The following is a 139019-nucleotide window of genomic DNA, read 5'->3' as shown; positions in this document are numbered from 1 at the left end:
TAGGAACTTCTGCACGCGTGATTTTAAAGGTCACAAGTGAACATTGAGCGCTTGATGTACAAGTTGATAAACTTTATGAAGAGTTAGACGTACAATACTTTCTGAGATAAAAATGACGGGAAAAGGCGCAGGTAGTGGATAATTCGAGAATTTAATTAGGATTCGATATTTGTAATAAATAGTAAGCGATTAAAGACAACATCGTCTTATGTATGCAATGAATTCTCCTCTGACTCCCAAGGTGTGACGTAAACATGACCTGGTTTGATCGAATTTTAATAGCAGGGCATTCCTTCGCAATTACAATGTTTGAGAAGGATTTGAAGCATAATTATGACAAATTAATTAGTTTGAATATGTTTTTGGTCCATATATACCATTAAATCACCCAGTTTGTACGCGGGAACCCATCTTTAACATGACAAGACATTAATCAACTCTCGGTCCCTTTTACTGTGTCCGATTTTCACTGGATTTGAATCCGATCTTCTACTCAACGCTCATTAATGATTCGATCCAAAAGTGGATAACTCTGAGACCATGTTTTTATCGTACCGACATTAGTAATGATGATCGAGGTTATGCCTAAAATTCACTCGCTGATATACCGGTTCGGGGTGGAGCAATTGGACTGAAAGTCTCAGCATATTCCATTTATATGATCTCGTTTTTAACTATTATAGTGAGAACTTCCAGATCTTTATCTAATCTCTCATAATGACCCTTTAAAGATGCTTTATCCCCCCCTCCCCCCCCCCTACACAAATTAGGCGTGTCACAGTCTTGCCAATTCAACAAAGACGACGTTAATAAAGGCCGCCAATCTAAAACGGGTCCTCGCACTACGTGAGAACAAATGTCTTAAGGTGCCCCCGATTAGAGTTCTAATATATTAATAGGAAATGAGTATATTCAACATTTCTTTCCAATTACTTTATTCTGAGGGAAGTTATAAGTGTTTGAAGTTTTGACAAGATGTAGCAAGTTGTTTATTGTCATAGCAACGGTACTTATCAATCAATGTCTTTATTACACATTTTATCGTTAAATGTTTAAATGTTACCCGTGTTCTAATCCATTTAAAACGTCTAGAGAGTTGGTTATAGGCTTTGTGTGTAAATAAATATCTAAATCAAAAATGTATATACCATTTGCAGGCAAGGAAAAGATCTTCAATGGGTGGATTGCGTTCTTATATAATGTATCTTAAAGGAAAAGCTGTGATTTATTTGTTCTTATATAATGTATCTTAAAGGAAAAACTTCGTCTTTATTTGTGTTATGTATACATTCGTCTTGTATCTCTCCAGTACAAAAAGATAAAATATGTTTGTTAGTTATTCAAGTTTTTCTCCAGTAATATTAAAAATAATAAATTGTCAACTTTAATGTCTGATAAGACAAAAATTGGCTAATAGGCTCAAACGGGATTATTGGTTATTGGATTTAAAAAATAAGCCGTTTGTGTACTTTCACATTCTGGTTTTACTCTAAAACAAAGGCTATGAAGATTTATAGTAAAGCAAACTACACTCATTAGATAAGTTTAGTTACGAAGTTAAAACTGGCTTATCTGCTTGACAATTGTTACAATATATCACTCTATGTGTTCAATGTTGACAAAAGAAATAAAACAAGAACTGGTTGTCAACAAATCTAACAAGATTAATACACATTAGCTGCAATACTCTACGAAGTTACGCCATGCGTTCAAATGTTACAAAGCAGATAATAAATGACACGTAAATAGTAGAATTGATTGGAAAGTTGGAAACAAATCTAACAAAAATATACCCAACAACGGAGTTAATTTACGACGTTAAAACGATTGTTATGACTCGATTGTTACCTTGTAGTTGAGTTGAGGATAGACCCAATACAGATAAACAAATTAGGTCATTTCGGGATTAACTCATGGTTTAATTTTATTTCAATAACTCGCTTGCGCGTAGGGGTCTTTAGCAGTGGGAGGAAACCGCAGGACCCAGAGAAAATCCGCGAGGTTGAACAGGCAACCCTACTCCTTGTCATGTACAAGCGGGGAATCAAACCCACAACGCTTGACTCAATAAAATACCTTATGAAACACGGCACACGCGTTAACCTTTCGGCTACCCAGCCTCCTGTTGTATGATCGGAGAACGCAAGATTGGAGACGGTCTAGAACATCTGACGTCATATGTGAAGTATGGGCTAGGAAGGGTTAGGGCTGCAGATTTCGCCAAGATCTCGGGATATAAATAAACAGGGCTAGCGCCAAACATAACCCCACCCCTAGACGCAGGCCTAAGCATTATTCTAACGCTAAACCACAATCCACATATGACGTCATTTGTGCTAGACCGTCTTCGATCTAGCGTTCTCCTGTATAAACAGATGAGTGTTCATAATTATTATTAGTTTCCTGCTCAATTATTGTCTAGCATGTCCCACAGAGCACATAATTTCACACAAAGAACCCACGGATCATCCTTTATGCATATTGGATGTGTATAATGCCCTGATGGGATCTTGTTCCACGTGAAAAATCAGCGGTCACCACGCTCCTTTTTGAAGTCAATTAAATCTGAACTAAAATTCCGTCGTGTTAACACTCGTCATTTTACCAAATTTACATTGGGCATGATTGGGTGGTAATCGTGATGACGTATTACAATGGCTACGGGAACATAAAACACCTTTAAAACCTCTTCTGAAGTTCTGACTGAAGACACTGTAAAACAGGGGATTGACGGCCGAGTTGATATACGCTACTATCATCACTAACACCTGGATGCTCCAATGATCTTGAAACGCCCGAGGTCGAAATGCGTGATAGAATAACAGGATTTGATGAGGGGAATAACTGACGAAATAAACAATAACACTTAAAATAAGCATCTTGACAACACCACGACGGGCCTGTACCGCCTCCGATGAAATTTCCTTCGCGGATCCTTTGTCATCTAGCACGTGCAATCTTCTATGTAGTTCCTCGGAACGGTTAAACAAATGCTTCGATACAATGGTGTACAGTATAACTTGTACAACCAAAGGCCCCAAATAAAAAACCACAAATTCACTAAATTTAAAAACCAGATAATATGTCTCATGGTAGGACGGAAACGACAACACGCAAAAGTTCAGTGACGTCACTTTAGGTCGTCCAGGTTGGATTTCATTAAAGGCTAACGTTGGTGTTCCGAGTAAACAGGATAAAGGCCATACTAAACCAATAGCTATTGTTATCCTCTTCCGGTTGCACAGGATGTAGGCTTTGATTGGATGGATTATTCCAACATACCTGGAAATAGAAAAATAAACATTTCTAGGAATCTAGGTCATGATGATAAATTTGATCAAAGTAAAGAACTTTATTATTTATTTGATAAAAACAGCTATGTTGATTGCCCATACATTACAAAGTGAACACCTGGTTACAGGCTATGAAGCGGGGGTGGGGATGTTCAATATGTGTTAACTTTATTGATGTATTTGATAAAATAACAGATCTGTTTATAACCTATGTATTACACAGCGAGCAGCTTGATACAAGCTACGAAGCGGGGGTGGAGGGGGTTGTGTGTTTAATATGTTTGTCTAAAATAGTAATGATTTAACTCTTTTGATTGTTTTGATGAAGCACAGCTCTGTTCATGTTACAAAGTGAGCAGCTGCTTACAGACTGTAATAATTTCTATCTGAAGTTGGATGCGTACAAACTTGGTGTGTCTAAGATTGTAAAAGGCATTGCGTGTGTCTACTCCAATTTTTTAATCTTCTAAAACTCCGTTTAGCGAATATCACTTTTGGAGGTGGATACGGTGTGTCAAGTAATGTCTCGCGAGGTTTCCGGGAGGTGAGTGGGGGAGCACTCGTCACTCACAACACCCTTCAAAGGGTTCAAATGTGGATTTTTCATGTTTCAGATTATACTGGGAAATGAGCCCCCTTTTACTACCGGACCGAATCTGTAAAATCCTGGTCAAATGCGATCTTCTGTTATTAACGGACAAACAGACCTGTTCCTTGATATATACGCCAAAAGTAAAAGAAAGAATTATTTACTGTAAATAAAAATTAGTTAGTTAATGTTATTATGTAATTCTGCGCACCTGGATTGAACAAAGCATTATGAAAAATGACACATGACACAATTATATGGAATAGAAGCTACTTGAAAGATTTATTTCTGGCGGCATTTCGACGATAGATTTCTCAACGTTATCAAGCAAAGAATGGCAACCATAGTATAATTAAGATATATATATATACAAAATATGGAGCAGTGAAAACATTAATGTACAATGAGAGATATGAAAATGAAATGAAATGGGGTTTAACGTCCTACTGTTCAGCTCCTAACCTGGGCTAATGAAGACGGGCATACGCCATACAGTGTGCTATGAGGGAAATTTTGCCCGGGCAGCGGCACTATCGCCTACTCTTATATCGAATTCCAACTACCAAGGGATCTTTTACGTGTATTCCGATGTATACACGGGACCTCGGTTTTTCGTCTCATCCGAAGGACTAGACAGCTGTCCTTGTCAGACCCTCCGTCCTGCATCACTGACAAGGGGGAACCACGCCGGAAAATCTGGATGAACTTTCTCGGCCAATGCAGGGATCGAACACCCGACCTCCTGGCTAGCGAGCCAGGTACAATGAGAGAAATAGTACGATGAAGATTTATATATATATATATATATATATATTATCCCATGATTATCTTCCACTCAATGTTCATAAATTGAACCATGTTTTCTATTAGTTAACGATATACTATGTAACTACAGACAATGGTAACTATAGCCAATTAAAACCACAGTGTTACTATGTTAATATGTATAAATATACTATACTGTCCATCTTTATACAATGACATTATTTATGAATAGTCCCAAGACGGACGAAACGTACTTTAAAATGTTATTATACCCGTGTTGAAATCAGTTTGTGTCGGCATACCGTTTGTCTTTTCATCATTTACCGTGAAACAAAGTAGTGCAGCTTTGCGGTTGTGCTAATAATTTTGGATATATATGGAGCAGTGAAAACATTAATATACAATGAGAGATATGCATTATAAAACCATCAAAGACGCTCGTGTTTACGAAAATGAACAATTTTATTGCTACTGCATTAGTCTAAGTGTAAAATAAAAAGAAACATAATATTTCAAATTTAAATAACCATAGCTTAAATGCCCAAAAGTGGTCGCGTTCGATAAGGATGTGACTTTTCATTAAGTGTGGTCTTAAATCAAATCCATGATTTGGTTTTTAGTTTACTACACAAGGCTAGTATATATGTTGCTTTTTGTATTCTCATGTCAAAAACAACTTGATGATCGGTTCATTCGGTTCACCTTGGGGAATAAGTCGTCGCTTTGAACGAATAGTGAAACAACCATTTTCAGAAGTAATCAGAATTAGTACACATGAGGAAGTGACAAGATATCGTGCTTATTACTTGAGTATAAGTCCCTAGCCGTTTAAACTCATTTATTTCTCATTTTGTTTTTAAGAAGACTACGTTATCAATATTCGGTGCCATTGATTTACAACGGAAGAATAAGTCAATTTTTCTTTTTTACGAAACCTCAAACGTATAATTACAACTCTTCATCAATGAATTGAATATCGTCAGTGATCTGATAATCGCCTGTGTAGCTGCTACCGTAGGCAAATAAAGAGTGCTTTTCTTACTGGGCTCTGCTCCGTTTTACTCTTATTCGTTCCTAAAATGTTAATTTCGAACCTTTTAGCGTTTTACGGCCGTATTATGCCAAACAAAAATGACGATCTATCATCAAGGACCCCATTCAGCAAAACTATAACGGACAAGAATACTTGTTGCATCATTTCTATTGTGTCGTTCTTGTATTCATTGATGAGTTCTTGTCTGTTTAAAGGAGCTAAATCGCTAACATTTGGGACCTAGAGATTCACAAAAGTGGATCGCAACGCATATAATACTGTAATATGAATGTATATAAACTGATTTACATTTAATGGTTTCCGTTTTTAATTCAATTTCAAATCAGTTATGTTCGGCGAAATAAGTCAGTAATCTCAATCGAGTGCAAATTTCTAGCGTCTAGTTATTCTAGTCTACATAACTCCATTTGATTTGGTGCAATGTGTTTAGCCTCGTCCCCCGAGTCTCTCAATACAACTGGGGCTGAAGCGTATTATCAGAAGCTCATCTTTTCCCGGTAAGTTTACATCAGGGGGGTTGGGATGGCCTGGTGGTCTAGAGTGTCACGCTTCGACCTCTAGCTGGCCGGTCACCTCTGGCTTGCGGCTGTGGTTTCGATCCCTGGTGTGAGCGTATGTGGCATGGAGATAGGGGCGCCTTCTCAACCTCGTGGGTTTACTCCGGGTACTCCGGTTTCCTCCCACACGAAAGACCCCTGCGCGTGCGCTAAGATCATGAAAATAAAAAAAAAAAAAGACAACTTGTCTGCGATATCACCTTCGGTGGAAGCGGACGTTAAACACTAACAACAACAACAAGACCAGAGAATACATAGCACGACTGCCACCGGACCATTCACTTGAATTTATATAGTATATGTTTGTTGTTTATTGCTTCAGATATCTGTCTAGTTTGCCATACTAAACTTGGATTGCCTGTCTACAATATTATCTCCGCTTGAGCACAGACACTAAGATAGTTGACCGACATTTTAAATCCTAATCGACGATTTTAGTCGAAAACACTAAGTCTACTCAATAATTTTGAGAAATATTTATTCTGCTTCTATTTAATGGAATTGAATAGATTTATTGAGTTTTTGTGTGTATGCCAGGTGTGGACCGGAGTAGGACCGCATTACAAAACAATATACTAATTTTTGGATATGGCGGCCATTCAGAGCAGAGATGTATTCTCAAAGTATGAAGTAGACAGATCCCTGTGTGCGGAATGTCTAGTTTGTGTGTCTCGTCCGCAGAGCTTTCTTATGTTTTTTTTCGTGCGCGGTGTGGTCCGCCTGGGCTTTGTTACGTGATTTCCTTTCTGCGTCACTACTTCCAGACTTGTCAAATCGTTGTTACGGATCAACCATGGCAAAGATTAAAATTTTACTTGAAATATTTTTAACCATTCTATAACATAATCAATTATTAGACACGAATAATATTGCCCTTTTACAGGAAACGGTTCTGGGAACTGTACTTCGGGAAACTGTATGTATTTGGAATCTTTGACATCAGTCTAATTAAAATACAGATACTATTTCGTTTCGTTTTTATGGTTCAAAATTTCGCTTTACTTGTCTTGACTACACTAGCGTTTTGAAGAGTTGTTCTATTACCGGCGTTATGTTTGAAGTAAGGGATTAGCCAATGAAACGGTATGTTACGGCGAGTTCTTGGCGAGCGATGCACGGAACTGTGGGTCAACGCTGATTGATTAATCAATGTCTGACGTCATAGGGTCAAAAGTCGCTCGTACAACCAGTCAGATATTCATGTAGTGTAGGCCATCAAAAGTATAAAAAAAACGAAACGCAATATAGATCTGTATTTTAATCAGATTCCTTTGACATGCCGGTATCTATTAAGCTGCCGACAATTAGGGGACCTAAATAGATTTGTAACTTTAATTGTATATGAATTCCCTAAAGCGAAATGTCTATGATAACAGATATCTATTCTTTAAAACTTCAAAGCCCGAACAATGCTACAAGTAGTATCGTTTGTGTTGCATAATATATCGTAGGAGCATTTTTAACGATTAGCTGTTTCAAATTTTCATATTCCACGTTAACAATTTTAGCGCATCAATAAATAGTGTTTAACGATTTCTTGACATGAGATACTAGACATAAAACCGGAAGAGGCCATAAAATAACGATGAAAATTATAATTTGGCGCCAAGGGATGTTGGTTAACATTAAAACTTAAACTATAACAATAATTACCTCAGAATTTAATGACTGATTCTACAGTGTGATATTTCTTTTATACTCGTACAAAATTACCATCAAATTTTCAACAATCTGGCGGACACATAAACGCCATCTATAGTTACTGATATTAAGAACCGAATGTGCGCCTTAGGGAATATGTCCACTCTGTAAAGCACATCATTAAGCCTTCCGTACTAACACTTCATCCATGCATTCTTCGAACCGAGATTGAAATAAGTTCTGGAAACTAATTGGTAATGGTTAACATACGCTTCATCAAATACCTTTGAGAATGATTTGAAACAAAAGTATATTGGAACAAAGAGTGCATAATCCAGATACATACAAACTAACTGGGATTTAAACAAATTGAATTCTGGCATTCAATCAGTTTATACATCCAAAACGTATCATTTATCTGATATTTAGAAACATCGACAACATAACGTCATGGAAATGGTTGAAGGGGCTAAAGCTCTAAATCAGTAGAGCCAATTCAAAATTAAAACATGAATTAGATTTCAATATGTATCCATTTCAATCAATATTGAAGGTGTTATTTTATCGTGAAATATGTGATCCTAATATCCAATATTAAAGAGACGATGGACATTTTAAAATCGGTACACGAGGTCGTGTATTCTATGGTTACACATTTTGAATACATCCCAGCAAATCCAGTGGCAGATCCAGGGGGTGGGTGGGTGGGGTCTCAGCTACATAAAAGATTATCCTTTATCGTCAGATGATGGGATGGGATGTGCACTCAAAGTGCAAGATAATGATACAGGCATGTGATATCACAATTGATACCTTGCATCAATGAAATTGTCATCGTATTAATTCATAATAAAAAGTGACGCCAAAATGACGTTAGAGACCATGTATTTCTCAAATATTTTCAAGGGGAGGAGGGGGTTCTCTCCCCCTCCCCAAAGATACATTACTCAGGTACCCGGGCAAACCCACATGTGCCAAAATTCCTGGATCCGCTCCTGAAATCGAATATTGCACCTAAAAGTTTGAGGTACGGTATAAACTCCGTAGCTCGCATCTTAACAATGAGTTATAGGACACCAACACGGGTACCATTTTTTAAAATCGCAAACCATACCAGCAACACGGGGGGGGGGGGCATTTCCTTTAATCGCATCGAAACCCAGCAAAGTGAGGACTATACCTTTAATCGCAACCCCTCCCAGCAAAGCGGAATAATTATATTGGCAATATATAGGACACAATACTAACGAATACAATTAGTGTTTCTAACATAGAGTTTAATTAATTAAAACAATCGATACGGCATTGACTAAACAATCTCGTAATGCTTCAGTGGTCATCTGAACAAATATGGAAATTAATTTATGGAATACAAAAGTAATGTTTATTACTTAAAAACAATAAGACAATAACTGAACGATCTCTCAATGCTTCAATGGTATCTGAAAGATGGAGAAAATTAATCTATGTAATGAGAGAGAATAATGTTTATCATCCCAAATGTGTGAATTCAAGACAACCCTAATATTAAATACGAATCAAGTACGATTTATATAGAGAACTTTTAGTTCCTTCAATAATTCTTCAAAAATAGATTAGGAAAAATGAGCAAGGTGATGAATGGCTACCTACATGGGGTTTCCGACAGCTGGTGTAATTAAATTTCCGAAGCACTAAATAATTAGGACTTCCAGCAAGGCGGGTTCCATTGAGTATATTAGAGAGAGAAATGGGGTTTAGCGTTCATTAATTCACTTGTGCATAGGGGTCTTTGGCAGTGGAGGGAACCGGATGACCCGGAGAAACCCACAAGATTTGAAACGCGACCTTACTCCTTGTAACGTACAAGCGGGGAATCGAAACCACTCAATGATACAATAATAATACACCCCACCCACCCATTGATCTTATAAGACAGACTAAATTCGGCTAAGACAACTTGTTTTTATCCCGAGAGCGCAAAACTCACAAAAATACCAAACTGAGGACTGCGTTTTTAAAGCTTCGTGTTTTCAATTAATACTGAAGCCGAATTGACAATAAGAATTTAAGTAGTATAAATTAACAAAGTCGCATATCAAAACAGATCGTCGCAAATCGTGGTGTTATTTCCTAAAGATATTAAGTCGTCAAACATATTGGACAAGCAAATGAAATCGATCGGTTATCAAATTCAACAATTTAACACCCGAGTAGTTAGTCAAAGGAAATCGTTAGAGTAAAAATACGATATTCATTTCTAGGTGTTGATTATATTGTTCCAGATATTGGTTCCTTCGGCACTACTTCGGTTTATTGAATAAAATAAACAGGAGTTGAGTTATTTAGATGGTCAACCCCAGGCTATAGACACAGTCAGATATTGATATATTGTGCATAGCTATTTATACAAGTGGTCTATCCCATATTTTTTAATAATCTTTTGTTCAGAGTTAAGATCAATGATCGTGAAATCGATTTCCTAGTAAGTGATAGGATGACTCGAGCGGTTAACTGTCGACTAACTTCTTGAAGACGTAGAATGGATACTTAGAGTTGTTTTGTCAAAGCATTATTTTCCTGTTCGATATCATCATTTTCCTGTATTTTATCTTGACTCCGTCAATAATCTATTAAGAAAATGGTAACACAAATCGACTCCCAAATTGAAATGGCTATGATATGCCAAATAAAAAGAATTTTATGCTTTCCTAACCTCTGAGCGCGATTTTATTAATTAATTGAACTTGGGGACTAGGTAGATTATGCATTTAGTATAAAGAGGAAGGTAAGAGTTACGACATTGTTCAAATTCATTTACATATTAACTTGGAAACATTCGGGTACCCAATTCCCACTTCCGGTTTGATCTCATCAAATACTTTAGCCGACGAAATGGGTTGAGTTTGTCCGTTTTGTATGTAATCTGCAGAAATATATCACATGTTGATTCATTTTGATAATAGCTTATGGATTAAATGTTAATGTAAGGGCTCTGACTAGTAGATGTAACTATCAAAAGATTGCTCCCGATGAATGGCAATTGCGTGAATTACTTTATCTGCCAGTGGTTTAGATATCTGAAATTAAATCCCGGCAAATGCAGTGTGCTATGAGGGAAATTTGTGGCGCTACGCCCTAGTCTTACTTCGAATTTCCATTATAAAGGGTTGATTTACGTGTACACGGGACCTCGTGTTTTGGACCCATCCAAACGTCTAGGTGTGGTACCGTGTTGACACTCCGATCCGTTGATCGAGGGATTTTTGTAGACGTAACCATGGATTCGATCCGGTGACCACCACTTTAGTGAGGCATTAGATAAACGAAATTTACCAAGTGTTCAATACTTATCTCTTGACATTATAAACGATTCGTTAGGGTGAGGGGTTGGATGGCCAAATGGTTAGGGTGCGCGCTGTATCATAAGATCTGTCATTGAATCAACTGGCGTGGTTTCGATTCGACTGTTGTACGTGACAAGGACTAGGGCCGCAGGTCCAGCCTCCTGGGGTTTCTCCAGGTCCTTCGCTCTCTCTCTCACTCTCTCTCTCTCTCTCTGACAAACCCACTAAAAATGTTCTTGGGAAATGAGGAAATACACTGTTATCGATTTTAAGAAAGACAGACTCCATCTTTTTAGAAATTGATAAATACACCCCATGTTCGCGTTTGGCATTCTTTAACAATTATAAATTACAGAAGCTGCATTTCTCATTGATTTTAAATCTACGAAACCGTAGCCTGTGAGTGTAACAATATTGGCAAATTGTTGGAGACAGCCATGACAAGATTGATAGTTAGATTTCGGATAGATTTCATTAAACTAAAAGTTTTCTAGAAATGAAGAAAAAACGCAGATTGTTTGTTGAGTTGCAAGCCTCTATAGAAAATACATAATATATTGGGATAAAAACTGGGAGTTTCAGTGTGTCATCTTAATGTGTTCTTCTCCACTCAGTATTATTATTCAAAGTAATAACACATATCGACTACCACGGGCAGTTAATGATGACCATATGACGTCACGGGCACCTGCTTACTGTATTTTATTCCCACACAATAAATGTCTTTAAAAGTGGTGTCGGGTCTGATTAAATTACTCTTTACAATATTCAGTCTAACAGCTTATTAGTAATCTCTATCTACGAACGTAACTCAACCTGTTTACCGTATTATAACAATGAACATATCAACTTGTGACCATTAAATGAGTATACAGCCTCCTCTTTCCCTGAAAATATTATGTCGATGTCTTGGTGATTTGACCCTAAGTAGATCTCACCGAAAGTAGGTCCAAAATCTCAACAGGAAATTATCCCTCTTAGTGGTATATTTCGCTTGTATATGATGTCCGTATTATTTTTCATTTTAACTGACAGAATTGCGACTAAAGTTTCTTTTGGAAATCACTGTAATAGAACCTTGATAATTACAAAAATATTCTTCACTAGCGGTTCATCCGGTGTAGCACGGGCACAGCCATGAACCGGAAGTAGCATGAGACCGGATGTGGTAGGCCATCCCCACTAGGCCCATACACCAAATTTCAACCTCGGAACAGCTGCCAGCCTTGAACAGACAAACAAACAAACGAACGACAGTCACAAATATTAGTGTAGATTATGGCAATGGGGTGGGGGTAATTTTTAACTTTTAAGTTCTTGTGGATGTTTTTATTTTCTCGTGAAGAAAGTAGCTTAATTATTGAGTAAAACACTGGCTCGCTAATCAGGGGGTTCGATCGGGGTTGTTGGGTGGTGTTGGTTGACAATGGTGCAGAATGGCGGGCCTGGAACGGACAGTGTCGTTCGTGTGCACCTAAAGTAAACCCTTGACATATGGAATAAAAGATATAGAGTAGGCCGTGGCACCGCTGTCCGGGACAAATATCCTCTCATAGCACTCTGTATGGCGTACGATCGTCTTCATTCACCCACGCTTTGCAGAAAAGTACGACATTAAATTACATTTCTTTTCATTTTCTTGTCATTAAGGTTTCAAATTTTGTTTTGGAAAATAAAAGATGGTTTCGGTCTTAAATCATGTTTCATTTTTAGTATCAATTTCAGCAAATTGTTATGTTTTTTCAACGCTTTTAATTTTTCGCACTTATGCCTTTTCACAATTCGGTGAAACTTCCTTTCAATTATCTATTATCTGTAGTATTCTTTAACGGTGCCGATGTACTCACGTATTACAATTAAGGGTATCATTATAAGATAAAAAAAACCCATAAATATAGTTATTCATGTCCTGAAAACTATTACATGCTGGACATCCTCCAATTTTGGTAAAGAAATTCAATCAGTACAGTTAAATATCCTTTACTGATTCAAAATTGATAAATCAACATGAAGATTGGCTCCAGAGACAGAAAATGGACGACCGATTGCTGAAAGCCTTTTATATTCAATCAGGATGCGCCATAATGTTTTATAATATCTATACAAATCTATGTAGAAGATGTTGCAACAAGTATATAAGAAATATAACAAGATGATGACAGAAATCATAAAAAAAAACTGTCATAACAGAAATCATGTATACTGGAATTTTCTGAGAGATTGTATCTCAGGGCTGTTGTCCTAATTAAGGTAAATGATTCAAAGGTGAGATTAGAAAAAGAAACCACTACTGTCTCACTGATTCATCTTTCAGATGAAAGTCAAACGGTTTAATGAAATGATTTCGAAAGGCTACTCATGTTTCACGTTTTGAAATATTTTTGTTTCTTTTTTTGTGGAGTTATCTCGACTGTACCCGAATTTAAAGCTTCCGATTGCAAGGCGGACCTTTGTTTCATAGGGTAAATGGTGTAGGCCTTTATCTTCCCATGATGGAAGTCATAAATTTACCGAACGACAAAAACGGTTTGCCGTTTACCTCCTTATAGGCTGATTTATTTTGTTATTTTTATCCCCTTCTACGCGGTAATCATATTGGATCGGTTGAGACATCATACAACACAAATCAGAGTAACCATTTTCACTCGGCAGACTTGGTAGTTATATAAACGTGGTTATACAGTCTTTATACCAATTGGGGACTTAGTGCAAACCACTCATGGAAACTGACAGTACCACAAAGTTCACAAAGCATTCTCAGACTTAAGTTAAGAATTTAATTAAAATTGTTCGCCTTTTTTTTTAACTAAAATGTAGTCCTTTATAACGCGTTTGTCGTTTTAATGTATCAAATACATCAATAAGAAACTATGTGCAACGTTTTGGGTTTCTGAATCAAAGATATTTCTCATAACCACTGATTGAAAGTTAAGTAAATTCTTAACTTAAGTATGAGAATGCTTTGTGAATGCGGATCCAGATCTAGATCAGAGTCCATTAAAGAGTGTTTAATGTTCGAGAGCGAGACATTAAGTAATATATTGTAACGACAAGAGGGTCGTAGGCCCGAGTGTTTTTACAATATATTACGCAATGTCTTAACCTCGAGACCATTAAACGACTTAAAATACAGACACTGCGCACGTGCTTTTACAGTGCGAGTCCAATATTTCACTAGTTGCTCGTACGATTGGCAAGTTGCTCGTACGATTATTTGAAGTAATGGTACGTCAACATCAAAGGGTGACGTCAATATTAGAACCACTGCATGATTGTAGGTAATGCCAGATTGCCATATTAGAAGTTTGTATGGTTGTTCGGATGGGACAACAAACAATCGAGGTGACGTAGAATTGTTCCTCTTAGCACACTGTATGAAGAATGTTCGTATTATCCATTAGCTCAGTTAGAGCAGAAAGTTGGGCGTGTACATGTTCGTGTTTCATATTAGAAATGTATTGGAAGTTAGTATGCTGGTTAAAATATATCAATGTAATAGGTGTGTGAGAGAGAGGGGGGGGGGCGGTAACGTCCAGTCGATACAAAATAGGGCTAACACACGATTCAATTTTATTTCATTACCACACGCGCTAATAATTCGGCCATCCAACCCTCCTTATAGGTGTTATAAATAAATTGTAGATAATTTCCTATAATACATTTTCATGATACGTTCGTTAATGTTCACAAATCAGAAACGACAACACAGTTAGAAGATACAAATAAAAACTAAACATTACTAACGCGATCCAATGGGGCTTATAAAATGAATCGGTTACGTGGAAATATTCGATTTTCATTCATTTAAGAATGTCAGCGCGGAAGTTTGATTAAATTATTTTCAAATACAGTTTAGATAAATCGTGCAAATAGTTGAATTGGGTATTGGTTTAATGTTATTTATTTCCTCTTCACTTATTCATTAATTGAGAAGAACGTTCTTAGTATTTTTTGTTTTACTGGGTTTATTTGATAGCTGATTTCCGTTCCAGCGCTTTTAGTGGAATTCAAATAGCATTTGTTATTTTTATAAATTAGATAGCATATTTTGGGATACATTATTCAAGAGCTACGTTGACTTGCTGGTGACATGTTAGTATTTCATTTGCGTACTTTACGGTACTTTTATTAACACTAAATACGACACCAAAACAACATAAGTTAATAATAAAATATTACGTAAATCAAAGGTTCCACAATCGGTGTTAATGTCAAGTCAATACTTGTGTGATATGTTGAAATTAAAATTAAGGCAATTGCGATTATTTTAACCACATATAAAACAAAACGCATAACTTTCTCGGAAAATAGGTTGATTTACTTGTCGGTATCGAAATCTAAAATACGACTTACGTGAGTTAGTTGTATTTTACGTCTGCTTCCACCGAGGTGATATCGCAGCTAAATTTAACGGGTTGGGATTAAAATAGTAGTGCTAATGCTACTAAACGAGATGACGAGGAAGCTGATTCGTGGAGATCAAGGGTGATTGATTAACACGTTAACTTGAGGTGACTGACAGCGAAGGCATTCTGTTTCCTGTTTACCTTTGCGTAACAACCATGACTGGGTAATTAGCAACTGCAATGGACAGACAAGTTAAGCCTAGATTATCCGATGTGGAGACGGTGGAATCCTGGCACTAACAGATCGCTGTCTTTCCTTCCCGCCATAGGAATTTAAACAAATATATCGATTTCTAACACGAACGAATCTATGACTGGCAGGAATTAGCATACAAAAAGATTTCGAATAATTCCACGATTCGAAGTCGAGTCTTGAAACAAAAGCGATACCTCGCTGCACACAGATATCCATCTACCTCATACCATCAGAACAGATCTTTCAATCTGATCTGTATCTACAGACCATCGTCATCAAGCGGGGAGGGAGATGCATGGCCGAATAGTTAGCGTGTGTTCACGCTGTATCACAAAGTCTGTCATTGAGTCAACTGGCGTCGTTTCGATTCCCCGGTTGTACGTGATAAGGAGTACAGTTTTCCCCTACTGCTAAAGACTCCTACGCGTAAGCGAATTATTGAAATAAAATTGAACCATATGTTCGTCCCAAAATGACCTCGTTTGTGTCGAGTGTACGTTAGACTCAATCTCGAAATATACTTGACTTAGTCATTACACACGAAGACTCTTGTATAATTGGTAGTCTATCTGTTGAAGATAAACAGGTTTCTGATCATCACTTGATTCTTATAGATTGTAACTTCCTTAAGCCTGAAAACGAACAACGAAACTCAACCAGTAAACATCTTGCTGCTCTCTACAGTACAACTCTATCCTGGTTGCTGGACAAATACGCACCAAACACACCAGTGACAGTGAGGCCAAATACACCTTGGTAAGATGTCAATGTGCGTGATGCAAAACAATCGCGACGCCAGGCAGAAGGACTCTGGCGAAATTCATGGGTAGATGTACCGTGCTGGGAGAGGTCATCTACACAAAGTCATGCGTGAGGCAAAGAGGGGATTCTGTCTTCGAAAACAGGATCAGAGCAACCGAAATCCACCTAAGATCCATACATTTATGAACTCCGTGTTGGGTATCAAATCCGAGACAAAACCCCCATCATTTAAGAACCGTAAGGAACTTACTGATCAATATTTTGTTGATAACGTTTATCATATAAGATTAAAAACAATGTTGTGTGAGTCACCAATCATTGAAATCACAACAGATATGGCTAGTGAATTCGCAGGTGATAAACTGGCTAACAACAAATTAGTATTATCAAGGATTAATTACCGCAATAGTCTTCTCTCGGGTATCAGTCAAAAACTTTTAAATAAATTACATCTAGTATAAAACATCGCAGCTAGGATTGTTTTCCAGTCCACCAGAAATCATCACATAACACAATTACTGAAAGATCCCCATTGGCTTCCAGTTAAAAGCATGATTAATTTTAAACTTCTTTGTAGAGCTTATACATGCCTTAATGGAACAGCATGGTAACAAATTACAAACCACAAAGAACTCTCAGATCGCAGAATGAATATCTTTTAACTGTACCTACTTAAAAACTTAAATCATTTGGACATGGTACCAACCCTATGGAACTTTCTTCTTTTAGGAATTAAGAATTCCAAGAGCTTGGGGTCTTTCAAATCATAATTAAAGGCATATCTATTTACTTTATAATATTAACTTCTTCCAATATATTTATATATATGTTATATTACTATTGTTAGTTCGAGAATAAATCTCTCCCCCGAATGGCCGCCATATCCAAAAATAGTATACTATTTTGTAATGCGGTTCTACTCCGTTTTATATCTGACTTACAAAGAAGAAATAAACCTTTCCAATTTTATTGAATGCGTGTGGAATAAATACTTAACAAAATTCTCGAAATATACTGTACATAGTGTTTTCTACTAAAGTCGTCCATAATTAGGAATTAAGATGTCGGTCATCTACTATAGCTTAGTGTTTGTTCTTAAGCGCAGTCAAAGTTTATGACGCAGCAAGTGATGCTATATGGCTCGAAAAGTTAACACATGACGAATGTGTGTCCGTATTTAACCATGCACATAATGGTATTGAAAAAATTGAAAGATTTCAATCCTGATGAATTAGCGGATTTTAAATACTTACATGTGTGCATGTATATATTAATTTGGGTTATGTGTAAAATTAAAATGTTGAGGAAAGAAACACGCTTTCAATTCCATCGGAACATCTTCGGGCCTTAATGCAAATTCTGCATTAATACTTATATAACAATACTTATGACATCATGGTTACAATACTAGAAAGTCATAAAGGGGAATAACTAAAATATGATGTTGATAAATTATTCTGTCACATTTAGTTAGGGTTTGTACTTTTTAATAAGACGTGGTTCTTTGCTGTTCTAAAGGTTCCTTATTAAAACCATTTAGTTTATGCACATTCATTCCATTGCGTACTCAATGCTATCATTCTGTTTTCCGGATTGGCTATTTTGGGATCTGCGGAGCTTCATTGGGTGGTTTAATTGCTTGATATATGTTCCGGTATATTTTTCACGACAACCAGGTCAAAACATGCAAAAATGATATATTTGGATTTGCAGTTTATTCATTGTTTACCAGAAATGAGAACCCTTCAATAATATCATAACAAGTAAAACAATCATTGCATTTTGTGACAGTTGGTGTTGGTTGATGTGGAGAGAATTTTGACGCAGATTTGATGGTTTGTCGGAGACTGTTTATATGATTCTTGAAATTTTCATAATATTTCTCATTCTGTCACTTTTTATGGGAAGATGTTTTTGTACAATAAATTTTCCATTCTCTTGAATAGGGTTATGTGTAGCGACTAGTGGTAATTATTCAAAATTATTCTTAGGAATTTTGCTTTTGGCTCTCTTAATTTAGGTTGCTCTAAATTAAGAGCTCGATCATTAGCTTCATCAATAAATTTTTCGAGGTCATTTTGCTTTAGATTAAAGGCTTTCAGTTCAGCTAGTCTTTCAAGTTACGTTTTTTAGCATTGGAAACTATTGTGAAGACTCTTCTCACCAGTCCATATAGGCTATTTCATTTTGTATGTGAAAGGTGACAGGACGAGAAATCAAGATATTGATGAGGATCAGTAGGATTATAATACAGGCTAGTTACAATCTGACCATCATCTGTAACAGTCACGTCCGGAAAATTGTACACTGGAATCCAAAGAGTTTTACTTAACCCTGCCAGAATCAGTTGAGAAACATTTTGTAGCCATTTTTGGGGGGTTTAACTGTATTTTGACCTGAGTATAGGTTTATAATACAGGCTAGTTACAATTTGACCATCATCTATAACAGTCACCTCCGGAATATTGTATACTGGGATCCAGAGAGATTAACATTTCATGAAGGATCTTGATGATCCGCTTTGTTTCAAGATCACGAAACAATCGCCCAAAAATCGTTTTCATCTTTGTTAGATGTAAAAACCAAAGTCTGTGCCTATCCAAGTATGAGCGTAGCATAAATTGGACCGACTTTAATACCCATAGCCACACTTTTTATCTGGGCATACAACTGATCGTCGAATCAAATATATTGTGGTAAATCACAAGAGAGAGAGAGAGAGAGAGAGAGAGAAATGTGGTTTAACGTCCACTCGACACAACTAGGTCATTTCGGGACTAACATATGGTTTAATTTTATTTCAATAATTCGCTTGCGCATAGGGGTCTTTAGCAGTGGGAGGAAACCGGAGGACCCGGAGAAAACCCACGAGGTTGGACAGGCGACCCTACGCCTTGTCACGTACAACCGGGGATTCGAAACCACGCCAGTCGACTCATTGACAGACTTTATGATACAGCGCGCGCACGCTAACCATTCAGCCATCCAACCCCCTGGGAAATCACAAGATCTAGCACACTTAAACATACATTATGTAAGACCTAAATCTACCTATTGCAGGTCTTTCTTTAGGAATGAAAAGTTTTCTAATTTATTAATTAGACATTAATTAACTTATCCAGACAATAATCAACTCTCGATGTCATCGATAGCATGCGATATTTACTGGATTATGATCCGATTTGCTGCTAACTTTAATTCATGATTTAATCATAAAATCGATAATCGAGACTATGTTTTTTTTATCGTACCGACTTTATTAATGATGATCGAGGCTAGGCTGAAATTCCAATCGCTTAATTCTCGGTTCAAAATGGATCACTTTGACTGAAATTTTCAGCAAATTGCCTTTACATTTTCTCGTTTTAAACTATTTTAGTGCGAACTGCCAACTCTTTATCTAATCACCCATAATGTATCTTTAATACATATGATTTTGGAAAGCGTTCATTGATTTACAATCACAAAAGTGTAATGAAGACATTGACTAGACACTACAATTGTCAGAGTACGACACGACACGGACAATAAGAACAAAAAACTGAATTGAGCCCCCTTTTAAAGATACTTTCCCGCGTGCAAACTGTGTGCTTTAATGATATATTTTGATTAAAAACATATTCAGACTAATTAATCTACAAAAAATTTGTATTCGCGGAGAGATACCTCAAGCTATGAATTAACTGTTGTTAGAAGCCATGTCTGTCACCTTACTTCATTGAGAGAGGGTCCATTGTTTCAGAATGCATTTTTCATTACTTAATGTCCATTTATCATACATATTGAGGCCTAAGTAAATTATTAATCACTTTCTGTCAACTTCTTTTTCCGCCGTTTGATTGCTGAGTCTTTTGTACGTTGACGCCCCTCAATTATCCATTTGATCAAGAAACAACAACCGCTCCCTCAGTCAAGCTAGCGCACATTAAACTGGCAGACAATAAATTTGTTGCCAATTAATTAGTGATACCCTGACATTTTTCCCGGTGCTTGCCCCACGGGTGCCTATACTAAATTTGCTATACTTTTTGAAATAACCACCCGATAAATACTTTTGCGGCAATGTATCTTTAAGAAACTATTTCATAGTTATAAGACGACACCCAAAGTACATTTGTAGTTAGACCGCATTATTGGTAAATTAATGAGCACGGATTATGGAAGGCAACCTCAAAACGTATCACCGTGAGCACTGTCTCAAAATCGCTCGGTAACGGCCAGAATTGTGTCATAATCGTAACACTCTTTTAATTGGCTCTGCAAATGGGCCTTTGGCTGATTATCATTGCCTGACACATTTAACCGTGTTCAACTGACACAATATTGGCTGTTTTCTAGATTTATCCGTCGCGTTCTGGTGTACTGCACCTCTGCGCATTTGGTGAGCTGTGCTGAGAATGTAGATCAAATTGGCCAAGATATATAAATTTTAAATTTGTAAAATTTCGAGCAAATATTAAACTAAATAGTATACTCACCTTTCTATGCAAATAGAGACCAGAGTGAACACTGAAGCATAAAGACTGGATACCAGGATAAAGCGATTTATTTTACATGACAATAGATCCATTACCCAGCCCTTATTTATCATGAATTGGACTATTTCCGGTATTCCAAATATCATAATGATCAGGTCAGCAAACGCCAAGTTTGTGATAAGTAAATTGGTGGCAGATGACCGCATTTTCTTGTCACTTATAACTGTGTAAATCACAAGAATATTACCAATAATTCCTATGATACCTATCACTAAGAATAAAACACTGAATCCGATTACTTCCGGTAATCCCGCAGCATTAAACGGAAATGAGTCTATATTGGTATTGTTACGTGAGGAATTGAGTGTCAAGTTTTCTATGCTTGTATTTAACGCCATGTTTTGTTCACTCTTTTTATAACATACTTATATTGTGCAATCCAATAAATCTAATATGGAGAATCACCTGCTGTGAACCGTTAAGTCATTAAAAACTATGTCAATATTCCAAGAATATATGGGCTTACCAGCAATTGGTTAGTGGTTTAAAATGATGTTTCTTTCGTCCGAATCTGGAAACTCTGCGCTTAATTTTAAAAAAAAAACTATAACAGCGCTTCTTTCTAACTGGAGTCTGGAAACACTGCGCTTAAGTTAAAAAGCTATAACAAAGTTTCTTCCTAACTGGATTTTCCGCCCGAATCTGGAAACACCGCACTTTGTTTGGTTTAGTTCTTTACAAGATTGATTCCTTTGATTTTTTCCTGTCACGTTTCCCTTGTTTAAACACACTTTGGGGAGCCTTCAGTGACATGTAATGTTTAAACACTTTGTTTAATTAGTGGAATCAAGGCGGACCATTTCATATGCAGTTCCGGTTTTCGCGATTGAGTGGGTTTTGTATCTTTTAACTTCCAACAGTACCGTGCCGCTAGCTATTGCACACTGAGCAAAACAAGTCACGAACCAATATGCTAAGCGACCAAGATTAGCAATATAATTAGAATATATGCTATTTGAGAAACAATGTCGAAAAAAATCTAAAACTAATTAAGCTGTTTTTTTTAAGTAGCAAGTAATACAACCAGCTTTCATTTACTGCGTATGCTATTGTCGCTGTTCAATCAACAATGACTGTATATACCCTAACGACGCAGAATCAGTCGTAGTTCAATGGCTGTATGCAAGTTATTTTAATGAGTGGAGACACCAGCATCAACTCTTATTTAAATATCGTGAAAAAATTGAACAATACAATATAACATGCACTCGAAGCGATTCCAGACATTTAACGGATCACCAACTATCAGCCGTAAGTTAGCCGAGATTAGCCTGGGTCCGAGACACTGTTGACGATCTGTCTATTATTAAATTAGACTCTATTACTGGTGTCACGCTATTAATTTCCCTATCAATCTAGATATGATCAGAATCAACCCGTTCTTTCTATAGCACACAGTTTGTAATTATGTATTTTTCCAGATCAGAATTTAATATTTCCTTACACAGTTGGTTAGAGGGCTCTCTTGTCGTCACAACACAAACAAAATTGATTTTATTCTGAGGTTTCCTTTAGAACCGTATAGTACTGTGTATCAATATAATGAATCGAATTAAATTTAATATTTCCTAACACAGTTGGTGAAAGGACTATATTTTGACGTCGCAACGCAAACAAAATTGATTTTTACTGGTATAGATATGTTTCGCATTGAAGTATTTGTTTTAATTGAATAGAACCATATCTAATTAAATTGAATCCAATTGGAATCTTTTGCACGGATCGTTCATCATAAATCAAGCAGCAATCTCATTTCCACGTCGCTTTGACTGCTTTTTTTTCTAGACTGCAGTCCTTGTGTTTTTCAGATAATTTGCGTGACAGGTATAACAAATGCAATTTATCACACCAGCTTTGTGGTATTATTAGATCACATTGCGTTCATTCACAGCATTGTTTGATGAGGCTTTGTCGTGTGGGTGATAAAAGTCTTGTGTGTTTCCGGTTACAGAGGTGAGATCAAAAATGCAGTTCTATTCAAGAGCCGGTAATATCTTGATTATCCATAAAAGTACGAGAACCATATATATATATATATATATATATATATATATATGATAACCGGTAAGACAACTGTGGAGCTCAATAAGTAAGCTAACAACGTTTATCCCGGAGCATATTATATTTGATTGTATTTAAACAACGAGGTCGTCTAATGGGTATTAACTTTCTGTCTTTGTAGTATCAACGGTAATCTTATCCTGGGTTAGGAGACGTGCATCCTTATCTAGGTAAAAGGACCAGATCAGACGTGTTTAACTAGAGGATTATTTTCAAGTTGTTTTTGCCGGAAAAACAGTTATTTGTAACTTGCAATTCTTGTTGGTTCTTCACGTTTGTTCTTAGTTATTAATTATCTGGCTTTGCTTTATCATGGTAATATTGTCCAAGTTGAAACTGTTTATAGTGTTTATTGCCCTGCCTGATAAATAGTTATTTGATTCTGCACGTTTGTACAAGACATTTTCACCGGGTTTCCTTGGTCTTTATTCAGAATGATGTTATACAACTGGTGTCAAGGCATATTTGATTGTACGATAGCATATGGTTGGCCATGTTTGATCTGAAAGATAAGAAAAGCACATAATTAGCATAAAGATGTTATTTATATGTATAAATTGTAATATGTTTGCTAGGAGAGTTTTATTTTATTGAGGGGCGTGTATCTATTCGAAAATCAAACATACAGTATGCAAGTTCTAAATCTGCCTATTGCAGGTCTTTCTTTACTCCTGAAATCTTATCTAAATTATTAATTAATTAACTTATCCAGACCATAATCAACTCTAGCCTGTGATATTTACTGGATTAGGATCTGATCTGCTGCTCAACGTCCATTCATGATTAAATCAATAAGTGGATAATCGAGACTTTGTATTTTATCGTACCGACTTTAGTAATGATGATTGTGGCTAGGCTCAATTCTCAATTCAGAGTGGATCAATTTGACTGAAATTTTCAGCAAATTCCCTTTACGTTATCTAGTTTTTGACTTTTATAGTGAGAACTGCCAGCTCTTTATCTAATCTCCCATAATGTATATTTAACATTTATATACAACCCAACCAATAACAACATCAGAGCTGTAATTAATCTATAAACATTGATTTTAAAAAAAAACCTGGTCTTGGTTACTGCATCCTTTTATAATGTTTCTTATGCCGTGCATGGGTCAGGGTTTACCAATTACGCTCCCGATGTTGGCCGAGAAAGTTCATCGGGATTTTCCGGCGTGGTTTCCCCTTGACGGTGACCCAGGGCGGAGGGTCTGGCAAAGACAACTGTCTAGTCGCTCTTATGGTACTAAAAACGAGGCCCCGTGTATACATTGGCGTGCACGTAAAAGATCCCTTGGCCGTTGGAATTCCATATAGCATAATGAATGGCATATGCCCGTCTTCATTAGCCCAGTTGGTGCAGTAGGCCGTTAAACCTCATTTCATTTCATTTGCTTACCAACTAGTACATGCCTGCCAGCAAGAAAGTCTTTCGTGTAATCTATAAACTGTGTACAAATATTTAGAATGTCACGACCTTATGAACAAGTTTTAAATAATCGTGTTGGAAAATAATGCCTTCTTTCGCGGGGAACGATTTTAAACTGCAATCAATATGTAGAAAAACTGATTCTGCAACGTGCTGTCCAAATAATGTAGGGGATTATTTCTTGTGGCTTAACCAATTACCCCTTGCTGTTGAAGTAAACTCCAATTAGAATGCTTTCTTGCATGGATACACGGGGGGTTGGATGGCTGAATGGTTAGCGTGCGCGCGCTGTATCATAAAGTCTGTCATTGAGTCGACTGGCGTGGTTTCGAATCCCCGGTTGTACGTGACAAGGAGTAGGGTCGCCTGTCCAACCTCGTGGGTTTTCTCCGGGTCCTCCGGTTTCCTCCCACTGCTAAAGACCTCTACGCGCAAGCGAATTATTGAAATAAAATTAAACCATATGTTAGTCCCGAAATGACCTAGTTTGTGTCGAGTGGACGTTAAACCCCATTTCTCTCTCTCTCTCTCTCTCTCTGCATGGATACACAAGCTCCAGTGGGCAAAACGTAAAGTTGGTAAATAGTGTTCTTTTTATTAACCATTCTGTCAGTGGGGGTCACGGCTAAGTGGGTAAGACGATGGCTCGCTAGCCTGGAGGTCGGGTGTTCGATCCCTGCATTGGCCGAGAAAGTTCATCCCGATTTTCCGGCGTGGTTCCCCCGTGTTAGTGATGCAAGACGGAAGGCCCTGACAAGGGCAGCTGTCTAGTCGTTCGGATGGGACGAAATCCGAGGTCCTGTGTACACATTGATTTGCACGTAAAAGATCCCTTGACAGTTGGAATTCGCAAAATTTCCCTCATATGGCGTATGCCCGTCTTCATTAGCCTAGTTCGGAGCAGAACAGTTGGACATTAAACTCCATTTCATTTCACATCTCTGTCAAGAATTCTAGCCATAGGAATTGAGAACGAGGGATAGACCAGTGGGTGAAATTTAACAAAAACAAATATGTCTTTATGTATGTGGATGTATAAGAAATGGTATGGGATTTAACACCCAAATATTATAGTTCAGGGGGTGGCCGAATAGTTAGCGCGTGTGCATTGTATCATAAGTTCCGGCATTAAGTCAAGCCGCGTGGTTTCGATTCTCCAGTTGTACGTGACAAGATGTAGGGTCGCCCATCCGACCTCGTGGGTTTTCTCCGGGTTCTTCAGTGTCCTCCCACTGCTAAAGACCCCTACGCGCAAGCGAAATATTTAAATAAAACTGAACCATATGTTAGTCCCGGAATGACCTAGTTTGTGTCGAGTGGGCGTTAACACCCCTCCCTCTCTCTCTCTCTCTCTCTCTCTCTCTCTCTCTCTCTTGCATTTCAGTATAGCAATTTATACTTATAGTTACGGTATTTTTAAAGTGGCAACAGCTGTTCAATTTAAATGGCTTAAGGAACTAAATCAGCCATTGAAAAATTGACAGCATAACCCAAATTCTTACGCAAAATGTCGTGTCCTAGTTTTAAAACAAGTTGGTAATGCAATGGCGCAATATAAGCAGAAGGTTCGGGGTTAGATCTTGGCCTCAAAACAATCAGCTTCGGGGTTAAGCCTTGGCCCACGAATAAGGAGGTTCGAGGTTAGACCTTGGCCCACGAATAAGGAGGTCCGGGGTTAAATCGTGGCCCACAAATCTGGAGATCCCGCTTTTGATCTCGATAACTGGCCGCGAAAGTTCATCGGGATTTTTCAGAGTTGTATTCTTTTGTCATTGGTGCAGAACAGGGGACATGGATTTGGAAGAGTCTAGTCGTTCGGATGGGACGAAAATGCAGGCTGGACAGGGGACTTGGCAAGGGCCAGAGTCTGGTCTTTCGGATGGGACGAAAACGGACATCCGTGTATACGCTAAATAACTCATTAGCCCGGTTGGTACAGAAAAGCAGTTTGCTAATCCCCATTTAATTTAAGTTGTTTTCAAGGAGCACACTGAGAGGGAGAGAGAGAGAGAGAGGGAGGGGGTGGGGTGACGTCCACTCGACACAGACTAGATCATTTCGGAACTAACATATGATTCAATTTTATTTCAATAATTCGCTTGCGCGTAGGGGCTTTAGCAGTGGGAGGAAACCGGAGGACCCGGAGAAAACCCACGAGGACCCTACTCCTTGTCACGTACAACCGGGGAATCGAAACCACGCAGGGTTGACTCAATGACAGACTATGGAAACAAAATTGATTATATTAAGTTCCAACGCGAGCTTCTATAAAGTGTTAATTATATTCATTTTATGTTGGTCGTGACCGCTTGAAGCAAAACTTATTCTATGGAGCTACAGCATTAAACTCGTTAATTAGTTAACGATTAAATCATCCGCGATAGGGGCATTCTTTCTACCATGCTTACAGATAGGTGGTCTGTCAATTGGTCCGAGTGGTCTAGGTCCGAGTGGTCTTTGGTCCGTCCGGTCTGGATACCGGGTTTAACGTTCACTCGACGAAAACTAGGTCAGTTCGGAATAACATATGGCTCAATATCATTTCAATAATTCATGAGAAAACCCACGAGGTTTGACAGGCGTCCCTAGTCCTTGTTCCGTACAATCTAATTAAAATACAGATCTATATATCGTTTCGTTTTTTGGGGTTTTTTTTTATACTTTCGATGGCCTACACTGACCAGTTGTACTGGGAGGTCGCGTCAGGGTCAATCATCATTGACGTTTCTAGGGGTTTACCCACAGTCTCGTGCAGAGCACGCCAAGAACTCGCCGTAACAGACCGTTTCATTGGCTAATTCCGCACATCAACTAGAACGCCTGTTATAAAACAACTCTTCCGGATCCTAGTGTTGTGAAGACAAGTTAAACGAAACGAAATAGGATCTGTGTTTTAATCAGATTGTGTGACGTTCAAACGGAAAAATCAAAACCACGTCACACAAATCAATGACAGACCTAATGGTCTCAAGTCGACCTGTTTAAACCAACTGTCCGTAAGCCTACTGTTCAGTCGATATTTCATCGTTGCAAATATAATATAAATTTAGCCTATTTTTTTTTTTAATTATCTGAGTTACCAATCGAACCAGGGGGGTTGGATGGCCGAATGGTTAGCACGTGCGCGCTGTATCATAAGGCCTGTCATTGAGTAAACTAGCGTAGTTTCGAATCCCCGGTTGTACGTGACAAGGAGTAGGGTCGTCTGTCCAACCTCGTGGGTTGTCTCTGGGTTCTCCGGTTTCCTCCCACCGCTAAAGACCCCTATCTACGCGCAAGCGAATTATTGAAATAAAATTAAACCACATGTTAGTCCCGAAATGACATAGTTTGTGTCGAGTGGACGTTAAACCCCATTTCTCCCTCTCTCTCTCCAATCGAACCAAACTTACCAGATCTTTTGACGTTTGCTTCGACCAGAGTGACTTGGCTTCATTTTACATTTTAATTGAAAGTACGATGTTTGCATTCAACCTGTGTTAATTATTTCATGTCAAAGAAAGAATTGCGAGTTTGTTTGCTTGTTAGTTTTGCGTATGAAAAGCTATCTATAGATGTTGGCATCCAGTCTCGTTAACTAACCAGGAATTGTTGACGTAGGGGTTGTAATTTTATTGTATTCTGATAGGTTTCTACGTTATACATATTAGTATATTGATGTTTAACTAGTGTTCAGTTGTTTACATATACTCTACAATAATGGCCGCAAAATCATTTTATAGTCTTGTTATTTCTCATCTAGCAACCTCGCTCTTTACTGGTAACTCCATAAAATAAAGCGTTTTTAAAGGGCCTGTGGCTTTATTCTTAAAGATACATTATGTAAGATTTAGATAAAGAGCTGACCATCTTTGCTATAATAGCTCAAAAGTAGATACAGTAAATTGAAAATATTTAGAATTTCATTCAAATTACTTCATTCTGAGCCAAGTTATCACTGTTTGTAGTTTTGACAAGATGTTCGCATCGTGGTAACCAGGGCACTCGTATATTCGAGACTTAGCCTCGCTTTCCTATTAAATTTTTTAATGGAGAACCGTTCTAATCTAGTTAAAATCACGGGTTTCCGATGCCATCGAGAGTTGATTATGGTCTTGTTTTGTTAATAAATGTCCAATTAATAGTTTATATAACATTCCAGGCCTAAAGAAAGACCAGCTCCACTATGAACCGAGATATTAGATTTTGAATTTTAAGCCTATTATAGCCTCGATCATCATTACTAAAGTCGGTACGATGAAAAAAAAAACATAGTCTCGATTATCCAATTTTGGATTTAAACACCAATGAGCTTTGAACAGCAGATCGGATTCCAATCCAGTGAAAATCCGACACATAAAATGACATCGAGAGTTGATTATGGTCTTATATTAATACATGTCTAATTAATAGTTTATATAACATGTCAGGCTTATAGAAAGACCTGCAATATGCAGATTTAGTTCTTGCATAATGTATGTTTAAATGAGGAAGTTGTATTATAGACACTAACAAAGGGATCCGTCTTAAAACTGTTAATAAACGTATGCGTTTTTTGTGATTTAATACAATTATGATAAATTATTTGAAGGCTGTCATTCATAAGTTTACTGAACATCAGGCAAACAGGGCCGGATCCAGGAATTTTTGCAGGAGGGTGTTTGCCAGGATCCTGTTATGGAAATTTAACAGTTGACAATGCATGATGCTATCAACGTCTCCAAATTACGTTGACATACATACACGCTGAGCTTTTAAAGAGAGAAATCCAACACCCCGTTTGAAGAAGTCAATTTTTATAATGAATTAATGGGATCACATTTTGATTTAATTTCATTGATGCAAGCATTAATTGTGATATCACATATGTCTAAATCATTATCTCGCGCTTTGAATGCCTATCCCATCCCACCATCTGATTATAAAGGATAAAGCAGACGACCGCGACACTTTTCTCATAAAATATCATCTTTATATAATTGACTTTGGAGAAGTTGTCTGCAATTCTTTATAGACAGGGGGGCACGGTGGCTATGTGGGTAAGACGCTGGGTCGTTAGGCTGGAGGTCGGGTGTTCGATCCCTGCATTAAGGGGGGATCACGGTGGGTAAAACGCCTGGAGGTCGCGTGGTTGCTCCCGATGTTGGCCGAGAAAGTTCATCGAGATTTTCCGGCGTGGTTTCCTCCTTGTCAGTGGTGCAGGGCAGAGGGCCTGGCAAGGACAACTGCCTAGTCGTTCGGATGGAACGAACAATCGAGGTCACATGTACACATTGAAGTGCACGTAAAAGATCTCTCGGCAGTTGGAATTCGATATAAAAGGCCGGGCAAAATTCTCTCATAGCACACTGTACGGCATATGCCCGTCTTCATTAGCCAAGTCGGAGCAGAACAGCAGAACAGTAGGACGTTAAACCCCATTTCATTTGTCTAATCGGTTTTGTTTACGTGTAGTGTTGTCATCGTGCACTTTTTATTATAATAAAACCAGCGCCAATAGCAACTAACATAAATCATGGATTGCTTCTCCGTGTTATACTATTATTAAAGGGAGTAAGTCGAGTCTGGAATATAGATAATTACACGTCTTTAAGGGTTTTTAATATTAGGACGTTAAACCCCATTTCATTTGTCTAATCGGTTTTGTTTGCGTGTAGTGTTGTCATCGTGCACTTTTTATTATAATAAAACCAGCGCCAATAGCAACTAACATAAATCATGGATTGCTTCTCCGTGTTATACTATTATTAAAGGGAGTAAGTCGAGTCTGGAATATAGATAATTACACGTCTTTAAGGGTTTTTAATATTTCACATTTGGGATTTTTCTAACTACAATTATTCATAATGACATACCTAGATTGGAGAATACCATTTGACATTTAATATAAGTTTATAACATGTTTGAATAACGGTATCCTTAGGAGCATTCCAAGCTTAATAAACTGAGACAACAGAAAACCCAAACTAATATAATTGGGCACAAGAGAAACAATTAAAAGATCAGCTTAAATGCTGGAAGAATATGACACAATTATATAGTTTATATTCACTAGACAATGGTTTTAGTTATATCTTAAAGGACAATGTTGGTATAAGCCAGTATTAAATATGTGATAGGACTGGTTAAAGATGTTCCAAATACAATTTTAACACGCAAATCTTAGCTACATTATACCTAACAGCTAACTGAACATCATTTCCGCTTCAAGCCCACCCGCCAAATCTATACTAAACAGCAAAAAAAAACCGTCAGTACGATTTGAAAATCAGAAAGGCACTTTAATCAAATCATTCTAGAAAACGACTTACTAAATGGATCAAAGCATTTTTTGTGAATATTATGTTGACACATTAATGATTAATTCATCACAATTCCAAGACATTACGAGAAGGTTTAGAATCTGTACACAGTCTTTACATCAGTACCTGTTGCGTCCACCGCGAGTGTCAATAACAGCAGCGCATCGTCTGTACATGGAGTGGACCAGACGATTGATGGACGCCATTGCCACCTGGCCCAATCCATCGGCTGTGTTTGGTCTCGGTACGACGTATTGGGTCTTCTCTGAATTTCATCCCAAAGATGTTCAATCGGGTTTAAGTCCGGACTAGGGCTGGCCAGCGCATAACGTTGACACCGTTCTGCTGTAGAAATTCCCGAGTAACTCTGGCGGTGTGGGCACGGGCGTTGTTTCTATGACGTGCGAAATGTGGTATGACGTGGGGTCTGAGAGCTTGATCGATGTAGCGCACTGCTGTGATGCCACCTCCTCTCCCTGGACCAAGATTTTGGAACACCAGAGGACCCACTCCCTGGTTCAGGCCGATTCCACCCGAAACCACTATGCATGGACCTCCCCATGAATCTCGGTCCATTGGTCAGAATAATGCTAGCCACGTCGACGCCATATTCTGGTCCTACCATCTGCAGTTGATACACAATACCGACTCTCATCTGTGAACAGAACAGTTCTCCATTGCCTGTGTCGCCAGTTCTGGTGTTGTTGGGCAAACTGTAGACGTTCACGTCGATGGATAGGGGTGAGGACCGGTCAACGTAAGGTCTACGGCAATGGATGTTCTCTCTGGTGAGACGTCAGTGCACTGTATCAGTACTGATGGGTCTTCCGTGTGTTCCCACTATCTGACGTGCTGTCTCAGATGTCTGTGTGAAGGGATTCTGCACGAGCTGTCGCACAACATGGCGGTCTTGTCGCCTTGTAGTAACCATTGGTCTACCAGTTCGGGGCGATCATCCGTAGTGTTGGTGACCCGAAAGCGTTGTTGAAGCCTGTAGATGGTCCGAACATTGACCTGGAAGTGATTGGCAACGGCTTGGGCAATGTGGCCAGTGTCGAGCCTTGCAAGCGCCTGGTTCCGGTTCCTCTGAGCTGTCGTGAGTTGTGGCATGCTGCTGACGTTGTTGTGTGAATGATTTAACCAGGTATAGGGTGCATTTTATAGGGCTGGTCCCGGTGAACAGCACGTGCAGCATGAGTTACATGAAAATCATGGAGAAGACAATACCATCTCAGAAGCCAGGTTGCGTTTTTGAGAACATTTCCTGGGTTCAATTCTGTGTTTGGGAATGAGCCCTATTGCTCAGGAAAAGTTGGAGTTTTGCTCACAAATATACAATAAAAAAACATCTGGCAAGTTTTATGCAATACATGTACGTCTATTCAGGGTAACATACCAACCTGACGTTTCTTTTGCTGCTTAGTATATTTGGATTTGGATCTATCAGAAAAAAGAATGACACGGAAGAAATTAGCTGATATTGAGCAGGATCTGTGATTATAGTTCATACAAAAATATAATACCTATCCACTATTTGAATGGTTCCCACAGAATTAGATATAAAGTTAATCATAAAATGCTCATGTGCGGGCGTATCAGTTAATTTCACAAATGATTTGGGTAATTGGAGTTTAGTACTGCAGGAATTTGAGCTGTTGGAAAATTGAGTTCTAGTGGTTGCGATGAATTTGAGCTAGCTGATTTATTGTCAACCTTACACGTTTATATTATCGGCCGTCCTATGTACCGAACAAATCCGCAAAGTTCTGAAAAAAAATACCTAAAAATACCGAAAACATCCGAAAAAACACCCAAAAAACTTTAGTATTTATAGTTCAGGTCTATATAACGGTCTATAATATCTACGAATATAGTGCAAACGTTATTAATATTCTCCCCCATCCCCACACACAAACCTTTTGCATGACGAATTTTGATGACTTTTTGGTGTAGAATCAAGGAAAAGGGTTTGAATATACATTTCTACCCGGATTTAGTGAATATTCATGATTTTGAGGCGGAAGATTAAGAGGGTTAAGAATTTGTTAACGTAGAAATGTAGCGCAGTTAGTTGTATTTTTACTTGTATGCCACTTCCAGTTTGTGTATCTCACGATTTCCATGGTGAACCTTATACGGAGTTAAAAAGACGAGTCAATCGGGGGTGGGAGAATTAATGGCGTACTATGTGCTTAATGTCTTTAAGCCGCAATATTTGTTTGAAATAAATGATAGGATTAACCATTGTGTATTGTTGCGCCCAACGAATTGATTGGGTACTCTGCAGCACTTGTATATATCAGAGGAGAGAGTTAATATCGGAACTTACATATGGTTCATTTTTTTTATTTCTATAATTCGCATGCGCCTGGTGGTCTTTAGCAGTGGGGCGAAACCGAAGAACCCAGAGAAAACCCACGAGGCTGGACAGGCGATCTACTCCTCGTCACGTACAAGCGGGCAATCGAAACCGCGCCACTTGGCTCAGTGATAGACCTTACGGTTTCACGCGCACACGTTCAACCACTAGACACCCCCCCCCCTTTGTAAACATGTACTTCATATAGCAAAGTACATTGTACAGCACCCACCGCCTTTAAAAGACAGTTTGGTCTTAATTAACTTCAACAATAGAGTTACGTATTCAGCTGTTAAAATAACATATTTTAATATTTTGTGAAACATATCGTAATGTCAAAAGCTAGTAATAAATGGACCCCAATATTTTCTGATAGCTTTTTGTGTCTGGGGGGTTGGATGGCCAAATGGTTAGCCCGTGTGCGCTGTATCATAAGGTATGTAATTGAGTAAACTGACGTGGTTTCGATTCCCCGGTTGTACGTGACAAAGAGAAGGGTCGCCTGTCCAGTTCTCCGGTTCCCCCCCCCCCCACTGCTAAAGCCCCCTATACGCGCAAGCGAATTATTGAAATAAAATTGAACCGTATGTTAGTCTCTTATATTTCAGTATAGCAATTTATACTTATAGTTACGGTATTTTCAAAGCGGCAACAGCTGTTAGTCCCGAAATGATGACCTAGTGTGTGTCGAGTGGACGTTGAACCCCATTTCTCCCTCTCTCTTTTTTGTGTCTGAAATTATACAAATTTGCTATGCTTATAACTTCCGTGTACTCTGACGTGCTAAGTTAACCTCTATAATTCACCAAGCCTATCACCAGACGTTTCATAAATCTGGAATGTGGAACAAAACTGTAATTGCTGCTATTGGCAGTAAAAGATTTAAGTGTCTGTGTGTCATGACTACCTTGCGATTTATTATCTCCAACAATAACTGAATGTCATTTCTTGTCCAATAAACCACATATTATATCGTCTGAGATCTATATAGAGTTACAATAGGAGTGATCGACAAATACAGTAAATTGAAATAAAAAAAATAACTGATGAAGTTAGGCAGGCGATATCGAGAGAGAGAGAGAGAGAGAGATGGTTTAACGTCCACTTGACTCATAGTAGGCCATTTCGGGACTAACATATGATTCAATTTTATTTCAACAATTCACTTGCGCGTAAGAGCCTTGTCACGTACAACCGAGGAATCGAAACCACGCCAGTTAACTCAATGACAGACCTTGTGATAGGTTTTAGCCGAACAAAGAACATCAACAACATGGTCGCCAATCATCTGTCAACAGCTCATGGCACACGATAATATACGATACTAGAAGAATGCCCGGCTTCGCTCGGGGGTCATAACCCCGAAACCGGAAGTGGTAGACTAACGCCACCTGGCCTATGTTACTCCCCGGTGCGAGCTACCCCTATACCCCAAATTTCAGACTCGGGGAAGACCTAGTGTAGCCGCCAACCCCGAACAGACAGACAAACAGACAGACAAACGACAGTCACAAATATTAGTATATAGATATACGATAATGTCCAACAAACGCCGACAGACGATATATTTTAATGCTGTCTTCTCTAATATTCTGCCATAGCTGTCCCACAGTAAAACACCACACAAAGGGATGTGCAATGTACAACTGTATAAAGTAATAGCTACAATATGGTATAATTTTATTTCCATTATAAGCTTGTGAGTGAGTGGTGGAAAACGGAAGAGCCGGAAAAACCCCACGGGGTTAGGCAGGCGATCATACTCCTACGTACATGTGTGGGATCGAAACTACGTCCCTTGACAACGACATCCCTTCTGGATTAATGCGCCTGCTCTTACACCATCCCAGCCAAGACACGAGCTATACTATTCAAAAAAAGTAGGGGATATTTGATTTTTAAGTGTTATTAAAGTCACCTAATGAAACTGACGAAGAAACAAATGACAAAATGAAATGAAGTTCACATTCATCGATTTATTCCAAATGATCGTTAGACTAAGTAAGGCACAGACTGACCATTATAAGGGTAAAATGATACCCGGGGTCAAACAGCAAAGTTACCACAGCATCACAACCAAGTCAGTAACGGGTAAATCCTCCTCTGTTTGCCAAACAAGCATTGATCCGACGTGGCATACTCCTAATGAGACGTTTCAGGTCATTTTGGTCCAGATTGTCCCATTCCTGTTGCAACGCAGCAGCAAGTTCTTGGACATTGGCAGGACGTTGTTGACGTTGACGTAACCTCTGTCCAAGCATGTCCCAGACATGCTCGATGGGGGAGAGGTCGGGACTCAGTGCTGGCCAAGGTAATGTGGTGATGTTCTGTTGTTGGAGGTAACCTGTAACGATCCTGGCCCTGTGACATCTTGCGTTGTCATCCTGGAAGATGAAACGGCGGCCATGACGTCGTGCGAACGGCACAACATGGACTGCCAAGATGTTGTCCCGGTAGTACTGGCCTGTAACACGCCCTGCAACAACATGTAAAGCCGTTCTTCCAGCAACAGTGATGCCTCCCCACACCATAACAGAACCACCCCCAAATCGATCATGTCTCATGACGTTAACGTCTTGGAAGCGCTCGTTTCGACGACGCCACACCCTCCTACGTCTGTCCAAAAAATCAACAGTGAACCTTGACTCATCTGAAAACATCACATTGCTCCAGCGTCGATTATCCCAGTGTTGACGATCCCTACACCAACGACGTCTTGCCTGAATGTGATGATCTCTCAAACAAGGGATCACGCGAGGACGTCGGGCGCGAAGGTGACCCCTATGCAGTCGATTCCGAATCGTCTGGCCACTCACTCTCACACCAGTGTCTGTTTGAAGACGAGCGCTGATCTGATTTGCTGTGATGACACGATTTCTCAAGGCCAAGGTACGGATAAATCGATCCTGGGCTTGAGTTGTCGCCCTTGGTCGACCTGAGCGTGGTCTGTCCTGTACAGATTGTGTATCACGGTATCTGGACCATAGCCTGCTTATGACAGACTGAGAAACATTCATCGTCCGCGCCACAACCGCCTGTGTTGTGCCGATCTGTAGCATGCCAAGGGCACGTAACCTTTCATTTTGGGTAAGCCGACGCATATCAAAATTTGTTTTCTGGTCACTAAAACAATTAAACTGATGTTTCCACCCTGGAATTCAATGCCACAATGACTGTAACATTCAAAGTCAGAGTCGTGCAAATCTTGGGTTGGACCCCCATGATGATCCCAAGCATCACCTGCATTCCATGCGGTAGCTATTGGTGCGTTTGGGCGTCACATGTAACTGGAAATGTTTCTTCTGTTAGGTTCTATAGTGACTTTTTTCGTAGTCATTTCCATATTTTAGTATTATGCCCCCAAAATCAAATATCATCTGCTTTTTTTGAATAGTATATTACAAAACAATTAGTAGGTGTCAAAACCTCTATAACGTTTTGATATAATTTATGGGAAGTTCATCCGGATTTTCCGACATGGTTTCCTCTTGTCAGTGGTGCAGTACGGAAGGCCTAGTAAGGACAGCTGTCTAGTCGTTCGGATGGCACGAAAAAACCCGAGGTCCCGGGTTATACATTGGCGTGCACGTAAAGGATCCCTTGGCAGTTGGAATTCGATGTAAGAGTAGCCCATAATGCCGTTGCCCGGGCAAAATTTCCCTCACAGCACACTGTATGGCGTATGCCCGTCTTCATTAGCCCAGTCGGAGCAGAACAGTACGACGTTAAAACCCATTTCATTTCGGAAATATAAAATTCAAATCTAAATGTGAGTCATCTGTCTTACCTGTCAAAGACCACCATTAAAAAAATACAATTTTAATCTTATTTTCATTATTGAAAGTACAATTTCTTATTTTTCCATTACTTAAAGATGCATTCTGCAAGTTTTCGGAATGAATTGGTCATTTTAGCTATATATTGGTTTCAAAAAAAAAAAAAAAATGAAAAAATGAATAGATTGAAACTTTGAGTCAGATGGCTTTATTCTGAGTGAAATTTGAAGTTTGAAGTTTTCACGAGAACTAGCCTAAATAGTCTGGACTGTCAAGTACCATTGGCTTCATAATAAACGATGTCTCGATCTTTAGTCTTTCAATCGCAATATAAAGGTTTAACAAAGATATTGCGGGAAATTTTTTTATCCATTTAACTTACATCTAAGCCATCCGATAGTCTGGACAGTCGGTCGTGGGATTATAATTTGAATAAATGTCTAAATTATACTGATTTATGTAGCATTTGAGTCCAGAAGTAAGACCTACAATAGGAGGATTTAACTCCTACATAATGCATCTTTAAAGGAAAAACGGTTAGATATATGAAATTCCAATCTATATAATACTGGGCATAAGCTCAGGGGGCGGAACATAAGTGGAGGGGCGGGGCATAAGTACAGAGGGCGGGACATAAGTGAAGCGGGGCGGGGCATAAGTGAAGGGGCGGGGCAGAGGGCGTGACATAAGTGCAAGGGGGGGGGGCACTGTACACAAACAATACCGAAAAGACAGACCTGCAAACAAAACACACACTACACAGATATTGCCAGCAATAAAACGACAAAAACAAATCAAGTAAATTGACCCGGACCCGAGGTTCATTCGTAAGCGTCCACTGCGTTGTGAAATGAAATGAAATGGGGTTTAACGTCCTGCTGTTCTGCTCCGACCACTGCGTTGTACAGGCGCCAGTCAAAATGAAAAAAACAAAACGATGCGTTACAAGAAGCAAGAAAAACGCAATAATATGACCGATTTTGGCGGTGGTCGCCTCCTGAATTGTGTTTCGTGATGGCGGTAGTCTGTCATGAGAAGTGTAGTGGAAAGTGTCAATCTGTTTCACAGCCGTACACGATGGATAGCCTTTATGTTCACGTGCAGTATAGGCCTATGTGTAATGTCACATCATAACACGTGCGCTGTTTATACCGGACACTGTAACACAAACTGGTCCAGGCAGAATTGAAGCCTTTTACCCATTTTACGCCTTACACTAAATAGGTAATATATTTTATCCAGATATACTTCAAACGCCTGTATTTGTTTTCTTAAAGTTACTATCCCGATTTTAACAGTCTCAGAAATAAATATCCGTGTACGTATGGAACGTAAGCGTTAAATTATAGAGGAATGGTGTAATTACCATGTCTCTAAATGTCACTTCAAAATATTGAGTTGTTTGGACGTGAACGCCAAAACCGCTTATCCGGACACGTTACCCTTTTAAGATTTCGTTTCAGTTTTTTCATTGGGTGACCTGGTAATCGATTCCCGTTGCTTTAGAGGTCTATACAGTGCTTTACCCGTGTACTGAACTTGATAACGAAAGATAAATTTCACCTACAGGTTGTTTTTATAAAATAAAAGTCTGGTTTTATCAAGACACCGAATAATACAGCTTGGGACACCAGTCTCCATTTCCAGATGAGGACTGACGGGTTTAAGTTGCTTGAAAACGTATCACGTATATTGAGTTAGTTGCTCGGCCATAAGGTAGAGGCTTTTAGGGACTTTTAACACAAAATTAAGCAGTTTTATATAATCGAGATTGGTCCTTTAAATTTAACAAATTGTTTTAGAATTTAATTTGCAGGCGAAAACAGAGTTAATATTGAGAGCAAATTAAATCGTCCCAATGACATCTCTTGTCAGTGATAGTATCGACCAAGCGAATATTTACTGGTGATTGGTTTTGGATTGATTTAGAATTTAATTTGCAGAAGAAAAAAAAAAAGTTAATATTTAGAGCTAATTCCCTCGTCCCGATGACATCCCTATATCAGTGATAGTAGCAGTCAACTGGCGTGGTTTCGATTCCCCGGTTGTACGTGACAAGGAGTATTGTCGCCTGTCCAACCTTGTGGATTTTCTCTGGGTCCACCGGTTTACTCCCACTGCTAAAGACCCCTACGAGCAAGCGAATTATTGAAATAAAATTAAACCATGTGTTAGTCCCGACATGACCTAGTTTGTGCCGAGTGAACGTTAAACTCTCTCTCTCTCTCTCTCTCTCTCTCTCTCTCGCGGCCAATCGAATATTTACTGCTGGTCAGTTTGGGAAAGTGTAAGTAGGTATGATTACAGATCTGGGAAGTTTGTCCTGGTGCTGTGCTTTTTATTTCCATGGTAACAAATTGGAATCAACTTGAGATGGTCAGATTCTCACTGTGAAATCTACTTTGTAATGCTTCAGTGATAATGATATATGACATGGAATACAGGTATCGATAACATCTCATTGACTTATTCATACAGTGGACGGTGAAACCCATACAATAGCGTGAGAGAGGACATTAAAGCGCTTGCCTTTCTACTGAAATTGCCTCTTAGCCTAAAGATACACTTATATCCGCAACAACATTAACGGAGATCCTAAAAGAATAACGATTGATTGCCAGAAAATATTCAAACTATTATGTTACCAAAACTATATATCTTTCACAATATTTCCAATAGATAACGGGTCATTGATTCAAGTGGCGTGGTTGATTCCCAGCTTCTACGTGATAAGGAGTATGGTCGACTGTCGATCGTGGGTTTGCCCCGGGTCCTCTGGTTTCCTGACACTGCTAAAGATCCCTACGCGCAAGCAAGCGAATTATTAAAATAAAACTGAACCAGATATTAGTCCCGATATGACCTAGTTTGTTTCGAGTGGACGTTTACCCTCCCTGTCTCTCTCTCTCTATCACTCTCCTCATTTAATTTCATTTCATTTTTGATCCATATGTATATATCTCAGCCATATGTTTACCACTGCTTGGGCATCATGAAAACCACACTTTAACCATGCAATGTTATCTACTTGGTGGTGGGGGGGGGCACAAAACCCATGTTGCAGAGAGCGCCATTGCGTCCCCTTCACTTAGTTCCGCTTGTACGTTGGATCATAAGGTCTGTCATTGGGTCAAGTGGCGTGGGTTCGATTCCATGCTTGTACGTGACAAGGAGCAGGGTCGCATGTTCAATCTCATTGGTTTTCTCTGCTGCTTCACACCCCACCCCACCCTCCCCTCCCCTCCCCTCCCCCAACATAACTGCTAAAGCGAATCATTGAAATAATATCTAACCATATTTTAGTCCCGAAATGACCTGGTTTGTGTTATGTAGACGTTATCTTCTCACCCCCCCATCTCTCTCTCTCTCTCTCTCTCTCTCTCCCTGCGACTATAATGGATAAAGATACGTGTATGGCGGGAACTAGCATTGCCGAGCAACCGGTGGATATCAATAGCAGACACAGACATAATTCATGGAGAAATTAGTTAATCATATGTAGATCTACGACTGTACCTGAAACTCTTTGATGAAATCTTAATTTTCTTTTTCCATGGGAGGGGAGACAGTAAGACACTGACTGGCTAACCAGGTTTCGTGTTGGCCATGGCAGTTCCATGGTATTTTCAAGAATGGCTGCCCCGGCATTTTCAAGAATTGGCATGCACGGAAACGAACTCTTGACAGTTGGAGTTTGAAATAAGAGTAGGCTATAGCAGTGCTATCCGGGCAAAATGTATGACGTATGTCCGTTTTATTTAACCAAGTCCGTGAAGAAAAGTAACGCCGTTATACGAACAAAATTGTCCTCAAAGCACACTGTATGATGTATGTTCACCCTTATTACTGAGAAATGTAGGGAGAAAAACACTCATTTCATTCCGTTTCATTTCAGGAGCGGTCTGACAAACACTGTCAATGGAATACAGATTTCAACATGGCAGATCTCTCCATGGAATCAAAATTGATTAAATTGGACTTTCAAAGCGTGGGTCTATAAATTGTTAAAAATATTCATTTGTAAGCTAGGTTTAGTTGCTATTTTTGTTGATAATGACAACAAGACATTAGAAATTAACTTGATGAAAACTTCCGTCAGCTTAGGAAACCCATTTATCAAGTTTGTAATCCTATTCAGTTCATATAAACATGTGTCTAGGCCTTTTTCAGTTCGTATGCACCATGCTGAAAGTTCTTTCTAACGATATTTTATTCCTACGAAACACACTGCTCTTACCAGGAATTCCAATATTTATTTCATTCTGACCAGGAGCTCCAATATTTATTTTATTCATACAAAACACTCTGATCGGACCGGGAAGTCCACTATATTTATATTTTATTCATACAAAACACTTTGTTATCTGACCCAATATTTATTTTATTCATACAAAATACTCCGATCTGACCTGGAACTTCAATATTTAATATACTTGACTATAACATATTCCGGGCAGGCATAACCGCATGGACGGGAAAATAAATTAATCGAATCTTCTGGTGTTAACTTGGTAATGTATTAAAGACACCTTATGTAAATATCCGAGCTAAATCTGCTAATAGCCTAACTCACAACCCGCCGTTCGTGTCTTGACAAACACGGGCACACTGATCAGCAGTGAATTTTTCGCTAGGCCGCTACAATCACTGATAAGGATGACATCGATGCGACTTAATGAGCCAGAAATATTAACTTTTTTCCTGAGACAAAATAAATTCTAAAACATTTTTTTTTATGTATTGGAAAAATAAATAAAGGCGTTTGACGTATTTGTAGGTAAAAATTATTTCCTATTTAGTGTAAATGGGTATTAAAATGACTAAAAGGCAGCATTCCGCCCGAAGCAGTAATGTCTTATGTAAACAATGCACGCGCCATTCAGTCAATGATTGACGCCGCGTGCTGTGACGGCACGTGTTGAGGCAGTCATCTTTGACAGAGATATTACTCTAGACTCGTAATTCTCATAAAACAGATTGACACACGGGTCGTAGAGTTTGGTAGCTTACAGACCAGCCACATAAAACCGGGTGAAAAGTTTGTATTTGCAGGACCAACAGTCTCTACAGTCATTCTGCGATAGTGAGACGTCTCACGCACGGGTATACTAGAATGTCCCCCGTAGTGTGCACGTAGTAACACGTGAAGCGTGTTGTGAGCTCGGCTTATTACAAGTCTTTAATTTGGCTTCAAATGTTATATAAATTATTGCTTAGACATTTATTTACACGATCCCTCTAAAACACCGGATGGCACGGATGTAAACAGATTAAAATACAAAAATGATTTAATTTATAAAGGGAGAAGCGAGACTGAGTCTCGATTATTAAATAACGTTGCTACGATAATAAACAAACTATGTCAAAACTCCAAAGAGAATATAGTAATTTGAATGAAATTTTCAATATACTAATTTTGAATTATGTAATTTGTAACTATTATAGCAAGAACAGTCGACGCTCTTTATCTAAATATTACATAATGCGTCTTTAAGTGGCATGACTAAAACATGTGCCCATGTTGCGAGCTGGAGCCATACTATGTCAGAGACACCAAATTCGGGACTACAAAACAAAGTTATGTCTATTGGGACGAGATTTTGTTTTTCTGTCGTTAAATCGGTTTTAATATTAGCCACCGAAGACGTAGCTATGCTGGATTTATACTTTTTAAAACACATATTCTTTCGACGAGAAACAACACAAAAGATATATTTTTAAAAAAAAACGGAAAAAAAAAATGTGGTAAGAAGTAAAATGTAAAGAAAAGTAAGGACAAATATACACGAATCGTTTAAATAGTTGATTATGTACATACCGCTTAGCAGATATCGCTGACTGTCGCTTCCACAAGAAACTCGATTCCAATACCGCTAACACAAAGATAGAGAGGTCTTTTATAAATATTATCCAAGGAGAATTAGAGTTGTCTCCCTTTGTGTATTGATCTCATTGAACTTATCTTATGATCACACATAGATCGACATTAAAAATATCAGAACTCCTACAACTCTTGTAATTTAAATTATAAACTAATTCATTGATCATCTGAAAACAGGAAATATATCTGACGAAAACACAGACGGTATTTCCTTAGCTCAAAAACTCAAAATCTCAACATCCTTGTTCTGTATTTATAAATTAAAGAAACACGTATTAAACACCTTTTCCGCTCAATCCAAATGTCTCCCATTGAAAACTACAAAGAACCTAATCAAATATATAATATAACTATATCTTGTGATGAACTACCTTATCGTTTTAAAATAGCTTAAAATTCTTAGTAGTTGTATATACTGAAAATATTGACATTTATACAGGTAACATGTGCTGGACTCATACATAATTTAATATTTTTAACAAAGGTATGAAATTTTAGGGTCGATATAGGTATTACATTATTGATGTTTCTTGATATTTTCATCAAACTATATTGATATAAACACGACTACTGTGAAAATATAATCGATATTTAAAATAAATAAGGATAGACAAATATCTAATGTATGAATATGTAAGCGTGACTCAGTAAATTCGCATAAATAAAGATCACGTTGGTCGTTCAGCCGCCCGGTGACAATGTGTTGGCTACGAGGTTTTAACCAAGGGGCATAGAAAATGGACGTAAATTGGTCTTATTCTAGTAGGGAAGTGGGACGATAAACCCCGTTTCATTTAATATTTCATATTTATTTTAGCGGCAGGAGAGAGAGAGAGGGAGAGAGGGGGGGAGAGTAACGTATACATAACATAAAGTAGGTCATTTCGGGACTAACATATGAGTAGATTTTATTCCAGTTTATTCCAATAATCCGCTTTAGCAGTTGGGGGAGGGGGGGGGGGGGGCAGAGAAAACCCATGACGTCTACATGACACATACTAGGGCATTTCGGGACTAACATATGGTTAGATTTTATTTCAACAATTCGCTTTAGCAGTTGGGGCAGAGAAAACCGTCTACATAACACATACTAGTACATTTCGGGACTCATATGGGTAGATTTTATTTCAATAATTTGCTTTAGCAGTTGGGGGGGGGGGGGGGGCAGAGAAAACCCATGAGTTTGATTTCCTTTCATGCGGAATACGTGTCTACAACTGAAATGTGCGGGCCTAAATCCGTCTAGGCCTAAACGCAAGCCCAGCCATGCGACGCTTTCCTCTCGCACTTACCATACATATATCAGAAATTTTAAAATATCTTTATAAGAATTGTACAACATACTTTCCTAGAGTACATAAGCTTGAAAAAAGAGATTAAATACGGTCTGTAGAAAATCTTAAAGGAGCTAAATCGCTAATATTTTGGACCTAGAAATTGGCACAAATGGGTCGCAACATGTAATATGAATTTATATAAACTGTTTTACATTCAATCGTGTCCGTTTTACTGTGAATTGTCATCAGTTGTGTTCGGCGAAATACGCCAGAAGTCTCAACCGCAAGTCAGTTTCTAGCGTCTGGTTATTCCAGTTAACACCGATATTATTTATTGCGCATGCTCTCCAAATAAGAACATGATATCACCATTTTGACATGACTTGTGGAATATGTCTAGCTTCATTCTTTGAGTACCTTGTTACAAATGGCGCTGAAACGCATTATGGTACACGATTCGTGTACCAATGTTAAAATGTTTATTTTGTCTTAAATATTGGATATCAGAAGCCCATCTTTTCCAGGTAAGATCACAACATCAATGCTGATTTCAATTGCAAAAAAAAATCGTGTTTTCAATGTCGAAGATTTTGGATGATATTGAGTTACGGACTTAGCTACTTTAAAATGGTTCTATATGAATTGTAAAGCATGTAATGCGTTCGTGCAGTGTGTGGGTTGAAATTAAAAAAAATTAAAATCTGCTGAACTTTCATTAAATCTACCGTAGAAGTATTCCAATACTTACATTTGAATTGTAAAGCATAATTTCGTGCAGTGCATAGGCTTGAAATAAATCAATTTAAAAATCATCAAATAGAGCTGTAAAACAAAGATTTGTGCATTATACTTGACAAGGACAGCTGTCTAGTCGTTCGAATGGTACGAAAAACCGAGGTCACGTGTATATATTGACGTGCAGGTAAAAAAATCCTTTGGCAGTTACAATTCGATATAAGAGTAGGCCATAGTGCCGCTTCCCGGGAAAAATTTCCGTAGTACATTGTATGGCGTATGCCCGTCTTCATTAGCCCAGTCGGAGCAGAACAGTAGGATGTTAAACCCCATTTCATTTTATTTCAAATCAATTTAAAATCTTCTAAGCTTTTTTTAAAATATACTGTAAAGGTCATGAAATAGTGCTGTAAAACAAAGTTTCGTGTATTATATAGGCCTGAAATATAGAGATTAAATACCTTCTGAAGTGTTCTATAAATTTACCCCTGGGCCCTGTGGTTACGTATAACCATGGGTTATATATCTAACTAATCGTTACAAAACCTGTTGTTAAATTTGACGACAAGTATAAGTAGTTTTATATCAATTGTAAAGCCGAGAAAGTTCATCCTGGATTTTCCGACGTGGTTTCCCCTTGTCAGTGGTGCAGAACGGAGGGCCTGACAAGGACAGCTGTCTAGTCCTTCGGATGAGACAAAAAACCGAGGTCCCGTGTATACATTAGAATGCACGTAAAAGATCCCTTGGCAGTTGGAATTCGATATAAGAGAAGGCGATAGTGCCGCTGCCCGGGCAAAATTTCCCTCATAGCACACTGTATGGCATATGCCCGTCTTCATTAGCCCAGTATAGGAGCAGAACAGTAGGACGTTAAACCCCATTTCATTTCATTTTTCAATTGTAAAGCATGCGTTTATCCCTGGAATAAAATACCTTCTTGAATTTTTCTAAACTCTTCTCTCGACGCCTTCAAACATTCGTATATGATTTGTAAAACACAGTTGCTTGCAATGTTCCTACAATTTAGTCCAGTAAACTTGACCAGGGCGCCAGAAATACCATTAAGTTGAAATTAACAGAAGATTTTCTAGACGTTGGTAAATGACTGTCTATCCACTGATCTCATTAGACACTAGTTTATTGATTAAGAAGGTCAAAGGAGAATAATTCAAAAAATGTCTCACGTCATTGTATTTTGTGTGCAATGTATAATTAAATTTAGTGTAGACGCTGAACATGGCATAGACTAAGTACATTTAAGGGAATACAATTAATTTATCAGACATAAAGATAAAGGTTGACCTGAAAAGGATAAAAATTTAAAAATCTAATTGTATCGTAATTATGATTTCTATCCTTGTCTTTTATAGTAGCGGATATCTAATTTGACAAGCCTAAAATATACTTAAATTATATATTTAGCAGTTGATTATTAACACAAAAATAGACATCTCCCGGCCATCAAATGGATCCATCAAAAGAAGTACCCAGCACTGATAACTTTTTAATTTTTACTGGCCAGACCAAAAATCTACTGGCCACGGGCGTTCGGGCAATACTAATTTCGCACACTGTTCAACTATGGGTAGTACTTTTTGAGGTCACATGAAATTAAAGTTAGTTATAAGCCAGTAACGTTTTTGTAATCAATAAAAAACCCTGCTCAAATGAATTCCTGGGATCCATCCACTTCTGTTTTCCTGGAATCATAGACGGCCGTTATCACTAGTGGAACCATTTCTATCGGATACCAAGTTATAAAACCCCACTACAGTCAACAAACTATAACCCGTTTCATATAATACCACTAAAGTCATGGGCTACTGTTTTATTTCACGCGGTGGCTAATTGTGGGTAAGACACTGGCTCGCTATCCTGGTGGTCGCGTGTTCGATCCCTGCATTAGCCGAGAAAAATCATCGGGATTTTCCGACCTGGTTTCCCCTTGTTAGTGGTGCAGGACGGAGGGCCTGACAACGACAGCTGTCTAGTCATTCGGATGGGATGAGAAACCGAGATCCCGTGTACATATTGGCGTGCACATAAAAGATCCCTTGGCAGTTATACTTTGGCAGGTCTACTTTAGCGTGCACGTAAAAGATCCCTTGACAGTTGGAATTCGATATAAGAGTAGGCATAATGCCCCTGTCTGGGCAAATTTCCCTCATAGCACACTGTATGGCGTATGCTCGTCTTCATTACCCCAGTTTGAACTGAACAGTAGGTCGTTAAATCCCATTTCATTTTTATTTCATGGTTTACAAACACCATAAAATTAACACATTTATTATAGCCAGTGTCTAGCAGGATAAAATGGAGCATCCGGTCAGGAAATGCATCAGACAATTACCTTATTAACAGAGACGTTGTTTAACGATTGCTGCTTGTATGGATCTATTTACCATTTTGAATGTAACTTTAGAATAATGTAATGACTTCAATCTCTATTTGCGCAGGGAGTCGCAGTGGCCCAGTAAGTAAGACGTTGGCTCGCTAACCAGTGGGGGATCCAGGAGTTTATACAGGAGGGGGTTTGCCAGGATCCTGTTAAGGACATTTGAGGTTTTGAAAGAGAGAAATCCAACACAGCGTTTGATGTCAATTTTTATAATGAATTAATATAATCACACTGTGATTCAATTGCATTGATGTAAAGCATTAATTGTGGTATCACACACGTCTATAGCATTATTTCGCGCTTTGAATGCCAATCCCATCCCACCATCTGGTGATAAAGCACGCGATCGTTACACTTTTTTCATAAAGTGTTGTTTTACAAATATTTTTATGTAGCTGAGCAGGGTGGGGTTTGGACCCCCACCCCCAACACTGGATCCACCCCGGTATTCGATCCAGGTATTGGCCGAGAAATTTCTCGGGATTTTACAGCTTGGTTCCCACTTGTCATTGGTGGAGGAGAGAGGGACAACGTAGAGTTGTTCGAATGGAACGAAAACCCGAGGTCGCGAAGACACATTGTCAGTTGGAATTCGATATAAGAGTAGGGCGTAGCGTCGCTGTCATGCCAAAATTTTCCTCCATCGTCTGATTGTAATTTACGGTAGATTTGTTCTTTGTAATCAATATAACAGTACGGTTTCAATTACTAATAGAAGGGGGATAACCGGGTAATAGAGTAGGAATCAAACCCCACCAACTTAATGTTTACTCCATACTATATCTTGGCATATAAACGTATCTATAAGACTATGTCCCCACTGTCGTGCGACGCGTTACGATAGGATTGTCTCTATTGAGTACACGATCTGGTACGTGCAGATGCGTTCGGATACGTTTGGATACGATCAACACGATTGCTGCGACTGACCTCAATATATACTCTTCAAAAAAAGTAGGGGATATTGAAATGCAAATACATATGCAGGTTGCGATATGATAAATAGTCATGGACATTTGACATGCTTTGAGAGTATGTTCACAGATGAAGAACGTATCGCCTACAACAGAACCACTGAGCTGCACATGCGACACGCAATAGCGCCATACACGTGGAAGGGGTTCATTGTCAAATTTGACACTTCAAGGAAGGGTTGATGAAAACTGCCGCGTGCTGGTTTATCTATCCATGTTTGCTTTCCTATCGGTTCTTGCATAAGATTTACTGTTTAGCGTATCTTTGTTTTAGTGTGTTACGTTTAATTTGATCGGGAGACGTGTTCGTCGACGTCAACGTCAACCGACAACACTGCAAGAGGAGTGGGTCAGATTGTCCCAAATCGTAATTAGACGGTTGATTAGGAGCATACCAGGACGAATTGCTGAATGTCTGAAGACTGGTGGAGCAATTTTCACTTTTGACAGTGTATCTCTTTGAGAGTGAAATGGGGCCGTTAGATAAGCCGCCCATATGAACTGTTTATGTTCATGTGTGGGTAATTGGGTTGTTATTAACATACACTGGTCACCTCTAATAAAAACAGCAGTGCATTTCCGCAGTTTTGTATTGTTTCTGAAGATCCCCTACTTTTTTGAAGAGTATATAATAAGAACTGATAGAATCACCACGACTACTCCACGATTAAAACCACAATTTAAATCGTAGCATGAATCGTGATAGTGGGGACATAGCATAAGTAGTCTATGACTTTAAATCTTTGTTAATGAAACTGGACGGAGTGTACGATTAATATGCACATTAAAGTTAACGCTGTGGTATCTTCATTCAATGCGGCGGAAGGCGGCTGAAGGATAAACATCCTTCCGCAATGATTATGAGCCAAGATTTCGCATGATATCTAACACTTCTCATCTATTCTAGACCACAGTGCCAAGAAAACGATGTATGGAAAGGAGACAAGGAAACAGAAATATTTATTGATAGATTCGTTGTGGGCGGGGTTGAGGACCCTGGTCCTACTCCTGGTCGTCACATCATTCAAGGTGGCATACATCTGATTACACACTCGTTGGCTTTCGAATGTGTATTACAAACTGATCAAATCTGTAATATACTCTTTAATCAGGGATTTAATGTGTGAGGGAATGGACGAATATTAAAAGTTAGATTTCAACTATAACCATTAAATAAAATCTATTGTTTTATTATGTATTAATAGGACAAAATTGAGTTTGTAATTATTTATTGCAGTAGAATACATTGAATACAAAAACATATAAAATAAAAAAATACATCAAATAACAGCACATATTTAGACTGTACATAACTATTATGTACAAAAGCAAAAGAGAGAGAGAGAGAGAGAGAGAGAGGGAGAGAGAGAGAGAGAGACTAATATACGATTCAATTTTATTTCAAATAAGTCTAGAATATGTTTTTGAAGTATTAGAAAAATAAATAAAGGGTTTTAAAGTGTGTGTAGGTAAGAAATAGTTCCTATTTAGTGTAAATGGTTGTATAAAATGAGTAAAAGGCATAATTCTGCGCGGACCAGTTAACGTTATCAGCACCGCGTGATGTAACGTCATGTGTAGAAGGCATTTGAACTTAAAAAGGTCGGTCATCTTATACAGAGATATTGCGATTACAATAACTCTGCGAAACAGACTAGCAATGGATGAGTAAAGTGGTTTTTTCAATAATTTCATATTGCAGCTTAAACATACATTATGCAAGAGTTAAGTCTGCCTATTTCAGGTCTTTCTTTAGGCCTGGAATGTTATCTAAATTATTAATTAGACATTAATTAACTTATCCAGATCATAATCAACTTGCGATGTCATCGCTAGCCTGTGATATTTACTGGATTAGGATCCGATTTGCTGCTCAACTTTCATTCATGATTTAATCATAAAATAGATAATCGAGACTATGTTTTTATCGTACCGACTTTAGTAATGATGATTGAGGCTAGGCCGAAAATTCAATCGCTAAATTCTCAGTTCAGAGTGGATCAATTTGACTAGTTTTTAACTATTATATTGAGAAGTACCAGCTATTTATATAATATCCCATAATGTATCTTTAATAAGGTCGAACATGAACAGTCAGAGGACTTCAACATAAGCCTTATGGCGTTCCAGTTGCTATATAAGGGATCGGCATTTCCAATCGCTCACAATCGCATCTGATCACAAGGGCAATATAACAACGCGTGCATACACCTGTTCAGAATTGCTGTATGTGCTCACCTCACGGTACATTATTGTAATAACATCTAACATTGAATTATCCAGTTTTATTCACTGAAATACGTCTGGAGTGGTGAGAGATATTGGAGATTTTTGGCAAGCAGAATTTTTCCCATCCGTATCACGTATCCGTATCGTCACATGATACGTTGCGTCAATGTAGTTTTAGAGTTTTGGCAAATTATCGCGCTGCGTATAACGTATGAGTAGCTGAGTTGAGCTTAGTTCTATTACAGCATGATCACCATCAGTACCAGTCAAGTGTCTAGCCTACAAATTACTGGAGGGAGTGAAGTCGCTCGACAGTTGCTGAGCTATTAAAAAGAAATTAATGTAGGATCTTCGACCTCGACTCGACAGCAATTTTTGGTTTCACTAATGTATTATTTCAGAAAGTTTATACCCATTTACCATAGAATTACATCATTTACAGTTTTGCAAGGTGCCACCTCCCTAAATTCAGTACGTAGATCAACAGGCATTCAGACAGACAGACAGACATACAGACAGGAAAAGTATGAAAATTCCGAGAAACACTCGTCGTCAAAAATAATGATTAAATTCCATTCTTTATCATGGTTAAAATCACATCAAATATACACCTTCATGTTTTAGGATACACATAGATTCATAAAAACGCTATGGCACAACATTTCAGCGTCTAAAACAAAAGACGACGATGTTGTACGCTCATTTTCCGTATGAAAGCTGTTCGATACGTGCTGTCGTATCCGTGTGCCGTGACACGTATAAGATACGGACCATGAATTTACGCTTGCCAAAAGTCCCTATTTATAGAAAACACAACGTATGTATAAAATGAAAAGTCGTCTTTTTATTCCACATTCTTTTTATAGTCTATTCTACTTTTAATATTACTGACCATTAGTTTGAAATGTTTATAGAAGGTAGGTAAATCTAATATCACCATACTGATCAACAATCCCGCCAAAATAAACACTCCCAATAGACCAATCCCCACGGCGATAGGCCGAGTATCGGTCATCGATGTCTTCCCACGTGGTTTCAGCTTAACGATCAGATCCAGATGTCGATCAATTGTTGTTGTAGCTACAGAGAGACAAAAAAATATAAAGCACTAAATAAATAAATCGACAATTGTATAAAACGAATATATTGGACAGTTTTACAAATCCAAGAGAGAAAGAGAGAAATGGGGTTTAACGTCCACTCGACACAAACTAGGTCATTTCGGAACTAACATATGGTTTGTTTTTTTAAAATTTTATTTCAATAATTCGCTTGCACGTAGGGGTCTTTAGCAGTGGGGGAAGCCGGAGGACCCGGAGAAAACCCACGAGGTTGGACAGGCGACCCGACTCCTTGTCACGTACAACCGGGGATTCGAAACCACGAGTTAACTCAATGACAGGATTTATGATACAGCGCGCACGTGCTAACCATTCGGCCATCTAACCCCCCTTCCAAATCGAATCTAGCACTGACTTCGTTCAGTCACATCCATACCCATTTGCCCGAATAAATTAAAATCGTTACAAACTACTCTGAGGGTATTTTACGCCTATATATGCCATTGTCAAACGGTACTCGTTTACAACGTATTTTGTTTAATTAGAAAGTAATATAAAAATATAGGTGAGATATAAGAAAATGGTTGGATACCTTCGGGTGTTGTGGATGTTGGAGAGGTGGTCGTAATTGGTGTAGTTGTTCTCGGGGTAGTTGTCGTCGGAGCAGTTGTCGGGGCGGTGGTTGTTGGAGTGGTAGTTGTCGGAGTAGTTGTCGTCGGAGTGGTGGTTGTCGGAGTAGTTGTCGGAGTGGTGGTTGTCGGAGTAGTTGTAGTCGGAGTAGTTGTTGTCGGAGTGGTAGTTGTCGGAGTGGTGGTTGTCGGAGTAGTTGTTGTCGGAGTGGTAGTCGTCGGAGTAGTAGTTGTCGGGATGGTTGTCGGTAAAACTGAAAATATCATCATTGTATTAATATATAGAAATAAAGCATACGTTTTAATTTAGTTGCATGCAAATTATTGAAATTGGCAAATACAATATGACAACCTTTGAACGTAAATAGGAGAATTCTCAATTCATTCAGTAAACGCTACATTGTTGATAAGAGCTTGTATGAAGGATTGACCACACAATATTGAGTCGTTTGGAAATGATCGGAAAATACATTTATTAGGACTACATAACTCTTTTAGAGATGGGTGTCTCTTATTTTGTCAATTTATAACTGCAAATGTTAGATACATCAGTAAGTTTTACCATAACGCGACAACTATATTACTCACTGGAATAGAAGTAAATACAGAAAGCATGGTAGGTTGTAGTCACTACACACGCATTTGATTAAACGACCGTAAATCCAGGTATAATATGATAGCTTGCTTAGCTAGAAGCTCGTCTCTATCTCTGCGGGGCAAATGGGCGTTGCTATTTCTTTTAAAAACATAGGTTCTGGCGAAAGGGGTCTAATAGTCTTCCACATATCATTAACCAGTTTGGGAAGTTGACCCCCTCCTGTGACTATCGAAGATGCCCAAAATCTTCCCGCGCACGAAATAAATCGCGAAAAGAATCGATCTCGGTTCCAGATGAGTGACTGACCGAGACGCGTGTCGAATGTCTAGTCGGCGTGAGACTGGTATTCAACCATTTTACTTGCGCTTTCGCTTTCAGTTACCAGGTTTTATACAGTAAGAAATTTGCGCTGGGCTATGATGTTTTTGGACACTTCACCCCGCCCCCCCCCCCCCCCCGCCCCAACAAAAAGAGAATTTGTCGGGCTCCTATGCCTATAACTGTACCAAGTATATTTCTCCTTGACCAGAGGCCTCTTAGATCTTGAGACCCTAGGCATCAGTCTACCAAACCATTAAGTAAATTCGGCACTGACTGAAAGCATACACATGGTTCTAAAAGTTGGGGGGGGGGGGCAAGACCGGTTAACGCGTGCGGGTTGGATCTTAAGGTCTGTCATGAGTCAAGTCGGGTGACTTCGATTCCCCGCTTGTACGCGACAAGGAGTAGGGTCGCCTGTCCAACCTCGTGGGTTTTCTCCGGGTCCTCTGGTTTCCTTCCACTGCTAAAGACTTACACGCGCAATCGAATTATTGGAATAAAATTCAACCATGCTAATCCCGAAATGACCTAGTGAGTGCCTAGTGGACGTTAAACCCCATCTCTCTATCTCTCTCTCTCTCTCTCTCTCTCTCTCTCTCAAAGATGGCATGTATTGAGAATTGATTAGTTAAGTTTTAAACAAAAGAACTATATATATAATTACCCACGGCAGTTTTACAAATATAATGATGTGTATAAGTACAGGGCACGGTTGTCCAAAATTTTTCAGCTAACAAACCGCAAGTGAACAAATAAATTGATGCTGTGTCCCGTACCATCCAATCAAACGGCTGCGAATCAATCCACGATAAAGACTTCTTGTGGTTGATTAATCCTATAAAAAAGTTCTTGTCAACCACCCTAAATAAATGAAAAAGAAAATAGTAATTAGTATTCTTAATAATTCCCTGGAGATTGAGTAAAAATCAGATTTAAAGGACATGTGGGGTGATACAAGAGAGAGGGAGAGAGAGAGAGAGAGAGAGAGAGAGAGAGAGAGAGAGAGAGAGAGATGGGGTTTAACGTCCACTCGGCACAAACTAGGTCATTTCGGGAGTAACATATGGTTTTAATATTATTTCAATAATTCGCTTGTGCGTAGGGGTATTTAGCAGCGGGAGGAAACCAGAGGACCCGGAGGAAACCCACGAGGTTGGACACGCTACCCTACTCCTTGTCACGTACAACCGGGGATTCGAAACCACGCCAGTTTCTACGAGGACAATTTTGCCCGGACAGCGGTGTATCCGGCTACTTTCCATCGAATACCAACTACCTCAGTTTTTCGTCCAATTCGAACGACTAGACACTGTTCCTTGTCAGACATCACATCATTCGGACATATATAACGGAATTTGAATATTGTTTTTTTAATAATTAATTTTGACGTTATAGTGAATATCTATATAGATAGGCCTACTCTTTGCTGGTGACTCTCAAAAGAAAATTATGTTCGTCTTGGCTGAGTACACTGGTCAGATGTCCACCATATGATCTGCAGACCGTCTCGGCATCGGAAAAGGTTCTTCTATCCATGAAGGTCTGATAACAATTGTTTCTCCAATATGTCCACGTATTAGGACATCCATCTGCTGTCAGGCATTGTACCAGACCTACGGAATTACAATGAAACAAATACATCGAATTGGTATCATTTACATATTATATAATTTGTAAAGGCAAAATATATAGAGAGAAATGGGGTTTAACGTCCACTCAACACAAACTAGGTCATTTCGGGATTAACATGCGGTTCGTTTTATTTCAATAATTCGTTTCCGCGTAGGGGTCTTTAGCAGTGGGGGGAACCGGAGAATCTGGAGAGACCCACGAGGTTGCACAGGCGACCCTACTCCTTTCCATGTACAACTGGGGAATCGAAACCACACCCGTTGACTCAATGACAGACCTTATGATACAGCACACACGTGCTAACCATTCGCCCCCCCCCCCCCAACAGGCAAAATATGTAAAACAAAAACCAACAGATTTTTTGGGGGAACCGGAGAACCCGGAGAAACCCACGAAGTTGCACAGGCGAGCCTACAACTTGCACGTACAACTGGGGAATCCAAACCACACCCGTTGACTCAATGACAGACCTTACGATACAGCGCACACGTGCTAACCATTCGGCCACACACCCCACCCCACCCCCCAACCCACAGGCAAAATATGTAAAACAAAAACCAACAGATTACTGTTGATTATGGGCTTGTCGTGAATAATAATTTAAATGACATTTGGGACCAAAATAAAGACCTACAATGGGCAGATGTAGGTCTTAGATAATGTATCTTTAAGAATGTAAAATAGAAATGAAATGAAATGAAATGGAGTTTAACGTCCTACTGTTCTGCTCCGAACTGGGCTAATGAAGACGGGCATATGCCATACAGTGTGCTATGAGGGAAATATTTCCCTATTGGGCCATACTGCATGGATTAAACCAGACTTCATAAGCCCAGTTGATGCAGGACATACGTTTAAAGGGACAATAACACTCTTGCTGGCTTGACAGCTCCAGAAAATAAAAAATAGCCTTATTCTAAGTACTAGATGTGTTAGTGTCCTACCTGTTGTGTAAATTATCCATTAAATCCTATTTTACTTGTCCAGAGGGTTCAAAAATATTTTTAAATCCAAGTCACATTTGAAACGCTTTACGTTAGGCTTTTCAAATCATTTAGTTGAATTTTTCCAATTTTTTAAATTAGATGTGTTAAAATGAAATTTGTATCATCAATTAATTGGAATATTGTAAAAAAGTACAATTTGTTGACCAGAATAAAGATTAGGACATATTATTCAGTTACAACAAGAGTGGTATTGAGCCTTTAACTCTGTTTCTGGGTCCTAATAATCCCCGACAAGAGTAGGAGTTTGTTTTGTCAATAGCATAACCCATCGCAAAAAGACAAGGGAAGATATGTTATTGATATACATATTCTATGCATCATATCCAAAATTCATAAAATATTGACAAAATCGTTGATATTTTGTACATATTCTACCCACCATATCCAATATTTAAATGATTTCGTAAAATACAATCTGATTAAAACACAGATCTACATTTCGTTTCGTTTTTTATACTTTCGATGGCCTCTACTACATGAAGATCTGACAAGTTGTAACGGGAGGTCGCGTCAGAGGTCATACGAGCGGCTTTTGGCCCTATGATGTTAGATATTTGATTAACCAATCAGTGTTGATGTTTCTAGTGGGTTACCCACAGTTTCATGCAACACTCGCCGTAACAGACCGTTTCATTGGCTCATCCCTCACATCATCCAGAACGCGGGTTATATAACAACTCTTCCTGATGGGAGATGCCAATTGTAGGCCGGGTGAGGAGGTTCGGGTATTTCCGGAGTCCAAAATGGCCGCCTTATATAAATGAGTATTTTGGGGAGTACTAACCCGAACCTAACCCTAACCCTTTTAAGAGAGGTAAAAGGTAAATTGGATCCAAGTTTAGTCTTCTAAAAAGGATTAAGGTTAGGGTTAGTCCTAATATTCCCCAAAATTCTCATTTATATAAAGCGGCCATTTTGGTATCCGGAAACACCCGAACCTCCCCAACCGATCTACAATTAGCATTTCCCCTTCCTGATCTTAGTGTAGTAAAGACAAGTCAAACGAAATTTTGAACTATAAAAAAAGAAACGAAATAGGATCTGAGTTTTAATCAGATTGTAAAATATTGACAATATTATTGATAACTGAAACTTTGTACACCTTTCTGAAGAAATGAAAAAAAAAACTTACCAAATATTTTTAAATAAATACATAGACTAATGAATAATAAACGTGGCATGATAAACTCCGTGGTTACACAAGATTGGGTGGCATATTCCTTGTTATCCCGGTACAAACTGGCATGATAATAAATTGTTTTGTACGTATCGAAGTTGACATAATCCTATGATATGTTTTTCTTAATGAGATTGCGTGTACATCAACAGCTCATATTATAATATAGAGTCGTTCCATATCAGTCAGTCAGATTTGTTGCCGCGGGTCTTCACTCAGTACATTCAAAACTAATACAATTTTTTCTTGGTGTGGGACATAGTCTGGAAGCAATGGTAACGAGCATGCTTAACTCAATATAACTATTGCCGTTTAGTTTCAGTCGCTTACATAGGCCAAATGTATAATTTCGTATTTGGCCTAACTAACCAGTCGCCTGTCTAACCTCATGGGTTTTCTCCGGGCCCTCCGGGCCCTCCGGTTTCCTGCCACTGCTAAAGACCCCCTACGCTCAAGCGAATTATTGAAATAAAATTGAACCATATTTTAGTCCCGCCGAAATGACCTAGTTTGTGTCGGGTGGACGTTAAACCCCATTTTTCTCTCTCCCTAAGAAACGCCATTGTAGTAAACATTGAGCAGTTAATGCTCGTCATCACTGCTTCCGGCAATCAGAAGACATATGCCCCGCCCCTCCCCTAACCTAAACGACTATGATCAATAGAATTAAGATTAAAACAATAAATACTAATATTATTATATTTATTTAGCTGTGATTGGTAAATTGATTTTGTACAGTTGTCATCAGTCAATGTATTATGAGTAATGTGCCTAAAGACATCAATGTAACCGTTGTTTATTATAGATGTATACAAGGGCCAATCAGATTAAAATACACATCTATATTTCATTTTGTTTTTCTATACTTTCGATGGCCTACACTACATGAAGATCTGACCCGTTGTTTTCGGGGGTCGAGTCAGAGGTTCTACGAGCGGCTTTTGACGCTATAACGTCAGATATTGATTAACCAATCGCCATTGATGTTTCTAGTGTTGACGTTTCTAGGGTTTACCCACAGTTCCGTGTAGAGCACGTCAAGAACTCGAGGTAACTAACTGTTTCATTGGCTAATTCCTCACACCAAGTAGATCACCTGTTATATAACAACTCTTCCAGATCCTAATGTTGTGAAGACAAGTAAAACGAAATTTTGAACTATAAAAACAAAACGAAATAAGATCTGTGTTTTAATCAGATCGGGGTAAGGGGCTGTCGAAAGAATTTCAACGAATAAGACACGGATACCCACTTCCCTCCCCCTTACCACCCGCACACACACCCATCCGCACTCTGCCATCAGCGCCGACAGAGTCAGAAAATGTTGGCACATTTTCATTCATGATTCAAAATCAACCGACATTCAATCTGTCATTTTCTATCCTTTGTGTCGTTTTACCCTCATACCCAATTCCGTTGGTTATCAATTTGGCAACAAAATATTGAAATTTAGTAAAGTTCCCTAACTGACATATTAAATTAGTTCGAAGTGCAGTCTATCTTTCCTGGCGGCTGGTGGGGTGGTGGGGTAGTTCGGGGCCCAATCTATCTTTCCAGTCGGCTATAACTAATGTCGGGGGATTGGATGGCGGAATGGTTAGCGCGTGACATTGAGTCAAATGGATTTGTTTCGATTCCACGTTTGGTAGTGATAAGGAGTCGCCTGTCCAACCTCGTGGGTTTTCTCCGGGTCCTCCGGTTCCCTTCCACTGCTAAAAACCCCTACGCGCAAGTGAATTATTGAAATAAAAGTGAACCATATGTTAGTCCTAAAATGACCTAGTTTGTGTCGAGTGGACGTTAAACCCTGTTTCTGTCTCTATATATAATAATGTCGAGTTAAACCTCATTCCATTTCAAAATTATAGTTTCTTGATATTATCGATGCAAGGGAGACAAATAGTATTTACATTGCGGTTACCTGGAATTAAACTACTACTTTATTTCCATTAATCGTCAAAGGTATTTTCTTCTACCAAAGGAAATGAAATGAAATGAAATGAAATGGAGTTTAACGTCCTACTGTTCTGCTCCTAACCTGGGCTAATGAAGACGGGCATACGCCATACAGTGTGCTATGAGGGAAATTTTGCCCGGACAGCTGCACTACGGCCTACTCTTATATCGAATTCCAACTGTCAAGGGATCTTTTACGTGCACGCCAATGTGTACACGGGACCTCGGTTTTTCGTCCCATCCGAACGACTAGACAGCTTTCCTTGTCAGCCCCTCCGTCCTGCATCACTGACAAGGGAGAACCACGCCGGAAAATCTGGATGAACTTTCTCGGCCAATGCAGGGATCGAACACCCGACCTCCAGGCTAGTGAGCTAGCGTCTTACCCACTTAGCCACGTGATCCCCCTTCTACCAAAGGAGAATATAGATGGAAAATGTGTGACATTTTTTTTTAATTTAATCGTTTTCCTTCAAAGGATCTTAAAAGCAAGTTCAGATAGGGGTAACCGAGGTACGTGTTCAGGTTTGTGCACCCATGTGTGCATAGGCGTACGGGGAAATTTTTGACTGGGGGGCGGGGGCGGTGGTGGTTGGTGCCCAAAAAGTGTAGTTAGGTTCTTAGTATGTTACAGGACAATATTAAATTTGCTGTTAAATTGGACACATTCAAGAACACAATATTTTTTTATACAGCTGTGTGCCCAAATTTTCCCAGCATTTGGTGCCCAAAATGGGGGGGGGGGGGGGAGGCGGCCCCACCAGCCCTACCCCCCCCCCCCCCCAGCTCGTACGCCTATGAATGTGTGTGTGTGTGTGTATGTGTGTGTTTGATTTTAGGCGTTTATTTTGGCTTTTGATTTACTTGTTGTGTTTGCCTTAAAACATACCCCGCTTGACACTTGTATACCCACCAATGGATTAAAAGTGGATATCATATATATATATTTTTCCTCTCTATAATGAAGTTGACAGAGTTTAAATAATATGTCGTTCAAGCGACACTAAGAATGACACTATGTGGATTATGATTTTATAGAAATCGTGGATTAAAATCATTAATAATGAAAAATGTATATTATATTGGAAAACAGTTAGCATTTCTGATCAGCAGCCCTGCAAAGGACTGTTGTGTTGGTTGGTTTTAACTTTAGATGATTTTGAAAGAAGTGTGGACTAGTGTTACGGGACCTTCTTCATTATGGGAAGTGTTCCACCAACGCTACTAGCAGCTAGTGTGATGAACTCAGTATAAGAATACCTTCTGCCTAGCCGAACAAAGCACATTTAAATTTCAGAAATCAGACCTTTTTCGTTTTAAATAATATCTAAAATTTTGCCAACCCAGAAATAAACAATGACTAGCAGTTATTTGTGATGGGAACCACAGTGGCTCGCTAACCTGGAGGTCGGGTGTTCGATTCCTGCATTGGCCGAGAAAGTTCATTAGGATTTTCCGGCGTGGTTCCCCCCTCCGCCACCGTCAGTGGAAAATTCACCCAGATTTTCCGGCGTGGTTCCCCCTTGTCAGTGTATTTCAAGGGCAGCTGTCTAGTCATTCGGATGAGACGAAAACCCGAGGTCCCGTGTACACATTGGCGTGCACGTCAGCGATGGGATTTCAAAATTTTTCCTCTCGGACATTTTACCGAAATTAAAGGGGCGTAACTCTTATCGTTATTTAAGCTGACGTATTCATACCACAATTAAAAATCATGTGTCAACAAAATATTCAAATCCTGTAGTAATTAAAAATAGGTGAACCTCGTTATTTTTCATATTTAATTCCCGTGCGGTATTCAAATTTATGTCGGTGATATTCCTATAAAATTACGTGTTTTCGTAATATGATAGAATGAAAGCTTGCCGATCCGTACCTACTTGTAAAAGGACACCGTAAGCTTCATCGTAAGCATTGCCTTGTAAGCGATTTTCACACGGCAATCGAGATCGCGGCAAAGTTCCACTGTGGATGAGATATCACAAACAAAATGACTGGTCACTGCTTCGGCATCAAATTCACAACAGTAGGCCTAATATTTCTGCAAAATTACGTGTCTTCGTTTATACGGCAGCAAATGAATGCAGAACTTCCGGAATAAGAAGCGTTTTCTTCTTTATAAAATGTTACCAAAATATTCAAATCTATGCGTAATAAAAATGGGAACACCTCGCTATTTTTCATATTTAATTGTGGTATTCAAATTTATGTCAGTGATATTTCTATAAAATTACGTGTTTTCGTAATATTATAGAATGAAAGCTTGCCGATCCGTATCGGCTTGTAAAAAGACATAGCTTCCTGTAGCGTATGGCGTACGTGACTCACGGCACATTGCTTCATTTTAAGCGATTTTCGCGCGGCAATTGAGATCGCCACTGCAAATTGGAATTTCTATATGGAGTCTTAAAAGACTGTCCACTGAGACTAGTTATTACATACTGTCGGTTGGTACATGCTGTGATTAAAATGTAAAAGTCAATGTAGAAACCACAAGTTTAACACTTAGATTAAAATTATAATCACTCTTATTGGATTGATGAATAGTCCGACAAAGGGAAGCAATGGTGTAAAAGATCCCTTGCCGGTTGGAATTCGATATAAGAGTAGGCCGTAGTGCCGCTGGCCGGACAAAATTTCCCTCATAGCGCACTGTATGGCGTATGCCCATCTTCATTAGCCCAGTTCGGAGCAAAACAGTAGGACGTTAAACCCCATTTCAATTCATTTCATTGTCATTGGTGTAGGCCAGAGGGCCTGGCAAGGGACAACGGTATAGTCGTTCGGGTGGGACACATAAACGTGCAAGTAATAGATCCCTTGGCAGCTGGGAATCGATATTAGAGTAGGCCGCTGTCCGCTTAAAATTACCCTCAAATTACCAGTCGGAGCAAAGCAGTAGGACGTTAAACCCTCTTTTCATTTCGTGATAAGTGGTGCCATCCCTGAACCTTAAATTTGAGAGTTAGTTCCCTTTACAAAAATGGCGGCGTCCATGACCAAACGATGTGAACTGGGAATAAATCATCTTTATCGTCTTTTATCTTTACGAAATATCCACGTGCAATCGCCATTGTTTGTATCCTGGCCATTTTCAGACAAAACTGACAAAAATGAAGAAGAATTTCCGTCAGAAGAAGCTTTTGATGTCGCCGACGAAAGAAATGAAGTGTCAGAGGAAATGATTGACAAAATGAGAAACGTATCACGATTACCTGATGGTTTGAGGCGACGACTACCCCATGTAAACAAGATGACAGATTCGAATCATCCAAACTTTGACCAACTTTGGTTTAAGAGGAAACTGTATGCGAAGTATGGCCAAGAATCGGGTGTTGATGCTAGAATTATGTGGCCGACCAGATCCGAACTAAGAGAGAGAGTTGAAGAAGATGCAATTTTAGAACCATCTCTCCAAGAGAGATTGCAAAAAGCTGAAGAAGACAAAATTCAAATTGAAAATTATCTGAATCAAAGGTACTATATTTAAGTTTCATTGAGTGCTTTATAGTAGGCCTACTATATAAGATATTCCGACCAATTCAATGTGGATTTTGAAAAACAAACAAAAATGTCATAATATGTAGCGCTACCAGCACACATGCATTAGGCCTCTATTTTGCATACTCAAATAAATGAATTGGTTGAAAACCAAAATGGTTCATGTGTACATTAGGCTACAGCCTACTGTGGATAGACTGTGAGTTTAAGCTGTTGGAATCAGTAGGTAATATGCATGGTTTTAAATAGGCTTTATCACCATCAAAACTAAAATGAAAAAACTGTTTTCTTTTTAATATCATAATAAGAATGTTTACTTGTCCACAGTAATTAACAAAAAGCCAAAACCTTGCCTATATAGTAAGCCTATCTGTTGTCTATTAGATCCCTTATCAGTGGTGAATGACAGTGGGGCTAGCCAGTGACAATGTATAGTTGTTCGGATATGATGAAAAACTGAGGTCTCGTGTATACATTGAAGTGTACGTAAAAGACCCACATGGCTGTTGGAATTTGACATAAGAGTAGGCCGTAGTGCTGCTGTCTAAGCAAAATTTCACTCAAAGCACACTATGCCGTCTACATTAGGTCAGTCGGAGCAAAAAAGTTTAACATTAAACCCTATTGCATTTCATTTCTGTTTTCCATTACAGGCAAAAAAATATCAAAGCAAATATGGCAAAGATGCCGAAATGGATAGAAGAATATAAAGCTAGAGAAAGTAAGAAATTAGACACACAGAAAAAACAGCAAGATAAGAAACAAATACTTTTAGAACAGGCTCGTGAATATTTTGGTTATGCTATTGATCCTAGAGACCAAAAGTTTATTAGAATGTTAGAAGAAAAGGAAGAAGAAGAAAAGAAATTATTAAAAAAGAAGAAAAAAGAGAAAAGATTACAACTAAAAGAGATGTATAGTGTAACTGGAAAACAGTAAAAACAAAATATGCATCGATTATAGTGTGTTGTGGACTGTTTAGCTTGTATGAAATATCAAAATAACTACCATATTTGATTAGATCAGAAAAGTTGATTTACTTATTGAAAGCGATACATTTAAAGTCTCCGGTTGTTATTTGAGGGATTAAGGAATCCCTTTACAACAATATTGTGAAAGTTGTCTAGCGTTAATATTTTTGATATGGTTTTCTTGATTTATAATGTTAGAAATAATCTATTTCAGTACATTTTATCATAGATTCTACATTGGAAAATTTACTGTCTTTGTTTTGTATTCAATTTGGTATTTAGACTCCCACTGTAGTGTATGAGATTCTTAATATGACAAATTTGCTTTTCAATGCTTTAAAACATTGAGATGGTGACAGATTGACATCTGCTGACTACTAGTATTAAATTATAAATACCCTTTAAAGCTTCTGTTTAAACACCACTCTAAATTAAAGAATGCTATTCATGACATCACTGATTGAACCCAAGATGGCAGTTTTTTTGAAAGGAAAGAAACACAGCAAACAGTTAAAGTAGCTTGTCTTTGAAATAGATCAATCACCACCTTTAATGTAAAACCTAAATTAATTTTGACTCAAGAAAATCTGATAAGAATGCAAAAACAGATAAAATTCAGTCAAATGATCACTATGTTGACATTGATGATGTTTAACATGAACATTGATGATGTTTTACATGTAAATTTATGATGATGTTTATATGAACATTGATGATGTTTACATGGACATTTATGATGATGTTTATATGAATATTGATGATTTTTATATGAACATTAATGATGTTTGCATGGACATTTATGGTGATGTTAACATGACCATTGATGATGTTTACATGGACATTTATGGTGATGTTAACATGACCATTGATGATGTTAACATGACCATTGATGATGTTTACATGGACATTTATGGTGATGTTTACATGAACATTGATGATGTTTACATGGACATTTATGGTGATGTTTACATGAACATTGATGATGTTTACATGGACATTTATGGTGATGTTTACATGAACATTGATGATGTTTACATGGACATTGATGATGGTTACATGGACATTGATGATGGTTACATGAACTTTGATTATGTGTTTGCATGAGCATTGATGATGTCTACGTGAACATTGATGATGTTTACAAAAGAACGTGTAAGACTACTGTGGAATATGATTGTTGTAGAAACTGTGTATAAAAGTATAATTTTTATAAAAGTTTTGTTTTAAAGTGTAAGGGTTTCGATTCCCAGTTTCTACCTGGGAGTAGGGTCGCCTGTCAAACCGTGTGGGTTTCTCCAGGTCCTCCCACTGCTAAAGACCCCTACGTGCACACAAATTATTGAAATAAATTGAACTTTATGTTAGTCCCGAAATGACATAGTTTGTCCCATTTTTGTCTATCTCAATTAAAACTGGTTGTTCAGTATAAAGTAAATATTAATTAAGAAACCAATATTTTATAAATAAGTCCTAAATAACTATTAAGAACAGATTAGTTTACCACACATAATATGTAACCTAAATATTATGTAGTGACTGTGTGGTTCGAGAATCAATTTATTCTGATATGCGTGATTCGAGAATCAATTTATTCCGATGTATGTCGATATGTAGCCTATTTTGTTATGGATTTTTAACAACAACAAAAGGTATAAATACATATTTAAAACAAACAAAACAAAGGAACACGGTGGCGGCATATGGACACATCTTAATCATTTGATTTGAACTCATATTTCCCAACCTTGGACATCTTTCATCCAGATTTAAAAAAATATGTGGGAAAATGTGGTGGGTGTCAGACGGTTTGCCAGTTTTAGTCCCTTTATGCCTAGGCCCCACTGGGTAATTATCATCATCGGTAAACGTTCACAAAGCTTCTTGGAATATCCCCCGAACAATTGATGTGAATCATCAGGGATGGTTCCCTGTGTACCTTCGGTGATAATCATCACCATCGGGGGAATATCCCCGTAGATAAGGGGATGCATCCGGTTATAGGGTGACGGGGGGAGGGGGGGGGGTGGATGACCAAATGGTTAGCACGTGCACGCTGTATCATTAGGCCTGTCATTGAGTCAACTGGCTTGGTTTAGAATCCCCAGTTGTACTTGACAAGGAGCAGGGTCGCCTGTCCAACCTGGTGGGTTTTCTCCCGGTCCTCCGGTTTCCTCCCACTGCTAAAGACCCCTATGCGCAAGCGAGTTATTGAAATAAATTTTTTTAAAAAAACATGTTAGTCCCGAAATGACCTGGTTTGTGTCAAGTAGATGTTAAACTCTCTCTCTCTCTCTCTCTCTCTATGGTGGGTTTTCTCCCGGTCCTCCGGTTTCCTCCCACTGCTAAAGACCCCTATGCGCAAGCGAGTTATTGAAATAAATTTTTTTAAAAAAACATGTTAGTCCCGAAATGACCTGGTTTGTGTCAAGTAGATGTTAAACTCTCTCTCTCTCTCTCTCTCTCTATCTCTCTCTCTATCTCTCTCTCTCTCTCTCTCTCTCTTGGTGGCATATTGGCAGCACTTATGCCTCATTCCCACTGGGCATTTATTTCTCGGTGATGGAAATTGATGAGCCTCGGTAGACGTCGGGGACAGGTGTCCTGGGAAGCTTCGAGAGCATCGCGGGCCATACGGAGCCATTGGGAGGCCTTGGGGCAACTGCGAAAAATTTCAATGTTGCTTTGAAATTGTTTTTCTGATGTGTTCCCCACAGACCGGGAAAAAGACTGGGAAGGTATCCCAGAAGCTGTCCAGATCCACGGAGAAGGTATCCCAGAAGCTGTCCAGATCCACGGAGAAGCTCCGGGGATGTTTCCCTGGAGCTTCTGGGAAATATTTTCTCCCCGAAGCGACGACCATCACTCGCCGAGGTATCAGGGTACCGCCGATGGTATTTGAATCACAGGGTTGCATCCCCGAAAGTTCACCCACATTTAAAGGAGCTAAATCGCTTATATTTGCGACCTAGAAATTGACTTGATTGGGACTTGATTGGCGTCATTTGGGACTCAACCGTAACACAAACGACATTTGGGACTCAATACATGAAATTGATTTAAACATCCTTATCATATTATGACCCACAGATGGTTGACATTGGCACTGGCTTGACACGAACAACGGCCACGTGGAGGTCATTAGTTACTACTGCTGGCCTGTGTTATGCAATGTCCTTTGTCTTGTAAGCAATCTGTACTGAACGCTTAAAGGAGCTAAATCGCTAACATTTGGGACCTAGAAATTCACAAAAGTGGGTCGCAACGCATATAATACTGTAATATGAATGTATATAAACTGATTTACATTTAATGGTTTCCGTTTTTACTCCAATTTCAAATCAGTTATGTTCGGCGAAATAAGTCAGCAATCTCAATCGAGTGCAAATTTCTAGCGTCTAGTTATTCTAGTCTACATAACTCCATTTGATTTGGTGCAATGTGTCTAGCCTCGTCCCTCGAGTCTCTCAATACAACTGGGGCTGAAGCGCATTATGGTACACGATTTGTGTACCAATGTTAAAAAAATTATTTTATCTTAAATATCGGATATCAGAAGCTCATCTTTTCCCGGTAAGTTTACATCATCAATGTTGATTTAAATTGACCAATAATTCGTGTTTTCGATGTCGAAGATTTTGGAGGATTTTGAGTTACGGACTTAGGTCCTTTAATCCGGTATGATGTAATATAGCCAGCTGCATAATCCCTTCGATCATCCTTTGTCTAGAAAGGGATTATAAGCAGATACCTGAAGTGATAGAAAGCTGGTTAAGACCGAAGAGCAGCCATGGAAGTTTGTTGCTTGGGAGTTGGCACCCTCGGGTGCCAAGCCAAGCTAGGTCCATGGCTCCCTTGACACAAGCTAATTACGGAGTCTTTAATTATAAGAAGTTTTGTACTTGGTATGTGTGAAGAACAATAAAAGTATCATATGAAGTTAAACCAGTGCTGTCGTCCAGAACCTGATTCAACGAACCAATACTGTAACAATGTATATAAACTGACTTTACATTCAATCGTTTCCGTTTTTACTTTAATTTTAAATCGGTTATGTTCGGCGAAATATGCCAAGTATCTCGATCGAATGGCAATCTCTAGCGTCTAGTTATTCCAGTCTACACCGATCGTATTTATTGCGCATGCTCTCCAGATAAGAATATAGCCTCACCGTTTGACATGACTTGCGGAATATGTCTAGCCCCGTTCTTTGAGTCTCTTGTTACAAATAGCAGGATTCGTGTACCAATGGTAAAATGTTTTTGTCTTAAATATTGGATATCAGAAGCCCATCTTTTCCAGGTAAGATCACAACATCACCGTTGATTTAAATTGACAAATAATTTGTGTTTTCAATGTTGAAGAATTTGGATAATTTTGAGTTAGAGACTTGGCTATGAAAAACATCTTTCATGCGATTCAATTTTTTATTTATTTATCAACACCCGAAAAATGAAAAGGGGTTTAACGTCCTACTGTTCTGCTCCGAACTGGACTAATGAAGACGGGCAGACGCCATACAGTGTCCCATGAGGGAAATTTTGCCCAGACAGCAGCACTATGGCCTACCAACTCTGATATCGAATTCCAACTGTCAAGGGATCTTTTACGTGGAAAGCAATGTGTACACGAGACCTTGGTTTTTCGTCCCATCTGAGCGACTAGACAACTGTCCATTTTGTCAGTCCCTCCGTCCTGCATCACTGACAAGATGGAACCATGTCGGAAAATCAGGATGAACTTTCTCGGCCAATGCAGGGATGGAACACCCGACCTCCAGGCTAGCGAGCCAGCGTCTTACCCACTTAGCCACCGTGACCCCCTCGACACCCCGAAGAATAAAAAATCAAATTGGTGTGGCTTTAATAAGGTTTTAAAACATTGTGATGAACGTCTATGTGTGTGATACATATGGCAAAACTGTTTACTACATAGGCCACATATAAATCTTTTATAGTCTTAATGTGATCTCGATCCCTTTGATTTGGATCTAATCTGAAATTTATGGAGGCCATTCATGGATCTCTGGCAGAGATCTATTCTCAAAGTAAATTAAACACATGAGTTCTATGGAAAACATTTAATAACTGTTTTCGGGGCAAATAAAATGTTTTCGGCGTTAAGAAAAAAAGAAAAGACCAAAATGATACTAGAGTTCTAATCAAATGTATTCGGTGGTAACAAAAAAAAGAAGACCAAAATGATATTAGAGTTCTAAATGAAATATGTATTCGGTGGTAAGAAAAAATAAAAATAAAAAAAAAATTTCAGCGTGCCTTCCCTTTAAGATGTTTTCTGGGCAAGTATAATGTATTCGGTGGAAAGAAAAGATGACTCTAAAATTCAGCGTGCTTTCCCTTTAAGATATTTTCGGGGATAATGTATTCGGCGGTAAAAAGAAAAGAAAATGACACTTATGCTCAGCGTACTTTCCCTTTAAGATAAGACGGTTACATTTACCGTTACAAATAAAGACTGGTCGACTGAGACACGTGAAACTCATTGACGTTCAGCTACCTTGGTGATGCACGCTAAAGGTGATTAGATTAGGTCGTCATGCCTCGTTTCATACGATACCTTTACAACACTCGATGTTGAGCTGGATAATCGAGACGCACAATGGCCGCTAAATCTGAGCGATATTGAAATAGACCACAAAAAATGACAGTTACACTGTTCTGAGTTGGTAATAATATATTATAATGCATATGGAATACCTGGTGAATATATACTAAATCAGCCAATACATATACATGTACGGGGAATATAGCTGTATAATACACCGTTAGAATAATGATTTTTGTGATATACATGGTGAGTATTCTATTTATATCATGCGTCTTCCAGTACTTCAATACACATTGTGCAGTATTAGATTTAGACAACAATAATTAATAATAGAGAGAGAGAGATGTGGTTTAACGTCCACTCGACACGACACAAACTAGGTCATTTCAGGACTGACACATGGTTCAATCTTATTTCTAGGGGTCATTTAGCAGCCTAGTACATTGACCGGCTACTTTTGACTTCTAACCCTAACACTATATAACCCTAACCCTAAGTAGCCGGATCAACCTACTGCGCCCATTTAGCTACCAGAACATAGCTAAAAACAAACACATAGTTTCACCTGGCGAACTCACATTTGATATTTGAATTTCTGATGAAAAGGATTTAGAATGATTTGCAAATTATAGATCAACTTATCCCCAGCAACTTTCTTATTGGTGTCCAGAGTCTATCACTTATAATTATTCGGCAGTAGTCGATTGAAATAGGCATACAAAATATTTCACGTCAGCCTTTATTTAGCCTGACCACTTGACGTCATAACGTCAAAATGACGTCGACCGGTTAAGGGTTAAATAGGGGGATTTGGATGGCTGAATGGTAAGCGTACGCGCGCTGTATCATAAAGTCTGTCATTGAGTCGACTGGCGTGGTTTCGAATCCCTGGTTGTACGTGACAAGGAGTAGGGTCGCCTGTCCAACCTCGTGGGTTTTCTCCGGGTCTTCCGGTTTCCTCCCACTGCTAAAGACCCCTACGCGCATGCGAATTATTGAAATAAAATTAAACCATATGTTAGTCCCGAAATGACCTAGTTTGTGTCGAGTGGACGTTAAACCCCATTTCTCTCTCTCTCTCTCCAATTAAATATTTGTGTTTAAATTAATGAAGTGTCTTTTATCCGACTTGAAAATGCCATCAAAGTCCATTGTATACGCTACTTTTCGTTCAGAAAACCTTGATGATTTGTACCTATTTCAGGTAGGATTATATACTTAAACATACATTATGCAAGAGCTAAATCTGATTATTGCAAGTCTTTTTTTAGGCTTCAGATGTCATAGAAATTATAAATTACATGTAGATCTTTATTTACCACAACAAGCACAAAATCAACTCTGTAGACCCACGGATGGCTTGGATTTAAACAAGATTTCATTGATTGATTAAATTTTTAAATGGCGTCGTAAGCTGAGATTAACCGTTACGTTGTCGTCATACTCCCGGAAATTTTCGATCGAGGCCAAATGACAGAGTGTACGAAGCGAGGCCGCTGTTGAGCGAGGTCGCATGTCAGTCAATTTGATTGAAAGTTCAATATATACGGCCTTGATATTAGGTTTAGTTGTGGTTAAAATGAGAGTTTGGATGTTGGTATTATACGCTCTTTTGTCACTTGCGTATTATGGAAATTGATAAACATCGCAGCTAACATCACCCCAGTTGAATTGCAGCCCCACTGATTCACTGTTTCCTATTTGTCTGCTTCGGGAGTTACGTAGGCCTACCAGTTACAGTACAAGAGTACAGGCAGGCTAACAATAAGTCGGCTATAATTATGCCTCATTGATTTGGTCCATTTCTTTCAAACTTTCGCTTATTATCTATATATTAAAAGTCTTATTTTTAATTTGTAGTAAAAAAAAAAGTGATACGAATTGAATTGCAACCCCGTCTCATACCGAATAGGCTAACAGTACCACAGCCATTGAAAACATTACTTGATAATCAAGATTATGTAGGTGGAGTTAACGTCTGTCAATCAAACGATCGGCCATTCTCGGAGACGGTGAAGAGAGGGTTGACTCCTATTTCTAGTCAAAAATTACAATGGCGATAACTTTGTTCAGAATACAGTAATTTGACTGAAATTTTCAATATATTCTTCTTTCATATTCTATTTTTGAACTGTTATAGCAAGAATGGCCAGCCCTCTATTAAAATCTCCCATAATGTATCTTTAATTGTAGTTGGATGTGGCAGAAATCTTATAAATAACAATAATCAATCATTGTTTTTATAATAAATGTTGTTAAGTGCACTTAATGAAGCCTGATGTGTTTCACGCCGAGATTTGCCAGGTAAAACTATATAGCACCTGATCTCTTAATTTGGAAAACAATGAGGGTTGAGAGATGAGGTTTCTTATTTAGGGGCCATTAGGCTTGTTTAGCTGTGGGAGGAAATCGAAGGGCCCAGAGAAAACATGGGGAATCAAAACCATGCCACTTGTTAACTTTCGAACTCTAAAAGTCAATAAGATAACTCCACAAAACAGGTTGAAAATAAAACTATGAACATTTTGAAATTTGATAGGTTTTCTTTCTTATGCATTATAAACCTATAACGGTAAATCTCTTTGACCTTTGGGGTATATTCTATGATCAGAATAACTTGCGGTCTGAAAGTTGGGGGGCGGCTTTGAAAGTTTTTCTTTAAACCTGGAACAGGTGATTCTTCTGGGGTAGGTTTTTATTATCCATAAGAAAACATGATATAAGGTTTTTCTTACTGAAATTCTGGGATATTCTCATTTTACGTACATGTAAACATAGACGGTTTATAAGCAAGACAAAGTCCTCGACTTTGGTTATGCTGGGGAAGAAAGAATTCAGAAAAAACCCTCAGGTTATTTACTTCAGTCTTTCTTTCGCCAGCATAACCTCAGTCTCGTGCTTTATCCTACACATAATCAACAATCTCTGGATAACTATTTTTCACAAGATTTTGTAAAATGGAATACAAATGGAGGGATACTTCAGTAATATGCCACTGCTCGAAATCTTCAGAATTTTAAAAGTTTTACTTCTTTTAAGCCCCCATAAAACCTCATGGGTTTTCTCCGGGTCCTCCGGTTTCCTCCCACTGCTTAAGATCCCTACATGCAAGCGAGTTATTGAAATAAAATAGAATCATATGTTAGTCCCGATATGACCTGAATAAGTGTTTCCCCTTGGTGTAGGTAAGAATATGAAAATAAAATGAAATGGGGGTTAACATCCTACTGTTCTGCTCCGACTGGGCTAATGAAGATGGCATACGCTATGAGGGAATGTTTGCCCAGGCAGTGGCACTATTGCCTACTCCAACTGCCAAGGGATCTTTTATGTGCACACCAATGTATACACAGGGCCTCGGTTTTTCGAACGACTAGACAGCTGTCCTTGGCAGGCCCTCTGTTCTCAACCACTGTCTGTGTCAAGTCGTTCAGATTGTATAAAACAGTACGAGGTTCCATGTACACATTGGAAGAAGCCTTGACAGATGGAATTCAATATTTATTATAAGAGTTGGCCATAGTGCCACTGTCAGGTAAACGTTCCATCATAGCACACTGTACTATGACATATGCCCGTCTTCATTAGCCCAGTCGAAACAAAACACTAGGAAGTTAAACCCCATTTTATGTCTCTCGATAGTCTATGTTACACCTGTATAAAAGTTAACTAGGTAGCTGTGTAGTAGATTGCCAGACAGAGTTCAAGTTTTATTACACAAATATCTAATACATGTCAATGTAATGATTAATGTCAGAAGTGTACCTAGTGATTTTGGCACCCAGTATTGATCATGACCTTAAAGATGGTTTATGTAAGATTCAAATTAAAGATGGATTATGTAAGAATTAGATTAAAGATACATTATGTAAGATTTAAATAAAAGGTGGATTATGTAAGATTTAAATAAAAGATGGATTATGTAAGATTTAAATTAAAGGTGGATTATGTAAGATTTAAATTCAACATGGATTATGTAAGATTTAAATTAAAGACGGATTACGTAAGATTTAAATTAAAGATGGATTACGTAAGATTTAAATTAAAGATGGATTACATAAGATTTAAATTAAAGATGGATTACGTAAGATTTAAATTAAAGATACATTATGTAAGATTTAGATTAAAGATACATTACGGAAGATTTAAATTAATTCTAATTACTTTATTGATTATATTATGAAAATTTTATTCAAATTACTTTATTCTGAGCGTAGTTATGGCTGTTTGAAGATGTAGCGTAGATTTTTTTATTATCGTGGCAATACGAAGAATAACTAAAGATTCAAAAATGGTAACATTTCATTTTAGATATATTCAACATATAATTTACCTAAACAATTGCTTATATAAAATGAAATTATCTAACTCCTTACTGTGTGGCTTTTGTAATTCTATAATTTAAAATATAGATCATCTTTTCATTCAATACGAGTATTCTCAAATAGTATGGCAGAAACTACATGAAATATTAATCTATAATAATATATATATAAATCTCACTAGTATAATTAAACAATTAGGTATAATTATACATGAGAATTTAGAAAATGAAAAAGGATTAAATATTGTTAATTTACTTATATTGTTATCAAAATACTATATCTATTCATGTAAGATCAAAGAAAATGTTCCAAATGCCAGAAGTTATACTTCATACATCGAAACGTAAACTAAGATAATATACAACACAGAAGACGGACACAAAATCTTGAAAATTAAACTTGAAGTTAGTTAATATACAGAATTAATAATATTTGTTTATATACATGTAATGTACATTTCTTTATGTACCCTAAAGGTAATATGTATTTCTCAGTACTAGATTTAAGTTATCAATAGATCAAGTTTGATTTATATTTATGCATTATGAATTATGTATGTACATGTATGTATTCTATTTATGTATTTTATATCGTTTTTATTGGTGAATAATAAAAAAAAAAAAAATGGTACTTGACAATTGGGTCTTTTTACATATCCAATTTATCTTTAAATTTTTACAGCTTGTGGGTGTTTTAATCTGTTTAAATCTCAGCCATACGATGGTCAAGCGAATTGATTATAAGCTTGTCATGTGGATAAATGTCTAAATGATAGCTTATATAACATTTAAAACCAAAATAAAGACCTGCAATAGGCAGATTTATAGTTCTTAAAGATACATTATGTAAGATTTTGATAAAGAGCTAGCCATTCTTGTGCTATAATAGGTCGAAAATAGATAATGTAAAATGAATAATTTGAAAATTTCATTCAAATTACTCTATTGCAAGCAATGATATTAGCCTTTGAAGGTTTGACAAGACGTGTGCAATAATTTCAACCACTGTACTAGTTGTTCGAACCTAAGTCTCGCTCCTCCATTTTTAGCTTAAATCAAAATATGGATGAACTGTTCCAATCTATTTAATATCAGAGACATCCAATGCCATCGAGAGTTGATTATGGCCTGGATAAGTTAATTAATGTCTAATTAATAATTTAGAAAACATTTCAAGCCTAAAGAAAGACCTGCAATAGGCAGATATAGCTCTTGCATAATGTATGTTTAATTACCTAGAAAATATTTTGCTTTTAGCCTTGTTGTGACTGATATTTTAAGTCTCCCAATGATACCCATCTGGGAAAGACAGCTTATAAAACTGTACCCCTTCATCATGACCAGTGGCGTACTATTGAAATAAAATTAACCATATGTTATTCCCTAAATGACCTGTTTTTAGTTGAGTGCAAGTTAAACCCGTTTTTCTCACCCTTTCTTACGCACTAGAGCATAAAACTCACACAAAATTATTTCCATTCAAAAATATATAGTCATATTATTTTAATTATGATTCCAATAAAATCCATCAAATCTCTATACTTAACATTTCTACAAAATAGGAAATAGTTATAATATTGGAAAAATAACTGCTATGTCATAGTTATGTTCAATATACCTTTACATGTACATGTGGGTATTATTATAATCATTGTTTAACCCTTGTGTGGACACGTCACACGAAAAATATTGTCAGCAACAAGGGGTAATCTAACCCCCGGACATAAATTAGTTTTTGAATGCATAATTTTATTCAAATACGATCGAATTACAGCTTCATATAAAGACTGAATAATAATCAATCAGAGTAAAAAAAAATATTTGAGGTATTAACAGTGAGGATATCAATGATAAGGTATTTTTGAAATAATACAATATCTACAAATAACTTAATTCTCATTTGACCGGTTTGTAGAGTACCTAGATTTGCTTTCAGATCTACTAGATTACCAGAATGACCAACACAATATCATCAGTAACAAAGATTCCAAATACAAAGCTAGTACCGAGCGCATAACAGATTAGACACTTGTAACCAGCAGAATGTTTAAAAGAAAGGGGAGGGGAGTCCACAAGACCCCTTGTTACTGATAATGTATTACTTTTAGTCTCTTTTCAAATGATGAATGTTGCCACTGCCTCACTTCCATTCTACTTGTAGCATTATACTCGACATTAAGTAGCTGAAAATGTATAAAATACTCTCTAGACAATTATGAACAGTTCCTCACAAATGTTAAGGATATGGTCGTGGGGTCCCGAAATACCCCTTGTACAGAGCACACAAGGGGTAAAAATGTTTTATGATGAAGTAAAGCGACACTGCCGCAGAATCACAATAAATAGAGGCAAGCATTACTTCAGTAGAAGTAGAAAATGAAATGAAATGGAGTTTAACGTCGTACTATACCTCTCCGACTACATGTAGGTTATACAGTGCCATACAGTGCGCTATGAAGGAAAATTTGCCCAGAGGAATAGAAATTTGTCAAATGGACATTAAATCCCATTTCTCTCTCTCTCTCTCCTGCCCAGACAGCCGCACTACAGTCCACACTTATTTCGATTTCAGTCTGTTGAGGGTTCTTTTTGAGTACGCCAATGTAAGCGAATGCTTCCCTTAGTTTCTTCTTGTATAAACAAGTGGTTAGCCAGCACATTAAAAAGCAGATTTAGATTATTGCAAAAACCTATACAGGGGATCCAGAAATTTACAGTTGTCCATTTTGAATTGTTCTAGTGACAATTCATGAGTGGTCAAGGTGCAAAATACCCACAACAGGTGTTTTGGGAAGCCTTCACGTACCTCATTAATTTTTAAAAAATTGCACTGGAATGCTGTAGATGCAATTTCTGGCGTTTTCAGGCTCTGAACCCCCTAAATTGAGTCTAAGCAGGGGTGGTGATCCAGACCTACTGGCTCCCCTTAATATAACATATAGTAACTTAGCCCGAATAAGGAGGGGTGGAAGGGGCACCACTGACACCCCCTCTGGATTGGCTCCTACCAGTAATTTGATTTATTAAGCTACGAGTAAACATGCATTGTTTAAAATAACTGAAATATTTTAATAGATAAACTTATATGGTTACATGTTATTGTGACAGGTTTCAATAATACCATACTGATAAACATTCTAAAATCAATGAAAAGATAGCTAGAAGGTCTTTGTATTTACAAATTGTAACATACATGTATATCTGGTGCATTTAGTGTGTAATGTTAGAAAGTAGGTAACTTGAAATAGGAGACATGTATATTTGGTGCGTTTGGTGTGTTATGTTATGTTAAAGCGACAATTTCATATTTTCTAAGAAAGTCAAAACATAATTATTTCTATGTCTTTGGCTCAATAGGTTATCAACTCACTATTTTACGACCATGAGCATTATTTCTCACCCTTAAAAATCATTGACACAGGAAATAATAACACAATTACCTCCCTTGTTTTCCTTTTGCCTCCATGCATTAGCTACCTTCAAATGTTGGAATTTGAAGTTGAAAATGATATTTTTGCCAATTTCTCAGCTGGCAATAGTGAATGATAGGATTAATAGGATTATTCTTTAACAAGGTAGGACGGTTTATGGATACCATCTATTTTAAGGCTTTATTTTAATAAATTATAAAAAGGTAACTTAAAAATATGAAATTGTAGCTTTAATATAGATAACTTGAAATGAAATGATAGCTAGAAGGTCTGTGTATTTACAAATTTTAATATAGGATACATGTATATCTGGCGTGTTATGTTAGGTTAATATAGAAAAGCTTAGCTATAAATTTTAATATAGGATACATGTATATCTGGCATGTTATGTTAGGTAAATATAGAAAAGCTTAGTTATAAATTTAGTGTGTTATGTTAGGTCAATGTAGAGCCGAATATTTAGTGTGTTTTGTTATAAATTTAGTGTGTTATGTTAGGTCAATGTAGAGCCCCAATTTTGTGTGTTATCATAGGTTAATGTAGAAAAGGTTTAGTAACAAATTTTGTGTGTTTGGTTAATGTAGAAAACTTAGTGTGTTATGTTTCTTTAATATAGAAAACTTGAACAATAAATGTAGTGTGTTATGTTTGATGTGTTTGGCTAAGATAGAAAACTTTAGCTAAAAACTTAGTGTGTTATGTTAGATTATTATAGAAAAGTTTAGTTATGAATTTAGTGTTTTTTGTTAGGTTATTATAGAAAAGTTTAGTTATGAATTTAGTGTGTTTTATTAGGTTATTACATGTATACAGGTGTAGAAACGTTTAGCTATAAATTTAATGTGCTTTGTTAGTTGTTTAATGTAAAAAAAGCTTTAGCGGTAAATTTAATGTGTTTTATTAGATTAAAGATACATTATGGGAGATTAGATAAAGAGTTGGCAGTTTTCTCTTTAATAGTTAAAAACTAGATAATGTAAAGGGAATTTGCTGAAAATTTCATTCAAATTGATCCACTCTGAACCGAGAATTTAGCAGTTGAATTTTCGGCTTAGCCTCGATCACTATTACTAAAGTCGGTAAGATGATCATGATTAAATCATCAATGAGCGTTGAGCAGCAAATCGGATCCTAATCCAGTAAATATTGCCGGCTAACAATGACATCAAGAGTTGATTATGGTCTGGATAAGTTAATTAATGTCTAATTAATAATTTAGATAACGTTTCAGGCCTAAAGAAAGACCTGCAATAGGAAGATTTAGCTCTTGCATAATGCATGTTTAACATAAAAAAGTTTAGTCATAAAGTTTTAAATTTATTGTTGGGTCATTTGGCTTTACTTTCTCTCTACATGGGATTATCTTTGTTATTTATAATATAAAACAATAGCGTTTGCTTGATCTCCAAAGAGCTCTAGGCAAAATTTTGTAATTATGTAAATTGATATGGTTTGGCACAAACATGTTCTTGATCATTATATTCCATTAAAAGATTATAATTTTCATTGATTGATCCAGCTACTTAATAGGCTTGTATGATTATAAAAGTAAATTTGACTCCAGTGTACTTAGTGTGTAAGAATTCTACATTTATGCCAAAATAAGAGAGAGAGAGAGACAGAGAAAGAGACAGACAGACAGACCAGGTCATTTCAGGATAAACCTATGGTACAATTTAATTTCAACAAATCGCTTGTGGTTAGGGGTCTGAAGAACTTGGATAAAGCAGAGAACCCAGATTCTACTTCTTGCCAAAGGTACAAGCGGGAAATTAAAACCATGTCACTTGAATCAAGGACAGAGAGAGACAAACGAGGTCATATCGAGATTAACATATTATTCAGTAATTTGCTTGCTCTTTAGCAGTGGGAGGAAAACGGAGGACCGAGAGAAAACGAGTTTGGATAGGCAACCCTACTTCTTGTCAGGTACAACCGGGGAATGAATCAAGGACAGACCTTACAATATATAGTCCACATGCTAGAGTGGTTGACCACGTCTATCCCCCCTAAATAGGTCTGTCCAATGATCAAAATATGTGATAAAAAATTAAATATGTTTTACTTATTTATAACATTAATGTTTTTTTATTCTTTTTTGCAGGACAAGTCAACTTTCTGTTGGTCTTAGAGCACTGAAATCATGATCCATTTGCGAGTCTGGATAACAGAGACACCTGGCACCGCAATTAAATTACTTCCTGTGTGACATCATGAGATTTCACCATGTCTGTGGGGAAGCTGTTACAATTTCAGATGACAGTAGAACAGCAAAACGATCGGAACACTGTTTTAGCCATGGCATTGTCTTTTGTAACCAGCCAATCCAAATTAATGAAAAGATTTGCGTTGAATTGACATGTGTTTCTATGTGGAGTGGAGCTTTAAGACTTGGCGTGACATCTTGTGATCCAGCAGAACTGAATGCCAGTGATATTCCAAAATACGCATTTCCAGATTTAAGTAAAAAAGAAGGGTATTGGGTAGCACATTTGAATGAAAATGAGACATGTACAGGGACAAAAATAACAGCATACATTAATTCAAGCAGTCAGTTTCATATTTTTAGAAATAACAAACACTGCGGTGTATATATATCACAATTACCAACCAATCAGAATCTCTGGCTTTTCTATGATCTCTATGGAAACACCAATGGTATTAGGCTAGTGCCAGCAGGTTAGTTTTTTTTTATGACATTACCAAACAATGAAAATATAGCACCCAGAGTAAGTTTTGTCAAAGAAGGCAAAAGCTAAAACAAAAACAACTCTGACATATAGAGCATTTACAGGGGGCAATAACTTCGCAAATAATTGATATGCAACTAAATTTTGATATAATGTGCTGGATAACGATAAGAGGATACTTATCGAAACGTCGTGCTTGTGTATAATAAACCAGTGATTGTTGTCCCATATAACTGTATAGTTTTGTTAAATTTTGATAGGTTTCCTCCTTATGGCTAGATGAATATGTGCATCATGTTATGAAATAAAAACATCAAAAAGAGTTTGCCAGATTTTAGAAAAGGAGGCTGGCTATAAATAAGTCCACATAAATTTTATGTGCACTTTTTAATTTCAAATACGAGAATTGTGAACTGATGAGTGATGACATGTCTTTTTATTGTCCAATACATATTTACTTTTGGTGAATTATGCACATCATATTGGTTAATGCTGGGTATTGCCACTGAATTCACAATACGATATGTATTGCGATTCAGGTGCTGCTATACGATTGGTATCACGATTCCTAACCAGGTCAATATTTACCAAGAAAACAGCAGGATAAATGAATAATTGATATTTTCAGTCCTGCCGATGTCAAAGATATAAAACTGTTTTATATCACGATATTGATGTGGATCAAAATAAGGGGGGTGGGGGGCGGAGAAATGGACGAACCCTACAACCTGGAACATTTCATTACCAAACCAAAATAATAATTACGAACAGTTTACTGTACCAGTTTTATTTCGATGAAAGCTGTAACTAGGGATGTAATATGATATTGTAAAGATCAGTAACTGTGGCGAGACCCAAGGCAGTGGTTATATAGCCTACAGAACGGGATATTCATGTGGAAATAAACCTAGAAATCTGTCCTGGGGGGGGGGGGGCAGAGGCGTATTTTTTCCCTCCCCCCTTCTGATTTTATGGGCCACGCCCATGGTGACATGGATAATTAGAAGTGACAGGTTACTTACAGAAGCAAAATATAAAAACACTTCCGGTTTGCATGGGCGTCACACATGGGATAGGTCAAGGGGGGGGGGGGGGGTTAAGATTCTATCTCTATAAAACAATGTACAAATTAAAACACAAACACTTATGTTTACTTTTTGAAATCCATTTATAATACACAAAATGTACAAAATATCTATACAACTTTCTTGTAAATGTCAATGTGTAAATTGTATATAGTATTGTAGTTAACAAGGTGATTGTCAAATATGCATCCTCATAAACTAAAGTTATGTGATCAAATTTCATTTGGATCCTCCTCATAAAAATTCACCCACTAAACTCTCAATTGTCGTGTTATTCATAACTCAATTATAATTTTATATAATTTAATTTGCGGACCCCCCCACAAATGACACAATTTATATTTAATATTTAGTTCCTCGGAGGCCAACAGTATCTACATTGGCAGAATATTTGTGCCATGTACAGTTTTGGCTGCAACTTCTGACTAAAATTGCCCCCCCCCCCCACTGCAAATAAAAAATAATAGTAATAAAAACCATTATGAAAAAAATACATGTTTCGGACCTGGACCTTCGGTAATAAATCGCCATACATCGATTCAGCATCTCGCGATTCAATACACGAATCGTGTGAAGGTAAATCGCAATATATCAATTCAACAGTATATCGTGCCATCACTGATATTGGTAGACCGGTTCTTTTAATCGAATTGAATATATAGCCTTGATATTTTGATTTTGTTTTAATAATTGAGGGGGGTTGGATGGCCGAATAGTTATCACGTGCGCGCTTTATCATTAGGCCTGTCATTGAGTCAACTGGCATGGTTTCGAATCCCCGGTTGTACTTGTATGTGACAATGAGTAGGGTCGCCTGTCCAACCTTGTGGGTTTTCTCCGGGTCCTCCAGTTTCCTCCCACTGTTAAAGACACCTACATGAATTATTGAAATAAAATTAAACCATATGTTAGTCCCAAAATGACCTAGTTTGTGTCGAGTGGACGTTAAACCCTATTTCTTTCTCTCTCTTTAATAATTGAATGTATAATAATCAATCTGAGTAAATATTAACCTGGATTAAGCCCTGAAAACTTTGATATGTTCTGAAAAAATGCAAATCACGCACCAAAACATTGAAGGGATGTTGCCAGATAGTACCGATACATGTACATCTATTGCCATGGAGACGAAAGTATGAAAACTAGAGAATTCCCAACAGTTTTCATGGTTGTATGTCAATGTTTGTTTATGTGTTCACATATTAAACACCATCATTAACTTACATAAAAGTAAATCGGTGTGGCTTAAACAAGCAATCTCCATTAATAGATATAGATTTATTAATCCCAAGGGTTTTCGACCATGGATTGTTGGAGAGTAGCACTGTGCCTGGCCTTAGGGGATATGCAAACTGTGCCATAGGGTAAAAAATTAGGGGAATGTGGTGAAAATTTAATTTGTTGATGATTAACTTATTTTCTTTTTCAGTACGATCAGGGCTCGCGCTGTCGGTCGGCAAAGTCGCAATTTGCGATAAAAATATGAAAGTGGCGATTAAAATTTGATTTTGGCGATAATGTTTTGCGGTACTGGCGATTCTTTTTGAGAACTGGCGGAAAAAAATCTTAAAATTCTAATCGTATTTATCCTGGATTAACCATTAAAGATACATTATGGGAGATAAGATAAAGAGATGGCAGTTCTCGCTATAATAGTTAAAAACTAGATAGTGTAAAGGTAACTTGCTGAAAATATCAGTCAAATTGATCCACTATAAGCCGAGAAAGAAGCGGGTGAAATTTTTGCATAGTCTCGGTCATCATTACTAAAATCATTAATATAAACAGCATAGTCTCGATTATCCACTTTCTCTGATTTAATTATCTTTGGCCGTTAGCGGCATATAGGAATCTAATCCAGCCTACATCTAAGGCTAGCCTTGACATCGAGAGTTTATTATGGTCTGGATAAGTTAATAAATGTCTAATTGATAATTTAGATAACATTTCAGGCCTAAAGAAAGACTTGTAATAAGCAGATTTTGCTCTTGCATAATGCATGTTTAATTGATCGAGTGTCATCACATGGCGGAATACTATAAATTAATCAACTGGCTGATAATCCGGATTGCTTCAATGAGTAATACTAATCAGTTGTCATGGATTAATGATTAGTTAATTGATAATTGCCATGATGTATATAAAGTCATTATTTACTCCTAATGATTAATTCATGCGGTGATTATTTGATGTTTTGTTTCGTCTTTAAAAAAAGTGGTAATTACATGTAATCAAAATGGCCGACAGATCCTTTCGAAGAGAATTAAATATTTTGATAGTTGAACTGTGGCTTCATATACGGCATATATACAAGCATGCCGATCGGATATCATTATTTCAAATTATATCATCACCACTGGTGAAACGCAAGAGTTGAATAGCGACGATTCTGGAGCGAGAAATCATTTCGTCATTTGTATCATATTACCGTCGCCAAAATGCTCTAAAGGTGAACGACGGGTATAATTTATATCATTCTATAAGGGATTCAGATTCTGATACCTTTACGGTACCTGAAAATAACTATAGGCCTATTGTACACGCAAAAATTTATAGAAAATTGGCAATCCTTGAATGAGATCTGACATGTAAATACTGAAAATATATTGTGCAGTACGGTGTTCAAATTGACTAAAGTCACCAAAAAAAAAGGATCTTAAATCCAAAGTTGTTGTATATTGTATTGTATATATTGGTAATTATTTTAGAATATTAATAAGCCTAGCTGAGACATAAAATCGTTAGATGTTGTCTTTTTTGTCACACATTTTTGGCAGATAAAATTTCCAGTTGGCGGAAAAAAAATAAGACCATTTTTTTATATAAAAATTATCATCCATTTTGGCGGAAAAAAATTGAAAGGCAGTGTGAGCCCTGAGTACGTTAGAATCTTTACTAGTTCAGCTCTGAACGTAGGTCTCACCACTCGCCTTTCCTTTCGGCCATTGTCCTATTGAATCCTTGTCGAAAACGAATCCCCGACCCCCAGTCAATTTTACAGGGCAACTTTTTACCGCTAAACGTTCATGTGTCAGTCTCTGTGAATGCCTGAACAATGTAAAGGAACATTTTAGTGAGAAAATAAGGCCTTGCTTACCTTGCTAGAGTCCGTATGCGCAACACAACATGCTGTTAAAAATGTGTCCCCTTCTGCTAAACAGCTTGGCAGAAGCCATTGAAATCGAATTTACAAAATTTATTTTGTGTGTTTACTTTTGTAGAATATTATTAAATTGAAACACAATATTCTTAATTGAATATCCTCTTAAATAATAATTTGAATATTTAACAAGAGTACAAACTTGGTCATTTTGGGACTAACATATTGTTTAATTTATTTCAATAATTTGCTTGCAATTGGGGTCTTTAACAGTGGGAGGAAACCAGAGAACTCTGAGACTTGCACAAATAACCAATATGTCATGGGGTGGGACGTAAAGTATTCCTAATACTCTATAGAGAGTAGGGCAGTCAAGAGTATTTCTATGCGCTGAAGCAAAACACATGTGCAAGGACGTTAAGAACGAATTGGGGGCTCTGTGGCACAAATATCTGCCCTGCCAACGTAAAAATATTAAACAGATATTTAAGGGCCCCTGCTGGCTGCACCCCCTTCCTTGGGCTTAACAGTGCACATACATGTATAGCAATGGAATGACAAGGATAATCTCTTCTGCTGTATAATTTACCTGGTAGCGACAGTGGCTAAGTATAGCAATGGAATGACAAGGATAATCTCTTCTGCTGTATAATTTACCTGGTAGCGACAGTGGCTAAGTATAGCAATGGAATGGCAAGGATAATCTCTTCTGTATAATTTACCTGGTAGCAACAGTGGCTAAGTGGGTAAGACGCTGGCTCACTAGTCTGAAGGTCGCAGGCTCGCTCCTGATGGTCGAGAAAGTTTGTTGGGATTTTCTGGCGTGGTTTGCCTTGACAGTGGAGGGAGGGCCTGACAAGGACAGCTGCCTAGTTGTTCGGACGGGACGAAAAAGCGAGGTCCCATATTCCCTTGGCAGATCGAATACAGTATAAGTGTAGGCTGTAGTGCCGCTGTCCAGGTAAAATTTCTCTCATAGCACACTGTATGGCATATGCTGGTCTTCATTAGCCGAGTTGGAGCAGAAAAGTAGGACGTTAAACCCCATTTCATTTCATGTATAATTTGTCCATAGACCGATAATTATTCATCAGTGATGGAACATCTCTCGACAATTGTTTCACATGATTAAGAATTGATGGTATAAATAAATTGCTTTAAGATAATCATTTTATTACAGTTTGACTAGCTTAATTCACCATGTTTAAGTTGTTTTTCACGATGAAGCCTATCAATATTTAATTAATAAAATCAATAGAGCTTATATTACAATATACATGAAGATCTATAGTTATATGCCGTATATAGATATATTGTTGTCATGGTCAGCACCCTTTTCAACAGGGGGGTTGGACGGCTGAATGGTTAGCATGTGCGCGCTGTACCATAAAGTCTGTCATTGAGTCAACTGGCATGGTTTCGAATCCCCGGTTGTACATGGCAAGGAGTAGGCGTCGCCTGTCCAACCTCGTGGGTTTTCGCCGGGTCCTCCGGTTTCCTCCCACTGCTAAACCCCACTACGCGCAAGTGAATTATTGAAATAAAATTAAACCATGTGTTAGTCCCGAAATGACCTAGTTTGTGTCGAGTGGACATTAATCCCCATTTCTCTCTCTCTCTCTCCCTTTTCAACAATTTTGATGTTGAAAGAAAAATAATTTCAATTATTTATTTTTTTTTTTTGGCCTGAAGCCTTGCCATATATAGACATATTGTTGTTATGCCCAGCACCTACTCAATAATTAGATGATGTTGGAAATGACAGCCAAATGCAATACAAATCGATGAAGTAAATAAAATATGTCAATCTGTTGTCAATTACGTTTCCTTATATTTCTTCTCAGTATAATTAAAATACAGATCTATATTTTGTTAAGTTTTTTTTATATACGCCCACATTGAAATGCAATTAAATGAAATGGGGTTTAACCTCCTACTGTTCTGCTCCGACTGGGCTAATGAAGACGGGCATACGCAATACAGTGTGCTGTGAGGGCCTACTCTTATATCGAATTCAAACTGTCAAGGGATCTTTTACGTGCACGCCACATGACATCTAACTTATTTTTCTCATGCACTGCATTGACATGTGACATCTGACTTATTTCTTCTCATGCTACATTAAAATGCAGTGAGCAAGGTGCGGTCTTGATAACCACAACATGGCCTAGGTTAGATCCTAGTGATGGCCGAGAAGGTTCCTTGTCAGAGGTGTCGAAAGGAGGACCTTGCAAGGAATAAGAATTGCGAAGTAGACTTGGCCATAGCATGCTGTCTAGGGAAAATTTCCCTCATAGAACCCTCCATGGTGTATGACCATCCTCGTTAACCTGGTAGGTGCACAAAATTAGGACTTCATTTCACTTCATATCATTTCTAATCTCTAACTGCACACTGGGTTAACAAGACTAGATGTGTGGCAGTTCACATATTGATATTTTGATTGAATTAGATTCAATACAAACAATCCATCAATCGTGACATTTTAAAACAGTGCTTGTACAGTTTATTGACCTGTATAGACTACATGCACATGGCAATCTAGACTACGAACAAAGGATTTTTATTGCTTTTATCTTCCAGTAAATTAAAGCTTCAGTGTAAGCACTGTTTGCACGTACAATATTAAATAAATCATAAAAAAAGACCATGGATATTTAGATTTAGGTGGTTGATAAATAATTTGATTATATGTACACATGGTTAAAGGTGAAGACCAACGGTTTTCAACAAGGTTTCCATAAACTATAAATATATACTGATAATTAATCCCCTCTGTAGCACAAGCAAAAAAGTTTTTGTAAGCAAGAAATTAATTTTTATACACCCACATTGAAATGTGGTCGTATATTGTTGTCGCCCCCGATCGTCTGGCGTCCACAATTGCTTGTGGATGCTCTAGAGGCTAAAGTTAATATTCGATTGACTTTAAATTTATATACAGTGTTTAAGGCCATGAGACGAAGAAGCCTATTCATTTTCAGCGATTTCCGATAATTACTGCCAGAGTTATGACCCTTGATCACGTCAAAAAATCTTGTCGATGCTCTAGAGGCTAAAGTTAATATCCGATTGACTTTAAATTTATACACAGTGTTTAAGGTCATGAGACGGAGAATCCTATTGATTTTCAACGATTTCCGATTACTGACAAAGTTATGTCCCTTGATCACTTTGAAAAATCTTGTGACGCTTTAGAGGCTAAAGTTATCATTCGATTGACTTCAGATCAATACACAGAGTTTAAGATCTTGAGACGAACAAGTATATTGATTTTCAATGAATTTTTATGACTTGAACAGCTAAATCCATGATATTAAAAGTTTCCATACTAAACGTTAGCATAGGGCAGAATTTTATAAAAACCAAATGGTTATTTGATAATTACTTCATGAGTTGTTACTCTTAATCAGATTTTAGTGTATTATAAATGTTTCATTACCGAAAAAAATAAAATTATGCGACAACACTTGTTGAATGCCCAGACAATTTAGCTCCTGTGGGCGTATGTTTCATTGCCTGGCAACCTATCTTTATTAAAACCGGAAGTGACATAGTTGGTTCAACACGCTCAATGGGCTCTATAGTAAGCATACAGATTAGGCATAAGTTTATTGCTGTAGCCTATTGTGTTCACTCGTTGTCCTTGGGCCAAAAATATGATCAAATGGGCTGTTTATTAGGTTATTATAAACACAAATTTATGTATTTTTAACGTTTAGTACACAAAGCCGTCACGTAAATTCACTCATACTGAACAGTACGCTGTGCCACAATTCACGCCACATTACTAATTGTTTACATCACATGGTTTAATTGACAGCTTGCAAGTGACATGTATTTCATCTGCTTCCAAGTTTTTGTGCTTAATTTCTCGCTTACAAAAACTTTTTTGCTTGTGTTACAAAGGGGATTATTTATCAATATATATTTATGATTTATGGAAACCTTGTTGAAAGTCGTTGGTCTTCCCCTTTAACCTTGGATGTAGACCTAATTTCTGACTTCATTTAATTTGATCTGAAAATTATAGATTCAGTCTATTGTGTAAGCTGTAAATTAGACAAGTTATAACCTACATGTAGTCTATAACATAAATTTGACACTGTCTCCTATTGTTATACAAGTAGGCTTTCAATACACTGTATTGGTAATTTGAAGTACAGCTTAAAAAATACATGCACATAAATTTAATTTATTTTTGTTAATATAAGAGAATTATACAGGGGAACTGCAAGGCAAAACTTAAAGATACATTATGTAAGATTTAGATAAAGAGATAGCCATTCTTGCTATAATAGTTCGAAAATAGATAGCCTAATGTAAAAATGAATAATTTGAAAATTTCTTTCAAATTACTCTATTGCATGTGAATATATTATATTAGAATTTGAAGGTTTGACAAGACGTGTGCAATAATTTCAACCACCGTACTGGTTTTTTGAAGCTAAGTCTCGCTCCTCCATTTTTAGCTTAAATCAAAATATGGCTGAACTGTTCTAATCTATTTAATATCGGAGAAACCTGATGCCATCGAGAGTTGATTATGGCCTGGATAAGTTAATTAATGTCTAATTAATAATTTAGAAAACATTTCAGGCCTAAAGAAAGACCTGCAATAGGCAGATTTAGCTCTTGCATAATGTATGTTTAAGCAACTGTTACAAGATCATAGCATGACTGAATAACAGAACTTTGCCTCAGTGTTAATGAACGAATGGTTAGTGCATGCACGTTGTATCATAGGGTCTGTCATTGAGTCAACTGGCGTGGTTTCGATTCCTCGGTTGTACGTAACAAGGAGTAAGGTCACCTGTCCAACCTCATGAGTTTTCTCCGGGTTCTCTGGTTTCCTCCCACTGCTAAAGACCGCTATACACAAGCGAATTATTGAATTAAAATTTAACCATGTTAGTCCCGAAATGTCCTAGTTTGTGTCAAGTGGACGTTAAACCCCATTTCTCTCTCTCTCTCTGATTAGCCCAGTTGGTGCAGAAAAGTAGGACATCAGACCCAATTTCATTGCATTTCTGTGGGGCGCTGTGTTTTGGTCCCATTTGATTATTAGAACAGCATGTTAGTGAGCATGGTGACCAGCAAGACTGTCATCGATGCAAGTGTTGAGAGTTTAATCCCATTATTTTTCATTATGAGAATAAAGTTTGCTGAGCAATTGGGTTTTCTCTAGGTTCTTCAATTTAATCATTGATGCAATTTTTGAGAGTTCGATCTCAAGATTGTTCATGACAAAATAAAGTTTGCATGTCTAGCTGACCTTGTGGGTTTTCTCTAGGTTCTCCAATTTAATCATTGATGCAAATGTTAAAAATTCGATCCCAAGAATGTTCATGACAAGAACAACATTTGTATGTCTAGCTGACCTTGTCATTCTCCAATTTATTCCTACTGCTACAGAACTGGAAATAAAAATATATCATGTTACTCTTGACATTAAGTCCTATTGCTGATTACACTATTTTGCTTTAATACACTATTTTGCCTATAACGTTTTTTAGGACTTCGAATTCTGTCTTATGTTTTGGATTGTTCGTACTTGGTTTTATTTTATCTCTTTATCTTGGAATTCAATTCACAAGGTTAAGAACTGTTTCATTTGTATTTTCTTTATTTTACAGATGATGCTCCTAAAGAAATACAAGCGCGAGGACCAGATGCTGTTCGAGCCTATCATTCATCTTGTTCTACAGGAACACAACCCGTTTACAGATCACGGTTAATGCTAGTAGGAAAAGATCGTGTGGGCAAAACTAGTCTGAAACGAGCTCTGACTGGACTCAGGTTAGTATTGATGCCAATATTTTTTTTTGATTAATTAGAACGCGAACCCAATTTCATTTTATTTGGTATAAAGATTGTTTGAAAGGAAACAAAACATATGCACACAGACGCTAAGCCATCCAAGGGTTGTTGCAAAATTTTTTCGGTTGTTGATAGTGGAATCATTTACAAGACATTTTAAACTAATATGATGATGAATTTAGTTGTTCAGGTTAGCGGCACAAATAATAATGCAGTTTTCTATGATGGCAGTTTTTCCCTGACAGCAGAGTTTCTGCTACACTTTATCGAAAACTGTCAAGGATTCTTTTACGTGCACGCCTGTGTGTACACGGGACCTCGGTTTTTGGACCATTTAAAGGACTAGACGCTGTTACTCGCCAGACACTCCGTCATGCATCTCTGAAAAGGGGAGAGCGTTGCTGGAAAATCTCGAGGAACATCAGGATCAAACCTGGGATTTTTTGGTTAGTTACCCAGACCCGTACTCATTGAGCCACCTTGACTGCTATTTTTCCCTTGTTTTTAAAATAAATCTGGTAAAAACCGAAGAAGTGCTTCAAATGTGAAAATTGCGAAATATATTTGTTTTTCTATCACCTGTTTCTATAAATCCTTGGACAAAGATATAGATGACACCCGAATGCACAGTCCAGAAATCTGATATTATCGATGTTTTGAGCATTGAGATATTCTATCTGGGTATAATTATTCTTGATATTAGAAATCTGGTATTATCGATGTTTTGCGAGCATCTGATATTGTAGATGTTTTAAACATTGAGATATTCTATCTGAATATAAGAAATCTGATATTATCAATGTTGTGAGCATTGAGATGTTCTATCTGAGTATACAAAATCTGATATTATCGATGTTTTAAGCATTGTGATATTCTATCTGGATATAAGAAATCTGATATTATCGATGTTTTGAGCATTGTGATATTCCATCTGAGTATACAAAATCTGATATTATCGATGTTTTGAGCATTGTGATATTCCATCTGAGTATACAAAATCTGTTATTATCGATGTTTTGAGCATTAAGAAATCTGATACTATCAATGTTGTGAGCATTGAGATATTCTATCTGGGTATAAGACATATGATATTATCAATATTGTGAGCTTTGTGATATTCTATCTGGATATAAGAAATCTGATACTATCAATGTTGTGAGCATTGAGATATTCTATCTGGGTATAAGACATATGACATTATCAATATTGTGAGCTTTGTGATATTCTATCTGGATATAATAAATCTGATACTATCAATGTTGTGAGCATTGAGATATTCTATCTGGGTATAAGACATATGATATTATCAATATTGTGAGCTTTGTGATATTCTATCTGGATATAATAAATCTGATACCATCGATGTTGTGAGCGTTGAAATATTCTCTGGATATGAGAAAGGTGACTTATGTCTATGTCTTGTATTGATTATCAGGATTTCTTCATTAAAAACAACAAGAGAGAGAGAGAATTAACATTCCAAAACAGTTATTGATTTTAAACAGGGAACTAGACTCTGAGATCAATAACGTGTTTAAAGACTCTATGCAGCATTTTCATTTTGCTAAATTATCAAATTCTCATGGCTTAATCCGCGCTAAATATGTACTTAGGAAGATTATTTTACATTTATTGAGACATAAATTATGCAAGAGCTAAATCTGTCTATTGTAGGTCTTTCTTTAGGCCAGAAATGTTATCTAAATTATTAATTAGACATTAATTAACTTATCCAGACCATAATCAGCTCTCAATGGCATCGCTAACCTGCAATGTTTATTGGATTAGGTTCCAATTTCCTGTTCAACTTCCATTCATAATTTAATCATGAAATGGATAATTGAGACTATGTTTTTTTATTGTACTGACTTTAGTAATGTTGATTGAGACTAGGTCGAAAATTCAATCACAAAAATCTCGGTTCAAAGTGGATCAATTTGACTGAAATTTTCAGCAAAATTCCCTTTACACTATCCAGTTTTCATACGCCCACATTTTCATGTGGACATATATAGTCGTCGCCCCTGTCCGTCTGTCTGTCAATTGTTTGTGAACACTCTACAGGTCACAATTTTTATCCGATTTCAATGAAACTTAAAATATAGGTTTATCACCCTAAGATCGTGGTTCTTTTCGAAATTGGCATGTATCGGACAGTAACTTCATGGATAATGGCCCCTGATTGTACAAAAAATCATGTTTTTAGCTTGTGAACACTGTACGTACTAGGGACCGGGTATCATTCAGATTTGATGAAAAAAGGAAAGAAACTGAGCTTACCATCTATAACCTAATACACATATTCAGTTAAAAGATTGCCATGCAGAAAGTGGTAAATACCATCAAGATTCATCAAAAACCGCCCAGTTTGTGCCACACTTTTATTGGAAACAAACACCCGATAAATATTTTCGGGACAATGTATCTTTAATGTGATAATTTGTGATTATTTTCCAGTCATAATAAAGAAGAAAAGAGTACGAATGGAATAGATTTATCCGCTTCGTGTTCTTTCAACTTGAATAATAGATCGTCATGGAAACTAGCAATTAAAGGAGAAGACTTTCCACTTTTACCTGATGTGGATAAAAAAGATTTGGGAATTCTAGGTAGTGTTTAATATGAGTGTGTTTATACAAATATTAGAATGTAGACAGCAGATTGTCATTTAAACATACATTATGCAAGAGCTAAATCTGACTATTTGCAAGTCTTTTTTTAGGCCTGAAATGTTATCTAATTTATTAATTAGACATTAATTAACTTATCCAGACCATAATCAACCCTTGATGTATCGCTAGCCTATGATATTTACTGGATTAGGATCTGATTTGCTCCTCAACTTTCATTCATGATTAAATCATGAAATGGATAATCAAGATTAGTTTTTTATCGTACCGACTTTCGTAATGATGATTGAGGCTAGGCCGAAAACTCCCTCGCTAAATTCTTGGTTCAGAGTGGTTCAGTTTGACTGAAATTTTTTGGCAAATACCCTTTACGTTATCTAGATTTTACCTATTCTAGTTAGAACTGCCAGCTCTTTATCTAATCTCAAATAATGTATCTTTAATATTTGCAATCCAATAAAATCAACAATTCTATTTTTGTCTGAAATCAAAGAGCAAAGTGCCATTTAATAATACACTTCAATATAACATCTCAACAAGTACAAACTTAACCAATAATTGTACCAGCCAAGAAGGTCATGAATTGATTATTAATTGATTTGATGGTCCTGTGAGAGTACTTTAGAAGCTATTTGATCTTACACTTGTTATATATTATACATATACACTACACAGTTATATATTGTAGATGTACATGTATAATGAATTGGGATCCATGGTGGCCAAGTGGGCAAGACTCTGGCTCGCTAGCTTGGAGGTCACGTTTTCGATCCCTGCATTGGCCGAGAAAGTTCATCCAGATTTTCCAACATGGTTTCCCATGTCAGTGGTGACAGGACGGAGGGCCTGGCAAGGACAGATGTCTAGTATACATTGACGTGCACGTAAAAGATCCTTTGGCAGTTGGAATTCGATATAAGAGTAGGCCATAATGCCGCTGCCCTCATAGCACACTATATGGCATATGCCTGTTTTATTAGCCCAGTATAGGAGCAGAACAGTAGGATGTTAAACCCCATTTCATTTCATTTCATTTCACGTATCATGAATTAACAATTTTAGTTTATTTAAAGTTCAATGTTGGTGTCCACCAATGAATTGCTTAAACACATTCCAAATATAATTTTAACACCGACCCATAAGAAAGATTTGAAGAAATATTGGGCTGTGTGGAAAATGCTAGAGTCGATTTGTGGAATATCTGATCCACGGTATATTTGTGGAATATCTGATCCACGGTATATTTGTGGAATATCTGATCCACGGTATATTTTTGACACTGGTTAAGCATTATGATTATGATTATAATATTGAAAACCGTATTTAACTGAAATTTTCAATATATTCATATTTCATTATCTATTTTTTAAACTATCATAGCAAGAACAACCAGCTCTTTATTTAAATCTTACATCATGCATCTTTGAGAGATAAAGCCAATGTTGAGGAATGACGGACAGTCTAGTTGACATTTAGGTTGAAATTAAAACTAAAATTTGTAAACAATTCGACTTCAGCTTAATCTTTGAAAACAGAAATTTAATCCTAGCACTGTACAAAACAAAACATCAGATCAATCAAATACAATATCTAAATCTTTAATTGATGTTTTATGTAATAAATATCTTATCATTGTAAAGTTGATATCGTTGATTAAGCATCGTATAACTTATAAATGAATCTATACGACACTAATAGATCAAAGTCGTCAGTTTATATACATAATGTGTATTAGTTAGTTAAATTATTAGCAATCAGGCAGATGTCATTAACTAGGTGTTATGTCACAAAGGTGTTAATACTGTGACTATTGAATGATATACACCACTATTGTCCAGGTTTGTGTATTCAATAGTGATAGGTGTTATAAACAGTCATGCATTTATACCAGTAGTGACATCTTTTACAGCTACACATCTGCTAATTTTAGTGTAGCTGTACTGTATAATTTCTAATCACTTTCTATACATACTAAACATTAGTTTAGAATACTGACACTTATATGATTTATTGACAAAAATCGTCATTACTAAAAGGCCCATGTTCATTAGTCAACGGAATCAGCTTACCAGTGTATGTGATCTATTTTTTCAGGTGGCTATGATGGACTGGAGGAAGAATATCACCAAGCGTTAGCAAATAATATTGTAAAGGAACTACTCTTTGTACCGAAACGAAAACAATCTATCAACAAACCAATCAGAAGTTCTGTTTCATCCTCCACAGGGTCTATCAACAGGGTCAATAAACTGGTAGGATTCAACATTTGCAATTTGTTTTTCCGATTTCGTCATATGTTCCAATTTTGAATTGATGAGCATGCTGAATCAGATCATTGTTAACATGCGGACATCAATATCAGTTAGCTATCAAACCAGAAGGTGTGGGTCAAACAAGCTCCTTTGGACTTGCCCCATCTGGTTTCTCTTTGTCAGAGGTGCAGGATAGGGAGGCTTAGCAAGTAGAGAGAGAAAAATGAGTTTTATCGTCCACAAACTAACATATGGTTCAATTTTCTTTTATTAATTTGCTTGCTCATAGGGGTCTTTCACAGTGGAAGGAAACCAGAGGACCCAGAGAAAACCCACAAGGTTGGACAGTCGGCCCTACACCATGTCGTGTACAAGCAGGGGATCGAAACCACACCACATGACTCAATGACAGACCTTATAAAGCAACCTGCACTTGTTAACCATTCGGCCACCCCATCGCCCCATCGCCCCACCCACTCCCCACCCATTGTTTAGCAAGGAAAAAGTAGGATCCCTTGTATATCATTAGAAGCATGTTAAAGATTACTTTACAGTTGGAACATGAAGAAAAAAGTAGGCCAAAGCACAATTTCCTTTATAGAACCCTGCATGCTGTATGCTTGTCTTCATTATTCAGGTCGCTGCTGAAAAGTAAGATGTCAAACATGATTTTATTTCATTTCAATTCTATAAATTAGACAATATATATAGAAAGGCAATGAAAGTTAAAAATTAAATCGGGTGTCACCAATTCATGTTTGCCATAGATTATTACGTATTGTCTTTCAGGATGGTAGATTACCTCCCTTGTTGGAATCTTTACCAAAAATCACAGATATAAAACAGATACCTCCAGATTTATTCAACGATGTCCCAGAACGTGTTGTGCAACTCGTTCAAAAGCAACTGGAAAATCCTACTGCTGATAAGCCTCTGTCATCTAGTCATACTTCTGTATCTAAGAATAATACTGTAGTTTTAAATATCTGGGATTTTGCTGGTCAAGCTGTTTATTATACTACACATCAGGTAGGAATTTACAGTACAACCACATTCTGTATAATTCTTCAACAGAGAATCGTCCAATCTGATTAAAATAAGATCTATATTTCATTTCGTTTTTATACGCTCACATTTTCATGTGGACGTATTATGCCGTCGCCCCTGTCCGTCCGGACGTCCGTCCGTCCACAATTGTTTGTGGACTCTCTACAGGTCACAATTCTTATCCGATTTTGACGAAACTTGAAATATAGGTTTATCCCCAAAAGATCTCGGCTGCTTTCGATATTGGCATGTATCGGATCGAAACTTCATGGATTATGGCCCCTGATTGTACGAAAAATCACGTTTTTAGCTTGTGGACCCTATAGAGGTCACAATTTTTATCCGATTTTTTTAAAACTTGAAATGTAAGTTTATAACCCAAAGATCTCAGTTCCTTTTGATATTCGCGCATATCGGACCGTAACTTCCTGAATTATGGCCCCTGATTGTACGAAAAATCACGTTTTTAGCTTGTGGACCCTATAGAGGTCATAATTTTTATCCGATTTAAAAAACCGTATTATTATATCACCGTTACACCCTAAGGAAGGTTGAGTTCGAATTTCGTGAAAATCGGCCCAAAATTGGCAGACAAAATGGCCGCTGTTCGTTCTCAAATAGCGTAAGAATATGGTATATCAAGGTTGTGGACCCTAAAGAGGTCACAATTTTTATCCGATTTTGGTTTTATAACCCAAAGATCTCGGATCCTTTCGATATTCACGCATATCGGACCGTAACTGCCTGAATTATGGCCCCTGATTGTATAAAAAATCGAGTGTTTAGCTTGTGGACCCTAAAGAGGTCATAATTTTTATCCGATTTAAAAAAAACGTATTGTTATATCACCGTTACACCCTAAGGACAACTGAGTTCGAATTTCGTGAAAATCGGCCCAAAATTGACAGACGAAATGGCTGCCGTTCGTTCTCAAATAGCGTAAAAATATGGTATATCAAGGTTTTGGACCCTATAGAGGTTACAATTTTTATCCGATTTTGTTGAAACTTGAAATGTAAGTTTATAACACAAAGATCTCAGTTCCTTTCGATATTTGCGCATATCGAATTGTAATTTCCTGAATTATGGCCCTTGATTGTAGGAAAAATCACTTTCTTGTTAGCTTGTTCTCTATTCATCTCCCGAAAATGTGGGCGTATCCTGCCTGGCAGCCGCTGGTTTTATACTTTCAATGACCTACACTACATGAAGATCTGACCAGTTGCACTTAGAGGTCACGTCAGGGGTCATACGAGCAGCTTTTTACCCTATGACGTCAAACATGGGTTAATCAATCAGCGTTGATGTTTTTAGGGGTTTACCCACAGTTCTGTCTAGAGCACTCCAAGAACTCGCCATAACAGAAAGTTTCATTGACTAATTCCTAACATCAACTAGAATGCCTGTTATATAACAACTCTTCCAAGTTCCTAGTGTTGTGAAGACAAGTAAAACAAAATTTTGAACTATAATAAATGAAACGAAATAGGATCTGTGTTTTAATCAGATAGAGAATCATCATATGATCTGCATAAATTGGTCCCCCGATCTGTAGAGAATGGTCCTACGATCTGCAGTGAATCATCCGATGAGCTGCAGTAATTGATCTGTAGTCAATCATCTGATAATTTGCATTGAACAGTATATATTGATCTGCAGTGAATCATTCAATTTTTTTGGCAGTGAATCGTCCGATGATCATGTGCTGTGAATCTTCCTACGATCTGCAGTGATGATCATGTGCTGTGAATCTTCCTACGATTTGCAGTGATGATCATCAGCTGTGAATCTTCCTACGATCTGCAGCGATGATCATCTGCTGTTAATCTTCCTACAATCTGCAGTGATGATCATCTGCTGTGAATCTTCCTATGATCTGCAGTGATGATCATCAGCTGTGAATCTTCCTACAATCTGCAGTGATGATCATGTGCTGTGAATATTCCTATGATCTGCAGTGATGATCATGTGCTGTGAATCTTCCTACGATCTGCAGTGATGATCATCTGCAGTTAATTCCCCTACGATCTGCAGTGATGATCATCTGCTGTGAATCTTCCTTCGATCCGTACACATGTAGTTGTTGAATTATTCCTTGCATTCATGTCCTAAACATGTTTCTATTCTTATGGAAAACTTGCTGAAATTTACAAACTAGGTCTGTGTATCTACATTTAAAAGTAAGTGTAGGGGGACTGAACCACACATAATTACATTTAAGTAATTGGAGCTTCATTTGCAACAATAACTTCTATATTCCAGTCAGATTAAAATACAGATCCTATTTTTTTTTGTTTCATTCAAGATTTCGTTTTACTTGTCTTTACTACACTAGGATCTGGAAGAGTTGTTATATAACAGGCTTTCTACTTGATGCGAGGAATTAGCCAATGGAACGGTCTCTTACGGCGAGTTCTTGGCCATTTTATGCACGGAACTGTGGGTAAACCACTAGAAACGACAACGCTGATTGATTTATCAATATCTGATGTCATGGGTCAAAAGCTGCTCGTTTGACCCCTGACGTGAACTCCCATTATAACTTTTCGTGTAGTGTAGGCCATCGAAAGTATAAAAAAACAAAACGAAATATAGATCTGTATTTGAATCAGATTTTTTATATTTAGAATATGTATTCTAGTTTGTTTTATAGCAGGTAAATGTATATATTTTGTTGATTTTGATAAATCAGAGTAATAGCATAACATTGAATCTTTATAATTATTACAGGTGTTTCTCACATCAAGGGCTGTGTATGTCATTGTTTTTAATTTATGTGATGACCTGACAGGTAAACAGAAAGAGAAACAAGAAAAGGTAGGAAAATTGTTTAATTCCAGTTTTTAGGTGTAATAATGACATTGTCTCCACAATTTATAATGTGAAGGGGTTAGGCTACCCGAAAAATGCTTTCTGAAATTCTAAAGCTATTGAATTGAAGATGGGACAAGTAGTTAGGAAATGTAATAAACAAGGGAAAACTAACATTAGGAATAAAAAAAAAAGTTGTTGCCAGGGTAACACATTTTGTTGGAAAAAGTCTGAAAAACGTAGGTACACAATATCTCTGTCACTAATAAAGATAAATGTCTCATTTTCGGACTGCTTATTCTTTAATGATAACCCCAAAACCAGACAGAGAGTTTTTCTTTATAATTTTTATAGTTTCTTGGAAAATGGTGATTAAAACATTTGCCTCACCACAATATTTTGTCAAATTGCTTTCTGTCTGATTCTGTGGTAGATATTAGTTTATATATCCTGCAAATTTGTCGAAGATATCTTAATTAGTTACAAACATGTAGTGTACCTACGTTTTTTCATAATTTTTTCCCAAAAAATGAGTTACCCTAGCGCAAGTCTTAAAATGTTAGACCAACCTTTTCGGCCAAAGATGCTCATTAGTTGTGAATATGAGGTGACTGGTTAGGGTTAGGGTTAGAGTTTTAATGTCGTATGTTGTTGAAACTTTCAATACTTATTTTATGTTGGGTACAGATTAAACCATATTTTCTTCCTTCTTGCTTTACTTTTTTCTCATGTTCTGTTCATTAGATGTCAATAGAAGCTGATTGGTTACAGTTAGGGTTAGAGTTTTAAAATAAATTCTTTGGCCGAACTGTCGTACATTATTGACACTTTCAATACTTATACATTTTATTAAACCATATTTTTTTCCTGTTTGTTTTCGTTTCTTCTCATTTGCTATGCTTTGTCTGTCTTAAAATGCCAAGTGCCATAGATTAAAACATATGAAGGAACAAACTGAGAAATTTACTATTTTGCCAGGTTGAGGAAAGTGAAGAGTTATCTACCTTAGAATATATGGATTTTTGGATGAGATCTATCCATGCACATGCTGCTGAGAACACATTTAATAGTGTTGATAATACCAGGTTGTCTCCCCCTATATTTATTGTTGGTACACATCGAAACAGTCTGGATACTGACTTTGATACACAAAAACTTCTGGTAAGTTAATGGCACAATTAAACCATATCAACGTTTTGCACCCATCATAATAAAGTCTTGTAGTTTTGATAGAGTGGTACACCTCTTGACTATTATTGTTGATATTCTATAATTACGCTATCGGCCGCAATTTGAAATAAAAGATAAAAGTGACAATAAAAATTTGTTTTGGGGTAGGTCTACTTGCGATTCTTTCTGAGAAGTGTCTGAGAAAAAATGTTAAACTTCTGACAAGGAAAGTATGCGTACATGTAGTTATTCGGATGTAATGAAAAGTTGTTTAAATTGAAACGCAGCTGTCCAGGCAAATTTACCCCACATCTCGCGTTGTACAAATAGCCATTGAATTGAACAAATGCTAGTCTCCAAATAACTGAAGTATTGTGTTGGTTTGAGATTAAACCCCATTTTATTGCACTCTTTGGTTTATAATATGCAGCCACGATGGCTCAGTGAGTAAGACTTTGGCTCGGTAACCTAGAGGTTCGGTCCTGATGTTGCCTGAGAAAGTCCATCAGGATTTTGGGCATGTTTCCCCCTTGTCAGTAGTGGTGCACAATAGTGGGCCTGACAGGGACAACATAGTCGTTTGGATGGTACGAAAATGGGAAGGCCTACACATTGACATGCACGTAAAAGAACCCTTGGCAGTTGGAATGTGATACAAGAGTAGGCCGCAGCGCCGCTGTCTGGCAAAAATTCTCTTCATAGCACACTGTCTTTATTAGCAGAACAGTAGGATGTTAAACATAATAATAATAATAATAATCGTTTTCTATAGCGCTTAACATTCAGTCAGTCTGACTGCTCTGTGGCGCTTTAAAATATATCCAAATCCTTGTTCACAACAATAATTAGTAAAAACACAGAGTAACATAAAACATGGGCTGCCCTCAGACGCCCTAAACACTATACATTTCATTTCATTTTCTTTGTTTATATTACAGGTGGAAGAGAAGTTTAACACAGTAAGACAATATATAACTGGTAAACCCTATACACAACATGTTGTTACACCTTTCTTCGCTGTAGAAAATGACCTCAGTTCTTACGATCAAGATCAACAGGTGTGACTTCTTCTTTATATCAGTTAGAACTGTGGGTTTAGGAGGTGCTGATGGGGCTTCAACCTACAGATTAATTTAGCAAATACCTAATATATATACCTAATCCCACTAAACACTGCTTTAACGAAAGCAAATTTCTGTTCCAAATTATGACTGGTCAATGGTCCCATTAACACCCAATACCTAACTGCGTTACAAAAGCATTACGCTTAAAACAGAGCTCCAAATTGGACCAAATATGTTTACATAACGTTACGTCATGACTCCCTATTTTATTATGCCCAATTAACCAGTGCATAGCAGAATATTGCAGAAAACCTAATTGCGTGACAAACAAGGCTATCAAATCGAAAACAATGTAAACAATACTGTTTGGAGTCGAACATACTTTCACCGTTTTTAATACCTTAAATCATTGTCCAAAGTTTTAGGGGAAGACCCAGATTAAATGAAGGGCTGTCATGTTGCTGTATTTGGGATAGATTTGATTGCACGGGAGGAAAAGACACACTCCCTCAGAAGCCAATCAGAAGCCAATCCAGCAATGGCCAGAGAGGGATTTCACGGGCCATTGCTTCAGGAATATGACCATTCTGATAACTCCTAAAGTAGGAATTCCATTCCAATCGGACTATTACTTCTTTATATCAGTCAGAACTGTGGTTTGGGGAGGTAAGAGGTGCCGATTGGGCTTCAACCCCCACAATAATTAGTCAATTGAAAATTTACGAAGCGGTCAGCTTATTATTTTTAAAATTTCTGACTACTTTCGCTGTGGAAAATGACTTCAATCAACAGGCTTGATTTTTTGTCCTCTTTTATTTATTTTATTTTATTTAAACTGCAAAGACATTAAAAGAATTACTGGTGAGATTGTGAGAACTAATTATGATTATGTGTACAGGTTGCCCGATTATAATAGTCAATCGGGAGCCACAGTAGCTAAGTGAGTAAGACTCTTGCCCTCTAGCCTAAAGGTCACAGGTTCGCTCCCGGTGTTGGCCGAGAAAGTTCATCTGAATTTTCTGTTATGGTTTCCTCTTGTCAGTGGTGCAGTATAGAGGACCTGACAATTACAGCTGTCTAGTCATTTGGATGAGATAAAAAAAACAAGGTTCTGTGTACACATTGGTGTGCACATAAAAGATCTCATGGCAGTTGGAATTCGATATAAGAGTAGGCCACTGTTCTGGCAAAATTTCGTTCCTAGCTCACTGTATAACATAATTATGTCAATCATCATGCCAGTCGGAGCAGAAAAGTAGGATGTTAAACCCCATTTCATTTTATGTAGTAGTTGATCATTTCATGATTTCTATTTATAGATTGATCTGTTAAGAAGTGAGATAGAGAAGATAGCTGGTCGTGAATCCTACATGGGTGAACAAATGCCAATCAAATGGTTGAAATTTGAACAAGAAATAACCAGATTAGCAGATGAAGGAACTCATTATGCTACCTTTGATCAGGTGATTGATATATTATCTTGATTACATATGAAGAGTCCAGGGGATGACGATTGAAGTCACATTTTTGTCTTTTCGCTTAAAAGGCAAAACAGACTTTTGGACGAGAATGCTTGTTGCGAACGAGTGGGTTTAATTACAACTGCAAAATGATGTTTAATACGAATCATAATTACCAGTACAACAACTGACTTCCACTTTTCAGCCAAATAAATACGATGGACTTGTATTTGTCCGGGAGGCCATTTCAGAAGGGCCTTGGTTCGATGTGACTCCGATCGTTTTTACCTGAAATTGATTGTTCCACATCAAGCTTATACAATTTGCTACCAGATGGCGCCATTAACTGGGGTTCGTTGAAAAAGTGAATTAAATCGTTCTTCCCCAGGGCTCTTCATATGAAATTACATATAAGTGGTGAGTAGCCGCATCCAGATATCTCTCATAAAGCTACTAGTTTAGTTAGTTCTTATGTGAATTCATCAGGCTTAAGTGATCGAGATTGTGCAGATGTTCCCTTTATATAGTCATTGGCCAGAGCACAGTAGAAGTCTTGTGGTGGATCAGAGCAATTCTGTTTCACTGGAGTCAATGCTTCCTAAATTTAATTTAATTCCTAGGGGATCAATGGACCATCTGATCTTTAAAGTGTTCTATTTGATTCTTTACATTGAGATTACTGTTAAATATGTAAGACATCTTTACAGAATATTATTTAACCCACTCAAGAAATTGTTTGATTTTCTATAATTCATTCTTTGTTTGTTCTTAATTTGTGTGGTACTTATTCTTACTTCATTTATTTACATTCAACTCATCTTTTGTTTTGGATCCACTCATGGTTCATTTCTAATTAACTCATGGTTTGTTTTGCTTAATTTATTGTTTGTTTTTATTTTATTTTTTTTAACTCATTGTTTGTTTCTATTAACTGGTCATTTGTGTCTATTTAACTCATATTTTATTCCCTAATATTATTATCTTTCTATTTAACCCATTGTTTGTTTTGATTTAACTCATTGTCCATTTCAATTTAACTTATTGTCCATTTCTATTTTACTCATTGTCCATTTCTATTCAACCTTCCACCTTTATCTTTTTAACTCATGGTTTATTTTTATTTTTCTTGTCATATTACATGCGTTTATGTTTCTATTTAACTCATTATTTGTTTTGATTTCACTCATTGTTCATTTCTATTTAACTTATCATTTGTTTCTATTTAACTCTTCACCTTTATCTTTTTAACTCATCATCTGTTTCTGTTGACACTAGGTCCGTGAGATTGCTGCTAATAGTGGAATTATATCAGATGAAGAGATTCAGACCTTGTTAGAGTTCTATCATGATCTTGGAGTTATTATTTATTATGGATCGTCCAGTTTGGTGGAAAATGTTTTACGTAATACGGTGATACTCAATCCACAATGGTTGATTGACATGTTCCGTAGATTTATTGTATCCAGATCGTCACAGGACCAGGTACTCTTCCACGTTTCATATTTTTGATGACTCAGTACACTTTATCTATTAATTTTTAGGAGCCGTGGTGGCTAAGTGGGTAAGATGCTGGCCCGCTAGCCTGGAGGTCGCGTGTTCGATCCCTGCATTGGTCAAGAAAATTCATTGGGATTTTCCGATGTGGTTTCCCCAAGTAAATGGTGCAGGAAGGAGGGCCTGACAAGGACAGCTGCCTAGATAGGATGAAAAACCGAGGTCGTGTATATACATTGGCATGCACGTAAAAGATCCCTTGCCAATTGGAATTCGATATAAGAGTAGGCCATAGTGCCGCTACCCGAGCAAAATTTCCCTCAGAGCACACTGTATGGTGTACACTTGTCTTCATAAGCCCAGTTGGAGCAGAACAGTAGGACAGTAAACCCCTTTTATTTCATGTTATTAATTGTTAGCGTTTTCCCAAAGTCTATCCAGATCACGGTAGTGTACAGCTCAGTGGACATTTACGACTGGGTCCCGGATCCATTCAGGTTTGTCTTATTGGTCCTCTTGCACTTACTATTATTATCTACTACTGTGGCCATTAGACAGCCAGAGACAAGTAGTAGGGTCACAGATTTACTTGAGTGGGTAGTTTGGGCGATCTAATTAAATAAGATTACAATTTTTTATCGTTGTTTTTTATACGCCCACATAGAAATGTTGACATATATTGCCATCGCCCCCATCCGTCCGTCGGTCCCTCCATCGTCCACAATTTCTTGTGAACGCTCTAACACCACAAGTTATCATCCAGTTGTTTTAAAATTGATATATGTTGTTTGCATTAGTGAGATGAAGAAGCCTATTGAATTTCAATAATTTATGTTTATTACGTCTAGAGTTATGGCCCTTGTTTCACTTTGTTGAACCTTGTGAACGGTCTAACGCCAAAAGTTAACATCCGAGCTTTGTGAAATTTATATGCATTATTTAAAATAGTGAAACCACGAAGCCTATTGAATTTCAACAACTTACAATAATTCCTTCTAGAGTTATGGCCCTTGTTTCACTTTGTTCAACCTTGTTAATGCTCGATTGATGAAAGTTCTCATCCAATATGTATGATATTTATATGCATCATTAAAATTTGTGAAACAGAGGTCTGTTGAATTTCAGCAAGTTCCGTCAATTATTTCTAGAGTTATGTCCCTTGGTTTACTTTGTGAACCCTGTGAATGTTACTAATTTAAATTAGTAAACCGAAAAAGCCTGTCAAATTTCAACAGTTTCAGTAAACTACTTCCAAAGTTAAGGCCCTTGTTTCAGTTTGTAAAACCTTGTGAACCCCCAAACAACAAAAATTATAATCTGATCTGTATGGAACTGTCTTGTAAAGGCCCCCAATTACATACAAAGGAATAAATATGCGACAACACTCGTCGACTGCTCGGACGATTTAGCTGCTGTGGGCGTATGTTTCATTGCCTGGCAACCTATCTTTCCTTACTATTGTATTCTTACTAACTTACGATCAATGACATGTTTATGCAGACCAGTTGCTACTTATAGCTTATCAGTTAACTAGACAGACAGACAGACAAGGGTGACAGCAATATCCACTTTAAATGTGGGCATATAATAAAATGTGACAATTGATATCTGATTGTGAGAAGTTTGGGGTGAAGGTCATAAAAAGTAGTTTTTATAAGGCATTTTTGAATAAATTAACAAATTTGATTGTTTATTATGTTGTTATATTTTTAGTGGAATTTAATGGAAGATAAGTGGAAGAGGTTAGAATTGTATTGTATCATAGAAGAACCATTAATAGATGTACTGTGGCATGATGCCATTCCTCAAAAATACATGCTATTAGGATTAATGGAGAAATTTGATCTTTTATGTAAAAGAATTCCACCTTCAGGACAGGTATAGTAATAATATTGGTCTAACATGTGTGTGTTGGTCTATAAATTCCAGGATGGGACGAAAAACCGAGGTCCTGTGTACATATTGGCTTGCACGTAAAAAATCCCTTGGCAGTTGGAATTCGATATAAGAGAAGGCCATAGTGCGGCTGACCCAGCAAAATTTCCTTCATAGCACACACTGTATGACGTATGCCTGTCTTCTTTAGCCCAGTTCGGAGCAGAACAGTAGGACGTTAAACCCCAGAACAGTAGGACGTTAAACCCCATTTCATTTCATTTCCTATAAATTCTAGATTTAAGTGTTAAAGGTCAGTCAACAAGATATTAATATACAATTAGCCAACAAAGAAATAAGACATCTAATGCTAGGTTTCTGTTATCACGATTCATGCTACGATTGAAATCGTAGTGATCCTATCAAGTCTTATCATACATTGAGGTCAGACGTAGCATTCGTGTTGATCGTATCGAAACGTATCCGAACGTATCTGCATGAAACACGTCGTGGACTCAATAGGGATAATCCTATTGTAATGCATCACATGACGATGGGAACCTAGATTTAGTGGGACATGTAAACAACAGAATAATTTCTTGAAATATAAATGAATAAATAATAAAATAACACAAAATAACTTCTCAAATTGTGCCATTTATGAATTACTGTATTTAACAGATTCACATTGATTCATTGATTGGTTAGTTTGTTGTCGAACATTGTTACAGGTCGTAAAGTAGTATTGCACATATTAGTTACTTATATGTAATCACAACAATTGTATATTAAGAATGGGGGGATGGATGGCCGAATGGTTAGCATGTACGCTTTGTATCATAATGTCTGACATTAATTCAACTGGTTTGGTTTTGATTCCTCCGTCGTACCTGACAAGGAGTAGGGTCGTCTGTCCAACTTCGAAGGTTTTCGACCGGGTCCTCTGGTTTCCACCCACTGCTAAAGACCCCTACGCGCAAGAAAATTATTGACATAAAATTGAATCATGTGTTAGTCCCAAAATGACCTATTAAAGCCCATTTCATTGATTTTTTTCCAGTCACATCGTGAAGAGTATGGTAGTTATTATATACCAATGAGATTAAGGAATAATAAAGATGACAGCCACGACAGTTTATATCCACATCAATCATCTAATGTTATAATTTATCTGGATTTTAATTCTTTTTTACCAGGTAAGTTTTTTTAAAAATAACTCTTTCTCTCCAAATTTAGGTTTATTACAAAACAGAATGAAAAAACCTTATATTTTCTAAAAAAAAAACAGGGGGTTGGATGGCTGAATGGTTAGCATGTGCACACTGTATCATGAAGTCTGTCATTGAGTCAACTTGCATGGTTTCGATTCCCCTGTTGTACGTGATAAGGAGTAGGGTCACCTGTCCAATCTAATGGGTTTTCTCCAGGTCCTCCGGGTTTCCTCCCATGATTCCATGGTTTATTACCAATCAGATTGAAAAAACCCTATATTTTCAACAACAATGGTTAGCAGGTGCACACTGTATCATAAAGTCTGCCATTGAGTCAACTTGCGTGGTTTCAATTCCCCTGTTGTACATGATAAGGAGCAGGGTCGCCTGTTTCCTCCCGCTGCTAAAGACCCCTGCGCACAAACAAATTATTGAAATAAGATTGAACCATATGTTAGTCCCGAAATGACTTAGTTTGTGTCGAGTGGATGTTAAACCCTATTCTCTCTCTACATTATATCCGTCTTTATTAGCCAATTCGGAGCAGAACCATAAGATGTTAAACCCCATTACATTTCATTTCATTCCTCTATTATATTTCGATTGAGCACAACAGTGATTTTTTCACAAAACAGTCAAAAATACAAATGTCTGAAAATAAATAATGTTATTGAAGAATGAATAACAAAATTTATTGCCTACAACATGGATTGTAATAGAAAAAAAGAAACACTTTGTCATTTGAAATTTTTTTTTAATTTTCAGAGGGATTATTTTATCGCATTTTAACCCGTGCCACCAGATGGAGCCAAGACAATGGAGGTCGTGATCCATATTTATTTCGTAGATCTGCTAGATTTTATATTGATTCCGAACATGATTTTATTTTAGAGATGCCATTAAAACAACATTATATTAAGGTAAGATGCCATTAAAACATTATTAAAACAACATTATATTAAGGTAAGATGCCATTAAAACAACATAATATTAAGGTAAGATGTCATTAAAACATTATTAAAACAACATTATATTAAGGTAAGATGCCATTAAAACAACATTATATCAAAGTAAGATGACATTAAAGCAACATTATATTGATGTAAGATGCCATTAAAATAACATTATATTAAGGTAAGATGCCATTAAAATAACATTAAAACAACATTATATCAAGGTAATATCAACATTGGTCATACTGTTTATGTATATGAAGTCCAGTATATGTCATCCATGTTTAAAAAAACAATTGTATATCTAAAGAATGAAATCGTTTAATTTGAGGTATTGTGAATCCATTGCAAGGAGAGCTATGTATGAACCAATGTAATAGTCAGACATCTATAGTGGTTTATTAGATTCAGCTGTTTAATAAGAATCATAACATTTATGACCTACTCTTTATGAACTCAGTAGAAATTAAAGTAAAGCCTGTTTTTATGGGATAGAGAAACCATGTGGTATATCAAAAAAAAAATGTTTTTTCAATTATCTATATATATTTAACTTTTTTTCAGGTAGTGATTGTTCGAGAGGTTGATCTTTCAAATGACCTTATGACCTCTCCACCACCATTACCTTCTGCTTGTGCCAAGGTTAGCTACTCAGTCCGCACTAAATGTATATAAATATAACTTATTACACAGCTACTCAGTCCACACTAAATGTATATAATTATAACTTATTACACAGCTACTCAGTCTACACTAAATGTATATAATTATAACTTATTACACATCTACTCAGTCTACACTAAATGTATATAATTATAACTTTACTTATTCTACAATGCCCACCTTATAACACAGCTACTTAGTCTACACTAAATGTATATAATTATAACTTATTGCACAGCTACTCAGTCCACACTAAATGTATATAATTATAACTTATTACACAGCTACTCAGTTTACACTAAATGTATATAATTATATCTTATTACACAGCTACTCAGTTTACACTAAATGTATATAATTATAACTTATTACACAGCTACTATATAGTCTACAGTACATGTATATCATTATAACTTACTACTGCTACTCATTCTACAATGCATGTATATAATTATAACTCATTATAATTGATTACTGCTACCCAGTCTACAATACATATAATTATATAATTATAACTTATTAGTTATTACACAGCTACTCAGTTTACAGTACGTGTATATAATTGTAACTTATTATACTTCTACTCAGTCTACAATACATGTATACAATTCTATCACCCAATAACACATTCTACAGTAGATATTGCTTGTGTGATAACTTTCATAATCTACTGAGCAATATGCTCTTCAGTGCATTACTTATATACTGATTCCAGTGCCAATTCATCAATTTAGTTTTGAGAAATGTGTGTTATTTATTGGCTGTCATGTTTACAGACTGCATAAATTGAAACAATTTGTGAATAAATCTGAGGACTGTACGTCTATGTTGTATCTAGGACAACAACATTGCCAGTGACGACAACTGCCGACCAATTTATTTTTTATTTTTTTAGTATAGTTTATAACTGTTGATTTTATTCACCCTGTAAAATATGTTGATGGTAGGTAGCCCATCTTTGTTTAAACTTAAATTTACCTGTAGTGAAATTATTCATTGCTTATTTTTAAGATTGTTTACATTAGAACAAGTTGTTATTTAATGTATCTGTCTAACTCGGACGTTTTATTTTTTTCAGGTTAGGAATTTTCTTGAATCAACATTATGTGATTTACGTGCACTATGGATGAAGAGAATAGCGTATAAAACGTGTGTAGCTTGTCCATGTGATAAAAAATGTTTATTACACAAACAGTCTAAATGTTCTGATCAAGGATGTTTACATTTCTTAGATATGGATGAATGTTTGAGTAATAAGGTAGGTGGTGTTTTATGTGACCTGTGCTAGCAAAATGAGTCACAAGTCTTTTGCTATAGGGGGCTTTAAATGGCTGAATGGTTAGCGCATGCACATTGTTTCATAAGGGCTGTCATTGAGTCAACTAGCATGGTTTCCTTCCACTGCTAAAGACCTCTATGCGCAAGCGAATTAATGAAATAAAATTGAACCATATGTTAGTCTCAAAATTACCTAGTTTGTGTTGAGTGGATGTTAAACCCTCTCTCTCTCTCTCGCTCTCTCTCTCTATCTCTTTTAAACAAAAATGTTAAAATATGTTGAAAATATCTTTTTAATGATGTAAAACGAAAGGTAAATTTGACTTATTTTGATATTTCTGTTTTACATTTTGTTATTGTAAATTATGAATTGCGATTTCCTGCTCATTTTTGCTATCACATATTGTCAATTATAGTTAAATTGTAAATCTCAAAAATGTTACTGATTAGTATTGTATGAATTCTAAATTTGTTATACATCATAAACAAGATCTCAAGCTGAATTTGTTGGAATCCTGGAAGAAGGGGAGGCACCCAATTTACTCTTGATCACAGGTTGATCACTAGTTCAGTTATTAATTTGAATAGATTGGAAATTAAAACGTGTCTAAAAAATTGTGAATAGAACAGACGATAAAGGGTTATTCTTTTGGACCAACTCTTCAAAAGACGTGATGGTTTCATGTTTTGTAAGAGTCCATTGTTTTGGTGATCTAGAACTTGCCATTATTATACAGTCGTGTGACTTGACTAACAAAAGTGTTTGACAGTTATAGGGTTAACTGAGTCGTTGAAAGGTTATTACCTGGTATTGACGTGGCTATTTCGGTTTGAAATTCAGGCCAGCGACCAAGTGAGTTGATAGGAAATAACCACAACGAGAGGACACTTGATTAGTAGATTTTGTTTAATGGCAAAGTGCACAATGGCAAGAAGATAACCCTCGATATTCCTCAAGGGAGATAAGTCCATATTGATATGGCAACTGGCAGTTATTGTTATTGTGTAGAAATTAAACCTATTGTTTTTATTGTTATTGTGTAGAAATTACGCCTATTGTTATTGTGTAGAAATTACACCTATTGTTTTTATTTGTTACAGATTGTCTGTTGCGATCATAGAAGAGTTAAAACGGACCTGTTTCAAAAATGGTTTCCTTCCTCCACTAACTCAGAATTTAAGGATCCAATTTTATCTGTGAAATGTTTGGATAATATTGGAACAAATATTGAACGTAATGCCCCAGATTTACCCAAATGGTTGAAAGGAGCTGCTAAACTATTAAATGGTGGTTGTGAAAATCAAGATTGGATGGCATTAGCTAAACAAATGGGTAAACTCCTTAGTTTTTATCATATTTCTTTCTGGTCGTTGTCAACCCATTGGCAGTTGGGCAGGATACAGCCTACACAGGGGCGGATCCAGAGGGGGGGGAGGTGTCCAAACCCCACCCTGCTCAGCTACATAAAAAAATTGTAAAACAATACTTTTATGAGAAAAGTGTCACGGTTGTGTGCTTTATCCTTTATCATCAGATGGTGTGGTGGGATGGGATGGGATGGGCATTCAAAGCGCGAGATCAATGAAATTAAATCGCAATGTGATCCTATGAATTCATAATAAAAATTGATGTCAAACGGGGTGTTGGATTTCTCTCTTTATAACGCTCATTGTGTATGTATGCCTTTGTAATTTGGAGACGATGATGGCATCATGAATTGTCAACTCTCAAATTTCCTTAACAGGAACCTGGCAAGAGAGAGAGAGAGAGAAATGTGGTTTAACGTCCACTCGACACAAACAAGGTCATTTCGGGACTAACATGGTTTAATTTTATTTCAATAATTCGCTTGCGCGTAGGGGTCTTTAGCAGTGGGAGGAAACCGGAGGACCCGGAGAAAACCCACGAGGTTGGAGGAACCTGGCAAACCCCCTCCTGCAAAAATTCCTGGTTCCTCCCCTGCTACATCTGAGCCACAGAAAGGGGGGGGTGAAGGAGGGAATCAGGGTGGAAATCTGAAAAAACTTTCTTAACCAACACCAGGATTGAATCCAGGACCACCGGGTAACTAAGCCACTTCCACTGACAAAGTTATAAAATAACAGTTGTTTCAAAACATCGTAAAGCACACTCTGAGAAATACTGAGCCTACACTCAAATATATCTTTTCACAATTGTTTAATTTATTAAATATTACATTGCAGGATACAAAACAAATAAAATAGAAAAATTTAACGATGACCTGAATCCAGCATTAGCTCTACTCACTGATTGGATAATAACAAGTGGTAATACAGGATTATCTGTGGATATGTTAATTCTATATTTAGAACAATTACAGAGATATGACATCATGGCGGTTATTAATAACGCTAAAGGTAATTGTTTTTTTAAAACAATATTTTATTCGATTTGTAGCTGAATAGGGATTGGGTAACAGGCATAACCTATATTAGACCCCTCTCTCTCTAGGTGTTTTGGATTAGATTTATTAAACATGTACACTCAAAGCGCATCTATCTTGCCATCAAGAATCAAAGTCTGTTTAATATTGATTGTACTCGGATTGGATGAGATTTAGCTATTGTTTGAAGAAAGAGAGAAATGGGGTTTAACGTCCACTTGACACAAACTAGGTCATATCGGGTTTAACATATGGTTAAATTTTATTTCAAGAATTTGCTTGCACGTAGGGGTCATTAGCAATGGGAGGAAATCGGAGAGCCGGGAGGAAACTCATGACGTTGGACAGGAGACCCTACTCCTTTTCACGTACAACCGGAGAATCGAAACAAAGCCAGTTGACTCAATGACAGACCTTATGATACAACATGCATGCGCTAACCATTCAGCCAAACACCCCCCCCCCCCATATCCTTTTAAAAAGGCATTAGAGCTTTGAGGGTTGATACTTTAAGTTTTGATTATACTGTTACATTTAAATGTGCCAGAATCATCACAAGAACAGCAAAACGTCAACATATAACATCTGTCCTTAAATCGCTTCACTGGTTACCAATAGAGGCTCGTATAAACTTTAAAATCTTAACACTGGTCTACAAGTCTCAGCATGATTCAGCTCCATCCTATATCACAGATCTTATGCAGCCTTATGTACCAAACCGACCGCTCCGTTCACAGAATAATCTATCACTTGTTGTACCTTCAACTAAATTAAAATCTTTTGGTGGTAAAGCCTTCAGTGTATATGGTCCACGACTATGGAATGACTTACCTGACAAAATAAAGTGTTCAGAAACAGTTGCTCAATTTCGATCTAGATTTAAGACGCATATGTTCACGATGTATTATCCACAGAAGCCATTAACTTACAGCGCTTAGAGCATGCTCATGGATGGATTAAGCGCTATATAAATGTACATTATTATTATTATTATTATTATTATTATTATTATTATTATTATTATTATTAAATGAGATCCTATTCAATATTTGAGACAAATCTGTTTAGCTATTTTTTAGATTTACGAGTTATACTAAATTTTTAATAGTTTCTGAGGAATTTAACGAATACCTGTTCCAAATGACTTGTATTCTGGATGGACCCTCTTACTATCTGAAAACCATGTAAAATGAACTGTGTCCATAACTCACAACTTAATTGGGAGCAATTCTTCTGATTTAGAAAATAAAATTAAATGGGTTTAACCTTTTTTTTGCACCAGCTGCTCTAATAAATACGATAGTCCTGTTGGTCCCATAAAAGTGCAGGGAGTTCAGTCACACACTTGTACCTTTAAGGATTAAGGTCACGGCCTAGCCTTGTAGATTCCTCTGGGAGCACTCATTTTCTCCCTCTGAAATATCATAAATACATCATTTTTAATCCCAGAATTAGTTAGTTTATGCATGGACCGTGTATAGATGGACAGGCAACGCCCACAAAGCCTTTAGAATTCTGTGCCACGGCAAAAAATAGACCTGACAATCGTGACTAAAATAAAATTACCTCCCCTCGTGCAATTACCAGTATTAAGTTTAAAAGCAAAGAAACAGAAATCAATTTATAATATTTTTATTAATCTTGCCACTCTTTTTATTTGCGACCCACACATAGATAGGCTACTAACTGTTGATTGGGGTGTAAATGTATCAACACATCGTCTTTATTTACTTCGGACGTGCCCATGTGAATCTGAAAAAAACATGTCAAGTTTTTGTTAAAAACAAACCTACTTAAACACTCTTTTTTACTTCTGCACAATTAATCATCATTCCGGACAGTATTATACCTGAACTTTATTTTCATAACTTTTAAATCCTTCATACATACGGAAATTTGGAGTATTAAGCAAAACATAAAATGCTTACAAAAACTACTAATATATTGAAATTGATTATTTCACAATTTTCAACGGCTGCATTTGGAAATTTCAAAGTTCTAAACTGGAGAAATTCGTCACTACTGGATAGGACTACTTTTAGGGTTGAAAAATTACTCTGTAAGCTAACTATAAAAATAACGTAAATTCTAAGGAAGAGTTCGAGAAATTAATCTGTATAAAATCCTGCAATGTCAAAAATCACATCGCTTCATTTGCTGTTGACATTGAGATCTCGCCGTGTCTCACGCAAGCGGCAAAGTATCCAACCAACAGGACTTGTATTATCTTGAATTTGTGTTTCAATTTAATTTAGATGCTGAAAAGGACAGTCCAGAAATATTTTTAAGTTATCAGTGGGATCATCAGGATGAAGTTCGTAAATTACGTGATCGATTAGAAAGGTCAGGGTTCAAATGTTGGATGGATATTGGACAAATGGGAGGTGGAGATTTACTTAATGCCAAAATAGATGAGGGAATTCGAAATTCGAAGGTATGAATGTTCTTATATTTTTAACACTTAAAAGCCATAGAAATTCAGGTAAGAGAAATGAAATGGGGTTTTACGTGCTACTTTTCTTCATGCCATACAGTGTGCTTTGAGGGAAGTTTTGCCTGGACAGCGGCGCTACAGCCTACTCTTATATCGAATTCCAAATGTCGAGGGATATTTTACGTGTAGGCCTACTGGGGGCCTTGGTTTGTTGTCCCATCTGACGAACTATACGTTGTCCCTTGCTAAGTCCTCTGTCCTGCACCACTGACAACGCTGGGAAATACCTATGAACTTTCTTGGCCAATGCAGGGATCAAACAGGAACCTCAAGTTAGCGAGCCAACGTCTTACATCATCACATCTGTGTAATCGAAATGAAATGAAATGAAATGAAATGGACCTCGGTTTTTCGTACCATCCGAAAGACTAGACAGCTGTCCTTGTCAGGCCCTCCGTCCTGTATCACTGACAAGGGGGAATCATGCAGGAAAATCGGGATGAATCTTCTAGGCCAATGCAGAGATCGAACAGACGACCTCCAGGCTAGCGAGCCAGCATCTTACCCACTTAGCCATCGTGACCCCATCTGTGTAATCATCAACATAATTTATACACCCCAAAATTTACATATCTATTCATGCTGGTTTGATCCTTTTTCGGTACCAGTATTATATTGTATTTTTACAGGTGGTTGTAGCATGTATAACACCGAAATATATCGTATCACATCTGTGTAACCGTGAACTAGGATTAGCTGATGTTCTACAGAAACCTATTATTCCGATTCTCTTTGATTCTGTGATATGGCCGCCACCTGGAGGTCTGTCTGTCATCCTTTCACAGCTTGTGTATATAAACTTTAAAGGTAAGTTTCTATGGTTGTCTGAGTCTGTTTAGTGAGAGAGATGTATAATGATTAATTTTTGAACAGTCGTCAGGAAATTGAACGCTTGTAAATTGGACACTCATTATCAAAATTAATCAGTCAGCTTTAAACTGGACACAAGTACAAATTAGATGATTTTGGGTGATTTTAAATGATTTTACGAATTTTTAAATAAAGCTTTGATATTAAATGAATGTGAAAGAAATTAGTGTTAGATACACAAGATTAAATGATAGCCAGGATTGGAGAGAGAGAGAGAGAGAAATGGGGTTTAACGTCTACTCGACACAAACTAGGTCATTTCGGGACTAACATATGGTTTAATTTTATTTCCATAATTCGCTTGCGCGTAGGGTTCTTTAGCAGTGGGCGGAAATCGGAGGGCCCGGAGAAAACCCACAAGGTTGGACAGGCGACCCCACTCCTTGTCACGTACAACCGGGGGATCGACACCACGCCAGTTGACTCAATGACAAACTTTATGGTACAGTGCGCATGTGCTAACCATTCAGCCATCCAACCTCCACTGTCAATTTAGAACGTTCTGGAACTACCAAGGAAAACAGCCTCTTGTAGTTGTTGGTAAAAGTAATGTTATTGTTATTGTTCAGATGGGACGAAAAACATTGGCACCCTCGTAAAAGAACCCTTGACAGATGGAATTCAAAATAAGTGAAGGCTCAGTGCTACTGTCTGGGCAAAATTTCCCTCTTAGCACACTGTATGGCAATGTCCATCTTCATTAGCCCAGCAGGGGCGGATCCAGGAATTTTTGCAGGAGGGGGTTTGCCAGGTTCCTGAGACAATGTATCCCCCCCCTCCCGCATGGTCTTTATCGTCATTTTGGCGTATATACATACACATTGAGCTTTTTAAACAGAGAAATTGTGATTCAATTTCATGGATGCAAAGCATTAATTGTGATATCACATAATGTCTATATCATTATCTCTGCTTTGAGTGCCCATCCTGTCCCACATCTGACGATAAAGGATAAAGCACACGGCCGAGAAACTTTTCTCATAAAAAGTGCTGATTTACAAAAAAAATTATGTAGCTGAGCAGGGGGGGTTTCGACCCCCCAAACCCCTCCTCTGGATCCGCCCCTGCCCAGTCGGTGCAGAACAGTGGGATGTTAAACCCCATTTCATTTCATTAATTGTCTTTGTCCGGTGTAACTGTTTATATGCTGTGGGGTCCTACTGCACTCATTTTGTTTCGTTTCAGGTGTTGGTGGTCATGGGGGTACTGGTATCCATGCCGACATGGAGGATAAATATAAGGAAATAATACAGCATGTAACAATACACTCAGTCCCTGTTGCCAAGACTCCGTATTCTGAATCAATCGTTAGTGATACAGAAGTAGTGGAAAAACAAGAACGAGGGGTATCTCCTGAACATACTTCAAGTATCAGTTCTTTTACGGATCACGATATCTTACATAGTGCGTTTTCTGAACTCGAACTACCCCATCAACGCCAGTTATTGTCATCTACAGAAACTGTGGCTCGTACGAGTAACAATCCGCAAGTTCAAGGAGTCCATGTGACTAAATGTGCTGTGTGTGTGATTTTATGATTTATACGTTTCTAATATAGCTAATGTGGTTTTCGTGTAAATTCCAGAACTAATTTATTAAGAGAATTCAACCAAAACTGAGACCTGTTGAACTGGGTTAGTAACTGGCACATGTGATCCTCTGTTTGCTAGAAAATTTTTGAAAGGGACCAGCGTTATTTTGGAACCAGTAACTATTTCAGTACACTCAGCAATCTTCTTTTTGTTCTTATTATGGCCCAATCAAAACAAGCCATTTCAAGTGTGATTGACACGAAACATGGCAAGCTTGTTCTTTGGACAAATGTGCTTCTCTGTTTGCTAGACAATTTTTGAAAAGGACCCGCGTTATCTTTGAACCTGCAACTATTTTAATACACTTGGCATTCTTGTTCTTGTTTTTCTTATGGCCTACGTTCATCAGAAAAATTCCTAACGTCCTGCCATTACGAGTGTGATTGACACGAATCATGGCATACTTGTTCTTTGGAAAAATGTGGTTCGATTGACAGATATGGAATATGTAAAATGAGGTTGTTTATTTGTTATCTGAATATCAAAATATATTAATGTGATGATTATCATATATTGTCCGTACATGTAGGTCACAATCAGTGTCAGGTGAAAACAGGCCCTTGACTGTTCCATTTATGAGACCCGTCCCAATCATCCACCCTCACAACTTGAGGAAGATAGAAGTGTGTTTTAAACACAATCGAGAAATGCCAAGGATGTTTAAGACAGTACTTACACGACTGTGTCAGAAATATTATAGGCCTACTCCTTAAACAAAACTCCACGAGATCTTGAGGCCCAGGCCTTCAGTTTATACCAAGACCATAGTTAAATCCAAAAACTGCATGTATGAATGAAATGAAATGAAATGGGTTTTAATGTCCTACTGTTCTGCTCCAAACTGGGCTAATGAAGACAGGTATACGCCATACAGTGTGCTAAGAGGGAAATTTTGCCCGGACAGCGGCACTGCGGCCTACTCTTATATCGAATTCCAACTGTCAAAGGAACTTTTACGTGCACTTCAATGTGTACATGGGACCTCGGTTTTTCGTCCCATCCGAACGACTGGACAGCTGTCACTGACAAGGGGGAACTGCATGTATGACGCTATTGTAAGTTTTCAAAAGTCAACTTGCGATGATCATTCTTGTGTAGCCAGAATTAGAGTTTTTAATACACACTTTGTCAAGCTGTTCTACATTCTGTATTTGATCCTTACTATCACTGAACCCACAGGTATAGTTTTAACACAAGTCAGGTATCTTTTAACACAATTCAGGTATCTTTTAACACAAATTGTGAATTTCCATTGTCAATGAGCAGGAAGATGAAAGAGAAATATTACACAACTTGGACGGAGGCCCTCAGACCTTGGCTTCGGTCTGCATTTATGACACTATAATATCGTAATTTTTAAAAGTCAACCTTTGTTGATTATTCTTGTATACACCTTTTATCATGTTTTACTGTTTCATGGATTCATCATTGTTGTACTACTTTCGTTATGTATTTGATCTTTACTGTGTATGTATCACTGAACACTCAGGAACTGTTCCACACAGATCAGGTATCACTGAACACACGGGAACTGTTCCACACAGATCAGGTATCACTGAACACACAGGAACAGTTCCACCCAAATAAGGTATCACTGAACACCCAGAAACTGTTCCACACAGATCAAGTATCACTGAACACACAGGAACGATTAGACATAAATTAGGTATCTTTTAACACAAAGTGTGAATTTCCATTCTCAGTGGTGCAGGATAGAGGGCCTGACAAGGAACAACGTCTGTGTAGGCTACACGTAAACGTAAACATAAAAGATCCCATGGCAGTTTCAATTTGAGGAAGCGTAAGTGGAAACACTGCTCTCATGACAGACTGTTCGTCTTCAATAGCCCGGTTGGTGCAGAAAAATAAAATAAAATGAAATAAAATGGGATTTAACGTCCTACTGTTCTGCTCTGACTGGGCTAATGAAGACGGGTAGAAAAATAAAACATTAGATTAAACCTCATTTCATTTCCTTCATCATACTCATCAACACCATCATCATCATCATCATCATACGACACATAGTAACAGTTATTGATATTGATGCCATTTGCATTCCATATGATGATATGGCATAGAGTAACAGTTATTGGTGCCATTTGCATTTCATAATGTTGATTACATGTAGTCTATTTTACCAGTAATTGGTATAGGTAATTATAAGTTATAAATATGGTAGACATTTTCATACAAAAATTTTAATTAAATATGACAATTTGGCATTAAGAACGACATAATTATCAAATATCAATATGAATTAGTGTAATATGAGTTGAAATAATGGTGGATTTGGGTAGATTTGGGTAGAATCGTGTGATTCATCTATTTATATAATTAAGATGTCAGACTTTCTTTTAGACTATATTTAACTATTTAAGTCCCAAACAATCTGATTAAAACACCAATTCTATTTCGTTTAGATTTTTGTAGTTCAAAATTTTGTTTTGCTTGTTTTTACTACACTAGGTAGTGGAGGTCATTGATAGTATAAAAATATAATAAATCTGTATTTATTTTAATTCTAATCAGATTGAGTCCCAACTTACTGTTAAATAAATGTCATATAATATGTTGGTGGGGGTAATTATTTCTGGTCTGGCCAAAGTCCAGGAACGAGGTGGGGCTAAAAAACAGATACGAGGCCAACCCAAAAATCAGTGCTGCTAGACCCGAGACACACGCAGATAGACCCCCAGACCAATCCCCATCCCCACCAATCCCCACCCCCAAGTATGATCTTGACTAGTTTTATGATCAAAAATGTCAGTATGTTTGAAAACAATCTGGATCAGACCTCATACCTGACCCCCTCCTTCCTTCCAGATATCTCTATATTAATGAATTTGTACACATGGTGAACAGTCCATATGCTGATTACACTATTTTGCTTTATTACACTATTTTGCCTATAACGTTTTTTTAGGACTTCGAATTTTGTCTAATGGTTTGGATTGTTCGTACATGGTTTTATTTTATTTGCATTTGAATTGATGAATGTGTATTTTATAGGGCCAGTATACTGTGATAGTATTAAAGACAGTGACATTAACCTGCTGCAGAACTTATCCATTCTGTCAATCAATTCACATGCAATGAAATTAGAATTTCAAGCATTTAACGTAACCATACAATATATATAATCTGGACTGGATTAAGACCCACAGATGCTCTAATCACTGAAATAATTTTGGTGCCCTCAGATATATATAATTGAAAATATAAACAATAATAAATAATAAACAACCATCAAGCATATGATTAGAGTTTATCTGTGGCTTTATATACACCATTATTAATTGGGACAAAACAGGCAAAAGTAACAAAAGACAATGAAAAACTAATTTAATTTTCTTAATTAATTTTTAAATTAATTTTTAAATTAAATATTTTATGTTTTACATCTAACAAACATTCTGTGGTATCCCATTCTCATGATTAAAAGATCTTAGTTTTGAAATTAAATATTTTAAATTTTACATCTAACAAAACAGACATTCTGTGGTGCCCCCCCTTTCCATTAATTCCTGGATATAGTTCAATTTATTGTATTTTATGGGTATAAAGGTTTGGATAATATTAAAAATGGTCATATTCTTTGAACCAGATGTCTTGCTTATCAGGTAACAAAATACTTTAGAAATTATGTGGCTGGCAAAATTTTGAAGTGAAAGCTCTGGTTAAAAGTAACAAGACAACTGTTTAATGCCCTAGGATATGTTGCATTTACAACTTTCTATATATATAAGGTTTTGCAAGTATATTGTATGTAAATAAAAGTAAAAAAATGATATATTAATGGTTTAAACATATCAATTTTGAACAAATTGCCAAATATTTTTAATGACACAAAGTTTGTTGATATTATTTTATATGTGTATTCAGATAACTGATTATGTATTTAGAATGATGGAAATAGCATAAAAATCTGCCAAACAATTAACCCCAAATCTTTTCGAAGTAACCTGAATGTTCACCTTACAGGTCATTGAGTTGATGTGAGTGATGGACAGATTATATATTCTAGCCGAATGATTTATCTGTCAATTGTATTGATAATTATTTATTGTGGTAATGAAATTACAATAATGTATATATCTGTAAATAATATCTGTAATTACTATGAGCTATATGTTTTTATGATGTGTCCGATGAATTAGGTGATAAAAAGACTTTTATCTATTTATTTATTAGATTTGACAAAAAATCTTCTATGTGCATATATGGTGTATCATGTATTTACATTGATGTACAATGTATTTACATTGATATATTCAGTATTTACATTGGTGTGTCATGTATCATGTATTTTCAATGATGTATCAAGTATTTACATTGATGTATCATATATTTACATTGATGTATCATGTATTTACATTGGCATATCATGTATTTACATTGATGTATCAAGTATTTACATTGGCATATCATGTATTTACATTGATGTATCAAGTATTTACATTGACGTATGATGTATTTACATTGATGTATCGTGTATTTACATTGGCGTATCATATATCTACATTGTTGTATCATGTATTTTCTATAATTTATCAAGTATTTACATTGGTGTATCCAGTATTTACATTGATGCTTAATGAATTTACATTGATGCTTCATATATTTACATTGATGCTTCATATATTTACATTGATGTATCTACATTGTATTTACATTGATGTATCATGTATTTACATTGATATGTACCATATTTTTGAAAGTATATGACTGGTCCTGGATAAATGAGACAAATGGATTGAGAAAAACAACTTTGGAATTGATATGTTTGATATGAATTGTTGCAGCTGCATTCATAATTAGTAATCGATGCCCGAAAAATGTCGCACAAAATGGTTTAATCCACTTTCATTTAGGTACAAATTCGTGATATTCAATTAAAAGAAAAGTCAAATAAGTGTTTTATTCGATTTGGGACACTAAATAATATATTTGTTTTTCACTTTACCCGTCTGCCCGAAAAGTCAGATTGTCCGAAAGATTAGGGGGGCAGCTGCCACCCCCCCCCCCCCTCTGCCGCCCCCCGCCTTGGCTTGTTCGCCTATGCCAGAGATGATAGATTGGCCATGTATAATATACGGAATGGCACTGAATCAATTTAGATGTGTTTAGATTAAGTTCAGTACGACATTTGACACGATGACAGACCTTAAGATCTAAACCTAACTCGTTAGACCGTCGGGGTCGTAACTAGCTCAGAGCAACGAGGGGGGCGCGCAGGGAAAGCGCCCCCCCCCCCCCTTAGTTACGGGCCTGTAGACCGTTTTTCTACCCAACGCACCGAAGTTGGATGACAACCCCACAGACATTATTGTGAGGAGTTGTTTTGGGTTCACAGCCAAACCCTTGCCTTAAAGTAATGTAGAATATCCTCGTGGCCGTGAGGGAACTTCGCCAAGTTACGGTCATGAACGGGGATTCCGGTCACAAACTAAATACTCCACCGGAAGAGAAGAGATTGCGAGCGGCCATTATACCTCGTTTGGTGCTACCTGACAAGGACAGTGTCTAATCGTTCCGATGCAACAGAAAATGGGGTCCCGTGTACATGTATCGTAAACGTAAAAGAAGCCTTGACAATAGGAATTCGGTATAAGAATAGACCCTAGAATCGCTGCCCGGTTACAATTTCCTTTATAGAATACTGTATGTTCATTAGCCCAGTCGATGCAGTAAAGTGGGACTTTAAACCCCATTTTATTTTATTACTCTCTGAAAATGAAAGAAGAGAGACAGAGAAATGGGGTTTAACACCCCCTCGACACAAACTAGATCATTTCCGGACTAACACATGGTTCAATTTTATTTCAATAATTCGCTTGCGCGTAGGGGTCTTTAGCAGTGGCAGGAAACCGGAGGATCCAGAGGAAACCCACGAGGTTGGACAGGCGACCCTACTCCTTGATACGTACATACAACCAGGGAATCGAATCCACGCCTTATGACACAGCGCGCACGTGCTAGTAACCATTCGGCCATCCAATCCCCAGGAAATGAAAGAAGAATCCTTTGCAGGCCCGGCGGAGTGGGGGGGGGGGCGGGGGCAAGTACTCTTTTCTCTAGGTTATTGCGGCCCCTGGACCCTCGCCTATAAGGACCTAGGATGGAAGCGCCCCCCCCCCCCCAATCAAGAAGTGCTTCCACCGGCCCTGATTTGTTCAAATCTGCTACACTAAGTGCATCTTCAATAAAAAGGCTTGATCTCGCTTTAAAGGAAAATATTGGTGTCAGTGATAATAACATAGATAGAACTGGTTAAACACGTTCCAAATATAATTTTAACACTGAGATCATTGCTGCGATAGATGCGTTATGAAGATTTGAAGAACGGGATGTGATGAACGCAAAAGACAACACGAGTTACCTTTTATATAACTGATTGACGTGACGATTGATAACAGATAAACGCCAACGGGCGAATTTTTGCTGACTAATAATTCACTTGAAGAGCAAAAGTTGTTATATGAGGCTGTGAGAGGATATCTGGCAATTCAAAAAAGTAATTGAATGTCACCAGATAAGGGAAAACGATGATCTCTGTGTTAAAATTATATTTGGAACGTGTTTTAGTGTTTAACCAGTTCTATCACGTATGTGATAATGACTGACACCAATATTGTCCTTTAACTCCGTATATCTAGATGTTGTAAATCTTGCTGCCGTTGCTTCAGGAACATGCTGATTACAGTAGACATTATACACAACATCACAATACAAAGCTAATTGCAATATGAGTAGCTAAGACTAGAAAAATGAAATGAAATGAAATGGGGTTTAACGTCCTACTGTTCTGCTCCTAACCTGGGCTAATGAAGACGGTCATACGCCATACAGTGTGCTATGAGGGAAATTTTGCCCGGGCAGCGGCACTACGGCCTACACTTATATCGAATTCTAACTGCCAAGGGATCTTTTACGTGCACGCCAATGTACACGGGACCTCGGTTTTTCGTCCCATCCGAACGACTAGACAGCTTTCCTTGTCAGCCCCTCCGTCCTGCATCACTGACAAGGGAGAACCACGCCGGAAAATCTGGATGAACTTTCTCGGCCAATGCAGGGATCGAACACCCGACCTCCAGGCTAGCGAGCTAGCGTCTTACCCACTTAGTCACGTGATCCCCGCTAAGACTAGAATGCTAATACAATTGAATTTCACGCCGCATTCGGACAACAGACCGTAATTAATTTACCTGAAATCGATATGTGTTTTGAAACGATAGATAATGCTGAATGAAGAGTGTTCATTGTAAGCGGGTTAACATACCAGAGGATTAGAAGGTGGTTTATATCAGTAGGAAATACGAGGTTATGATCAGGTTAATGATATATAATTGTACTTGTTATAATAATATTGTATCTATTGTACGTCACTATGTTATAATATAGGTATAATCATACAACAATATCCTCTAGGATAATTGAGTTATTTCATCAAAAGAAGAAACCCCTTAAAGGACCCCCACTAGATCCATATTGAGAGAGAAAGAGAGAGAGAGAGAGAGAGAGAGAGAGAGAGGGTGACGTCTACTCGACTCAAAGTAGGTTATTTCGGGACTAAAATATTGTTTAACACTATTTCAATAATCCGCTTGTGCGTAGGGTCTTTAGCTGTGGGAGGAAGCCGAAGGACCAGGAGATTAGAGAGGTTATCCTACTCCTTGGCACGTACAAGCTGGGAATCGAAACCACGACACTTGACTCACTGACAGACCTGCTAATCTAACGTGCACCCCTATTTAGATTAGAATGGCGCGCAGTGGGTTGATTGCAATTGCTTACTTTAGGGTACATTCGATGCAACTTGGGGGATTGGGTGGCCGAATGGTTTTACCCGTGCGCCTCAGATCGTACGGCCTGTTATTGGGTCAACTGGCATGCTCTCTTTCTCTCTCTCCCACCCTCTCTCTCTCCCTCTTTCTCTCGGGGGTATGATAGTCGAATTGTTAGCGTTGCATTACAAGGTCTGTCATTGAGTCAGCTTGCGTGGTTTCAATTGCATGGTTGTACGTGACAAGGAGGATTGTCGCCTGTTCAACCTTGTGGGTTTTCCTCCCATTGCCAAAGACTCCTAAGCGCAAGTGAATTATTGAAATAGAATTGAACCATATGTTAGTCTCGAAATGTTCTACTTTGTATCGAGTCGACGTTAAACTCCCCCTCTCTCTCTCTCTCTCTCTCTCTCTCTCTCTCCGATGAACTTTTTGAATATTTTACAATCATACTTTTGTCATGAAGTGAGAATTTCCCACACCAACGCCTTCGTCTCTTTAATAACAAGAAAGGATAATGGTGTTAGTTCCACTCTTTGATCGCGAGCTGTGTCAATATCAATTGAGACAGATTGGGCTTAATTTTCATAATGCGATCGATATGTTGTTTAGGAAAGGAGTTATTTATTTATTCTTCATTTGTGTGCGCAGGTTTTATTGAAATGAACGAGGACTGCTCTAGAAATTTAACTTCTTCTGGTGAGTTATGTTGGTGGATTGTCTCTCGGTGATTCATTTCTTTGCAAAATTTGTAGAAGATTCGTAAAATGAAGATTGTTTTAAGATCTAGCGGTATCACCTCGTGTCTTACTGAAGTCACCTACAACTGCTAGAGTTCATTCACGGTAAGTATTTCACATGTTTTACATCCTCAAAAGTTCCTCAGGAATTTCCAGCCTGATCTATATATTTTTCAGGTGTGCAGTACGGACAGAGAAAATGTCTAGTTGTTCGGATGCAATAACAAATCAAGGATCACCAGTGTACTCGTCGACGTGCACGTAAAAGATCCCTTGGCACTTCAAATTATACGAAGAGTAGGCAGAGACGTTGCTGTCAGGGCAAAATTAACCTCATAGTATAACATTCGGGATGACACATTCTTGTCTTCATTTTTCTTGTTTTTAAACAATATTTTTATTCAGGATAGCTGAATGTTTTTATTAGCACCGTTAATACAGAAAATAAGGACTTTAAACCCATTCCATTTCATAGGTATTACCATCTTCAATAGAAGGCTTGATCTCGCTTTAACTCCGTACATCTTGTAAAACTCGCAGTCGTTGCTTGAGGAACACGAGGTATTGCAGTATGTTCCATTTTCCAAAACATCGTGCAATAAAACATTGTCGACAGAAAATAGATTTATTTTGAGAAGGAAGAATCAGATTGCCCTGTACAATTAATTAATGATAGATTCTCGACTTCAGATTACTGATTTGATCAAAAAATCACAACCTTAATTCATACATGTTTTTTTATGCCAACACAGTGACTAAGATGATGGCTCGCTAATCTGGATGCCCCTTGATCGATCCCGGCAAGGGACATAAATGAAATGAAATGAAATGGAGATTAAAGTCCTACTGTTCTGCTCCGAACTGGGCTAATGCCACTGTCCGGGCAAAATTTCCCTCGTAGCACACTGGCATATGCCCGTCTTCATTAGCCTGTTCGGAGCAGAACAGTAGGACGTTAAACTCCATTTCATTTCATCGTGCACAATGTGATCAAAGCACATAACAACAACGCAGTAACTGAATTGAAAATGGCCATTTATTAAAGATACATTATGGGAGATTAGATAACGAGTTGACAGTTCTCACTATAATAGTAAAAAACTATTTAATGTAAAGGCAATTTGCTGAAAATTTCAGTCAAATTGATTCACTATGAACCTAGAATGAACCCTCGATCATCATTGCTAAAATCGGTACCACAAAAATCATAGTCTCGATTATCCATTTAATCATTAAATCTTGAAGGAAAGTTCTGCAGCAAATCGGATCATAATCCAACAAATATCACAGGCTAGCTTGGACATCGAGAGTTGATTATGGTCTGGATAAGTTAATTAATGTCTAATTAATAGTTTATGTAACATTTCAGGCCTAAAGAAAGACCTACAATAGGCAGACTTAGCTCTTGCATAATGTATGTTTAAATATTGTATAATTGATAAATGACATGGTACAGAAATATATGAATATTATTGTAATGCAATTTGAAATACAATGAGCATATGTAATAATATTGCGCTGTACTATTGATCAAATATGGGGATAAAAAACTGACATAATATCGCTGAAACTGTGCCCAAACAACGTTACAAGCAATATTCCCCCGTCATCTGACATGTATTGTTCACAATGAGTTCCACACAGGTAAAAGATATTTAGTTAGTTTTAGAGAGAATCCACCATCATTTTTAATCCTCGCAGTGGATCTTTAAAGCAAGGATAATCGCTCACAGCTGTGCAGATTATCACCTTAATAGTGTGATTAAAGTAAGCAAGTTAAGACACAACTGTGGACGGTTTTCCATAAGAAGTTCCTACCTAGAAAAACAAGTGCGTATCCAATTATATTTGTATCCTTTAATCCCACACGACCCGAAGAGAGAGAGAGAGGGAAATCTGGTTTAACTTCCATTCGACACAAACCAGGCAACATATTTTGACACCAACATGTGGTTCTTTTTATTTTATTTCAATAATTCTCTTGCGCGTAGGGGCTTTAGCAGTGGGAGGAAACCGGAGGACCTGGAGAAAACCCACGAGGTTGGACAGTTGATCCTACACCTTGTACAACCGGGGAATCGAAACTACGCCAGTTGACTCAATGACAGACCTTATGATACAACGCGCATGCGCTTACCAAAAGCAATATTCTATTATTGTGATTGATTATTCTCTATGGTAACATAGCTAATTATTGATAGATTATACACGATTATATTAGAATATTATCACTAATTGCCATGTGGTTTAAAGTGCCACACTCTAGTTTAAAAAATACTGCCTTGTGTTCTATTACACTATTTTAAGACTGTTATGAAGAGGCCTTAAAGATACATGATTCAGGAACTCAACCTGTCTATTGCAGCCCTTTCTTTAGGCCTGAAATGTTATATAAGTTATCAATAAGTCATTAATATTAACATGACAAGACCATAATCAACTCCCGATGCTATCGGATGTTCGAGATAATAACTAGATTAGAACGGTTCGGCCATTTAATGATTTAATTTAAAAATGGATGAGCAAGTCTGAGCCTCGAATATACCAGTACCGTGGTTACAGTAATAAATGTGGTTTAATGTCCTACTGTTCTACTACTTACAATGGAAAGAGTAGGTGGCATGACACAGTTCAAATGTCCCACACAACCCAATGTATGGCACATGCCTGTCTTTTTTAACCAGTTTGGTGCTTTCAGATTTTGAATAGTCTATTTCTCTAAAATGGATCGACTAAACTGACTGACAGAACTCTAAATAGTTGATATGTGGTCAAAGCGGGAATAACCGATGTGACCACTATTTGACAGTAAATTTACAATTTTCTGTAAAAATAATAATTATTTCAAATGGCATTTCTGTTAATATACAGCTCACATAATGTAAACTGACATATGGTTGTATTACTACATTATGTTTGATGTAATTTTACATAAGCCTTGTATTCATATGCATCGACATCGTTTTAAATGTAAGTTAACAAACCATGTGATTTGACAAATCCGACACTGTATTTTTACTATACTTGTTACCGTAAATATACATATAATTTTAACAGTGTGGTGTATACTTGTCTTCATTAGCTCGTTTGGTGAAGAAAAGTACGACGTTAAACCCCATTTCGTTTCATTTCATTTGTCGTGAAACTTAGGTATTTCTGAAATATTATTGGTACACAATACAAAGGTTTAATATGTGTGGCATTGGTTTGTTTACATGGAGGACTTGGAGAGGCCCTTTCTAATTATTCTAAGATTAGGTGTTTTGTAAGGTGCGGGGATTAAGGTAACAATCTGCCATTTCCGTTTTCCGCTAAATGAAATTTCTCACGACTTAATCCACGCTAATATGCACCCAGATTGCTTTTTTAATATTTAATTAAACATGCATTATGCAAGAGCTAAATCTGCATATTGCAGTCCTTTCTTTAGTCCTTAAATGTTATATAAACTATTAATTTATTTATAATATGACCAGAATCAACTCTCGATGCCATATGATATGTATGATTTTAAACAGATTTCAATCCGATTCGCGATTCAACGGCTGTTCATGATTAACGTAAATGTGGATAATCGAGACTTTGTTTATTATCGTAACAATCGTAACAATGACAATCGAGACTACGGTATTTTTAAAATTCGGTTTTAACGGCTCAGAATCTTGTAGCTTATCGAGAGCCTCCCTTGTAAATTTCGCAGCTCATCCCGCAGCCTCCCTTATAAATCTTGTAGCTCATCCCGCATCCTCCCTTGTAAATCTCGCAGCCTCCCTTGTAAATTTCGCAGCTCATCCCGCATCCTCCCTTGTAAATCCCGCCCCCTCCCTTGTAAATCTTGTAGCTCATCCCGCATCCTCCCTTGTAAATCTCGCAGCTCATCCCGCAGCCTCCCTTATAAATCTTGTAGCTCATCCCGCAGCCTCCCTTGTAAATCTTGTAGCCTCCCTTATAAATCTCGCAGCTCATCCCGCATCCTCCCTTGTAAATCTCGCAGCCTCCCTTATAAATCTCGCAGCTCATCCCGCCCCCTCCCTTGTAAATCTCGCAGCCTCCCTTATAAATCTCGCAGCTCATCCCGCATCCTCCCTTGTAAATCTCGCAGCTCATCCCGCATCCTCCCTTGTAAATCTCGCAGCTCATCCCGCATCCTCCCTTGTAAATCTCGCAGCTCATCCCGCAGCCTCCCTTATAAATCTTGTAGCTTATCGATGTCCCCCTAGTAAATCCTGTAGCTCATCGAGAGTCACCCTAGTAAATTTTGCAGCTCATCGAGAGTGGACTTTGGAAATCGTGCAGCTCATCATGAAATGTGCCGCTTTATTTGCTTTTCAAGATTACACGCGACCTACGGGCTCGCGTCCATTGTCCTGCCGAATGTTGTTAAATTTTGACTTAATCCCAGTTTTGCAAATATCGAACTTTCACGAGATTGTAGTTTGTAAGGGGGTCACAATGGTTTCAAGCAACTTTATTCAATTGATGGACGGCCACAAACACAGCTTAGAACATCCACATGTTTTACTGTTCAAGGGAAGTAACTCCATTTAACGACAGGCTAATGGAAACAGATTAATAATTAACTGACGACTATAATGTGAATCCAATCCATTTCTTGGCCTATAAAAGTTTTTGGATCATTTCGACGATCTTGATGCAAAAGGGGCAAAGGGAAAACAAAAGAGAATTGTTCCAAACAGGTGAACTTTCATTTCTCACTTTGGAAAATCTTGTGAAGAATCTGACGTCGGGTTAGTGAGCGTAGTGTGACAAAGTGCTCCATCACTTGTGAAATGAAATGAAATGAAATGAAATGGAGTTTAACGTCCTACTGTTCTGCTCCTAACCTGGGCTAATGAAGACGGGCATACGCCATACAGTGTGCTATGAGGGAAATTTTGCCCGGACAGCGGTACTACGGCCTACTCTTATATCGAATTCCAACTGCCAAGGGATCTTTTACGTGCACACCAATGTGTACACGGGACCTCGGTTTTTCGTCCCATCCGAACGACTAGACAGCTTTCCTTGTCAGCCCCTCCGTCCTGCATCACTGACAAGGGAGAACCACGCCGGAAAATCTGAATGAACTTTCTCGGCTAATGCAGGGATCGAACACCCGACCTCCAGGCTAGCGAGCCAGCGTCTTACCCACTTAGCCACGTGATCCCCTCCATCACTTGTGTATTATATTAAGATTATATAGTATTCTGCATGTAAATTATTTATTTAAATACATAGAACCAATTTGAACCTCACATGTGCGAACCCACTGAACCCCATACGTTATTGATCTACGATATAAGATATACTGTCCACCACACATATGTACACGTCCACTACTCACGCATTTAATTACGGACCTAATAATTTTCACATGTTGTGATAAGGCTCTTGATTAAATAGAATTTACACAGTTAGCTATACGATATAAGACCCCGTAGTAGAGACGGCGAGTGACGATAAGAAGGCGAGGAGAGAGATGTTTGGACAGACTTGGTTAGAGGAGCAGAGAGGGGCGTATGGATTCACCCGGGTTCAGCCGCTGCCGGTGCAGAAGGGCGGAATGGTTGTATATTTATGTACTGTGTTAATGTTATTGTTTCCTGATGTAGTTTAGTTCCTGTTTAATTTATGTTCATGTTGTATTTATGTAGCTGTTTTATATTTACGTTCCTGATGTAAATAAATCATATATTTACGAAACTAATATTCTGTTATCACTATAACAGTGTTACAGTGACGCCGACTTACTAATAATCAGGCAATCTAGGATTGGATCCCGGACCCCTGTTTTGACCGAGGTTTTTTTCCTTGGGATTTTTCAGCCTGCTTTCCTCTTGTCAGTTGTACTTGAAGGACAGGTAAAGTCGAAATAAGAGAAGGTCATAGCGAAATATCCTCCTCATGGCCAGTGCCGTAACTAGCTCAGAGCAAAGAGGGGGGAGGGGCGGGAAGTGTTCTCAGGGGTGCTATAAAATTGACGGACAATGTATATATATATTTTTGTTGATCGACAATTTTTTCACGAGGGGGGGGGGGGCAAACTTTTTGCACAGTTTTATACTGTCTAGTTATGCGAGTTCTCTGAAATTGTGCCCGTCCATAATGTGTGTACTTGTATTTAATACTTTGTACGTTTTGTTTTGTATTTCCATATAATATGTACCCTGTATGCGGGTTTCATACTGTCTGATTAAACGTGAGTGCTCTGAATTTGTGCCCGTTCATAATTATTGTACTTAAAATAAATTTCTATTCTCATTCTAATTATATGCTAGTCCTTATATGTTCCCATTGCAGTTGGTTCAGAAAAGTAAGACACTAAAATCAATATTTCATTTTATGCAAGATACACCCGCTTAGAACAGCCATTGCATTGCAACCGTAATAACATTATTTATGTATTCCTTCCCTAAAAAATCCAATTTCTCAGAAAATGTTTACACGAGTTTCATTTTCGTTTATTGTCAATTACCATTCTCACTCGGCAAACTTCAGCAGACTCCAGTACCCTACAACTGACCCCGGGTGTTGGACGAAGTCCACCATTGGAACTACTTTCAAGTTCCCGGATTTACCAACGGCGTCGCCCAGTCGCCATGAAGAATGTTTTACGATAAAAAGCTTTCAAAGTCTGAAGCTGTTTTTTTTTCAAGTTTATCTGGATTTCTAGAAAAAAATTAGAAAATTCTACACTCTGCGAACGACGCAATTTTGAGAACTTATTTCTAAAAGCGGAATCTTTTCCTAATAAGTAAACCGATAGCCGCATCACAATTGTATAGGTGTAGGTACATGGGCTATCACTTACCCTCGGTTAGTGCTAAATGATAAGGCCAGCTCAATTTTTCGTCATAGGTCACGAGATGTAAACAGGGCTAGCGCTAGGGATATCCCAGCCCTGACCATAACCCTGGCCCTAGTCCCAATGCTTACCCTAACCCTCACCTACAATCTCAGCAACAATCACGTGCCCTAACCTTATTTACATCTCAGCTGAGGCTAGATGTAGAGAACCGGAATCTGCCAAGGTTTGCCGAGTGTTACCATTCTATATTTAGCTGACCTTGCAATGACAGTACACTTTCACCGCAGCACGCAGTCTCATATTCTCAGGGAATTAGTATTTCTCGTCAAAATGAGCTTGCTTTATATACTCGATCTGTTTCATATAGAAATGGGACATTCCTTATTATTACATATGCGCACCCTCTATCTCGCTCGTTCATAACAAATGTCTCTATCCATCTCTAGTTCGATCTTGTTTCAAAATTGCCTATGTATTATAGGGTTCAGAAAATATGTACAAATTTACCCAATACCACTAAATACTAACTAAACACTATCAAATACTACATCACTTAGTAAACGTTTTGCACGGTTGAAAGCATTCAAGGATATGCATAGATAAATCAAATATAGAGATGAATTTCTTAAAAAGATAAAAAATCATAATAATTATAAACTCTGATAAGATAACAAATTCGAGATAATATTATATAAATTACGTGGTGTCTACTAACAGCGTATAACTCAGTCATTTATAGAGAAATTGATTTTTCCCAGAATTTATTTCTATTAGGAAGAAATTACATCAGTTACATATACAACTTTCTTCAACAACAGTTTCCGTTCACGACTTGATGCTATTTATAGAGAAAGGAATTTTTCTCCGAATATTTTTATTCAACGGATGGTTTGCTTCAATTACATATATGCAGCTTACCTCAGCAAGCATTTCGGTTGAAGGTATTAAAACGTCGTGGCTGTATTCATCTAACAGGACATAACGTACATAATTAATTTGTCATCATGGCTATTGAAGGTAGCCCTCGCATGAGGTTTGATGGTGATGTTGATCTGGTTCTGTACAATAAAAGATCAGATATAGATGCTTTCTCCAGACCAACAACAGGAACCGACATAAAATTAGAAGATGCGTTGAATAAAGAAGCAGATGTTAATGGGTATTTCAGAGAGGCTTGGACTAAAGCGGAACAAAGTGACAGGCTGTCCGATCTTGTCCAAAAATACGAAAAAACACTAAGGAAGAGTGAGATCAAGTTAATCATGGCATACACCTATGGTGGGAATACTGGATTTTTTAGCGAATTAAATGAAGATTTTCGAAACAAAAAACTAATGGGAGGACGTTTTCCAAATGCCAAAAGAATTTTGCGTAATGCTTTGATTAAATTGGGGACATTTCAGAACAGAGAGGGTATTAAGTTACCTGATGTTCTTTACAGATGGGAACCTAGTTCCCTTGCGAAGAAATACAAAGACCAGGGAGGACAGGAGTTGCACCTAAACATGTTTACTTCAACCAGTTTGGGGAAGGGCTGTACGCACAATCAACAGAACAACATGCTAGTCCAATTCAAAAATCCAGAAACTGGGGCGTTCATAAGGGACTTTTCTTTCTACCCTGATGAAGATGAAGTATTATTACCGCCACTACATGGGAAAATAAAAGTCAAGACGGCAGCCGAAAATGGATCTGAATTTGAGGGACCATATTTTTAATTCTGTTTTGAATAACATGGTAAGTTGTTTTTTGTTTTTTTTTATTTTATTAATCAAATAACTGTTTACGTGATCTTGCTATAATACAAACAAATCGTGTTTTATTTCTTAATGAACACAAATAAATAGAGAGAGAGAGAAAGAGAGAGATGAGAGAGAAATGGGGTTTAACGTCCAAACTAGGTTATTTCGGGACTAACATATGGTTTCATTTTATTTCAATAATTCGCTTGCGCGTAGGAGTCTTTAGCAGTGGGAGGAAACCGGAGGACCCGGAGAAAACCCACGAGGTGGGACTGGCGACCCTACTCCTTGTCACGTACAACCGGGGATTCCAAACCACGCCAGTTGACGCAATGACAGGCCTTATGGTACAGCGCGCACATGCTAACCATTCGGCCATCCAACCCCCCTGAACACAAATTGAACTTACTGTGCAATACTTAGTTGTAAATGTAATTGTACTTTTGTGACTTAAATTTATTTCCTTTACTAAAGTAGGTTTATTAAATGGCTCAATGAGTGAGATTGGCTCGGGGGAGGGATGGAGGGAGGCCGGGGAAGGGGGGGGGGCCGATAGAACACTGTACTATAACCGTTATTTTCAGAAATATAGGGCGTTGAACGACATTTTATTTGCCAGACAAATTATTATTACTGAAAGAGGTAAAACTTACAGTAAGCACCACCCTGTCACACCATCCACAATTTTTATAGCCCTTTTAAATGGATACAATTAAAGAATTTGCTTACATCATTTCTTCTTTCTCTATTTTCAGAATTTATCATTCGGAGATGCTATTCAACTATATCAAGAATAAAGTTCTCTATTGATAACAAAGATATTGGTTTAATATTTAAATTTCATCCAATTATTTTATGGATTCCGTGTTGTTTAGTTTAGTGTATTGCTTGCCTGTTGTTGCATTTGAATAATCTGATTAAAACACAGAATCCATTTCGTTTCGTTTTTGTAGTTCAAAATTTCGTTATTCATGTATTCACGCGATGTTGTGAACATAGGCGGCCAATCTTCTTTGTCACCCGAATTCTCAGAATGAATCAACCAATTTTCCACAAAGCTGTAATTGTTGTTTTTTATTTTTAATTAATTACACAATTACACAAAAATATAAATTACAATATGTTAAGCAAAAAACAACTTCATGTTCCCCATTCTCTGATGTCTGTGCCCGCAAAACGGAAATACATTGCCAGAAAAATTGGCTATGGTTGTGGGGGCCATTGGGAATATAAAACAACGAAACGAAATATAGATAAGTATTTTAATCAGATTGTAATTTGAACTGCATGTATTTCTGTATTACTTATAATTTGACCTGGATGTATTTTTGTATTACTTGTCTGTTATTTAGTTTGAAATATCGGCAGTTCTTTGATTGTTTGCCTGTTATTTTAATTTAAACTATAAACAGTAATTTTAAAAAAAATATATATTTTAATTGCTTTTAATAAAAATATCATTGAATGTCGTTTTATTTTGTTACTCACGAGCAAAACCATGACTCTGGTCAGTTCCGAGGGCTTCGGGGATTTTGAGAATTGCATGATGTTATTTTCGTTTGAAAAAAATAATTAACACCTTCTGTCATTTCCTGTCTCAACTGATAATCTATCGTAGAAGGCAACTCTGTAACCTATTTTGGAATTTTGGAATTTTTAAGCTATGATCAAAATATCGACAGGGTTATAGAAAAACAACTCTGGGTTTCTCTAATTGTTATGAGAGAGAGAGAGAGGTAACCTCCACTCGACACAAACAAGGTCATTTCACGACTAACGTATAGTTAAATTTTGTTTTAATAATTCGCTTGCTAATTGGTGAGACAAAAATAAGCTGAGTGGTCCAACGGGTAACCTAATTATATCTTTTTAAATAAGCAACATTTATTTCCTGTTTATGGTTTCACTATCACTATCAGTATGAGTCAATGTATATATATTTCAGGGCGTAGTTAGATTCTTAACCTAGATCAATATAACATAGACGTTTAAATGGTCTGCATACCTTCCACAGTTAATATTTATGGATCGGTTTTACCCGTTTTTAACAAACAACAAGCTGTAGCACAAATGTGTTCACAGTCTATGATCATCAACATTAAAATTTTTTTTTTTCAGTTAACAAAATATATCTATAGTTTTTTTTTCCGGTCATGCATACATTGTTTGGTAATTATGGCCAGGCCTTCTCATATTATTTTATTCCAATTAACAAGGATATATTTAGTTTTGGATTGAATTTGTTTGTTTTTTGGGGTTTTTTTTTATTTGTTTGGTTTGGGGACTAGATAAGCTACTAGAATTTAAAGCTTGATTTCCATATATTTTCCCACAGAGTCCCCGTAGAGGGGTACACACTTTTGCCAACGATGTTGTAAGGCCTGAATACCGGCCAGGAAGAAAGTTTCTTCAGACACCTTAAAAAGTCTTTCACAGCTGACATGACCCGTCATTAATAGGAAAATGACTTAATTTTGGATTCTGGTTAACAGTGATGAATCCAGATCTCATCCATGGTTACAAATCTGCCAATAAATTATCAGGATCTGCTTCAAAACGGAACCGATTATCAGGGGATGTCAGGAATCTGGCACATTTCTCATCCACAGTCAATATCTATAGAACCCATCTTGCATTTTTAACTGACTGGCGATAGACTTATAACCATTATACGAAACTAAACAATCGTTGAATACCGCTAAAATCATCTTTAGGATTAGTAAATTGTCTACTAAAAATAGGAAATCTCGGCGATGGTTTGGGCCCATTTGTCCACATTTTGCATACAATCTACTTCGAACATGCCTGACTTAAAGATACATTATGTAAGATTTAGATAAAGAGCTAGCCATTCTTGTTATACTATTTCGAAAAATGAATAATTTGAAAATTTCATTCAAATTACTCTATTGCAAGCGAAGATATTAGCCTTTGAAGGTTTGACAAGACGTGTGCAATAATTTCAACCACCGTACTGGTTGTTCGAAGCTAAGTCTCGCTCCTCGATTTTTAGCTTAAAAAAAATATATATGGCTGAACTGTTCTAACGTATTTAATATCGTAAAAATCCGATGTCATCGAGAGTTGATTATGGCCTGGATAAGTTAATTAATGTCTAATTAATAATTTAGAAACCGTTTCAGGCCTAAAGAAAGACCAGCAATAGGCAGATTTACCTCTTGCATCCTAATGTATGTCAAATCACGTCAAATCAAAGAACGTAATCATATTAAAGGGATTTTATTCTAGACGCAAGGCTGCAATGACAAAAGATGTCAAATAGTTTATTCGCCCCATTCAAGATTAATACTAATTGTATTAATATTAATTTTAATCATTTATAAACTGTGTTTGCCTTTTTTTTTAGAAATTCCAACATCGAGTAAACGGAAATGTCTACTGGAGAACAGACAGCCCTGTTTGACTTATAAAATATAAAACCACTACCAATATTTTGTGAAGTACGCAATCATGAGAAGAAAAATTCAAAAACAATCGTCTATCAAAAAAGGAAAAACAATTACTCTGCCTAAAATCGTAACGCCGGATGCAGAAAAACACGTGACATTAGAGGAGAAAACAAATGTGACGGGTCGAGTTAAAATGGCGAGAGAAAAATCGGTAGAGACATCATCAGATACTAAAATAACTTCGGTACTGACGAATATTAAATGGTCAGATGACAGAACGTCTAAAGACATTATTAATCAGTTGTTTGATGCCTGGTTACCCCAGCTGTCGTCATCCTACAGACCCCACGCCCGTTATGTACCCACTCCAGCAAAAGTTCAGCCCACGCCTAGTTCTAAACAATCTAGTAGGCAGAGTTCCATATCCAAGTTTCAATTAGCAGTATATGCGGGACGATTCAGAACAGCAGAACGAGTTGTAGAAACGTGTAATCATTTCCAACGTGGTCGCGGAAATAACAATAAATAACACGAGAACTGCGATGCAGTGATGGCGGGTTTCACCGTTGCTACGTTACCCCGTTACTTCCCGTACCAATGGAACCGCTAAACAAATTACCACATGGGCATTGCACACGTGTTATAAAATGGACGCAGAAGTAGCCAATGAATCCAGCAATATCAGTTCCATTTTTATTTTTGTTACTCTCAACACGATGGCACCACTTTCGTTATCAACACTTAATAGGATTTCAGAAATAACGACTTCCATCTTTGCCTGACAGAAAATGGATTAAAATTTGGAGAGAATTAATCTTTAAAAAGCCTTTTATTAAATGACGAAAAATCATTTAAAAAAAACTCATTTATCTTAAATGTAGTTTAAGACAATTTTTTTATTTCGTACAAATCTTACAGCAATCTAAGAAGATGGCGTGACGTCATGCACTCATGATCCGGGCTACTTTCCTACGTTACGTTGGATAATATTTCTTTAGTTGATTAAAATGGTTTGTTAGTCGTGTGCCATGGTAATTGTGACAAAAAAATACAACATATAAACACACTCACAAGATATTAGATTTTTCTATCTTCGGAACATAAATGAAATGAAATGAAATGGGATTTAACGTCCTACTGGTCAGTTCGACTGGGCTAATGAAGACTGGCATACGCCATACAGTGTGCTATGGCGTGGTTTCCCCATGTCAGTGATGCAGGTCGGACAAGGACAGCTGTCTAGTAGTTCGGATGGGACGGAAAACCCATGTCCTGTATATACATTTGCGTGCACGTACAAGAATCATTGACAGTTGGAATTCGATATTAGAGTAGGCCGTAGTGCCGCTGTCAGGGCAAAATTTCCCTCACAACACACTGTATGGCGTATACCCGTCTTCATTAACACAAGTTGGAGCAGAACAGTAGGACGTTATTTATATCATTTTATTCATGAGAGATTGCATTGTGAAATCAAATGAACAGTGGCGGTTTGACGACATCACAATCTACACTGTGTCTTCTTATATATATCTTGGTATCATGACTTGTTCTATCCAAAATTATGTTGATCTTTGCACAGCAAGCCAAATTACAAAGCCGTATTTGAAATTTTAATAAAGATTTTTTTGACCGGAGGCTACATTCTAAAATCAAAATTTACCATGACTAAAATATTTATTTACCCCCCAAAAAACCTTTAAATGTGTATTTCAAGGGTTTCATAGTCACTGGTCATCATAACATATTATCAATATAAATAGTATGTCTGGATCTACTATCATTACAGATCTGTTTGCAACAATCTAACATTATATCTATCTATCTATATATATTTTTTTGACTGTCGTTTGTCTGTCTGTCTGT

At 37.3% G+C, this 139019-nt stretch overlaps 3 protein-coding genes and 2 long non-coding RNA genes across 5 annotated transcripts; 4 read left to right on the top strand and 1 right to left on the bottom strand.

Annotated features, from left to right (window-relative positions):
• Positions 1 to 1424: 1424 nt before the first annotated feature.
• On the bottom strand, positions 1425 to 23119 carry LOC126819375 (neuropeptide receptor 15). Its single transcript, XM_050547386.2, has 2 exons — positions 21068 to 23119; positions 1425 to 3282 (listed from the first exon to the last, which is right to left on the bottom strand). The coding sequence occupies exons 1-2, from the start codon at positions 21463 to 21465 to the stop codon at positions 2571 to 2573; spliced, it is 1110 nt and encodes a 369-aa protein (XP_050403343.1). The 5' UTR covers positions 21466 to 23119; the 3' UTR covers positions 1425 to 2570.
• Positions 23120 to 61891: 38772 nt separating this feature from the next.
• On the top strand, positions 61892 to 64594 carry LOC126819386 (growth arrest and DNA damage-inducible proteins-interacting protein 1). The gene is made up of 2 exons (XM_050547409.1): positions 61892 to 62384; positions 63062 to 64594. Exons 1-2 carry the CDS (start codon positions 61903 to 61905, stop codon positions 63345 to 63347), a joined length of 768 nt encoding a protein of 255 aa, XP_050403366.1. The 5' UTR covers positions 61892 to 61902; the 3' UTR covers positions 63348 to 64594.
• A 1094-nt stretch (positions 64595 to 65688) lies between these two features.
• LOC126819343 (uncharacterized) lies at positions 65689 to 114147 on the top strand. The gene is made up of 20 exons (XM_050547326.2): positions 65689 to 67252; positions 68312 to 69190; positions 78804 to 79378; positions 89211 to 89373; positions 91852 to 92003; positions 94119 to 94276; positions 95066 to 95305; positions 98054 to 98140; positions 99113 to 99295; positions 100243 to 100362; positions 101688 to 101831; positions 103104 to 103310; positions 105036 to 105200; positions 106258 to 106393; positions 107174 to 107328; positions 107926 to 108003; positions 109103 to 109282; positions 110404 to 110635; positions 111508 to 111681; positions 113963 to 114147. Exons 3-20 carry the CDS (start codon positions 78913 to 78915, stop codon positions 114145 to 114147), a joined length of 3225 nt encoding a protein of 1074 aa, XP_050403283.2. The 5' UTR covers positions 65689 to 67252; positions 68312 to 69190; positions 78804 to 78912.
• A 15851-nt stretch (positions 114148 to 129998) lies between these two features.
• Positions 129999 to 138221, top strand: LOC126819395 (uncharacterized). Its single transcript, XR_007679602.2, has 2 exons — positions 129999 to 130759; positions 137111 to 138221. It is a non-coding gene; the product is annotated as an uncharacterized LOC126819395 (long non-coding RNA).
• Positions 132738 to 135208, top strand: LOC126819389 (uncharacterized). The gene is made up of 2 exons (XR_007679594.2): positions 132738 to 133738; positions 134499 to 135208. It is a non-coding gene; the product is annotated as an uncharacterized LOC126819389 (long non-coding RNA).
• Positions 138222 to 139019: the final 798 nt, after the last annotated feature.

This window comes from Patella vulgata, chromosome 4 (assembly GCF_932274485.2).
Source record: "Patella vulgata chromosome 4, xgPatVulg1.2, whole genome shotgun sequence".
NCBI classification, from domain to species: Eukaryota; Metazoa; Mollusca; class Gastropoda; family Patellidae; genus Patella; species Patella vulgata.
Note: the sequence above shows the minus strand (reverse complement) of the source record. Positions and strands in the feature narration are given on the sequence as shown.

Bases quoted from the DNA above. Each gene is read 5' to 3' on its own strand.
- LOC126819375 (XM_050547386.2), bottom strand. From the start codon at position 21,465: ATGGCGTTAAATACAAGCATAGAAAACTTGACACTCAATTCCTCACGT. The intron at 3,283-21,067 runs GTGAGTATACTA...TTCTATTTCCAG, and splicing joins GTCTCTATTTGCATAGAAAG to GTATGTTGGAATAATCCATC.
- LOC126819386 (XM_050547409.1), top strand. From the start codon at position 61,903: ATGACCAAACGATGTGAACTGGGAATAAATCATCTTTATCGTCTTTTA. The intron at 62,385-63,061 runs GTACTATATTTA...TTTCCATTACAG, and splicing joins GAAAATTATCTGAATCAAAG to GCAAAAAAATATCAAAGCAA.
- LOC126819343 (XM_050547326.2), top strand. From the start codon at position 78,913: ATGAGATTTCACCATGTCTGTGGGGAAGCTGTTACAATTTCAGATGAC. The intron at 98,141-99,112 runs GTAGGAAAATTG...CTATTTTGCCAG, and splicing joins AGAAAGAGAAACAAGAAAAG to GTTGAGGAAAGTGAAGAGTT. The intron at 108,004-109,102 runs GTTAGCTACTCA...TATTTTTTTCAG, and splicing joins TACCTTCTGCTTGTGCCAAG to GTTAGGAATTTTCTTGAATC.